Here is a 144,179-nt window from a genome sequence, read left to right as displayed (position 1 = left end):
CTATGAACTGGTAGGGCCATTTACAGCCAGTCCACCCCTGGACATGAATTGCATAGTCAAGAATATCACTATTTAATAATTTATCTATTCTAAAGTGAAAAGAAGACATTAAATCATAAAAAGATACATTTCATTTAATCAAAGTCAATATTCAAAACTGAAAATAAATTCTTTATATAAGTCATAAATTAAAAAACAAAGTTATGTACTTACGACACTCCCAATAACCAACTTGCAAAAAACTTTAATTAAAATTTCATATAAATTCCATATAATACCACATCTTGCCAGGTTGTGCTTTAACTGAAAGAAAAGATTTATTTCACAGATTTTTAAGTTATGCTAACATTTAACAACTTTTATTAAATTTTATATACAAAAAAAGTAATACTAGAATCTAAAATACAAAATTTAAGGTAAATTACAGTATTTAGGGTTGGAGAATCTATGTTGACTGTGTTAACCCAGTTAACACTTTGAAAAGCAAATAAAAAAAATAAAAAAAATTAAAACTATTATTACATGAGTTTTTTATATTTATACATAATGCATATCGCTTATTGTGATCACAGATAATATTATCATTCATTCAATTTTATCACTTTTACAAGATCCTGATCAGGTGTATATTAATAAATATAAAAAATGACATTTATTGTAATCAGTGCTTCAGTTATTATTATTTTTTTGCCTTATCGTGTTTAGTTTATTTTATTCTTTTTTTTTATTCCAATTTATTCTTGAACTCTGAAATGTTGTATGGCTAGTTACTGCTGTTGTTTAGTAGAGTTCATATCACTGTCAGTGCCGTTACTCCATGAAAGGAAGCTGTGTCTCTACTCCTCCAATCACTGTTTTGCAGTAGAGCAATAACCTTTTCTAATTCTTGATTTTAATATTTTCTTTAATGTTTGTATGGATTTACAGAAACATTATGACAGTTTCATTTTTATTGATGAGTTTTTCAAAGAAATAGTAGTAGTAAGAGTATTCGCCATATAGTGCAAGGAAGCCACAGGCTTTTGCTGCACTGGCAACCCCCCACCCCCCCAACCAAGTACTTTGAATTTATTCAAACTGTCAGCCTCAACTACCTGTGAGGGTAACTTGTTCCAGCTATCAATGACTCACTGGCTAAAAGAAAAAATAGTAGATATTTAAGTTAAAGTATTTTATAATGTATGATTTTCATGTTTTCTTTCTGTCAATATACTTCCACCTTTTTAAGTACATATTTCCACTCTTCATCAATAAACAACACTGAACAGCTTGTTCTTAATCTGCCAATTATCGCTATCATTGATCGCTATCGCTATCAATTATCGCTATCATTTAGCCGAGTCCCACTGTATTTAATTTATTGATATTTCACATAATGTTCTTTATTCAATACATTAGAAGTTTTATAGAGGCATAAAAGCTTTTAGCTTTGCTATTAATTTAGTCAATACATGAGAAAAATAAAAAGCCATATTTTTGTAGTTTGCATTTCACATATGGTGCTTCTTGTGTTATACACAAAAAGCACTATACAATTGTGATTTCAGTTGCATAACCTTTGTTGAAACATTCAGTTTATTCCCCCCCCCCCACACACACACTTGCGCAGCAGGTGTGCAAATTACCCACTCCCAGCACAGGGAGGTAGTGACAAAAATAACAATTTATTTTTGAGGGACTCTATTGAGGCCTTGTAATTGGAATGAGTACACTCTAAATCCTTTAACTAGGATCTATTGGAGGGCAAGTCTGGTGCCAGCAGCCGTGGTAATTCCAGCTCCAATAGCATATATTAAAGTTGTTGCACCATGATTTGCCACTAAAATTATCTCATGATAAAATTATTAAAATTAAATCATCAGGCCCCCTCCAGATAACCAGTGGTGTGTGATTTCAGAAACCAAATATCAGGTGAAATGTCATTACAATACTAAATTAAGGTGAACCTGAATTTGTCACAACTGATGTTTAGTCATATTCAGTTAAGTAAATTAGTACACAAGGAATAAAATGAATCCTATCAAGTAATTAATAGGCGCCTCTGTAGCCAGGAGCGGCAGTGCATAGCACACGCTTCTTGATTAGACTGGAGTTCGAGCCCATGACCACCAAATACGGAGGATGCAGAAAGGTCAGGGAATGACCACCGCATATCCTCGGAGCAATATGGTCTTAGTTGCTAATGCTCCTAAAAACCAAACAACAAGTAATTAATATATAACAACACATTAATTACCTGACAGAGAGAGAAATTCATAGAAAAATCCATCCTATCTATCCTAATGAAGATGTAAATCTTCCATTAAAACAATTTCCCTTTGCTGTTGCCCTACCTCCCCAACATGAAAGATAGCTCTCCCCCCTTGTGCAAACAAGTGATGTAAATTGAATCCTCAGATTGTTGATCTTATACAGGGTGATTCACTACCAGTGCGACAAACTTGCAGGAGGTGTAGGGGGCACAAAGACGAATCGGAATCACATAGCATTGCAGGGTCTGAAATGCCTTCGTCATGCAGTAGAGGACGTTGAACGGGAGGTCGCGTGAACAGCGATCCTGCTGGAAGTCAGCATTTGCGAACCGGTTCCCGAGGCAGTAGGATGGATGAGTATTCAAACGTTGAACTAGCCGACATGCACCTCGCGTATGGAGCTGCGGACTGTAACGGGTGCGCCGCTCTGCGCTTGTACCAGGAACGTTTCCCTGCGCAGGCGTGCTCCTCATCATACGATTTTCGCACGTGTGCACAGAAGGTTACGTGAGACTGGTTGTTTCACGAGAGGTACCATGAATCGAGAGCGAATGACGAGGACGCCAGACAATGAGGAGAATGTCCTACGTCTTGCAGAAGGCAATCCCAGTACGAGTACTCGAGCGATAGGCCAACGATTGGGTATTTCCCAATCCACTGTATGAAGGATACTGTCAACAAACCAAATGAGTTCATACAGTCTGCAATGCGTCCAATCATTGGAGCCTGCGGATTATGCACTCCGGAGGAATTTTGCTAATTGGTTTCTTCAACAGAAACGGTTCGCAAATGCTGACTTCTAGCGGGATCGCTGTTCAGCTGACCTCCCGTTCAACGTCCTCTACCACATGACGAAGGCATTTCGGACCCTGCAATGGTATGTGATTCCGATTCGTCTTTGTGCCCCCTACACCTCCTGCAAGTTTGTCGCACTGGTAGTGAATCACCCTGTATATACTCATAAAAGCCATGCTTGCTTACACATTTTTAGTTCTGTTAACTGTACACTTTTCTGTGAAACTATAAAATTAGCAAGCAGTTCACAATAAAAGTTATTTAACCAATCTTTATTTTCTATTGGAAAATTCTTTGCCAATTAATGTCTTTTTTTTCCAAATTAAATGCAACAAGAGCCACCACTACGAATCAGCTGAGAATTGTAACCTGTAGCTGTGATGAAGGTATCATTTTATTTATGGCAACCAAGATCATAAATAATGCTCTGAGTACACACTTTCTTGTGCTGATGTTCAGCAGGTATGAAAGTTTTAACTATATGGAGCCTGCTATGGAACAGTGCAATTTGTGAATGTGGGCCTGTTCCGAATGCAGAAACTCGTGTCCTTTCTTTTGCTTCTCAAAACTCTCTTGATGGCTCTATGACAGTAGTTTTTGAGTAGCAACCTTCATCATACACAGCAGACTTCTGTTATGAATTTTTTGTGGTTCTTGTCTTTTAGTAGCTAAATATTGAATCACTGCATATGGTCTCAGTTCATTTCAAAGGTGTTTTTTGGATGAAATTTTGGGTAGCCTGTTGTTTAGTTTTTAGGAGCATTAGCAACTAAGGTCATATTGCTCTGGGATATGCGGTGGTCATTTTCTGACTTTTCCGCATCCTCCGTATTTGGTGGTGACGGGCTCGAACCCCGTTCTAATCAAGAAGCGTGTGCTACGCACTGCTGCTCCTTCCCACCTGGCTATGGAGGCGCCTTGGGTAACCTGATTTTGGATGATCCGAAGATGCTGAGCCTTTTTGTTATCTCATATTAATATGCTCCAGGGACAAACAATTGCACGATAGTGTCTCAGATATCAAATATGCTAAAAAATGAAAGTTTTATTGAAATAAAATCTGCAGCAAAATCAGAAAACATACATAAATCCACAGGATTAAAAAAAAGTGAAATAATTCAAAAGAATTTAAAATTAAAAAGTTGCATCAATTTTGTGTTCAAACACTTATGTATAGTTCTGCAAAAGATGTGGTATGAAAATGCAAGAATGTTATGTGCTTCACCTTCTAATGCATTTTAGGAAAATGATCTAGAATGATATGTAATTCTGTGGGTATAAGAAAAGCCACAAAGGTGGTGATTTTAAAATTAACTGTACGGTAGCAGTGAGACTTAGCCATATGCAAACTAAACTTAGCAAGTGAATCATTACAGATGTGTGCATTGGGCTTATGAAAACTTACACATTTCTCTTCTGAAAGCTATTAACCTGTTGGGGATTACAGTGTGGATTGGCTGTTGTGGGAGGGGAGGAACACTTATTATTACTCTTCTAGACCTCGTGACCATATATCTCTGGGCTTTTTCATGTAGTAGTACCATAAGGATAAAGTGCACAGTTATAAACCTGGAACACTGCCAGATTTCTAGGAGAACAGAAAAAAAAGAATCAATAAATTACAAATGATGTGTCTGCCATTGTACGCTGAGATGTTTGTTCATAAATATCACACCTGTATACTACCCTTCAAAAAGTATCTGGACACTGCTGTTTTCGTAGTCCATTAAATATAACCAGATAAACAAGTAAATCAGACTAGTAGTACAGGCATGTGATACAAGCTTATGTAGCATCAGCCAAAAAAAAAAAAAAAAAAAAAAACCCACCATTTCTCACATCCATTCCCTCTAAACGTTTGTCCAGATCCTCTTTGAATTTACTTAAGCTGTCAACCTCCACAATGATGGATGGAAGTTTGTTCCAGCAATCAACTACCTGCAGGCTAAAGGCAAATTTCCACACATCAATTCTATAACTGTCTTTCCTCAATTTCAATTTATGCCCCTCAGGTTGGTAATCTGAGCAAGGATCCAATCAGAATTGAACTTGCTTAATTAAACTCTCAAAAAGGCCTCTGAGGTTGGGAGAATAGTTCACATCACAAATTGAAATAAATACACCAACCGTTTTGATTAAAATAGTTTAATACTGTAAAAATATAAAATATAAATATAATAAAATGTACCAAGTGATACAGTGGATACTGTAAAATAATATTTACAAAACTGATTTACTATAAAATAAAAAAAAATTATTACGAAAATGTTAAAATACAATAAAATACGAAAATTAAAAGCGATAAAACAATGATTGTAGCTTTCGGGGGCATCCGCCTCCTTTCTCAACAACAATGCTACATGGGCAACACAAGATACTAAAGGATGTGTTGCCAAAGTAGCATTGTTGTTGAGAAAGGAGGCGGATGCCCCCGAAAACTACAATCATTGTTTTATCGCTTTTAATTTTCGTATTTTATTGTATTTTAACATTTTCGTAATAATTTTTTTTATTTTATAGTAAATCAGTTTTGTAAATATTATTTTACAGTATCCACTGTATTGCTTGGTACATTTTATTATATTTATATTTCATATTTTTACAGTATTAAACTATTTTAATCAAAATGGTTGGTGTATTTATTTAAATTTGCTTAACCCATTCAAGGCCTTATACACCTCAATCAGATCACCTCGCAGGTGCCTAGTATCCAGATGCTGCAATTTGCAGAACTTAAGCCATTCTTGGTAAGATCACCCCTTCATTCAACTCACCAATCTTGTTGCCCTTTTCTGCACTTGCTAAAGCAACTCTACATCCTTCCTAAAATGATCTTTTCCAGATCTGTATCAGTACTCAAGGCTTGGCCTGACCATTGCCTTATACAAAGGGATAACCACCTCAGTGTCTCTGCTAGCAAAATACCTATATATCATTGACAAAACTCCATGACTTGCTCTGGCAGCCCATCTTGCATTGCTCAGAGAACTTCATATCTGATTGAACAATTACCCCCAGGTCTTTTTAATTTTCTACCAACTTAAGTGTAGCACCACACAGTTTATACGTTTCTCTGGGGTTACTTCTACACATGCGTAGTACTTTGCATTTGTTAATGTTAAACTTCAGTTGCCACTTCTCAGCCCATCTGCCCAACTTTTCTAGATCCTGTTGTAGTAGCACACTGCCATTACTGTCATTAACAACTCTGCCAATCTGCAAACTTCAACATTAAGCCCAATATACCTCCATCAATATCATTAACCACTGTTGTTTCATATATAAAACAACAGTGGATTCAACACCGAACCCTGGGGGACTCCACTAATAACATTAGTCCACTAAGAGCAGCGTCCATTGATTACCACTCTCTCTCTCTCTTCTCCCACTCAACCACCCTTTTATCCCTTGTAGCAACTTGCCCCTAATACCACACTGCTCCAATTTGGACAGTAGTCTTCCATGCACAACAGTGTCAAAAGCTTTCAAACAAGTAAATCAGACTAGTAGTACAGGCATGTGATGCAACAAAACAAGCTTATGTAATGCTTTTTTCTAAATAACACCGGTCAAAACGTTTTTAATGTCAAAAAAATCATGTGTACCCTGTAAGCACGAAAGATGTTTTAAGTGTAAACATCTTTGACGACACTAACTAAATTCAGAACAGCTAGAACCAAATCATGAATGATGTAATTTATGCTCACGCCCGCTACTTATTCTACCAAATAAATGTTAGTGATAAATAGGATACACATGCCCGCTGCTTACTCTACTGAATCAACGTTTGGAAGGGATTAGGGCAATAGTCTAATTACCACAATACAAATATTTGTATTGTTACAATCATACTATCATGTTACTCTGTCAAGCTTTGTCGCAAATTACACATGCAGCGCTAACGAGATCTGCAAGAAATGACAATATCCAAGAATAATACACTATTGAAACTGACTCGGCTCAGGATCTCAACGACTACAAGTGCGAGATGGTAACGATGCACATTCTAGTCTGCAATGAGGAAACAGAGATATTGTCAGAAGATGAAATAGGTAAAGACCTACGATGACAATGAAGAGCTCATACAAGATCATAAATTGAATGAATCGGACTTGGACATTCGCAAAACAATTGAAATATGTAAGACGATGTGTCAAGACATGTCTACCCACAAACTCATGTCATGAGTTTGTGAGTAGTAAATGGATGGCCATTGTACAAAACAGAAGGAACTGGAAAGTTGGTGGAGAGGCCTTCATCCTGCAGTGGATTGAAAATGGCTGATGATGATGATGTGTCAAGATAATGACCCTGACGAAGCATGTGGTAATGACCTGCATAACTTTGTAATGTGACTGCGAGAAGAAGATACCTTTCGAAACTTTTATAATCATCCAAACAGCGAGATGAACAAGCACTCAACCAAATGAGCGCAATTGCAAGGAAAACGCGAAAACTTGATGACCAATAAGGACTTCTGCAACTTAATGAGAATGGCCAACAACAAGCAAAATATTCTACTCATGCGTGTAATTTGGAGTCTGTTATCTCCCAGTCGTGAACTGATTCAAATATTCTTGACCAGCCCAGCTGGTTGAGGAGAAACGTTTATGATTTGCCTCTTGATGGAAATATACAACCACTTCAGTAATACAGATGGGTACTGTAACCTACAACTACAACTGGTAAGGCTGAAGCGCAGATAATGTAATGATCTTGGATGTGCTCAGAGCTGGTTTATGCCAGCACAGAGTACATACAAGATCACCACCCTCAAGATATTCATTTCTCTGGTTACCAAAAGGTTTCTGCCCTGGGTGGCAATTGTTAGCCCAAAGCCACATAAATGGTATGCCCCGAATCATAAACATTTTTCAACAACCAGGTGGTTTATGCCAGCTCTGAGCACATCCAAGATCGCATCCCATGATCCTTTGCGTGATATTGCTGGTGAATCATAAATGGAAAAACATTTATGATTCACCTCTTGATGGAAATATACAACCATTTCAGTAATACAGATGGGTACTGTAACGCCTATATTGCATACACTTCAACTGGTATGGTTGCCATTGCGATAGACGGAACTATTGTGCACAGTGCCCATCAAGATATTCATTTCTCTGGTTAGCAAAAGGTTTCTGCCACAGGTGGCAATAGTTAGCCCAAAACCACTTAAGTGGTATGCCCCAAATCATAAACGTTTTTCTGCAACCAGCTGGTTCATGCTAACTCCGAGCACATCCAAGATCATTTCCCATGATCTTTTGTGCGATCTCCTCTCCCGATTTATGTTTTTATTTGTTATGAAATGAAAATGATGTCATTTTCGTGTTGTAAAATCTTGCCAAATTGATTTTACTACCATCCAAAATTTAGTAGGTGCCGTCAAAGATGTTTACACATCAAAAGATAACCCTTTCCATTTCACCCATCCATTCACTCCAAATGTTTGTATAGTTCTGCCTTGAATTTATTTAAGCTGTCAACTTCTACAATGACAGATGGAAGTTTGTTCTAGCAATCAACCACCCGCTGGGTAAAGGCAAATTTCTGCACATCTATTCTATTGTTTTTCCTCAATTTGAATTTATGTCCCTTCAGGCAATTAAGCTGGGCAAGAGGAAGAATCCCATCACCATTGAGCTTGCTCAAACCATTCAAGGCCTTATACACCTCAATCAGATCACCTTGCAGTGCCTGGTCTACAGACACTTTAATTTGCAAAACTTTAGCCTTTCTTCATAAGAGCAACCCTTTATTCCATTCACTAATCTTGTTGCCCTTCTCTGTACATGCTTAAACAACTCTACATCCTTCCTAAAATGAGGCCTCCAGACCTGCATACAGTACTCAAGGTGTGGCCTGACCATTGCCTTATACAAGGGGATAATTACCTCCTTATCCCTGCTAGAAAAATTCCTGTATATCATTGACAAGACAACACATGAGCTACTCTTACAGACCATCTGCACTGCTCAGAAAACTTTATATCTGACTGCACAATTATCCCCAGGTCCTTTTCATTCTCTACCACCCAGTTGATATGTTACTCTGGGGTTACTGCTACCCATATACAGTACTTTTCATTCGTCAATGTTAAACTTCAGTTGCCACCTCTCAGCCCATCTGCTCAACTTTTCTAGATCCTGTTGCAGTAGCGTAATGTCATTAACAACCCTGCCAGCCTTTGTATCATCTGCAAACGTAGACATTAAGCCTGATATACCTTCCTCAGTATCATTAATAAATACAGAAAATGAAAACAACAAGTGACCCAACACTGAACCCTGGGTGACTCCACTAATAACATTAGTCCACGATGAGCAGTGTCCATTGATTAACTCTCTGTCTCCTCCCACTCTACCATCCCTTTATCCATAGCAGCAATTTGCCCTTAACACCATACTGCTCCAATTTGTACAGCAATTTCCATGTGCAACAGTATCAAAAGCCTTCCTAAGATACAAGTATATGATATCAAAGTTATTCTTTGCATCCAGTTCCTTTATGACCACATCATAGTAGCCAATCAAATTGGTCAGACAAGACTTCCCCTTAACAAACCCATGCTGTGTCCAAACTATAACTGATGTCTTGTCTAGATGATCCTGCAGTACTTCTTTAACCAGTGCCTCCATTAATTTCCAGGTTTAGAATTTAGAATAAAATTTACAGGTTTAGAATTTAGAGGTAGTTGGGAATGAAAATTTAAAAAAAAAAAAAGAAAAAAAAGGAAAAAAAATAATAAACATTTGCCATATATTACAACCCACTTTTTCTGACAATCGTCTTGTGGTTTAAAGTTAAACAAATAGCAGAAAGTAGTATTACATTATATGCTTTTTTATTTTTAAGTGAGTTCACAATTAGCACTACATGATCACAAAGATCTAAAGCTAAAGCTAAAATTTTCCTGTTTGCAACCATGGAGAGGTATATAAAGCTTTAAAGAGAATATGAAAACGAGGTAGCATTCTTGTTGGTCGGAGAGATATAAACCGGGGGGGGGGGGGCTAATATAAATAGAAGAATACCAACAGATGACCTGGAAGGTTAATCAACGAACAGTTAGCCACCAGAATAAATTACCTGCTAGAGCTGCTGAGGCTGAGAGTTTGGGGAAGTGCAAGAAAGTTGTTGATCATGTAATCATGTAGTTGTTGATCACTTTCTTGCTATTTATATCATGCATCAGCATCTAAGACAATACTGCACCGTGTGTGTATTATGTCTGAACACGTGTGTCCATGGGTTGATTTCATGTTGTGCAGATTGAAAATAGAGCCCACAGGTCTGTAATTACCTGTGTCACCCTTTGTGAATTGGAGATACATTTTCACATCTCCAGGGAATGAAAATTTAAAAAAAAAAAAAGAAAAAAAATGGAATATAGTTGGAAGTTCAAGGATGCTCTCATAATTATGGCTAAAAGTTTGCTTACTTCTTTTGCCACCTCCTTTAATATAACTGGATAGATCCCATTCATTCGAAGTGCTTTCTTATGTTTATCTTCAACAATTTCTGCTTCTCTTTGCTCTCAGTTATTACAAAAGCACTGCTTTTGTAATAACTGAGAGCAAAGTGTTCACTGCCAGAGTTTAATGCACCTCTGGCATTCCCCTCCTTGAATAAGTCTTCATGCGTAATGTGCCAACACATAAAGTTCAGAGGAGGTGGGGTTATGATGCGGGACTGTTTCACGTGGAATGGCCTAGAATCATTGGTGGTTGTACGGAGAACCACGAAAACCCATGCTTACTTTAACATTTTGGGCAATTCCATACTCTCTACAATGTGATCGTTCTTTTTTACAGACTCCATAATTGTCTCAACAGATTAATGTCACATGCCATACTGGCGGTATTGTTCAAGAATAGTTCGTAGATATGAACGTGGCAAAAGTTGGAACGGCTTGTACAGTTTCGATTTGAACCCTACGGAATGCATATGGAATAAACTGGAACTTTGTGGGAAGCCAGACCAACACATCCCACACTATCTGAAATGATGCCTGTTCTTCAGGAGGAATGGAGAATTATACCCAGTGGATTCTATTGTTGGTTGGTGTAATGCAGGGGTTGGCAACCTTTTTTGAGTGAAGAGCCATTTTTGATATAATTAAAAAAAAAGAGAATCCGAAGAATCGCACTTCAGCTCAAGCCAGGAGGGGGAGGAGGTGGGGTGGGGGAGTTTTATAAAAAATGGAATATAGTTGGAAGGTGTTTTATTAAAAAATATATATTTTTTTGAAATATTATTTAATATTGAAAAGAACGTAACAAACATCTAATTAGGTACGAATTAATGTGACTTTTGCTGCTGAACTTCTTGAGCGAGTCTGAACATCAGGCGAGTATGCCGTAATTTTCATCTTTAAACATGCATGGTTTCTTCATTTATTTTTAATATAGTTCATGTTCGAAAATATTTGCCACAGATATTCGTCGAACCCAAAAAACTGAGAGGTCAAAATGGAAATATTTTCAAATTTGTATATGTGTCTGGTAAGCTACTGCATGCATTGAACACAATTCGGTGTTGCATTTTCAACTCACCTGTAGCTGTCCATTTGTGTAGAACTGCAAGGGCAGCCTTTTGCCTCTCCAAATCCTCAATTTCAGTTTTAAGGCATTTTAGGCTTGCACTCCACATGTCCTTGATTTTTAAGTCCTCTTAACTCCATTTCTTCATGTGGGCTAAAAGTTAAAGAGTCGCAGGTTGCCGACCCCTGGTGTAAGGCTTATCCAGAAGGATGGGGGTGTCGTAGTGCCAAAGGAGGAGGGGATTGACATGCTATGAATTCTGGAGGGTAGTGGATGTATATGTGGCAATGCATATTTTGAACATCTTGCAACATTTTATATGTATCACATTTACACACATCTACTAATTGTGCATAAAAACTGAGTTTATGAGAGTAAATGGGCCTGTTGTACTGGAATCCATAGTGTATAGGAAATTATGATATAGCAGGAAATAATCAGTACCATAAGCCAATGTGGTGCAGACAGTTCACCAACTATGGATCCAGCCATGCCCCTAGCCATCTCAACAGCACTGCCTGCACTCTATTCTCTAGGGCTTGGAGCCTCTCCAGCACAGATGAAGCTAGGCGCAACGAGAGTTCCAGAGTGAGGACAGACGATCAATTGTGGCTATCCAATCCACATATTGGACAAGTGCTTATTACAAGTGCAGGAGCTCACAGTCCATCCGAGACCGCCATCAACTCAGGACAATGTGCCTACTGCCTACATTCCCTACTAACTGGGCATGTCGGTCTGGATCTTGAAAATCCTCTGAGAATACCACATAAAATGCATGCAGCTGCCTGGTAGAAACTTACGTTCTTTAGTTTCCAATGTAAAGACTCTGGTCACCCCTTTCTTACGTAGCAGTGTAGTATACTGCATAGCGTGCAAAGATTGTGACAGCTGCTACATAGGAGAGACCTCGAGATGTCTTCAAGACCGTCTTGCAGAACACGGCGGATCGATTCACCTTGCTGAGACTGACCAATCTGCAATCGCAGAACACATCTCATCGACCCACCACCATGACCTCAATCCCAAGCGCAACTATGAAGTGATTGACCAGTCCCGATATTTTCGCCACCGCCTCTGGTCAGAGTCACGTAATATATCGTGTAATTCGAGAGCAATGAACTGCTGCAAAGGCATAAGACTACACCTCATCTTGGAAGCAACTGTTTTTAAGTCTAGATAAGCGTTGGAGGCAAATCTATGCACATCCATGCAGTAACAATGAACACCAGTTTAATGGTTGAATGGCCTACCCGAGCCCTCGCACACACAACTCTGTGTCCGTTAATATAATTTTATCTCTAAAGTTTCCATTCTATTTGTTGATAAAGAGGCATGTTCAGCCTACAAAGTATTTATAATTAAAGTTAGATATTTACTGGATATATACGTTATCATTATTTCCTAACTCAGTTTATATTTATTCAATAAACCTTTTGAGATAAAGCAATTCAAAGCACTTAAACATAATGTTAAATCACCTAGTATATGTTATGCTAGTGAGCATGACACCTGCATTGTTTGACCAGTTTATTAGGACCATGGAATCTCAGGTTATATGTAAATCAAAGGGGTCATATGATGTGTGACATGCATGAAATTGCTATAAAGCCAATGACCTGACAGTGTTCAAATCAGGTCACTCGCAATGGAATGAACAGGTTCTCAAACAGGAGGGACGAATGGATTTCTAAAGGTATGATTACCAGCCCATATTTAGCAGTGTCTACCCCGGATGGTTGCACTTGTTGACTTTTCAAAGACTCGTGTCATTGGAGCCTTTAACAAATGGAAAACATCCATGAAGAGATATACCGTATTTCCCCATGTATATAAGACGCACCTTAATTTTGGGGCCCGAAATTTGAAAAAAAAAAATGTATTACATAAAGTTATTGAACTCAAGTTTTATTCATCATAAAATTCATACAACTCATCACTGTCAAAACTCCCATCCATTAGCTTGTCCTCATCTGTGTCTGATGACGAATCACTGTCTTCATATATTGCCTCGTCCTCAGTTCCATCTATGGCATTTGAAATGCCACACTTCTTAAATGACTTGACAACGATCTCAATCTTGATATTATCCCAGGATCTTTTCACCCAGGTACAAACTTCTCCTATAGTTGGTTTCTTCACTCTTCCTGCTGGTGTCAAATTGTCTCCAGAACACTTCATCCATTAGTTCCCTTTGTCTCTCATGGCAGTTTTGAAGGGTTTGTTAATGCTGACATCAAGTGGTTGGAGCTGGGATGTCAAGCCTCCAGGTACGACGGCAAGTTTTGTTTTTTGCTCTGCAGCAATCTTCTTTGTATTTTTTGTTATGTGTGCCCTGAACTGATCAAGCACCAATAGGGCAGGTTTGCATAAGAGCCCACCTGGTCTCCTGCTCCAAACTTTCTCAAACCAGATCTTCATCCCATCCTGATCCATCCAACCCTTGTCATGAATGTGGACAATCACTCCTCGAGGAATGTCTTCTTTTGGCATTGTTTTGCGTTTGAAAATCAGCATAGGAGGCAGCTTGGTTCCGTTGGCACAACAAGCTAGAACAACTGTATAATGGCTCTTTTCATGTCCACTTGTCTTCACAGTTACAGTTTTCACCCCTTCTTATCAACAGTTCTGTTACTTGGGACATCAAATTGAAGGGGGACTTTGTCCATATTTGCAATCTGTCCCAACTCAAACTGATGTGTCTTCTGATGTTGAATGACAAAACGACGAAATTCAAGGACCTTCTGCTCATAGCTTTCAGGCATCTTTTGGGCAAGTCTGGTGCATGTACGCATGCTTAGTCCATTCCATTTCATGAACCTGAAGCACCAATTGTGTCCTCTTTGAAATCAGTAACTTCTTTTTCATCAGCAATTCTTCTTTCCTCATGCTGAACCATCTTTGTGGACACAGGAATTCCAATTGCCCTTTGCTCCTCAATCCATATCTTCAATTCCCTCTCTAAATCAGGCCATTTTGCTGACTTGCCTCTAATGGCCTTCTTCTGCGTGGCGCCTCTGTAGCCAGGTGGGAAGGAGCAGCAGTGCGTAGCACATGCTTCTTGATTAGACCGGGGTTCAAGCCCGTCACCACCAAATACGGAGGATGCGGAAAGGTCAGGGAATGACCACCGCATATTCCCGGAGCAATATGGCCTTAGTTGCTAATGCTCATAAAAACCAAATAACAAAGAAACCTTCTTCTGCCGTGGCATTTTCAGTAGGGTTTCTTCTTCCCGTAGCCAGTCTCAGATTGTTTTCTCAGTTGGAGGAGGACCAAACTTATGTTCAGAAGCACGATTTCCATTCACTTTTGCAAACTGGATCACTTTTAACTTGAATTCAACACTGTATGAAAATCTTTTCTGAGCCATTTCTGGGCAGAACGTGGCAAAACGTAACCTAATATACTGGTAACAAGCACGAAACAATAATTGCAAAGACAACCAGCGCAAAAAAGCGGGAAATGCAAGTAAAAAAAAAATCTACAACCACTGTATAAGACGCACCCCATTTTTAGACCCCAAATTTTTCGAAAAAAGGTGCATCTTATACATTGGGAAATACGGTAATTGTAATTGAAAATACAAACTGATAGAGTGAGGTGTTCAATGTTTGAAGTGGATTACCAAACATAATTATCACCAAATTGTGAAACAATTAACCTGTACATTTAATGTGAGAACATCACAAGGTATCAGTAGCTGCATTACAAGAAGAACCCTACAAAGAATGCATCATGGGAGTAGGGCACTTTCTGTGATCTCTGGATACCAACTGTGGATGCTAATTTTACATCATCTTTATATTTTTGTTTTCCAGCAACAATTGTTCTTACTGTTTTAAGCAGCATTCCAAGTTTACATTTGATATACTGCTCATTTGCAAGCTTCAAAATGAGCATTAATTTTCAATTTTGATTCCAAAATGGGGGATATTCTTGGCTTCTTAGCTTTTTTGTTTGACTTCACAGGTGGAGGCAGTGAGTTTGTTACAAGAATGGAGTAAGCATGTGTGTGTTAAGTGCCAAAGCAAATAAAGCAACGAGGTATCAGCATACAGTCTTTGGTCAGTTTTCTAGACAAAAAAAAAAAAAAAAAAAATGCAACCCTCATATTGAGACCAACTACCAGCTGTGTTGTGAAAACGGCCCATAAAAATTCTTCATATCACTGACAGGATGTAACACCTATCCTTATTTACTCTGTTTCTGTGAGGGTACAAAAACAGAGGAATAAGACACCCAATTCAGCTACTCTTCAAGCTCTTCTACAAAATCAGAAGAGAACTGGTTTGTGAACCTCTAACTAGGATGTTCTTGTTAGATTGAAGCTGCTAAGTGGTTGGAAGTTAGCTATATGATGTGTGAGACAGATGGCAATATGACAATGGATAAAGGAATAATGATGCCAAACAGTGTACAATGGATATGAATTGACAGACTGAGAAGTTGACAGATATCGAGGGGATTAACTGTACAGATAGCTTCAACAAAAATATGAAAAATCTAAACAAAATAAAATTTTCTTACCTCAAAAATGTTGAAGTCCAGAGAATACAAAAATCCACTTCTTGTGCTATTTAATGCTTTTTCAATTTTCTGCACATATGCAACAAAAAACAAATTTCTTTTAAGTTAGTTAAAAAATGGAAAATTCATTAAAAGAAATAATTTTCAACAAAGTTTTGTTGTACCACACAAATTAGCTACATTATAAAATCTTAAGAGCAATTTTGGGACTTGGAAATTGAGCAAGTCAAATCAATAACTAGAATACTATTGTGAACTACTTTCATTCATAATTTGAATTGTGTGTGAAGTGTGTGCAATGCAGCCAAATTCTGGTTCACATCAACAGCCAATACTCTCGAAAATCGTTGGGACTTTAATTCTTGATCCTTAAGTGGGCAAAAAAAGATGTTTCATCTGTTCATACACAATGTCCTGAACAATTCTAATGGAGAACTTTAACTGCACACCGATTTTTCCAAGGCAAAGGTCCCCAAAGCCAGAATATTTTTAAAACTACACTCTCATGTGCACAACCTTCATGGGAACATTACTATGTAAACTCTGGGAAACTAGTGGATGGCATATTCATAAATCCAGCTTAATAAGTATTCCAATGCTTACACCGAAACTTAACAGATTGAAGATGTCCAACAATCAATTTCCTAACCCTTTGTTAAAGACATTAACTCAAGTCAGTGAATTCTGATTTATGGTCAAATGACCACAAGTACTATTGTATTTACTTTTGGAGTGGTAAACTTTCTAACTGTAATATACAGTATGCTGTAATTCTGTAAAACAGTATACTTTGGCCTCCTTACTTGCTTTTTTCCCACATATTATCACTTCATAACTGTAAGATCCCAGTTTCTTCTTTATTGAGATATTTTTCTCACTATACTTATCGATGAGAAATAGTTCAACATTATTCTTGTGGGAAGAAAATCAAGAAAGAAACAAAGCTGACAAACTCCAAACACAAAAGGTATCAGAACCTATAGTACTTTTGTACTGAGTATGGTTTGAAGGTTGAGAAGTTAGATGATAACTGTTGACACAGAACGAACTTTTAGAAAGAGAAATTTTCAGAAAATATGTGTGAAGGAAAGTTGCAAGACTGTATACTTGAGGCAAACATACAGTATAGTTTGAGAGAGAGAGAGAGAGAGAGAGAGAGAGAGAGAGAGAGAGAGAGAGAGAGAGGTGAAATTACAGATATAAGCTTAGAACAGTGACCAAGGAAATATCTATGTAACAAAGGCATGAAACAGAAACTAAATATCTAAGTGACAGAGAATGGAGAGAGAGTTTGTAAGAGTTGGGTCATTAATTGACCCAACTTTCCTCTCTTGTGTAGAGTCTAGGAGCTTAAAAGAGAAGTTTTGGGGGCACCATCCCAGATGTGGAAACATTGGGAACATTACTAACCTAACTAACTACTAACTACTAAGTAGGGTGGATCTGAGATTTGTGCGTCAGTTTAGAAGTGAAGTCGAGAATGAACAAATGACACGAACAAATATGCTCACATAGCATCTGTGAGACACCTTATTTTGTTTTAATTATAAAAAAAAAAAAAATAATAAATTCACTTTTTTATGAATTTAAAATGGTTTTATATTAATTATGATTTATTATACTCAATTATAAAGTATTGAACAGAAATAAGTGAGAGAAACCAACAATAATAATAAAGAACCTTTTTACCATTATATTTTGAATTTTCAAAGTCGCTCATCCCCCCAAATTGAAACACAGATGTTTACATGGCAGTTGATAGATGCATGTGAATGTCCGTAGTTTTGTTAGCTGTTCAGACTTAGTTTCTGTGAACCCAGCAAAATCAAAGCCAATTAAAGTATTGAACAAAAAAATAACTTAAATAAAGAGAGAAACTAATAATAATAATAACAATAATAATAATAATAAATAGGGGACATGATGGCCCAGTGGTTATGATACTAGACTACCAGCCTGATGGACCTGGCTTGGTGGAAGTGAACGTGTCTCCATCAATGCTGGGAAACCGGCGTAATAATAATCAATAATAGAAAATTACAATAATAATAATAATAAAAAATTGAAAGTCGCTTCAGCGGATCTATCTCCCACAAGGTAAAACTGACAGATGAGGCGTATAGTAGCACCGTCTGGTGTCACTCTCTAGAACTAACACCACCACCAGTGGACCTAAGTTGAAGCAAAACGGGTCTACCTCCATGGATGATGATGTTGAAGAGAAGTAACAGTCATACTGCATTGAGTGTGGTGTAGGATAAAGTCACTTGCACTCAGGCCTTAGGCAGTTGGGGTCAGTTTGAAAAGTCGGAGACAATCTGCAGAGAGTGGAGCAGGTGGCACTGTCCCCTGTATGGCTACTACAAGATAAGGGCAAGACTATCCAGTCTTCCAGTCTAACCAATTGGAAGTGCTTCACCCATAACTGCACTAGTAACCATCCAGGAAGGAAGAAAACACCAACCACTGAAGTGGAGCATCAAAATTAACACATTCATCATGCGAACATACTACGAAATAACCAAGCTAGAGACCAAAATGATGATCAGGCAGAGATTACATACCAAGTGGTTGGAACAATTCCTGGATGTTCAGGTCACTGAATAGCGAGTAGCAGACTATGCTACTCGCTATTCATAGGATGTAAGCGACAAACTACAAAGAATATGGAAAATATGGAAGCAAAGGAAGAAGATCAAGAAGAAATACCCAGAGAAGCTGAAGTGTAAAGAGATGAGATCATGATATCCAGAATAGAAGACAAATGGAAGAAGGCTGTAACAGAATTTGAGGAAATGGACCCCCACAAAGACCCATGTGACACCAAAGTAGAGACCCAACAGAATCCTGAGGCAAGCGCAGATGATCTTAATTGGCATACAATACCACATTACCTCAACAACAACAGTGCAACACTGGAAGCCAACCACACAGCCACATACTGTGCTGCCATAGCAGCCACTACAATTAGTGAAACAGAAAAGAAAGATCAGCAGAACCACAAACCCAGCAAAGTACAGACCAATCACCTGACTCCAAATAATGTTCAAGATACTGACCAGCCGAATAATTAAAAAGATATTAAACCATTTGGAGAGCCAGAACATCATGGCTGAGCAGCAGAAGGGATGTAGGCAGGTGAGCAGGCCTACAAGAAGCACCGCAACCTGTGCATGGCCTATTGATTACTGCAAAGCTTCAACTCTGTGCCATGCAGCTGGCTGATAGAGACACGAAAGATCTATAAAGTCAATCTGACCCTGACACATTTCCTAGAAGCAACCATGAAGGTTGAGAACACTATGACCAGACCGATACCCATCAGAAGAGGAATCTTCCAGGGAGATGCCCGAGCCCACTGACCACCATGCTCAATAACACCAAGTATGGTATACCCTAAAAGAATAGAGGAATAAGCTGTACACTCTCTCTCACCTCATGTACACGGATTCCATCAACCTCTGTGCTGCAACTGAGAATCAACTCCAATAGATACTCCGGATCATTGAAGAGTCCAGCACTGACATCAGCATGCAATCTGGCCTAAATAAATACAAGACCCATGGATTGTATCAAGGACATCCAGTCAGATGAACATACCAGCTGAAGACTGATGAAGAGATTGAAGCCATGACAGAAGCATACAAATATCTGGGGAAGATGCAGGCCCACCAGTTAGAACATAAGGAGATCAAGGCACGCCTGATGGGCACCTCCGTAGCCAGGTGGGAAGGAGCAGCAGTGCGTAGCACACGCTTCTTGATTAGACCGGGGTTCGAGCCCGTCACCACCAAATACGGAGTATGCGGAAAGGTCAAGGAATGACCACCGCATATCCCGGAGCAATATGGCCTTAGTTGCTAATGCTCCTAAAAACCAAATAACAACAATAACAGCACGCCTGACTGAGAAATAACATCAGACTAAAAAGCCTGCTAAAATCAAAGCTGAATGGCAGGAACATGGTCACAGCCATAAATACTCATGCAGTTCTAGTACTAACGTACCCCTACAGGATCATAGATTGGACCAATACTGAGCCAGAGGAGGTTATGAGATAGCATGATAATGACAAAGAGCTGCCAAAACCACCCGAAGTCAGCAATTGAGAGATAGACCAGAGCCCATAAAGAAGGAGGAATGAGAATTGACTGACCTCATTGAACATGAGAAGGTGGTTAAGAACATATGCATGTTACATCCAGGAAAACAGTGTCAATCTACCAAGCCGTAAGAAAGATAGACAAATGGCATATAACAAGGAGACACACAGACAGAAGAAACAAAGACAGAATGGATGAAAAAGACACTCCAAGGCAGACACTACAATGACCTCCATCATGACTACATAGACAAGATGGCTTCCACTGCTTGGCTCACAAATGGAAGGCTCTTCCCTGAGACCAGGTAATCCACCACTAAAGATTCTGGAATAACAGCAAACAGCAAAACAGAATAACAGCAAAACAGAATAACAGCAAAGAAAAACAGCAAAGAGTTCTTTACTTATGTAAACTCTAGAAGGAAGGGGATGAATCAGATTGGTCCACTTGATATCGATGGGTCAACTGTTGATGATCCTGCTCAGGTAGCTAACAAACTAAATGAATATTTTGCATTGACATTCACACATGAGGAGTTATTTAGCGAGGGGAAAGCCAGAGGTGTATCAACTCTAGCAGTAAGCTAGAGAATCTTGTAATAACTGAGAGTAAAGTGGAGGAGAAATTGTTGAAGATAAACACAAGAAAGGCACCCGGGGTGGATGGGATCTATCCAGTTATATTAAAGGAGGCAGCAGAGGAAGTAAGCAAACCCTTAGCCATAATTATGAGAGCTTCCTTGGACTCAGGGGAGGTACCCACGGACTGGAGATGTGCAAATGTGACCCCAATTCACAAAGGAGGATCAAAGGCTGACACAAGTAATTATAGACCTGTGAGTTTAACTTCTGTTCCAGGAAAATTAATGGAGGCACTAGTTAAAGAAGCACTGCAGGATCATTTAGACAAGACTTCAGTTATAGCTCGGACACAGCATGGTTTTGTTAAGGGGAAGTCTTGCCTGACCAATTTGATTGGATACTATGATGCAGTCACAAAGGAACTGGATGCAGGGAATAACTTTGATATTATATACTTGGATTTTAGAAAGGCTTTTGATACTGTTGCACATGGAAGACTGCTGCACAAATTGGAGCAGTGTGGCATTGGAGGCAAATTGCTGCTATGGATAAAGGGGTGGTTGAGGGGGAGAAGACAGAGAGTGGTAATCAATGGACACTGCTCGTCGTGGACTAATGTTATTAGTGGAGTCCCTCAAGGCTCAGTGTTGGGTCCATTATTGTTTTCTGAATTTATAAATGATATTGATGATGGTATATCAAGCTTAATGTCGAAGTTTGCAGACGATACAAAGGTAGGCAGGGTTGTCAAGGACACTACTGACACTATGCTGCTGCAACAGAATCTGGAAAGGTTGAGCAGATGGGCTGAGAGGTGGCAAATGAAGTTTAACATTGACAAATGTAAAGTACTACACATGGGAAACAGCAACCCCAGAGCAACGTATCAACTCTGTGGTACTACACTGACAGTGGTAGAGAATGAAAGGGACCTGGGGGTGGTTGTGCAGGCAGATATGAAGTTCTCTGAGCAGTGCAGACGGGCTGCAAGAGTAGCTCATGGTGTATTGTCAATGATATATAGGAATTTTTCTAGCAGGGATAAGGAGGTGATTATTCCATTGTATAAGGCAATGGTCAGGCCACACCTAGAGTACTGTATGCAGGTCTGGAGGCCTCATTTCAAGAAGGATGTAGAGCTGCTGGAACGAGTACAGAGAAGGGCAACAAGATTAGTGAATGGAACAAAGGGGTGCTCTTACGAAGAAAGGCTTAAGTTTTTCAAATTACAGTGTCTGGAGACTAGGCACCAGCGAGGTGATCTGATAGAGGTGTATAAAGCCTTGAATGGTTTGAGCATGCTCAATGCTGATGGGATTCTTCCTCTCGCTCAGAATAATCACCTGAGAGGGCATAAATTCAAACTGAGGAAAGACAGATGTAGGATAGACGTGCGGAAATTTGCCTTTAGCCAGCGGGTGGTTGTTTGGTGGAACAGACTTCCATCCCTTGTCGTGGAAGTTGATTGCCTAAATAAGTTTAAGGCTCAGCTGGACAGGTATTTTGAACGAACAGAGGGGTGAAGTGGAAGTGGTTTTTTTTTTTTTTTTTTTGGCTGATGCTGTATAAGCTTGCTTTCTTGCATCAAATGCTCTACTAGAAGTACTCTACTAATGCTAATGCTAAACAGATGGCACATATTGATGATGCCTCCTGGCCTCAGAAACAATTCAGCATATCACTGCAGGTTGCAGGGTGATCACCCAGACAGATTACACTGGAATACATGACCAGGTGGCTAGGATAATACATCAGAAGCTTGCGCAAAAATACCAGCTGATCAAACAAAGTTTACCGTATTACAAGTACGAGCCTCAGGCTGTACTAGAGACCTCTACTCACAGACTATACTGGGACCATGCCATAATGACAGACAAGATGATCTCGCACAATAGACCAGACATAACCCTCATTGGCAAAAAGGAATGGGCTACCTACCTGATTGACATAGCGGTGCTCAACACTAGCAACTGGCAGAAAACATACAAGGAAAAGATCAAGAAGTACTCAGATACCTAAGACAGGAGGTCAAAGATATGTGGCATATGGAACAAGTAATAACCATCCTGATCATCATATAAATCACAAGGATGGTGCCAAACAGCCTCCATAAGAACCTAGCAATAATAGGCCTCCCAGAGAATGCTTACTTCTAGAAAGCTCCAATCCTGAACACCTGTAGGCTAGTAAGAGAGTTCCTCAACTGAGAGTAACAATAATAATGGTAACTGGACACAACCAACTACCCTGTGCACTTGGTATCAGTATCTGTCATAGGGTGAAAAAAATCCCATAAAGGAGAAAGTTTTTTTTTTCAATATACAGGAACTCCTCGACTTATGGAAATTCGATTTACGTAAGTTTTTGCCGGCCGGTGCAAACTTAAAAAAAATCAGGGAAACGTATTCTGCATCCCGTAGGAATAAATGGAGGTATCGTGAAAATATCGTAATGTGAACCCAATAACACTTTGTTATTTCTTTTTTGTAATTCGTTCCAAGTCCTTGGAAGTTGAAAATTTCGCTATATTACTAAACTGTTTATCTCTCTAAAAGGTCATTTTTATAATGGAAATTGCACTACACTTTCATCATTATCATATGTTCCTGTTATAAGAATCAGTTTTGAACGCTTTTCTGATATTTTTCTAAAGCATGTTTCTGGAGGTCATGACCAAAAAAAACAATAAAAACAATTTGCAGTTTCCGATTTATTGGGCTTTTCTGTTAGTGCATCTAATTATAAATGGGTAGTAAACTTGATCTTATTGCATTTGTGATAATCCCGATGCAATTGTGTGGGTTTTTACGCTATTATGGTGAAATCTTCAATCGTATAAAAAAACTAATTTTCAGAATCTTCTCTTCATTCCTAGTTACTTATTACAATGGTGAAGGGAAAGGGACCAACGGAAAGTGCAAGTGCTGGCAGTGCTAGGAAACCAAACAAAATTGATTTAGAAATGAAGATGAAATCTTCATTTCTAAATCAATGAAGATGAAAGCAGGACAAAGTTTGTCATCTATTGCAAGGGAATTAGGTCTCGCTGCTTCAACATGAATACTATTTTAAAGGACATTGCGCATATAAAGGAACATGTCAAAGGATCAATGGTGATCACAAAACAGCGTTCAGGTGCTATATCGAAGATGGAACAGCTGTTAATAATATGGATGAAAAATTAGATTCAGAAGTGAGTGTCCCTGTGTCTAATGACCATTCAAGAAAAAGCAACAAGTATTTATGAAGATATTAAGGATAAGTACGGCAAACCCCAACCCAAGTTTGTGGCAAGCATCGGATGGTTTAATAGGTTCAAGTATCGTGCTGGTTTCCACGTCAAAATATGCAGTGAAGTCACAAGTGCCAATCCTGCAGCTGCAGAGAAATTTTGTGATGTGTTGGAAAAAATTATCGATGAAGGCGGCTACTGAATGCAGCAAATTTTTAACATTGATGAGACTGCTCTGTATTGGAAAAAATGCCAGATCGAACATATATTGCCAAAGAGGAAAATACAATGCCAGGTTTCAAGGCGTCAAAAGATAGGGCCACGCTCTTGCTTGGGGTTAATGCAGTGGGGGATTAAAGATTAAAACCACTGCTTGTGTACCATTCTGGAAATCCTCGTGCATTTAAGGGCATCAATAAAGTCACCCTACCCGTGTATTTCCAATCAAACCAGAGAGCTTGGATAACAATGTCTCTCTTTGAGGATTTATTTAAATGCTGCTTCATTCCCAAGGTTGAAAAATATTGTAAAGCCAACGACGTTCCTTTCAAGATTTTGCTTCTATTAGATAATGCTCCTGGACATCCTACGCATCTAGATGATTCAATTCAAACGTGAGAGTCATATTTCTACCGCCAAACATGACTGCTATGGATTAGGGTGTTATTTCTAATTTAAAAGCATACTATTTACACACAACATTTGCTCAGGCATTGTCTGCAGTAGAGGATGAGAAAAATTTAATGTTAAGAGACTTTTGGAAATCTTACATTGTTTATCATGCCATATTAAACATTAAAATATGCCCACGGCATGTGAAAGGCTTCGAAGGATTTGAAAAAGATGAATCATATGAAGAGGTTACAGATAAGGTTGTAAAGGTTGCAGAGCTACTTCAGTTGGAGGTTGATGCCAAATACGTGGAGGAGTTAATAGAGGAAGAAGAGAAGGAATTATCTAACAAAGAACTTATTGACTTGCAGGCAGCAATAGTGAAAGAAGAAAATGCTGATGAAACTCAAGATGAACCAAATGAGGAGCCGAGACACTTCATCACCAGAGAGATGGCAATGGCATTTCGTGAAATTGCATCGGCAATGGCGAGGTTTGAGAAGATGGATCCTAACAGCGAACGATTCAAAAGTTAACATAGGGGGTGAATGATATGCTTACTTGCTTGCTATAAAGAAATCTACTATGAAAAGAAAAAAGCCACCCTCCGGTCATCCATTAATATGTTCTCGTACACCCGAAACTTAATGGCAAACCTATACCAGTTGTTGAGACACATAGAGATCTGGGAGTAACATTTGATACTAAACTTACGTTCAAGTTACATATTGACCTGATTGTAAAGAAAATGAACTACTTATGTTGGGCAACAAAACAGCACCTCTTGCACATGAAACAGACTACAACAACCACACGATATTTAAGAACCACAGTGTATTCGGCCATTTTGTATGGCGCTGAATTGTAGCTACCGCTATCCACATTAGGAGAATATATGCGAGTGAATTCTGGCTGCTGAAGCGGGCAAACCATAAGCACCTTCTCCCTCAACAGTTAAGGACCATGCATCATTGCCTGGAAACAATTAATAACCACAATCAAAATTATGACTGGCACGATATCATCACCATGCTTCTGGCAGCTTTGTGAGTGGTACATCTCGCCATCTGCATTAAGAGGCACCAAATCCTTGTGAATGAAGACCAACCAACAGGTTTATACCCACCATGTGTTAGAATCAATTCAGTGCCTAACACATATCAGAATTGACCTACTAAGGCTCATAGCAGATCCGAAATATAGGAAACAAACTGCAGTGTGATTCGCTGAGGCTACTGTTGCCTAGTAGTCGTGTGCATTTCTATCAAGAACTGTGTGTACGCAATTGAATAGTGTATATCTCACACAAGTTTGTTATTTGGTTTTTAGGAGCATTAACAACTAAGGCCACATTGCTCCGGGGATATGCGGTGGTCATTCCCTGACCTTTCTGCATTCTCCGTATTTGGTGGTCACGGGCTCGAACCCCGGTCTAATCAAGAAGCGTGTGCTATGCACTGCTGCTCCTGCCCACCTGGCTATGGAGGTGCCTCTCACACAAGTAAGTTGATTCAGTGGATGTGATGTTAAGATGAACTTTTGTATTACAATTGCCAGGACCCTACACAGAAATGTAGTGATGAGTAATGCAGTTTATATTTCATCTTTTCGTGTATATTTTACCTTTCTTGTATATTTTATCCATTCTTTTATTTTTCATTTTATGGTAATCACCTGGCATTTTCTGCCGTGAAGGGAATTTGTTATTTACCAATGTACACCTATATTTTATATTTGGTAGACAAATAAAGATTTATTTATTTATTCTTTCGTAAAGTTGAGCGGCCGACCCCTTCTAAATCTACACAGCCCTCATCCTCCACAGCGCCGTACTTATCAGCTGAAGACGTCGATTCTGACAACGATGCTCGAGAGGTAAAACTTCCTGACATTACGCCTGTCTCCTCTCTTTTTTTTTTTTTGTAATTTTAGAAATTTGAAATTTTTTTAAATTGCACGCTTTTGTAATTTTTCCTGTGCATGAGATAAAAAATTGGATAAATAATTCTATTTACATGTTCATTGAACATTTATTTTTTGATTCAATCAATTCAGCGAGCACAGTTGCGAGTCCTGCACAAGGATGGGGGAAATTTCGACTTATGTACCGCTCCGTGGAAAGCAACACTTACATAAGTCGGGGAGTTCCTGTATAATAATAATGTTTTTATCATATATTTTTTTTTGAATTTTCAAACTCACTCCTCCCCCAAATTTAAACACAGATGTTCACATGGCATCTGGTAGATGCAACATAAATGTCTGTATTTTTGTCAATTGTTTGCACTTAGTTTCTGTGAACCTAGCAAAATAAAAGCTCTATGGCAAGATTTGACAGTGTTTGCTAGCATCTCACAAATATCATGTGAGTGCGGGACCTGAGTAGAAAAAATATAGATACACCTGGTATCTGTTAAATTCCAAACAAAAAAATTAATTTCTTGCAATTCACAGTACATCAAAATGCATGCAGAAAATACTGTATAATCATTTAGAGAATATTCGTGGGGAAAGGTACACAAGAGGATTTGATTTCATTTCTAAATTTTAAAAAAGTGGCATTTGTCAGATACTGTCAGCAGTGGAGGGTAATGTAAATCGAGGGCTACATTCCCATACTTTCCCAGATATTGACTGGAATTGGTTGGTCACTCACACACCAGCAAGGCTTTTGTGGATTTATCGGATGATTAGTTTTCTACATCAGCATGTTCGATAGGCAACTAGAGGGAGTAATACTCTTGATCTGATTATCAGTAGTGATTCTTCATGCATTAAGAATCTGCAGATAAAGGAACCACTAGGTGGCAGTGATCACAGTGTGCTGAAGTGGGATTTACTCAAAGAGGTAACTACTATCAGGGGTAAAGGGAAGGGTTTTTGCTTTCATAAAGGCGACTATGGTGGTCTGAGACAGTATTTAAATTCTATATGGTGGGACCAACTGACGATATTACCAACAGCAAATTCAAAATGGGAAGCATTCAAAGAATTAATCTTGGAAGCTACAAGGCTTTACATACCAACTAAGAAATATTGTTCAAGGTTTAGGCCTAAATGGATGTCAGATAAACTAATGAGACAAATGGCAGAGAAGAAAAATGCATGGGATACATATAAATTAATGGATGACATAGAAGCTGGTCTGTAACCAAGTCACAAAGGAGATTAGGCAGGCAAAGGCAGATTATGAGAAATCTTTGGCAAAGGATGCAAAGAAAAACAGCAAAGAGTTCTTTACCTATGTAAACTCTAGAAGGAAAGGGATGAATCAGATTGGTTCCACTGGATATTAATGGTTCAACTGTTGATGATCCTGTTCAGGTGGCTAACAAACTAAATTAGTATTTTGCATCTGCATTCACACATTAGCATTAGTAGAGGCATTTGATGCAAGAAAGCAAGCTTATGCAGCATCAGCCAAAAAAAAAAAAAAAAAAAACCACTTCCACTTCACCCCTCTGTTCGTTCAAAATACCTGTCCAGCTGAGCCTTAAACTTATTTAGGCAATCAACTTCCACGACAAGGGATGGAAGTCTGTTCCACCAACCAACCACCCGCTGGCTAAAGGCAAATTTCCGCACGTCTATCCTACATCTGTCTTTCCTCAATTTGAATTTATGCCCTCTCAGGTGATTATTCTGAGCGAGTGGAAGAATCTCGTCAGCATTGAGCATGCTCAAACCATTCAAGGCTTTATACACCTGAGCAATTATGCCAGAGTTGAATTAGCCAGAGGCTAATTGAACTCTGGCAGTGAGGTAGATGATTTCGTAATAACTGAGAGATAAACATAAAAAAGGCACCCAGGGGGAGAGATAGGATCTATCCAGTTATATTAAAGGAGGCAGCAAAAAAAAAAAAAAGTAAGCAAACCCTTAGCCATAATTGGGAGCTTCCTTGGACTCAGGGGAGGTACCCATGGACTGGAGGTGCAAATGTGACCGCAATTCACAAAGGAGGATCAAAGGGCGACACAAGGAATTATAGACCTGTTAGTTTAACTTCTGTTCCAGGAAAATTAATGGAGGCTGTTGTTGTTATTTGGTTTTTAGGAGCATTAGCAACTAAGGCCATATTGCTCTGGGATATGCGGTGGTCATTCCCTGACCTTTCCGCATCCTCCGTATTTGGTGGTGATGGGCTCGAACCCCGGTCTAATCAAGAAGCGTGTGCTACTCACTACTGCTCCTTCTCACCTGGCTACGGAGGCGCCCATTAATGGAGGCACTGATAAAAGAAGCACTGCAGGATCATCTAGACAAGACTTCAGTTATAGCTCGGACACAGCATGGTTTTGTTAAGGGAAAGTCTTGCCTGACCAATTAGATTGGATACTATGATGTGGTCACAAAGGAACTGGATGCAGGGAATAATTTTTATATCATATATCTGGATCTTAGAAAGGCTTTTGATACTGTTGAACACGGAAGACTGCTGAACAAATTGGAGCAGTGCAGCACTGGAGGCAAATTGCTGCTATGGATAAAGGGATGGTTGAGTGGGAGAAGACAGAGAGTGGTAATCAAAGGTCACTGCTCATCGTGGACTAATGTTATTAGTGGAGTCCCTCAGGGTTCAGTGTTGGGTCTATTGTTGTTTTCTGTATTTATAAATGATATTGATGATGGTATATCAAGCTTAATGTCCAAGTTTGCAGATGATACGAAGGTTGGCAGGGTTGTTAAGGACACTAATGACAGTAACAACAGGATCCTGCAAACGTATCTAGAAAAGTTGAGCAGATGGGCTGAGAGGTGGCAAATGAAGTTTAACATTGAAAAATGTAAAGTACTACATATGGGAAGCAGTAACCCCAGCGTAACGTATCAACTTTGTAGTACTACACTGACAGTGGTAGAGAACCTGGGAGTAATTGTGCAGGGAGATATGAAGTTTTCTGAGCAGTGCAGGTGGTCTGCAAGAGTAGCTCACGGTGTCTTGTCAATGATATATACAGGAATTTTTCTAGCAGGGATAAGGTGATTATCCCCTTGTATAAGGAAATGGTCAGGCTACACCTTGAGAGCTGTATACATGTCTTTTGGCCTCAATTTAAGAAGGATGTAGAGCTGTTGGAACGAGTACAGAGAAGGGCAACAAGATTAGTGAATTGAACAAAGGGTTGCTCTTATAAAGAAAGGCTTAAATTTTGCAAATTACAGTGTCTGGAGACTAGGCGCACCTGCGAGGTGATCTGATTGAGGTGTATAACACCTTGAATGGTTTGAGCATGCTCAATGCTGATGGGATTCTTCCTGTTGCTCAGAATAATCACCTGAGAGGGTATAAATTCAAATTGAGGAAAGACAGATGTAGGATATATGTGCGGAAGTTTGCCTTTAGCCAGCGGGTAGTTGGTTGGTGGAACAGACTTCCATCTTTTATTGTGGAAGTTGATAGCCTAAATAAATTTAAGGCTGGGCTGGACAGGTATTTGGAACAAACGGAGGGGTGAAATGGGAGCGTTTTTTTTTTTTTTTGGCTGATGCTGCATAAGCTTGCTTTCTTGCATCATGTGCCTATACTAATGCTAATGCTATACAGGTATCCCTCGATTTACATCGTGGTTAGGTTCCTGGGGGGAAGGACAGGTGCAAACGGAACCCTTTATATAATAGAGTCAATCGGAAATCACGGGGTTAGGTTCCGGGCACCAAAAATTTTACCTACCACTTCGCATTGATTGTTTTATTTTATTAGCATTCTTCATAGTTGTAGTAATAGTCAATGGAGGCATATTCATAGCCCTACACACATTAGGGCAGCTTTCACCAGATTCCATCCTCCGAATATTGCACTAGGATTTAATGAACTTCTTTTACCAGACATGGCATTTCTTTATTCTATTAAATTAAAAATTTTATAATACGACTGGCAAAAACTGCACACGGATATCACTATTATTATTATTTAATTTATTAATAGCACAAAAAAAAAAATTGAATGGCAAATGCCTAAAAAACGGTACTCACCTTGTATAAATCTGCAATAAATTTATTGGTAAATGGTGGCTGAATTTAGTTTGGAAGAAGCATTAAAAAGAATGGGGTAAAAATATTTTTAAACAAATTTTAAAATGAGCGCAAGGAAGTAGAAGTGCAGATCTCCAATCCTTGGTTGTCATTAAAAGGTTGAAGGACGCGAATGAAAGAATGAAATAAAAGAGAAGACCGGTGGTGCCAATAGTCGTTGCGAGAGACTTTCGTTAAATGAACCGTCATCAGTTGGCAAATGGAAGAGAAGTGAGCGCGTGTTGTATTTAAAGTTGGTCTATAATCTCGTGATGCTCTTTTTGACACGTGGGAACTTTAGCTGCGAGAGGTTCCAAGCCGGTGAGAGGTTGAAGGGAAGTTTTGCGTTGATAATATTGAGATCGGAATGGTGTCGGTACCATTCGATGGTGAGGGCTTCATATTGAAGAATTCTGTAGCTCGATCTAAGTTTAATAATAGTGATGGCAGAGTCGATAAGGGGAGTGTGGTTGTGGTTTTGGGCATGGGTTGTTAACTCAGTGCAGGATTGACCTGTCCTGAAACTGTTGAAGTGGTAGTATGCGCGGGTATTGGAAGTTGTGGAGGAACCGAATTTGGTGGTAGTGCTGCCGATGTAACAGGTGTCGCAGTTTGGTTGGCATTTTATGAGATATATTATATTATTGAGATCATTGATGGGATACTTGTATGTTTCTTTATAAGAATTAAATAGGGAACCTAGTTTATTATAAGTAGAGAAAGTGAGGGAGATGTCGGTATCTTTGAATGTACGTCGGAATTGTGCTGCGAGTTCACTATGGTAAGGGAGAACTATGCGAGTATTTGTCTTGTTACTGTGTCTGATGGGGTTATTAATGTTGTTTTTAACGGTGGATATTGTGTGTTGAATGAGTTGAGGGGGATAGCTCCTGGCTATGAATTTATCAGTAAGGTATTGAAGTTCATTGTGTAGATCGTTTTGTGAAGAGCTGAATTTGATAGCATTGTAGATTTGGTTGTATAGGACAGCTTTTTTGGTACTAAGGGGATGATGTGAAGCGAAATGTAGATATTTACCAGTATGCGTGTTTTTTCTGAAAATCTTGGTATTTAAATTTGTGTCTGTTGTATAGATAGTGAGATTAAGAAAATTAATTTGGTTGTCCGTTCCGATTTCGAGGGTAAGCTTTAGCCTGTCATGTATTGTGTTGAATTTTAAAAAAAGATTGTCTATGGTTGTTTTTTTTTTTTGGTAGTTGTTGGCGCATAGGCTTCTGTGGCCATAATGCACCTCCCAAGGTTTTTGCAGTACTTTGATCCAAGCCCGAGGCGGGAATCGAACCCGCAACCTTTGGGTTGCCAGGCAGGCACTTTACCCACCTGGCTAGCCCGGTCGGCTGTCTATGGTTGTTCTGTTGCCTATTATTAAGACGTCATCGGCGTAGCGGATGTATAATTTAATTTCAGAAGGGAAAGGTTGTAAAATTTGGTTTTCAATAGTGGCGAGATAAATTTCAGAAAGGGGAGCAGAAATGCCTAAACCCATTGGTAAACCGAACGTTTGTCGATAAATTTTATTATTAAATCTAAAATATCTAGCGTCAAGTAAAAGAGTGGTAAGTTCAAGGATGTGGTCAACTGAAAGAGAGGTACGTTTCGTTAAAGTGTCATCAGCTGTTAGAAGTACGCGTAATGCTTGTAGGGTGAAAGGAATATGCACGTTAGCGTATAGGGATATGACGTCAAAAGAAGCTAATATGTCTTCGTCGGATATGGTGATGTTGCTGATTTTTTGGAACGCTTGGTTTGTATTATTAATTTTGAATGTAGAGAATCGAGTGAGTGGGGATATAATTTTAACAAGGAAGGTGGATAAATTAGCAAAAGCTGATCTACTAAAAGAAACAATAGGTCTTAATGGGTGGCCAGGTTTGTGTAGCTTGGTTATTCCAAACATGTGGGGCAGAATGTTGTTGCGAATACCTATCTGTTGTAAAGTAAAAAGGTTGATTTCTTTGTTCTGTCTGAGTTTTCTGAGAATTGTGTCAAGTTTATTTTTAAGTTTTGCAATGTTGTGGTTGCTGTCATTTGTATATGTATCTTGGTCGGCTAAAATTAATTCCATTTTTTCTGTGTAGGTGTCCTTGTCCAGGATGACGATTGTATCTCCTTTGTCAGCTTTTTGGATAATGATATCTGGGGTTTTGCTTAGTCTTTGTAAATCCGAGAGTTGTTGTTTTTTTATGTTAGGGAGAGATGTGCGTTTAGAATTTTTTTTAGTCAGTTTGTCACGGTATTATAAGACTACTATAATTTCACTATCGTCAAACTTATAAGATATTTTAACGTTATTATCAACACCTTATCTGCACCGGGTTAATATCTTTCACATATTTCCAATCTCATCTCTGATGCTCTTAGACATGCCTGATAGAAAAACACAACTCTCCAAAGCGCTTATCAAATATTTCTCCAACAAATTACACATAGCTTCCCTATAAAAATGCTTATATCACAACTTCATCCCCAAATTCGCCCGCATCTTTCCCAAAAATAACTGTAAAAAATACCCACATATCATACACCGCACATCCATCGCGATCATACGCGAAGAACTTAAGAAAAGATTTAACAAAAAACACCAACTTTTAAACTGCATTCACCAATTACGATTCCTTCTCAAAAGAAATATGCCATCAGATGCCTGGATTGAATATACTAACCACAACAATGTACATATCAACGCCACCATCCAACACATAACACAAAAACACACCAAAAAATGGTACACACTCACAACAACATAAAAAAACAACAACTCTCGGATTTACAAAGACTAAGCAAAACCCCAGATATCATTATCCAAAAAGCTGACAAAGGAGATACAATCGTCATCCTGGACAAGGACACCTACACAGAAAAAATGGAATTAATTTTAGCCGACCAAGATACATATACAAATGACAGCAACCACAACATTACAAAACTTAAAAATAAACTTGACACAATTCTCAGAAAACTCAGACAGAACAAAGAAATCAACCTTTTTACTTTACAACAGATAGGTATTCGCAACAACATTCTGCCCCACATGTTTGGAATAACCAAGCTACACAAACCTGGCCACCCATTAAGACCTATTGTTTCTTTTAGTAGATCAGCTTTTGCTAATTTATCCACCTTCCTTGTTAAAATTATATCCCCACTCACTCGATTCTCTACATTCAAAATTAATAATACAAACCAAGCGTTCCAAAAAATCAGCAACATCACCATATCCGACGAAGACATATTAGCTTCTTTTGACGTCATATCCCTATACGCTAACGTGCATATTCCTTTCACCCTACAAGCATTACGCGTACTTCTAACAGCTGATGACACTTTAACGAAACGTACCTCTCTTTCAGTTGACCACATCCTTGAACTTACCACTCTTTTACTTGACGCTAGATATTTTAGATTTAATAATAAAATTTATCGACAAACGTTCGGTTTACCAATGGGTTTAGGCATTTCTGCTCCCCTTTCTGAAATTTATCTCGCCACTATTGAAAACCAAATTTTACAACCTTTCCCTTCTGAAATTAAATTATACATCCGCTACGCCGATGACGTCTTAATAATAGGCAACAGAACAACCATAGACAATCTTTTTTTAAAATTCAACACAATACATGACAGGCTAAAGCTTACCCTCGAAATCGGAACGGACAACCAAATTAATTTTCTTAATCTCACTATTTATACAACAGACACAAATTTAAATACCAAGATTTTCAGAAAAAACACGCATACTGGTAAATATCTACATTTCGCTTCACATCATCCCCTTAGTACCAAAAAAGCCGTCCTATACAACCAAATCTACAATGCTATCAAATTCAGCTCTTCACAAAACGATCTACACAATGAACTTCAATACCTTACTGATAAATTCATAGCCAGGAGCTATCCCCCTCAACTCATTCAACACACAATATCCACCGTTAAAAACAACATTAATAACCCCATCAGACACAGTAACAAGACAAATACTCGCATAGTTCTCCCTTACCATAGTGAACTCGCAGCACAATTCCGACGTACATTCAAAGATACCGACATCTCCCTCACTTTCTCTACTTATAATAAACTAGGTTCCCTATTTAATTCTTATAAAGAAACATACAAGTATCCCATCAATGATCTCAATAATATAATATATCTCATAAAATGCCAACCAAACTGCGACACCTGTTACATCGGCAGCACTACCACCAAATTCGGTTCCTCCACAACTTCCAATACCCGCGCATACTACCACTTCAACAGTTTCAGGACAGGTCAATCCTGCACTGAGTTAACAACCCATGCCCAAAACCACAACCACACTCCCCTTATCGACTCTGCCATCACTATTATTAAACTTAGATCGAGCTACAGAATTCTTCAATATGAAGCCCTCACCATCGAATGGTACCGACACCATTCCGATCTCAATATTATCAACGCAAAACTTCCCTTCAACCTCTCACCGGCTTGGAACCTCTCGCAGCTAAAGTTCCCACGTGTCAAAAAGAGCATCACGAGATTATAGACCAACTTTAAATACAACACGCGCTCACTTCTCTTCCATTTGCCAACTGATGACGGTTCATTTAACGAAAGTCTCTCGCAACGACTATTGGCACCACCGGTCTTCTCTTTTATTTCATTCTTTCATTCGCGTCCTTCAACCTTTTAATGACAACCAAGGATTGGAGATCTGCACTTCTACTTCCTTGCGCTCATTTTAAAATTTGTTTAAAAATATTTTTACCCCATTCTTTTTAATGCTTCTTCCAAACTAAATTCAGCCACCATTTACCAATAAATTTATTGCAGATTTATACAAGGTGAGTACCGTTTTTTAGGCATTTGCCATTCAATTTTTTTAGTCAGTTTGTCACGGTATTATAAGACTACTATAATTTCACTATCGTTAATAGCACAATTAATAAAAAATGTTAGCGTAATAAATTTCTAACACGTGTAAATAGTGGAAACAACCAACTGAATGCTTCACCGCATGGACCTTTACCATCCACATCCAGGAGTGGCTACTTTGAGGGTGGGAATCTTTCTCGTTTGTGATACGGATGTGCTAATTGCTGACTGGCTCAGATTGTCCTAAATCACATGAACAGTGCATGATACATAGCACAGTATGATGCCGATAAATTTTGTCTGATGATTTTAAACTTTCAATTTATAAAAAAATTGCAAAAATAAATAAATAAAAATGCTGTCATGGTTAGTGATTGGCACTATTGTGAATCGGCACAATTCGGAGTTGTAGCACCAAGTAAAATTTAACAACAAAACAAAAATGAATCTGTCTGCGCAAGAATGTCAACTTTCTTACAGGTTGAGGATTGGCTGAACTTCATTTTTATTTTGATGGCCAGAAGTTGACATTACTGTGAATATTAAAGGCATTGTTAAACATTGGGTAATTTTAATTAAAAATCTAATACAGTAAAATTGCATTACCAAGGACTTCTTAAGGGTACATAAATAATTTTGTTGTACCAAAACTTTTTTATAATGAATATCACTGAAAATTATTTTAAAAGAACCACTTTTTTTTTTCAAATTAGTTTAATGAAATAATTAAATTGCAACTAATTTGAAAAAAACAAAACAAAAAAACTTCACTTTATTAATACTTCTAAGTAACAAATTTATGTTTTATTTTACTTAAATATTAATTTTAAAATGAATATTAAACAAATAAAACTCAAAAAAATATACTACAAAAGTAAATATATTTGTAGTTTATTCTTTTGAAAGCATATTTTTTTATAAGAATTACAGCATTCTATAAAATTTGAATAAACTTATTCAGAAATACATTATAACAGATATAACTATCTACAATTTTCACATATTAGTATGCTAATTTTTGTTTTGTTTTTAATGTTCAACTTTATTTTTCATGCATTAGATTTTTAATTTTAATTTAAATTAAGATTATTAAATTTTAATGCACTTGAAAATGTATGATTTCAGATTGCTCTAAAGTTGAACAAGATTGCTTACAGTTTTTGCTGAATGACAGTACAACTCATGGGAATGTCCTTGGGGAAGGGAGGGGGGACTGGTCACCAAATGTGTCATTGTACGCCATTGATTTTTTTAATTTTAAACAAAAAGGTGTCAACCATATTGTGCCAAGATTTAACAAAAACAGTGAATTAAGTTCACTCAAGTATGTAGAAAATACAGAGGGCATGATACTAAATTCTTTTGCCACATCTTTAAAAACTTGCATTTTGCTTTTATCCTTTAAGCAAATGCCTTTGACATTTCTTTATTACCTCTTTGGCCATATTTACAATATGGAATACACCCAACAAAGGTATTGCAGAAGAAGTTTTAGACATAACTGATGAAATCAAACCAGAGTTTATTCATGATTTTCACAGTATTTCTTTCTTGTAAACCAAATACATTTTATGCATAAGTGCACTTTGAAAATAATTCATTGTACTGATTTTTTATCAGAATTATTTTGTTCTAATGATATTTACAAAGTATTATTATTATGGAAAGTTGTCTGGGACCTGGGAAGATTTTTTTTATAGTGAAGTTTTCATTGAAATGGGATTTTACTGTATATGCATTAAAGGACATGTGATTATATACAGGAGATATAATAATACTGAAAAAAAAAAAAAAAAAAAAAAACTGTAGTGCATAGAAATAACAAATATTATAACCGGGCTAACTGCTCAGGTGAGCTTACAGTTAAAAAAGGATAATTTAGAACTGATGTAAAAAATAAAGGATAACATGATTTAAAATAAATGTAGAGTCAATGATTGAGAAAACATGCCATATGCTGCAAGCTTTACTTTGCTAAAACCTTAAAGGATATGACCAGTTGATGAACAGCTAAAAGTAAAGGCAGAACAATTTAGAAAACCTCCTTCCTAAACTGTTAAATCTACATTTGTTTATTTTAAATAAAGTTTGTTCCTTTCATATCAAAATTTTAAATTATACTTCTTTAACTGTATTATGTAATATATATCCTGTTATTACACAGTGCACTTTTATTTGTTTTTCCAGCATCAAAGTCCTTCTGTATTTATAGATCTACAAATTAGTTTTAACTCGTGAATGAAAAATTATTCTCATCATCTAATGTGATGGAAGGATATAAATATTATTTCAGGTTGATTTTTAAGATAAAATACTGTATACATTCTTTTGTTTAGATCAGATTAACATACTATTCATAGCAAAGTGAATTTTATATTACCTCTATCAAGATATCTGCTGCTCTGTTACTTACAAATATATTAGTACGATTGACATGCAGTTTCCCTTTCCATAAGTATACCTAAAAGAATAAGAAATCAAAAACCAAGATTCAGAGAAAAATATAAGTAAAAGTGAATGGGGGAGAAAAACAAACGAACATTGGTGACTAAAAGTTTTTTAATATAAAATTACTAACTATAATGTTATTGATATAATTATACTACACTGAAAGGGCAGAATTCATGGGATATCTGGTTCCTGGGCAACTCGATGCTGTCACCACTCTTGCTAATGGACAAACCCACCACTTGGCAGGTATATAGGTACATTGCATCACTGCATTCATGTAGATGGTAATTCAGTATGGATAAACGTTGTGAGTAAACAGACTTTGAAAGAGGGATGATAGTGGGTGCCCAATGCATGGATCACTCTATCATGGAGGTGGTACAGAAATTGCACTATCCCCATTCAACAGTATCAAGAGTGTATCGGGAATATGCCATTTCCGGAATAACATCTTATCGTGGACAGTACTGTTGGCGGAGAAAGGCGGTGGATGAACGTGGCCATTGACATCTGTCTTGCATTGTTTCAGCCAACTGGAGAGCGACAGTGGCAGAAATCACCGTCAACTTCGAGGGAGATGCCAGAAACGTGTCCACCAAGACTATCAGGCGATCATTAGCCGCAATAGGTTATGGACTGCTCAACCTCTTTTGAAACGTGGTGATGTTATTATGAGTATAAAATGTGATGATGTTATTATAAGTATGAAAATTAGAGTAGTTATTTATTTTATTTATGTACGTCAAACTCTAATCTATATGAAAAACACAATATTTATTTGTTGATAATTAATATTTTAAATGATTCATAGGGCCATAAATTAATATGACAGTTGGGAATGTAGGAAGTTTTCCTTTAGCCTCTTTAACTGGTTAGTTTCCTATGTGAATTCATATTTTTTTTTATCTACTGTACTCTTTTTTTTGGCTGTTGCAGCAAAAGCCTGTGGCTTTCTTGCGGTATATGGGATACTAATACTAAATATCTTATTAGAATTAGTTAATTCCCAGGTATGTCTTTCTCCCAAGAAATTATATGTATATTATTATTAGTCAATATTTATAAACTTATAAATTACATTTTAAAGACAATTTACTATTGATGTAATGCTTGAGGTACAACAGAGGAAGAGACTGAATGGTGAAAGAATTACACTTCATTTTAAAGTTTAAATTAAGTGGGTCTAATCTGACAAAGCATTACTGAGATTAACTCATTACCTGGCACCTGACTGTTTTGACTAATGACTGTTTTGTACATCAAAAGTAGAAAAAATTAAAAAAATTTTTAAATATCTTTTAGAATTACACCATGAAAATTTTAGTATTCTTCCAATATGGTATTCATTTTCAACTGGCATCCTTAATTGGAAAAGTACAGCCATAAAAAAAACAGTTCTAAGATAATAGAATTTTTTTTTGGATAACAAGACATTTCTAATGATATTTGTTTATTTCATTATACAATATGTTAGAATTAAGAATAAATTTTAAAGTTTTCCATATTTTAAACTATTTCTACTCTTCCCCCCCTCCTTTTCACACAGATAAATAGTGTATAAAATTCACCAATCCTGGCATCTGATTTGAATTTGGCACACTTACTAGGGGAGAAAAATTCATATAAATATAATGTTTATAGGCAAGGTATCTTTCTTTTTCAGAGCATCAATATTTACAAGGTACTGGTAGATGGTATTAAAATGTACACTAGTAGTAGCTATGCATTCTGCAAGTTCTGTTTAATATATAGGTAAAATACTACACATCCTTCAATTTACATGGGTTATTTCTTTTAAGTGTTCTTTCCCTCTGAATCCTGTAATTTGTTCATGCTTAAAGACCTGATTTTAAACAGATCTAAGCATGAGTAAATGGTGTTTTGCAATTGTCAGCAGTTTACAATGTTCTTCTTTTCATGCAAAGTCAATGAGGTCAAAACTAAGATAAATAGTAAAAGACTAAAATTATCAAAAAGAATCATTGTCATAATAATAATAATAACTTCTTTTTGTAAAATTCAGAGAACCCACCTATTTCTCAATTTCTTAGGGAGATTGTTGAAATATGAGGCTTATAATAAAAATTAAACAAAATTGAAATTGGAGGGAACAATTTTAAACCATTAGTTTAATATGTGCATATATTAGCTGTCATTGATTAAAAATAAACGAAGATAGTTAACTGTGGTAATATGGACAAAAACTTTCAGGCTATATGCCAATCATCAATTAGAGGAGTTAAAACTATATATAGTGAAATATTAGAAAGTAGACTTTATCATCTCCAGGCATCACAAATTTTTGGAATTCTCATATTTATATAATTAGTATTTTATTTCAATTAATAATATTATATTAATACTAAATAATACTTGAACAAGCATACAATATTTTGATAATACTGTATGTGCTTGTTCAAGTTATGGGGAGTGAGTAACTATCATTATGGATGCAAAACAGTCATGGGGAGCAAGTTCCATTATGGATGCAACACCTGTAGTTACCAGAATAAAAATGTCAAAGGTTAGCCGATGGTAGGCAGAATACATATTTCAAAACTGTTAGTTGTGCAATCTGAGTATTTAGCATTACATCCTGAGTGATATGAGAATTCATTAACTGCTATGATTTCTGATTTATGTGTTGGTATGTCTGATGTATGCAATGAGAGAGACAAAGCTATAAATCTTTTCAAAAAAGGACACTTTCCTGAGTGGTTGTAGGAAATGAAATAAAATTTAATAAAGTAAAATGGATAATGGCACTAATGAATTTATACCCATAAAATTTACAGGTTTAGAATTTAGGGGTAGTTGGGAATGAAAATTAAAAAAAAGAAAAAAAAAATAAACATTTGCCATACATTACAACCCACTTTTCTGACAATCATCTTGTGGTTTAAAGTTAAACAAATAGCAGAAAGTAGTATTACATTATACGCTTCTTTCTTTTTAAGTGAGTTCACAATTAGCATCTTATCTACATGATCACAAAGATCTAAAGCTAAAGCTAAAATTTTCCTGTTTGCAACCATGGAGAGGTATATAAAGCTTTAAAGAGAATATGTAAATGAGGTAGCATTCTTGTTGGTCAGAGAGACATAAACCTGGGGGGCGGAAGGCCTAATATAAATAGAAAAATACCAACAGATGACCTGGAAGTTTAATCAATGAACAGTTAGCCACCGGAATAAATTACCTGCTAGAGCTGCTGCTGAGGCTGAGAGTTTGGGGAAGTACAAGAAAGTTGTTGATCATGTAACAATCTTCTTGCTATTTATATAGCACATCAGCATCTAAGACAATACTGCACCGTGTGTGTATTATGTCTGAACAAGTGTGTTCATGGGTTGATTTCATGTTGTGCAGACTGAAAATAGAGTCCTTGTCTGCAAGTTATTATGGGCTAAAAAACCTGAAACTCACAGAGGGGAAAAATCCGATTCCCTCTGCCTAAGATCAGCTACTTGAAACCCACTGGAAGCAGAGACATTTTCTAATCCTCCAGTCCAATGGGATTTGATCTCAAACCTTCCCAAATGAGTGACAAGTGGACAAAACCATTATAATACAGTGCAGAAAGGAACAGGATGAGTATTTGATGATGCTAGGTAGAGCATGACAGTTTGAATTCACCTGGAAGCCTAACAAGTTTTATTTGAGACGTGGGGTCACTCAGATATAAGAGATGCAGAAGTGGAATTTGGGGTGTACAATGTGTGCAGAAACGATAGACAGAATAGGAAGGGAGGAGGGGTTATGTTGTTAGTTAAGAAACACATAAAATCTAAGGAAGTGCATCCAGTCGACATAGATGGACAGTGCAACGTTGAGTCAGTTTGGTGTGACATAAGCACTAGGAAAGCAAAATTGAGGGTAGGAGTTTGTTATAGGCCTAATGACACTGATGAGTACAATGAACAATTATACAGAGAAACAGAGTGGGCCAGTAAATCAGTGTCTTATAATGGGGGATTTTAACTTCCCAGATATAGACTGGAACTTGTGGTTGATCACTCGTACACTAGCAAGGCTTTTGTGGATTTATTCAATGATTGTCTGCTACAGCAGCATGTTGGAGAGACAACAAGAGGGAGTAACACTTGATCTGATTATCAGCAGTGATTATTCATTCATCAAGAATTTACAGATAAAGGAACCACCAGGAGGCAGTGATAACAGTGTACTGATGTGGGATTTACTTAAAGATGTAACTGCCATCAGGGGTAAAGGGAAGGGTTTTTTGCTTTCATAAAGGTGCTACAGTGGTCTCAGAGATTTTTTAGGTTCTGTACAGTGGGACTAGCTGATGACGTTACCAACAGCAAATTCTAAATGGGAAGCATTTAAGGAAGTAATCTTGGAAGCTACTAGGCTTTTTGTTCCAACTAAGAAATACTGCTCTAGGTTTAGGCCCAAATGGATGTCAGATGAATTAATGAGACTTGTGGCAGAGAAGAAAAATGTACGGAATACACATAAATTGTCAGGCTACACAGATGCCTATGATAGAGACAAGCTAGTCTGTAATCAAGTCACAAAGGAAGTTAAGCAAGCAAAGGTAGATTATTAAAAAATCTTTGGCAAAGGATGCAAAGAAAAACAGCAAAGACTTCTTTACTTATATAAACTTTAAAAGGAAGGGAATGAATCAGATTGGTCCCCTTGATATCAATGGTTTGACTGTAGTGATCTACAGTCAAACCATTCTCAGATAGCTACTAAACTAAATGAGTATTTTGCATCTACATTCACATGAAGAGTTATTCAAGGAGAGGGCCAAATGTTTATCAAACTCTACCAGGGTGCTTAATGATTTTGTAATAACTGAGAGCAAAAATTGTTGAAGTTAAACATAAGAAAGGCTTTGATTTTTTTTTTTTTTTTTTTTTTTTTGATTTGGTAGTTGTTGGCGCATCGGCTTCTGTGGCCATATTGCACCTCCCAAGGTTTTTGCAGTACTTTGATCCAAGCCCGAGGCGGGAATCGAACCCGCGACCTTTGGGTTGCCGGGCAGGTACTTTACCCACTCGGCTAGCCCGGTCGGCCCATAAGAAAGGCACTGGAGTAGATGGGATCTATCCAGTTATATTAAAGGAGGTGGCAAAGGAAGTAAGCAAACACTTAGCCATAATTATGAGAGCATCCTTAGACTCAGGGGAAGTACCCAAGGACTGGAGATGTGCAAATGTATCTCCAAATCACAAAGGGGGATAATAGGGTGACATGAGTAATTACAGATCTGTTAGTTTAACTTCTGTACCATGGAAAATAATGGAGTCACTGATTAAAGAAGCATTGCAGGATCATCTAGACAAGAAGAAATGAAAATTCACACACGGCATGGATTTGTCAAGGGAAAGTCTTGTCTGACCAATTTCATTGGATACTATGATGTGGTCACAAAGGAACTGGATGCAAAAAATAATTTTGATATCATATACTTGGATTTCAGGAAAGCTTTTGATACTGTTGCACATGGAAGACTACTGTACAAATTGGAGCAGTATGGCATTAAGGGCAAGTTGCTACAATGGATAAAAGGATAGTTGAGTGGGAGAAAACAGAGAGTGGTAATCAATGGATTTGTGGACTAATGTTATTAGGGGTGTCCCTCAAGGTTCGGTGTTAAGCACATTGTTGTTTTGCATATTTATAAATGATACTGATGAAGCTTAATGTCAAAGTATGCAGATGATACAAAGGTTAGCAGGGTTGGTAATAACAGTAATGACAGTATGCTGCTGCAACAGAATCTGGAAAAGTTGGGCAGATGGGCTGAGAAGTGGCAACTGAAGTTTAACATTGACAAATGCAAAGTACTGCACGTGGGTAGCAGTAACCCGAAAGAAATGTACCAACTGGGTGGTGTTACACTCGGGTAGTGGAGAATGAAAGAGACCTGTGAGTAATCATGCAGTTAGATATGAAGTCTTCTGAGCAGTGAAGACTGGCTGCTAGAGTAGGTAGTGGGGTCTTCTCAGAGATAAGGAGGTGATTATCCCCTTGTATAAGGCAATGGTCAGGCCACACCTTGAGTATTGCATACAGGTCTGGAAGCCTTATTTTAGAAGGATTGTAGAGTTGCTAGAACGAGTACAGAGAAAGGTAACAAGACTGGCGAAGGGAACAAAGGGCTGCTCTTATATACAAAGGCTTAAGTTCTGAAAATTGCAGTTTCTGGAGACTAGGCACCTGCGAGGTGATCTGATTGAGTTGTATAAGGCCTGGAATGATTGAGCAAGCTCAATGCTGATGGGATTCTTCATCTTGCTCAGATTACAAACCCGAGGGGGCATAGATTCAAACTGAGGAAAGACAGTTGTAGAATAGATGTGTGGAAGTTTGCCTTTAGCTAGCAGGTAGTTGATTCCTGGAACAAACTTCCATATGTTGTTGTGGAAGTTGATAGCTTAAATAAATTCAAGGCAGAACTAGACAAACATTTGGAATGAATGGATCAGTGAAATGGGAAGGATTTTTTAATTTATTTATTTTTTTTCTGGCTGATGCTGTACAAGCTTACTTTATTACATCATGTGCCTCTATTAATGCTAATGCTAATGCTAATTTCTGTCCCAGAATCCTTTAATTTCATCATGAACTCCAACCAGAGAGGATATTTTTACATGATAATATATATATATATATATGATACTCCATCATTATAATATACCATAACGATGGTATATTATAATGCATCCTATCTCAATCCAACCAAAATTGTATCTTCTTATACGCTTTCTGTATAATCAGGATGTCATGAGACTGAACTAGCTGTTTTGTCATGTATACCAGTGATTCACAATAGTTCATGTCTTTCCAGGTGATCATGAAGAATGTTATGAGATGTCATGATATACCATAATAAATTAAAAATGAAAAATACAGCGACAGAGATATTATGACCAACAAGAGAATCATGGAATGATCAAGGATTTAGCTTCTTGACAGATTTAGCAGCAAGTATGAAGAAAATACAGGATGGATAAAATTTATAAAGCAATCCTTCCCCATCCTCACTCACCAGCAAAGTCACCTAAAGGGATTGTTATTTTATAAATAATGTGTGCAATGTTGAAAACAGTTTTCATATAAAACATTTTTCTGTTTTGTTCATGAATGTTGGAGAATGATAACTTTATGTTTGCACATTACTATAAAAAGGTTTGGCCAAAAGAAGAAGGGTGAGAAACACTGGTGTAGCATTAGTGAATCACTTATGCATGCATTTTTTAGTGTATTTTAATTAAAAAAAAAAAAAAAAAAAAAAAGGTCAACCATAAAAGGCTATCTGACAAACAACTCCCTAAAATGGAGTACACATTTTATTTATTTATTTTTATTAATTTATTATTACAGTGAAACCTCTCTAAATCACACACCACTGGGTCGGAAGAAGTGTCCATTAAGTGATCCTTCCACTTTAATGGGTCACCCTCATTTTAAATTTCTGTATATGATGCTGCTTCAAACAGCAAAAAATTTCATTTCTTAAAAAAAAAAAAAAAATAATACACAATCAATGTAATACACAGGAAAATTTTGACCAGGTTTTCCCTCTGGAACACTAGTCAAACATATGAAAGGTTTTATTGAACAAATTTCAATAAAACCTTTTGTATATAGTTACTTAAACAACCGCCATTTATCAGTGCTGAGTGAAAGTGGTGTGTTGGCAGGAAAATTATCATTGGTCCTCAGTGAAATACATTTGCAAACATTCTTTACAAGAAGTGGTGAATGTATTAATGTCACATTGTGCCAACTGCTCCACAAATAATCCATGGCCATTACAGGTCTAATTAGTATTATTGCAATGACCTTGATCTTCACTTGACTTTGTTGCAAATTCCATTGACCTATGAAAATATGCAAGTGTGTCAATTTTCTCAAAATTCCATCCAAGGAAGCTGAAAATACCTAAAGGATTTCTATTAAAACGTATGCTTTTATATTGGATAGTGCCCATTTGGAGAAATCATTTAATATATATTTGTAATAGTCAGGACCCAAGCCTGGGTGCCCAAAACAAAATGTGTCCCTTTTAAAGAGAGGGAGTATTAGTAATGGCCACATGGCGCAAGGAAGCCTGTGGTTTATGCTGCACCAGCCAAAAAAAAAAGTGTCCATTAAGGGAGGTTTTAATGTTTTTTTTTTTTTTTTTTTTTTTGTTATTAATATGTTTCCTAACCTACTTTTACATAATCATCAAACAACCTTGCATGTGCATACAGATCATTTAATCCTAAAACTGTATTGCAGAACCTTTTCTTTATCTACAGTTTAGCAACAAAGAGATGAACAGTGACTGGCATCAGATAAGAGATTCAAAATGAATCACATAAGCAATCGAATGTGAGTCAAAGGAGAAATACTATGAATACACATCAATAAAGATTTTTATCAGTTGGGGCAAATATAACAAGCTGAGAAATCTCAACAGTAACTGAAAGACTGCTGAGGAAATGCAAAGTCAGTATAGTAAACAAGAGAAATAAAAACACAACTACTACTACTCAATTAGTAAAACTAATTGAACAGAAGTAGTATCCCAAGCTCATTCTGTGAATTTTGGATACAGATTAGCAAACCAAAGTAGTGTCTGATGAAGCAAATAAGAGAACAGAATGGTTTGCTTCATCAGTATAGATATGTACCTTATATGATAATAAATATTAATACATACACATCCATATGCCAGGAATAATTGCACAAGAAAGACATGCTACTAAACACTACACAGAGAACACTAGAACAAAAGTGGAAACAAACTAATGTCCTTTCTGAACTGGTTTTCAGACCTGTATACTGAGATGTGACTTATAATTTTATACAATGAAATAATTACTTCTGTAACTACTAGCAAAATTTTTGTACACTGCAGATTGATCCCTATATGCTTTCTGAGAGTCTATGTGTTGATGAGAGAACTTCAAGTCAGATTGCATAATTACTGCAAATCTAGTCCCCCCCCCCCAATAACTATTTTGAGTTTGTTGCTTCATAAGTCATAGGTTAAGCTAGGATTATCATTACCAAAGTGCAGAAGTTATCAGAACTTTTTAAGTGCCATTTTTCAGACCATCTAAATCACAAGTGGTCAGCCTGTGACATGCATGCTGCTTCTGGCCAGCACAGCTAGTATCCTGCACTGTTTTCACCCTGATTTTCTTTTACTGCATATATTGATATAACTGATGGATTAAAATATAATTATTAATTAAGCTCTGAGCATGTTTTCTCTCTTTGAAAACTAATAACTGAATTGCTTGATTTCAAATAGCCCCTTGGTTAAGCTTGTGCTTGTTAATGCACATTCTCTCTCTCTCTCTCTCTCTCTCTCTCTCTCTCTCTCTCTCTCTCATTCTTGTTTACATGTTTCTGGCCTGAAACAAAGGAAATAGCATATCACTGCATTTACCAATAACTTAAAGATAAGGAACACAAAAGGGTGAGGTACTGAATAATTACAAAATTCTAGGTGGGGGTGTTGAGTTCTTTTTGGCTCATACATAGTGTGTTAGCATTAAAAAAGTTTTTAAAGTGCACACATTTTAAATTCTATTTTTATTATCAGAAATTACGACTCAGATTTTTTGACATGATGGGAATCTTATTCTGGCCAGCCTGAACCAAATTACTGCCTTTTAGTAATTTACAGACAAATAGGGGATGTAGTCAGCTTCTTATGATGTTTTAATTTTGAGAGGACAAACGCTTATCCACTACTCGTCACAATCTCCCTTACTCTAAAGCATTGTAGTCCCACGACCTGAAGAAGCAATTTGACCTACATAAATTGTGGAAGCAGTCTAACAATGTTACGGACAGAATTGCCTACTCTAGAGCTCGAGCTGAGTTTAACCACCTGAAATCCATAGCAATTAAATCATACCTTGACAGGACCATATGCACAGGGAAAGTTCCATATAAGAATACCCCTTCAGGTTTTCCCCCCTCAACTTGATCCCCAAAGCTGGCTTGACTATGCATCACAGAGACCAGGTTTACCACCGTCAACCCAGAAGACTAGCCCTAGCTACCAACATCTGACACCAGTTTTGACCCATTGACAACCATAATAATATCGAGACAAGAGTTAATTAATGCCATCAACTCACTGTCAGCAATTTTTACTACTGGATCTGACGGGATTCTGCAATTTATGCTTAAGAACCTGAGTCCTTACGTCATCACGTAAGGACTCAGGTTTACCACCGTCAACCCAGAAGACTAGCCCTAGCTACCAACATCTGACACCAGTTTTGACCCATTGACAACCATAATAATATCGAGACAAGAGTTAATTAATGCCATCAACTCACTGTCAGCAATTTTTACTACTGGATCTGACGGGATTCTGCAATTTATGCTTAAGAACCTGAGTCAGGATGTTAAGCATAACCAATTTATGCTTAACATCCTGCAATCTCTGTTACATATCTTTAACTCAGTGCTCTCAAAGCACTGTTTCCCACACCAATGGAAGGAATACCTAGTCAAGCCAAGGCCTAAAATTCGAGTTCCATCACTTGTCAAACACCACAGATCGATTTCAAACTCATCATGCCTATTGAAACTGCTAGAAAAAATCCTGCAAATCCTGCCAGACAATCCTCCACAAATCCACTATGCACTCCGACACAGATCAACCTTCTAGCAACAACTAACAGAATCCTTACAGCCTCTGAGAACAGAGAAGAGCTGGAAGCCACATATGTAGACATTGAATCTGCATTTGATGCCGTACACACATTCCGTCTCTCCTAAAACTACTAAAAAATCACTATCAGATAGGAGGCGACATCTTAGCTTTCCTCACATCTCTGCTGAATAACCGAATAGTCAAATTATTTGTAGATAACTCACAATATTGCAAAGTAATCTCAGTTGAAGTCCCGCAAGGAACAGTGCTATCTGGCCTCCTCTTCACCGCCCTTATTGCTCCACTGGTAATCCAAAAGTTAATATCCTGGTATATGCTGACAATCTAAAGGTACTCATACCAATAAAGGCAAGCCAAGACCCTCACCAAATCTCAGAAGAGCTAACCTCTGCTCTCTCCTCAATATGTATCTACCTCAAACAATTTGGTCTACATATCAATCCCAAAAAGTCAGAAATCATGGTCTTCTCGTTAAAGAAACAGCCAACAAAAATCTATCCAACCCCCAGTGGAGCTTCCATCCCTCTTGTCCAACATCACATCGACCTAGGAATCAGATTCGACCCAAAGCTTCTTTTCGGCCAGCATGTAGACGTACTCCTCACAAAAGCCGCCAGACTGAGATGGATATGTAAGCAACATCTGCACCATGTAACAGACAAATCCACCATGGTGAGATACATTTCAACAATAGTGTATCTGCCACTTCTCTATGCTGCAGAGATTTGGGCATCTGCATCACCCTCTACCATCAAACCAGTTTTCTCATCCAAGTATTGGCTTCTCAGGTAGGCGTGTCACAAACATAGCCTGCCTGCCTCCCTAGCTCCAGACCATCGATATGGCCAATGCACTTAACATCCCAAGGCTCATGTCACTCATTAATGAAAGGAGGCGTGTCCCAACAGTCAAACTTATGATCAGTCTCATCTCCTCCCCCTCCTTCTGGGAAAACTTGCATGGAGGATCCCAGCAGCATATCTATGAGTAATTCCCCAGTTATGTCCTCTGCAAAGACGCCTTCATCTGTCACACCGGTTTCTTCCTCAGCAGATGCTATCTTGAGTCCAGGACTTAGATGTCAACTTCAACGAGTTCTGTCGAGATCGACAATAGAGGAAAGGAATACTCAGTGGGATGGCCAAGGCTACTACCAATATAATTTGAGTCTTGAGCAATGTATAATTCTTAACCCAAACAACTATGTACATATTTATGCACTTCAATGTATATCCTTATAGTATGTATTTTGAAAGAAAGGATTGTACACTCACTTAATGTTGTATATATGTAGTATACTCAAGTCATTTCTCCATTTTCCTATAATTTATTTCACTTATTTATCATTCTATTATTTATTTATGTATTTTGAGGCAATAATGTCTCTGTAGTACATTGTTAGCCCTTGGCCACTGTGCCGTGACAGGACGTTGCAACTACTATTATGTAAATTATCATTCTAAGCGTTGCAATAAAGATTCTTCTTTTTCTTACTCTGTAGTAAATTTATTTTATAAATGTAAAATTGTTTTAATTTTTTTTATTATAAGTGCTTAAAATAACATTCCTTTATATAGTTAGCAAAAAAATTTGATGGCATCACATGCAGATCAATAGAGGGTTATGTTATTGATTCTGGTAGCTTCTGGGCTCACCCCCTAAGGGGCATGCGATGCATTTTCAACATATGTGGTATGCATAGGAAAAGATTGGTCAACCCTGATCTAAACCATTTATTTAGATTGTTTTAAAGCAGTGTACTGTGGTTATTGTTATTATCCACCTTCTCAACTTTTGCATCAATGGCAAACTTTGGTGTCAATCCTGATATATCTTTCCAATGTCATTAATGAATATCAAATATCAAAAATAATAAGGAACCAAATAACAACAAATGCAGGATTTTGTAGAGGGGGTGCACTTATGAGCCTGGATCATTCAGAATAAGAGATGATTATAACTGCCCTTTGTTGCTTACTAGTTAGCTATTCTTTTGTCCAGTGGAGAAGATTCACACTAATGGTACATTGTTTCAGTTTTAACAAAAGGCATTCATGTGAAGCTATATAAATAGACTTCTAAAATTATTCTTGATATCATGAACCTATTCAAAAGGAAATATCATCAACATAACGCAACACATAAGTTTTTCATAGCAGTTCACAGTCTACATACTAGTGTTAAAAAAAAAAAGAATTCCTAGTAGGATCTCAATGTAAACTTCACTTCCTGCTAATCCTATCAAAGAATGAGAACCTAATGTCTATAGCTTCCACGAGCAATCAGTACTTTAGATGATGTCATCTTAAACCTATTCAAAAGGAAATATCATCAACATAACACAACACATAAGTTCTTCGTAGCAGCTCTATTAACTTCAATAATAGTTAATGAGGCAGTTCACAGTCTACATACCAGTGTTAAAAAAAAAAAAAAAAAAAAAAAAAAAAGAATTCCTAGTAGGATCTCAATGTAAACTTCACTTCCTACTAATCCTATCAAAGAATGAGAAACTAATGTCTATAGCTTCCACGAGCAATCAGTACTTTAGATGATGTCATCTTCCCCCACAGCCTCTGATAAGTTTGAAATTTAAAGGATGACTGATGTTAGATGGAAATAGCAGTGCAACCTCTGGTTATTCAATACTTGTGTTAATATTTTGTACTGGCAGGATTTCAGCACTTATTTTCAAGTATCTGCTGTAAACTCAATTTGTTTAAATGCAAAGTAACTGTGTTTAGTTTCTATGGACCCATAATGTATAAAATCTACGGGCTTACAACCTTTACAGAAATTATTAGCAGAACCAACAGCAAATCCATTAACGGTTCATTATTAAATACTCATTTTTTAAAAATATGTTTAGAAAAGTTTTAATGGCTAGCAAGTTTAAAGTTTGGTACCAAAACTAATGAATGTTGGCTGGATGAAAATCGTTTAACTTATTTCCAAGCTGAAAGCTAAAAAAATGTCTGAACTTACCATGCAAAAGTTTCAATTTATGCCTTCCTGACTGATGTAGTGGGAAATGTCAACTTTTCCATTATGACATTATGGAAAAGCCAATGGATTTTCATGCAGTCTGCTTCCATTATCTTTTCTTTGATCTGAAACTTATTTAACTTATTTAATTAAAAAAGATATAAGCAAATGAAAAATTTAAGTATATTACCTTGAGTCTTGTTATTTGGTTTTGAATTCTCAAAACTGTTCTGTCAAAATATTTCTTTAAAAAAAAACAAAAAGAAGTGAATTAGTTCAACACATTAATTATATTAAACTTCTTTAAATATTTCCATTATTGAAAAACTGGCAATGTTTTTATAATTTCAAAGCTAAACAAATACAGTAAGACCCCCGTATCCGCAGGGGATACATTCCAAGACCTACCGTGGATGGCTGAAACTGCAGATATAAGCGAACACCTGCTGACCCCATATATAACGTGATTTTCTTGTACATACAAGTATAATAAAGTTTAATTGATAAATTAAACACAGTAAGACATTACCAACGTTAAATATGGTAATAATAAAGTACAACAGACTCTCGATTTACTGGGATTGGATTAACCGGGACACTTCAAGACTCCAAATTAAAAAAAAAAAAAAAAATCAACCAGAAATCATAAAATTCAAGTAATAACTGGAATAGGTATAAACAGATATTTTGCAAGTAGTAAATAAGCGACAAGAACCAGCATTAAAAGTCGTCATCGGGAGATTAGTGTACCCATTATTTTGCAACCCCTGCTGTCTTCAGACCTACCGCTCAAAACAAAAAAAAAAAAAAAAGAGACCAAATGTTTAGTTTGATTTAGTGCGATGCACTGCAAAAGGACAAATTTTGTTTCATTATTTTTGTTTTGTTTTCAGGGATGCCGAATTTTTTTTATAGTAATTATTATTATTATTATTATTTTTTTTTTTTGTTTAGAAATTGTGAAAATGATGGGTTGCTTTCAAATTAAACAAAAACTTGAAATTATTCAAAGTTTGAAAACAGTGCATCCATTAAATCTCTAAAGAACCATTATAATGTTGGTGACTAATCGTTAATACGCGACATTGTAAAAATTAAAGGGAAGCATCGTATTGGACACGCGAGTAGGACGTGTTAAGTTTTTTTTTCCGTAACTGCAGGTAACTGAATCAGCAGATACGGGGGCACAACTGTACTGATATAATATTAAATTTGTAAGAGCTAAAAGAGTAGTTTCAAGACAAATTTTCAACCAGTTTTGTACAGTTTATTTAGTGCAGCACCTTCTTTTAGGATCTGTTTTGTTGAATGGCTTCAAAATTAAACTCGTGGTATGTGTGTGTGTGTGTGTGTTTAGAGAAAAAGGTAAAATTCAGTATATTTGTGTATATGGTAGTAGAGGTGGGCTATAAGGTGTAGTAACCATGGAAGAATAGGGAGAACCTGTAAGTAAAAAATCAATTTACCTGAAATAATAAAATGCAATTAATAATTGTAAGAAACAAAAGCTGTGAGTCCTAGGACTTTAACTACTTCTTCAAAAGGGTCGGCAGCGAAAATCGTAGGAGCCACAACAGCAGTCCAGGTCTCTGTTATGATGTATACGTAAATGGTACACGTATACATCACAGCTGACACGACAGAGACCAGAAGAAAGAATAAAATAATAATAAATAAACTATAAAATAAAAATAATAATGAAAAATAAAATCCTGTGGAAAGAGAAATATGAAATTTAAACTAAAAAATATCTAAGAGATGGGGCAAGAAACAAGAAAACTTACTGTCTGTATAGACTGGAAGACGTTGTCACTGGTGATTGAAGGAGAACTGAGTGTTCACTTGCGGTGTATACAGGGTGATTCACTACCAGTGCGACAAACTTGCAGGAGGTGTAGGGGGGCACAAAGACGAATCGGAATCACATAGCATTGCAGGGTCCGAAATGCCTTCGTCATGCGGTAGAGGACGTTGAATGGGAGGTCGCGTGAACAGCGATCCCGCTGGAAGTCAGCATTTGCGAACCGTTTCTGTTGAAGAAACCAAGTAGCAAAAGTCCTCCTGAGTGGATAATCCGCAGGCTCCAATGATTGGACGCGTTGCAGATGGTATGAACTCATTTGGTTGTTGACAGTATCCTCCATACAGTGGATTGGGAAATACCCAATCGTTGGCCTATCGCTCGAGTACTCGTACTCAGATTGCCTTCTGCAAGACGTAGGACATTCTCCTCATTGTCTGGCGTCCTCGTCGTTCGCTCTCAATTCATGGTACCTCTCGTGAAACAACCAGTCTCACGTAACCTTCTGTGCACACGTGCGAAAATCGTATGATGAGGAGCACGCCTGTGCGGGAAACGTTCCTGGTACAAGCGCAGAGCGGTGCGCCCATTACAGTCCGCAGCTCCATACACGAGGTGCATGTTGGCCAGTTCAACGTTTGAATACTCATCCATCCTACTGCCTCAGGAACCGGTTCGCAAATGCTGACTTTCAGCAGGATCGCTGTTCACGCGACCTCCCGTTCAACGTCCTCTACCGCATGACGAAGGCATTTCGGACCCTGCAATGCTATGTGATTCCGATTCGTCTTTGTGCCCCCCTACACCTCCTGCAAGTTTGTCGCACTGGTAGTGAATCACCCTGTATATGTGTCAGTTGAAGTAGCTCCGTGTAGGGGGGGAAGGTGTGAAATTGTAATCTGGAACTGTACCCGTGTGACAGGGAAGTGAGGAGTTAAACAGATGAGGCAAAAAGCCAGCAGAGGGAGAAACAAAAACTAACAAAGTAGTGTCAAAAAGACACCAAACTTTGTAACAGAAGAAACAAGTAGCGATTGCAGAGAAATACCATCTCGATATTTCTTTCGGCCAGCCTAATTGCTCACAAGAAATAAAATGTAGTAAAGAGAACAGCAAAAAGTAATTGAAATGGATGTTAATAAAGTAGTGCTCAAGTAGTCCAGGGTTACAAGCCCGTACCACAGATGGCCCCTGGACCCTTACTACATTTTATTTCTCGTGAGCAATTAGGCTGGCCGAAAGCAATGTCGAGATGCTATTTCTCTACTATCGCTACTTGTTTCTTCTGTTACAAAGTTTGGTGTCTTTTTGACACTACTTTGTTAGTTTTTGTTTCTCCCTCTGCTGGCTTTTTGCCTCATCTGTTTAACTCCTCACTTCCCCGTTACACGGGTACAGTTCCAGATTACAATTTCACTCCCCCCTCACCCTACAAGGGGCTACTTCAACTGACACATATATACACTGCAAGTGAACACTCAGTTCTCCTTCAATTACCAATGGCAACAACATCTTCCGGTCCATACAGACAGTAAGTTTTCTTGTTTTTTGCCCCATCTCATAGATATTTTTGAATTTAATTTGATATTTCTCTTTCCACGGGATTTTATTTTTCATTATTATTTTTATTTTATAGTTTATTTATTATTATTTTATTCTTACCTTCTGGTCTTTGTCGTGTCGGCTGTGATGATATACGTATACATCATAACAGAGACCTTGGACTATTGTTGTGGCTCCAACGATTTTCGCTGCCAACTCTTTTGAAGAAGTAGTTAAAGTCCTAGGACCCACAGTTTTGGTTCTTACAATTATTAATTGCATTTTATTATTTCAGGTAAACTGATTTTTTACTTACAGGTTCTCCCTATCACCTTATAGCCCAACTCTACTACCATATACACAAATATACTGACTTTTATCTTTTTGTCTATTATGCATTATGGTTGCCGGTCCTTTCTGTGTTTCCCGTAGTTCCCAGATCCATAACCCGTCTTATATACATTTTATAAATTTTGCATAAACTCTTATAGCTCTTTCCGGTTTTATAAGACTTTCATAATTTCATGGCATCTTTACCTTTATATATATATATATTAAACTGCCAAACATATCTGGATACCTCTGAGATTTGGGAAAATGAACCATACCTGTCATCCACATGTCAGAAATAGGTATAAAATCAACTGTATTCAAGCAGGTCAATGAAAGCTCGCACTGAGCTTAGCAACTTCTAATAGAGAGTCATCGTAGGATGCCATATTACCAATAAACCTATTTGTGCTATTGTAGCAAAACTGCAACACAACAGATCAATGGTGGCTGATATAATCACCAAATGGACAAGAAGTTCTCCAAGCAGTGTAGACCGGCAGCAAGGAAGGTCCCTAGTGTTCTATCAATGATTTATTGAACATTTGCTTGTAGAGAAAAGGAGGCCATAACCTCCACAGTATAAGGAAATTATAAAACTACATTTGGAATACTGGGTTCAAGTGTCCAAAGGCAGGCAACCTGCTTGATGAAATCTGCAAAAGAGTGCCCATGTGAGAAAAGAATTCGAATGTGTGGGCTACAGAACTTGGCAACCAGGCACCTTAGAGTGGGACCTGAGTGAGGTTAATAAGGTTCTGAGGGATAGTAAAATGAATGAAGTGCAGTTTTCGTTGTTTATAAATAACTCAAGAACGAGGGGCCATAAATGTAAATTATAGGGAAAGAGATTTGGACTGGATTATAGGAAGTTTTCTTTTAGCCAGCATTAGGTGAGGTTGAACTTGGGTAAATTCAAAAGTCAGCTAGACCTACATGAGGGAATCACATAAGCAGTTTATTTTATTTTTATATTTTGTGTGGCATTGTGTGTCTAATACAGTGGAAATCATTTAACATGAAACCATGGGGATAGAAATATTTTTTTTGTGTTAAAAGAAGTAAACAAAAAAAAAAAAAAAAAAATTCTCCCCAATGTTTTTGATGTCATAATAATCAAAAGAGTTAAGATAGAAAGTTTAAACAAGTTAACATTTTATGTACTATATAACACTACACAAGGGGCATTTTACAAACACAATTTAGTAACACTTAACATGTTCATTTACTTCATCAGATAAAAAAACACATACAATATATAGAAATAAAAAAAATTAATTCTTTTTTGTAAAAAAATCTGATATCTTTTTCTGCACCGTGTTATTTATTATCTTATTATCTACAACTTGTTCAATATCGTCCATCATTTGGTTCATATCACCACTCGTATGTACATCTAAATATCTGCGCATACTTTTTATCGATTTTCGCATTTCTGATGTAGTAGGAAAAGGAACTAACAAATCGATGTCATTGTCTACATTATCATCACTATCTTCACCCATGAGATCCACCACTTTCGTAGGCCGTATGACGTCCAAAATATCACTATCTGTTAAAATTGGTGCTGTACACAAATTAGTATCATCAACTGCGACAAATTCATCCAAAGATCCCGAACTTTCTAAAAGAGATGAAGCACACCCAAACATTTCACTGAATGTCGGTTTAGCTTCTTGATTGTCTTGAGACTCTTGAGTAGGTATTAAATCCGTCATTTTGGAAAATTCCACATGACGAAAACAATTTTTGATAGTCTTTGGTGTTACAAGATTCCAGTAGTGCACAACATAATGCAATGCATCCAATAAATTGACAGAGAAATCTTCTTTTGATTCAATTGTGGCCAAATATTTTCTTAGCAATTGTTTTCGGTAATAAAATTTAAAATTCTGTATTATGCCTTGATCAAAAGGCTGTAAAATTCTCGTAGTGTTTGGAGGCAAAAATATAAGCTTTATAGCTTTTAATCTGACTTCAGAGTGAGCTGGACAATTATCAACAATCGTGGCAAATTTTTGCTTTTCGCATAAAAAGAACTTATCCCACACTCTGAAAGATAAAATAAAAACTATTCAAAAGCCAATCAGTAAATGTTGTCGCAGTCATCCATGCCTTCTTGTTTGCCGTGTACTCAACCGATATATTTTTTTTATATTTTTAAAACAGTGTGGATTCATGCTCTTCCCGATAAAGAAAAATAAGGACAGCTTTTCAGATCCATCTTCAGATGGATCTGAAAAGAATTGCAATGAATTGCAAGCCACCATTACCGTTATCCTCTCTTTGAACTTTTGGCCGCCAGAACACTGCTGTCCCTTAAATGATAAAGTTTTATCGGGTAAGCAGCAGTAGAACAACCTCGTTTCATCGGCGTTAAAGACCTCTCTCATGCTATATTCTTCAAGCACTGTGGGCAACGTAGACTGCAGCCAATCCGATGTCATACTTGGTGAAACTTGATTTGCTTCACCGCAAACATTTTTAAAAATGGTGCAGTTTCTTTTCTTGAAACGTTCCAACCAGCCTGGATTTGCAGTGAATTCAATCCACATTTGAATTGCAAACACATCCGCTTTTTCCATTAATAGAGGTTCCAATATTGGAGCATTGCTTGTTTGAACCAAACAAGCAATGCAGCTTCCAAATCTTCGTGTTTGGCTGTTCTCATCCGGCTCAAACATTGCAGTAAGTTGGTCTCTATTCTTTATGATTGCCAACAACGTAGAGTTAGCGATTCCGAAATTTTTTATAAATGTCTGTTTTCGAAGAATCCCCTACATCTACTGCTTGCTTAAACAACTCCATTTTAACTTTAAAGCGATATAGCGATAATGATAATTGATAAATACATTTTAAAATTTCCTCAGAGGGTATTACAAGTTTTAATATTCAAGTTTACCTTTTACCTTTTCATAAACAACAGTTGAAATATTAATCAGCCAATCGTTAACTTTCTGAATCATATCCTCCACTTCCAGTTTCCCAACACTCTGAAAGATAAAATGAAAACTATACAAAATTGACCTTCAATTTTCGTATTTCAAAAATAGTGAAATTAATATAACTTATACAGGGTGAAAATTATAAATTTAAATATTGTGGGAAAGACATGTAGGAATGTACAATTGATTCAAAAAATGCTAAATACATGTTACTGAGTAAAAGACACCTAAATCCATCCAAGCTGTGAGAAAAAACTGCTGATTTATTTGGTACTGAATATGTTTCCATATACTTTAATTATTTAAAAATTACCAAGTAAAACACACTTAATCCATGAATCCATTATTACTGAGCAAAAGACACCTAAATTCATGCAAGGTGTGAGAAAAAACTGCTAGTTTATTTGGTACTGAACATGTTTCCACATACTTAAATTATTTAAAAATAGTGGTGTTGATGAAATTAAACCAATATTGAATCACTATATAATCCTGCTCTGTCCAGACATCAAATGCGGACTTTGTTAGGATATCAGAGATGTGGTGAAAGTCAGATATAAGTGATGCAGAATTTGAATAGGGAGAGTACAATGTGTACAGAAACGACAGACATTATAGGAGGGGGGGGGGGGAACTGTGCTCTTAGTTAAGAAGAACATAAAATCTAAGGCAGTGCAAGTTGACATGGGTGACCGGTGCAATGCTGAGTCAGTTTGGCATGACATAAATACTGGGAAAGCAAAAATGACAGTAGGAGTGTGTTATAGGCCTAAAGATTCTGATGAGTACAACAAACAACTGTACAGAGAAATAGAGTGGACCAGTAAATCAGAATGTCTTAAAATGGGAGATTTTAACTTTCTAGATATTGACTGGAACTTATGGGTTAGTAACTCACATGCTAGCAAGACTTTCGTGGATTTATTAGATGATTGTTTTCTACAGCATCATGTTAGAAAGGCGACCAGAAGAAGTAATACTCTTGATCTGATTATCAGCAGTGATTATTCATGCATTAAGAATCTGCAGAAAAAAGAACCACTAGGTGGCAGTGATCACAGTGATTTGGAATTTACTTAAAGATGTAACTACCATTAAGGGTAAAGGGAAGGCGGTTTTTCTTTCATAAAGGTGACACAGTGGTTTAAGACAGTTTTTAAATTTTATAGTAACACTTAACATGTTCATTTACTTCATCAGATAAAAAAACACATACAATATGTAGAAATAAAAAAATATTGTGGGACCACATAATGATGGGACCAACTAATGATGCTACCATCAGCCAATTCTAAATTGGAAGCATTCAAGGAATTAATCACAGAAGCTACAAGGATTTTTGTACCGATTCAGAAATACTATTCAATGTTTAGGCCTAAATGGATGTCAGACGAACTAATGACATTCGTGGGAGAGAAGAAAAATGCATGGGATGCATATAAATTATCAGGTGACACAGTAGCTTATAGTAGATATAAACTAGTTTCTAACCAAGTCAAAAAGGTTTGGCAAGTGAAGGCAGATTATGAGAAATCTTTGGCAAAAGATGCAAAAGAAAAACAGCAAACACTTTACTTATGTCAACACTAAAGGAAGGAGGACAAATCAAATTGGTTTACTACATATCGATAGTTCTACTGTTGATGATCCTGTTGGATTTCTGAAAAATTGAACAAATGTTTTGAACCTACATAAACACACGAGGAATTCTTTAGAGAAGTGGAGGCTAAAAGTTTATCAAACTCTAACAAGGAGCTAAATGATTTTATAATAACTAAGAGGAAAGTGGAAGAGAAACTGTTGAAGTTAAATATAGAAAGGCACGTTGGGTGGATGGGATTTATCCAATTATATTAAGGGAGGCAGCAAAGGAAGCAAGCAAACCCTTAGCCATAATTATGAGAACTTCTTTGAATTCAGGGGAGGTCCCCGTGGACTGGAGTCATGCCAATGATTCCCCAATAAACAAAAGAGGATCAAAGGGTGACACCTGTTAGTTTAACTTCTATTCCAGGGAAAATAATGGATTCACTGGTTAAAGCAGCAATGCAGGATTGTTTAGACAAGACTGCAGTTATACTTCAGACACAGTATGGATTTGTTAAGGGGAAGTCTTGTCTGATCAACTTAAATGGATACTACGACATGGTCCCAAAGGAATTGGATGCCAAAAATAATTTTGATACCATATATTTAGAATTTAGAAAAGCTTTTAATACTGTTGCACATAAAAGACGGCTCTACAAATTGTAGAGAAAGACAGGAAGGCATTCCTTTTTTTGTCCGGGGACCTTTCTGCACAACGGATTTCCCCACCAATTCTACGGGGTTCGCTTGCAACTGTTAGCTGACGATTTTAAACAAATACCAAAACAATGACGGAGTTGAGTCATTCGGCTGAAGACAAAAGCTGTTCCCTCACATGATGCATCTTCTGTACGATTTGTCCTCTATGAACTTTCTGTAGTCCACATCCATCTCCTGGACGTTGTGGAGCAGCTCCATGGGCAAGAATCTATCCCCTATCCTGGGCCTCCACGCCACAGACTGCAGAGAGGAGAGGGCTCTTAAGGGTTTCGGGGGGGGGGGGGGCCCTCCAATTTCACATCTGCCAAAAACTTGGCGTATTGAATTCACCCACTATAATTTTAATTGACACGAGCAAGTGGAGGGCGAATATCTGTTTGGAGACTTTGTAATTTAGAAGTTGGGTGATATCTGAAGTATGTGTGAGGGGTTGCAGTTTATGCTTGAAGAGGAGCCACCGAAGAAGCCAATACTCATCAGTTGCAATGGTTTTTAGCGTCGTTTTCGTTGCAGATGCTCAGATTTCTGAACCGTAGGTGATGACTGGCTGCAGAAACCGGTATATGTATTGGAGCGTGTACTCAGGCTCTGTGACATGAAGGAGGTGTTGTTTGGCAAGCCATCTTGACCTACAGACCTTGTTGTGAATGTCTGCAACATGGTGTTTGAAACTGAGTTTAGGGTCGAATATAACGTCGAGATCTTTGTGCTTGGTGACTGGGGTGATGGGGGTTCCGTGGATTTCCAGGTTTAGTTGCGTTGGGTTTGATTTGAGTGAAAATACCATTTGTGCAGATTTTTTTGGATTTATCTTAAGAGAAAACTGTGCCAAGTATGTAATCAGATTCTTAAGGCTGTTGATAATGGTTTCAGAAACAGAATCAGGTTGGGCGGTCCCGTTGATCCGATAGAGGAGCTTCAAGTCGTCTGCATAACTGATAAATTCTGTTTGCTGGCACAGGAATGGGTGGATGGCAGCCGTAAAGAGGAGCCCTGAAAGAACTCTGCCCTGGGGAACACCTACACAATCTTTCCTTGTGAAAGATTTTTTATTCACAGTCAAGTGAAGGACCCTGGTAGTAAGTAGTGATTTCAATAATTCCAGTATATTGCCTTTTATCTGGTATCCATCCTCACAAAGTTGCAGGAGGGGCTGGATGTCTATGCTGTCGAATGCACATTGGATATACTTATGTTTAATGCTACACTGTAGCATTAAACGTAAGGTTCTGCTTTTGAATAAAGGGACAGTTGAGTGGGAGAAGGCAGAGAGTGGTCAAAAATTTGTCAGCCCATTGTCAAATTTTTAACATTCAACAACACAACATTCACATCTATTCTATAACTGTCCTTCCTCAATTTGAATCTATGCCCCTTCAGGTTCTAAATCGGAGCAAGCGGAAGTATTGCCATCAACACTGAGCCTGCTCAAACCATTCAAGGCCTCATACACCTCAATCAGATCACCTCGCAGGTGCCTAAGTCTCCAGACGCTACAACTTGCAGAAATTAAGCCTCTCTTGGTAAGAGCACTGCTTTGTTCCTCTCACCAATCTTGCTGCCCTTCTCTATACTTGTTCAAGCAACCTAAAATGAGGCCTGCAAACCTGTATGCAGTATTCAAGGTGTGACCTGACCATTGCCTTATACAAAGGGATAATCACCTCCTTGTCCCTGCTAGCAAAATTCCTATATATCACCGACAAAACTCCACAACCAGCTTGGGCAGCCTGTCGGCAAGGCTCAGAGAACTTTATATCTGATTGCACAATTATCCCTCACCCAGTCATTTTCATTTTCTACCACCCTAAGTGTAGTATTACACAGTTGGTACGTTTACCTTAGGTTACTACAACCAATATGCAGTACCTTGCATTTTTCGATGTTAAACTTCAGTTGCCATTTCTCAGCCCATCTGCCTAACTTTTCTAGATCCTGTTGCAGTAGCATACTGTCTTTACTGTCATTAACAACCCTGCCAACCTTGTATCATCTGCAAAATTGGATATTATGCCTGATATACTTTCATCGATATCACTGATAAATACACCAAACGACAAAGGGCCAAGCAAAGAACACTGGGGGACTCCACTAATAACATTAGTCCACGTAGAGTAGTGTCCATTTATTACCACTCTCTGCTATCTCCCAATCAACAATCACTTTATTCATTATAGCAACTTACCCTTAAGGCCATACCACTCCAATTTGTACAGCAGTCTTCCATGCACAACAATATCAAAAGCTTTCCTGAAATCCAAGTATATGATATCAAAATTATTTTTGGCATTCAGTTCCTTTGTGACCACATCATAATATCCAATCAAACTGGTCAGACAAGACCCATGCTGTGTCTTAACTATTACTGCAGTCTTGTCTAGATGATCCTGCAATGCTTTTTTAACCAGTGATTCCATTATTTTCCCCAGACCACAAGTTAAACTAACAGTTCTATAGTTACTTCTGTCACCTTTAGAACCACTTTGTGAATTGGTGATACATTTGCACACCTCCAGTCCACGGAGACCCCCCCTGAGTCCAAGGAAACTCTCATAATTAAGGCTAAGAGTTTGCTTACTTCCTTTGCTGCCTCCTTTAATATAACTGGATAGATCCCATCCACCCCAGGTGCCTTTTTTATGTTTAACTTCAACAATTTCTCCTCTACTTTGCTCTCCGTTATTACAAAATCATTAACTTCCTGTTAGAATTTATTAAACTTCTGTCCTCCCTGTTATTATAGAATTCCTCATGTGTGAATCTAAATGCAAAATACTCATTCAGTTATCTGAGCAGAATCATCAACAGTTGAACCAATGATATCAAGTGGACCAAACAGATTCACCCCTTCCGTCTAGAGTTTACATAAGTCTTTGTTGTTTTTATTTGCATGCTTTGCCAAGGATTTCTCGTAATCTGCTTTCATCTGCCTAACCTCCTTTGTGACTTAATTACAGACTAGCTTATATCCGCCATAGGCTTCTGTGTCACCTGATAATTTATATCCATCCCATGCATTTTTATTCTCTGCCACGAGCCTCAATTAGTTCAGCTGACACCCATTTAGGTCTAAACCTTGAACAGTATTTCTCAGTTAGTATGAAAAGCCTAGTATCTTCTAAAATTAATTCACTAAATGCTTCCCATTTAGAATTCACTGTTTTTAACATGATCGGTTGGTCTCACTGTATAGAATTTAAAAACTGTCTGAGATCATTGTAGTCACCTTTATGAAAGAAAAAACCCTTTCCTTTACTGCTAATGGTAGTTATATCTTTAAGTAAATCCCACATCAGTACGCTGTGATAACTGCCACCTAGTGGTTCCTTAATGTACAAATTCTTAATGCACAAATAATCACTGGTGGTAACCAGATCAAGAGTACTACTTTTCTCTTGAACATGCTGCTGCAGAAAACAATCATCCAATAAATCCACAAAAGTCTTGCTAGTGTGCGAGTGACCAAACCACAAGTTCCAGTCAATATCTGGAAAGTAAAAATCTCCCATAATAAGATATTCTGATTTACTGGCCCAATCGAAATCTCTGTACAATTGTTCGTTGTACTCATTAAGCCTATAACACACTTCTGCTCTCAAGTTTGCTTTCCCAGTGCTTATGTCAAACCAAACCGACTCATCATTGCACTGCCCATCTATGTCAACTTCATTAGATTTTGTGTTTCTTAACTAACAGCATAACCCCTCCTCCCTTCCCACCCTATTCTTTCTGTACACATTGTACTCCCCAAATTAGAATTCTGCACTAGTTATACAGAAGATAGTCGAAATAGTGGCACCCCAAATAACAGAACATTCTAAATAACCAGACATGGAGATTGGATGTATACATACAGCACAGATGTCTTGCAGTGCCGAAAAAAAGAAAATGGCAAGTCACGTGATTACTGTATTTGTTTACATTTGCTATTTTCAAAGTGAATTCTGTACTGATATCATTAGCATTAGTAGAGGCATATGATGCAAGAAAGCAAGCTTATGCAGCATCAGACAACAAAAAAAAAAAAAAAAAAAAAAAAAAAAAACACGCTCTCATTTTACCCCTCCATTCGTTCCAAATACCTGTCCAGCTCAGCCTTAAATTTATTTAGGCAATCAACCTTTACAACAAAGGATGGAAGTCTGTTTCACCAATCAACTACCCCCGCTGGTTAAAGGTAAACTTCCACACATCTATCTTACTTCTGTCTTTCGTCAATTTGAATTTATGCCCTCTCATTCTAGGCAAGAGGAAGAATCCCATCAGCATTGAGCATGCTCAAACCATTCAAGGCTTTATACACCTCAATCAGATCACCTTGCAGGTGCCTAGTCTCCAGACACTGTAATTTGCAAAATTTAAGTCTTTCTTCGTAAGAGCAACCCTTTGTTCCATTCACTAATCTTGTTGCCGTTCTCTGTACTCATTCCAACAGCTCTACATCCTTCTTAAAATGAGGCCTCCAGACCTGTATAAAGTACTCAAGGTGTGGCCTGACCATTGCCTTATACAAGGGGATAATCACCTTATCCCTGCTAGAAAAATTTCTGTATATATCATTGAGAAGACACCGTGAGCTACTCTTGCAGACCGTCTGCACTGCTCAGAAAACTTCATATTTCCCTGCACAATTACCCTCGGGTCCTTTTCGTTCTCTACCTCTGTCAGTGTAGTACCACAGAGTTGATAAGTCACTCTGGGGTTACTACTTCCCATATGTAGTACTTTACATTTGCCACCTCTCAGTTCAAATGCACAACTTTTCTAGATCCTGTTGTAGCAGCGTACTGTCATTAGTGGCCTTAACAACCCAGCCAACCTTCGTATCTTCTCCAAACTTGGACATTAAGCTTAATATACCATCATCAATATCATTTATAAATACAGAAAACAATAACATTAGTCCACGATGAGCAGTGTCCATTGATTACCACCCTCTGTCTTCTCCTCCTCAACCACCCCTTTATCCATAGCAGCAATTTGCCTCCAATGCCACACTGCTCCAATTTGTGCAGCAGTCTTCCATGTGCAACAGTATCAAAAGCCTTTCTAAGATCCAAGTATATAACATCCAGTTCCTTTGTGACCACATCATACTATCCAATCAAATTGGTCAGGCAAGACTTTCGCTTAACAAAACCATGCTGTGTCCGAGCTATAACTGAAGTCTTGTCTAGATGATCCTGTAGTGCTTCTTTATCCAGTGCCTCCATTAGTTTTCCTGGAACAGAAGTTAAACTAACAGGTCTATAATTACTTGTGTCCCTCTTGGATCCTCCTTTGTGAATTGCGGTCACATTTGCAAATCTCCAGTCCATGGGTACCTCCCCTGAGTACAAAGAAGCTCTCATAATTATGGCTAAGGGTTGGCTTACTTCCTTTGCTGCCTCCTTTAATATAACTGGATAGATCCCATCCACCTCGGGTGCCTTTTTTATGTTTATCTTCAACAATTTCTCCTCCGCTTTCCTCTCAGTTATTACAAAATCATCTAGCTCACTGCCAGAGTTTAACTCACCTCTGTCATTCTCCTCTCTCAATAACTCCTCATGGGTGAATGTAGATGCAAAATACTCATTTAGTTTCTTAGCCACCTGATGAGGATCATCAACAGTTGAACCATCCATATCCAGTGGACCAAACTGGTTCATCCCCTTCCTTCTAGAATTTACATAAGTAAAGAACTCTTTGCTGTTTTTCTTTGCGTCCTTTGCCAAAGATTTCCCATAATCTGCCTTTTCCTGCCTAACCTCCTTTGTGACTTGGTTACAGACCAGCTTATATCCATCATGGGCTTCTGTGTCACGTGTTAATTTATATGTATCCCATGCATTTTTCTTCTCTGCCATATGTCTCATTAATTCATCTGATATCCATTTAGGCCTAAACCTTGAAAAATATTTCTTAGTTGGTATATAAAGCCTAGTTGCTTCCAAGATAAGTTCTTTGAATGCTTCCCATTTTGAATTTGCTGTTGGTAACATCATCAGTTGGTCCCACTTTATAGAATTTAAATATTGTCTCAGACCATCATAGTCGCCTTTACGAAAGCAAAATCCCTTCCCTTTATCACCGATGGTAGTTACCTCTTTGAATAAATCCCAATTCAGCACACTGTGATCACTGCCACCTAGTGGTTCCTTTATCTGCAGATTCTTAATGCATGAAGAATCACTACTGATAATCAGATCAAGAGTATTACTCCGTCTAGTTGCCTCCCAGACATGCTGATGTAGAAAACAATCATCCAATTAATCCACAAAAGACTTGCTAGTGTGTGAGTGACCAACCCACAAATTCAAGTCAATATCTGGGAAATTAAAATCCTCATGATAAGACTCTCTGATTTACTGGTGCACTCTATTTCCCTGTACAGTTTCTTATTATACTCATCAGTCATTAGGCCTATAACACACTCCTACTTTCAATTTTGATCTCCTAATGCTTATGTCACACCAAACTGACTCGACACTACACTGTCCAGCGATGTCGACTGGCTTCACTTCCTTGGATTTTATGTGTTTCTTAACTAATTCCAGTTCTGCATTTCTTATATCTGTGTGACACCATGTCTCTAATATCCCAACAATATTTGCCTTTGATGTTTCGAGCAATACCTCAAATTCATCAAATTTATTTACCAACCTCCTAGCATTGATGTACATTCAAGTATACATGCACCTGTTCCTATTCTTAGTTACCCTAACACAACCCATGTGTTTACTTGTACCGCAATGACTCTCAGCAGTCTCTGAAATACCCTGCATCTTGTTTTCCAGTCTGCTGCTCATTCCAATAGAAGCAGTGCAAGAATCACTTTCACCTCTGCCAGTGGCTACTGTTAATCTATTACTTCTTGTATCCCCACAAGCTAGCAGTTTTCCGACCCACCTAACACTGCCTTGATAGTATCTGCAAATATTCTTGCACCCTTTCTATTTAATTGTATCCCATCCCTGTAGAAGCAGTCTCTCCTATTAAGAAGTACAGACCAGGCTGAAAAAAATTCTACCCCTTGAGCCTTGCACAATCTTTCCAGGGCCAAATTGATCGACAAGGCTCTCATCATATACTCCCTCCTGTCGTGTCTGGGCAGAATTGCAGATACTTTCAAATTCAACCTTAATTCACGGCTTTTTTTCAACAGTGACCTGTACTTGTTAAGTAATTCTGGCGGTCTCCTTCTCTTCGTATCATTAGTGCCAACGTGTAGAACAATATCACCTTTTGTGCCCTTAAAAGATGTTATCTACTCTACAACATCATCAACCTTTGCCGCTGGCACACATACCCTTGTCCTGTTCCACCTATCCTTTTTACATAGCATGTTCCCTGTTTCTCTGACAATAGACTAACCAACAACTACTAGTTCCTGTGGGACCAGCGCATTCTGCCTTGGGGGTTGCTGCATGATGATCAAGTGAAAGCTCTGGAGTTGATGTGGGCAGTTGAGCACTTGATGGGCCCCTCAATTTAGATCCTTCGAGGGTATCCACCCTGTCCTTCAAGCTCTCATATAGGCCCATAACAAGGCTGAGTTGTCGCCTCAATTTCTCACATTCCTTACATCGCGCGCACACACAAAGACATCCCCCTTGGCAATATCATATCCCGTACCTGATTGCTATACAAACATCAAGCAAGCAGTGCATTTTAAAAGGCTGTGATTCAGAGGGAAACTGCCCCCCCTCAGTTCTCTCCTGAGCCACAGCACTCCATTTAGCTTGAGCCTTTTTCTTTGCTGCTCTGATCTGAGTCATGATTTCAATTCAATTTCAATACAAAAATTATAACCCTAAACTTGTATCGCAATGCAGTTGTAACAATATATATCTATATATATTTTTTTCAGTATTGAGTATTATCTTTGAGTTTCTTTATATAACTTCCATATCAGTTATGTATTAATTAATTATGTCATGTTTGTAAAATCTAAGTCGTTATATGTATTTAGTTAAAAAGTACAATTTAATTGACAATAAAGTTCAACAAGATTAATAAATTTTACTGATTAATTGATAATATTATATACTATACTATACTATATAAAGAAGCTCTCATAACAATGGATCGTATAACAATGGCGGCAAGTTACAAATGGTAAATCTACAGACACTTAAGTATTAATTAACTTCCAAAATCTCGCTGTCTCAATTCAGAATAAACCAAGGATCTTGATTAGGTCTATAAGCTACTTATAAAAAATAATTTAATATAACAATTAGTCAATAAAGCTTGTTTGTTTGTTTGTTTTTTAGGAGCATTAGCAACTAAGGCCATATTGCTCCGGGATATGCGGTGGTCGTTTCCTGACCTTTCCGCATCCTCCGTATTTGGTGGTGACGGGCTCGAACCCCGGTCTAATCAAGAAGCGGGTGCAATGCACTGCTGCTGCTCCTTCCCACCTGGCTACGGAGGCACCTCAGCCAATAAAGCGACTAAATGTAACTAAAAAACTTCCCGTTCGTCGGCTCTGCAAAACTTGTAAACCGCGTGGATTGGATACCCTTACCGATACTATGTAATAACCTACAAAATCTCTATCTAAGTTAAAATTTAAACTAAGTATCATAACTAGGAATAGAAAGCTACTCTAGAAAATAAGTTAATATGCCAATTTAAGTTAATAAAACAGAAAAAAGTTCTCTATTTTCCTGAGCCGTAAAACCTTCACCTGAACAAGACTACTCTCATTCCCATTCGATGATATCACAGATTATACCGCTGTTTTACATTTATTTTAAATTAAAAACCCCTCACTATGGTTCCGAAAGTTAATAAACCTCATACAGAGAAGGAAAAAAGCCTAGTGACAAACTTGATATAATCCAAACTATTACATTATGGTCACCCGGAGTGTTAATTCATATACCCATGTGTGTTATGTCTGGAAATTGCGTGTGTTCTTTGCTCAATTTGCCAGTTTTGCTGGACACCCCAGTTTCTGGGGAATAAACCTTGCTATCTAGGCCTGAGACCCACTAATTCAGCCACGGAGCAAAAAAAAAGCCTATAAAAGTTCCATGTGTCATCGATGGGATTCAAACTTGGTCCTTCCCCCGGTGTGGGGAGGATGGTGACGATGCCACTGTGCTACCCGTGCAGACTAATCTTGATACAATAAAGAAAATAGAATGGGGTGTAAGTAGCAGTGTATTAATGGCAGAATATAACACTGAATCATCATGTTTATGTTTTTTTATGTGCAGTTAATAAAATTGAATTCTTAATATTACCATTTCTTATTTAGCCTCATTATTTCTGCATTAAATATATTAAAAATAAAAGATTCTAGCTAACGGAAAAATCAAAGTAATGGCATCTTGAATCACCGAACATGCCGTTATTTCGAAAGTCTATTTTATCTGTGTGACACCACGTCTCTGATATCCAAACAATATCTGCCTTTGATGCCTTGATCAGTACTTTAAATTAATCAAATTTATTTACTATACTTTTAGCATTGGTGTAGATGCAAGTATATATGCACTTGTTCTTACTCTTAGTTACCCTAATACAGCCCATGTATTTACTTGTTCCATGATGACTCCCACTGGTCCCTGAAACCCCATCCTCTAGGCTGCTGCTCATTCTAATAGAAGCAGTTACTGTACTTATTGTAATAGTTACTGTACTTGTTAAGTAAATCTGCAATCTCCTATTCTTAATGTCATTAGTGCCAATGTGTACAACAATATCACCTTTTGTGCCCTTAAAAGATGATATCTGCTCTACGTCATCAACTTTTGCCCCTAGCAGACATACTCTGGTCCTATTCCACTTATCCTTTTTGCATAATATATTACCCATCTTCCTGACAATAACTAGCTCCTGTAGGATCAGCACATTCTGCCTTGTAGATTGCTGCTGTGTTGCCTGATGCACAAGAGTGAGCTCTAGTGTTGAGTTGGGCAGCTGAGAGCTTGTTGAGTCCCCCACTTTAATATCTTTGAGGGATCTACCCGACTCCTCAAACTCTCATAGGTGCCCATTAGAATGCTGAGTTTAGTGATGCGTTGGAGAATCACCCTTCTCAGTTCACACCAAGGCCACAGCACTCCTGCTACTTTGTGCCCGTTGCTTTGCTGCTCTAGTGTGGAGCATGATGTAATAGTTTCTGAAGTGTTTCTTTTACAGTTTTCATTAAAAAAAAAAAAAAAAGGAACCAAGAACCTGTCTGATGACTTGCCACTATCTTTGCAACTGTTTCGCTTTTTGCTTGAAAAATGGTGTAATACCAATACCATATAAGTGCCAATGTTGTATTTGTTTTATAGTAATGCTGTATTTGTTTATAGTTTCAGATTACTTGTTTTTTCCTTCCATTAGTTCAGTAAATATCTACTCTCTTATTCTAGTTGTTTTTGAAAGATTTTTTTTGTTTTCTTATAGTAAAGATTAAAAATGAAATTTTATATTTTCTCAAGATGGATGCTATTCTGCAGGAAGCAGAATAGCATCCATCTTAGCATCCATCAGCAGAATAGCACCCCAAAACCTCTCTCAGGCTTCTTGATTCCATTCAGAAGAGGGCAGTTAGGTTAATTAATGATTCATCTCTAACAGAGTCTCTCCACTCGCTTTCTCATAGACGTACTGTTTCTGCTGCATGCCTCTTCTACATGGGCACTGTTCTTCTGAATTGGCTTCTATAATTCCCACTCTCTCTTTCAAAACAGTCCGAACACGTGCCGCCACCAGCCAACATCCATTTACTGTCCAACTTCAAACCCACAGAACCAACTTTTCATCTTCCTCATTTATTCATTCAACTGCTGTTTTCTGGAACAACCTTCCTTCATACGTATTTCCTGAAAATTGCAATCTACAGAAGTTCAAGTCCAATGTCAACAAATATCTTCTTTCGTCTTCTCAACCTCCAACCCAAGCACGGTACTAAGTACTATAGGTTCTAATACCTCTCGTGTTTGGGGTTCACATAAAAAAAAAAAAAAAGCAACATATTTAATTTCAAATTTTGCACTCTGTGAAGTGCACCAAATTTGAAATAACCATGAAAATTGAAGTAATTAATGGCATTAAATATTTATAACATATATGTTTTTAAATTTTTAATAATGTTTCTATGTACAATCAGCTAATATATTTTAAGCATACACGTTTGAAATTTGAAACAAACTTTTAAACTGGTAAATGGAAGAGAGACTAATACACTAATGTTTCTATTTTATGTCTAAAACCACTTTTTGTAATTTTCTGCTTGTTTTTTTGAAAATAAAATGTTCTATAAAACACATAACACATTTTAAAAATTTTAATTTTTTACTAAAACTGAAAAAGTTGCATACAATAAGTATTAATCCATTAAGAAAAGATGAAATAGTGGCAGTGTTGAAGCAGAATTCAAAAAACCCAAAATATTTTCCATAAATTAAAAAGAAATTTGGGCACCTGTCAGGTGGCTTGCCACCATTTTTGCTATAATTTGGGGGTACCACCACTGCTTCAAGGAAAAGCTTGTGATAATCAAACTCAAGCTAGTTAAATAAATTTCCCTCATAAGCACAGTATCTAAACAAGAATATTTAACAATCTACAATGATTACTTAAATGGTTTAAACCTTCAGTCAGCTGCAGACTCCATTTTTAGTTTAAAACATGGTGGACTCCCCAAGTGTACTGATTACTCTTTAGGTCTGGTATTGCTAAAATTTGTTTGATAATGTTTAAATTTAGACTACGAACTGAAAATTGTTATGGCTTTTAAACTTCAGACAGTTTTCAATTCCAAGTTTAAATTTTAGATGTGTTGTATACTATAAAATATGCTCTTAATCAGTTAAAATTCCATATAGACAGCAATAAAAAATTAAACAAAAAAACATTGTCTTCATAAGGTATGCATATATAGTAGTATATATGCATACTTTATATACTACTATATATGCAACAATAAATAAAACAGAATGCAAAATTTTATAAAATATCAAATCAATATATTTTAATGGTTTTAGTAGAGTGAACTCAAGAAAAACTTACTGCAGTGACATTTTCATCTTTTAGTAAATCCTCCAATCCATTAGTTATATTCATATCTAAAATTCTCTTTAATATATTTTCTGTCTTGAGAAGGGGGAAAAAAGTGCTCTGAGCAAATAACCAATGAAAATACTGCATCACATTTTTAAACAAATTTTACATACTAAAGGCTAGAAATGAACAAATTAGCTGTTTTAAGTTTTCTCAAGTTAGAGTACAACTTCAAATAATGCAGAGGGAAGTAATAAAATTTGTGGTGCATGAATGTTGGTATATTTGTATCATCAATTAAAATTGGACTATTAGTTGAATTTCATTTAAAGTTAGTAGTAGTCTACAATAGCTCCAGGAAAATTTGCTAGAGAGCAGCAATGAGTCATAGAACTTTACATGTTCATGAATTCTATATGCTTCTGTCAGTAAGGAAAATGGCAGAAAAGTTGCACAACACAATCAAGCAGAAAGCTAAGGTTGTAATTTTTTTTTTTTTTTTTTTTTTAACCCAAAACAAAGAGTGTAGCTGCTGTACAGAGAGGATTTTGGAATTTTTTTTTTTCCGACTCGCAGGAGATCTTGCAAGATATACGCTACTTCATTGATTCCAGCAGATGTTACTTTTTTTATTTTTTATTTTTTTTTATGAAAACCCCAAACACGATAGCTATTAGAACCTATAATACTTAGCACCGTGCTTGGGTTGGAGGTTGGGAAGACGAAAGAAGATATTTGTTGACATTAGACTTGAACTTATGTAGACTGTAATTTTCAGGAAATACATATGAAGGAAGGTTGTTCCAGAAAATGGCAGTTGAATGAATAAATGAGGAAGATGAAAAGTTGGTTCTGTGAGTTTGAAGTTGGACAGTAAATGGATGTTGGCTTGTTTGCGGCACGTGTTCCAACTGTTTTGAAAGAGAGAGAGTGGGAATTATAGAAGCCAATTCAGAAGAAGTGCCCATGGAAGTATCTGTAGAAAAGGCATGTAGCAGAAACAGTACGTCTATGAGACAGTGAGTGGAGAGACTCTGTTAGAGAGGATTCATTAATTAACCTAACTGCCCTCTTCGAATGGAATCTAGAAGCCTGAGAGAGGTTTTGAGCGCAACGACCCAGATGTGGGAACAATATTCCATGGTAGGGTGGATTTCGATTTGTACAGAGTGAACAGCTGTTTGGAAGAAAAGTAACGCTGAGAGTGAAAGAGAAAACCAAGTTTTTTAGATGCACAAGAAGCAATATTTGTAATGTGCTTGTGTCAAGAGAGATTAGAAGTCAGGGTAATCCCCAAAAGAGATATCATTTTGCCTAGAAATCAGAGTGTCACCAAAGATAAGAATTGGAGCTGAAGAATCCTTTTTGCAAGATATAAGACAAGACTGAGTTTTAGAAGGATTGAAATCAACTAAGTTGTCTTTGCCCCACTAGAGAATTACCTGGATATCGGCATTTAAGGAATTTGTAGGAGATATTCAAGAAGTTGAAGCTGACTGAGCAGGGCAAGGTTTCTCAAAATCGAAAGTGGAATGCAATATGCTATCATTGGCAAAACTACGGATAGAATTTCCAGTCAATGGAAGATCATTAATATACAAAAGGAAAAGAGTAGGAAACTGGATAACCAATTACAAAAAAAAATTAGCAAACCATAAGATGGAAGCTTGTTTAGAAGACCTTTATGCCAAACACAATTGAAAGCCTTTAAGATGTCAAGAGCAATTGCTTGTGTTTCACCAAACTTTTCCATTGCATTTTTCCACAAACGAGTAACATAAGTCAGAATATCACCAGTGGATCGACACTGACGGAATCCATACTGGCAATTGTTGATCAGACGAAGGATTTCTAGGTAATTTAAGAGTTGGTGATTAATTGATTTGTCCATTACTTTAGAAAGAGTAGAAGTAATTGCAATGGGACGATAATTGGATGGGAGGGTTTTGTCACCCTTTTTTGGAACTGGCTGGATATGAGCAAATTTTCAAGCAGAAGGAAAAACACCTTTGGAATACGAAAGTGAAAAAATGTGGCAAAGAACAGGAGTAAGTTCAGGAGCACAGGTTTTGAGAACAAGTGGAGAAATACCATCAGGACCTGGAGCTTTCTTAGCATCAAGATTAGTCAAAATCCTTCTGATATCTTTTTTTTGATGGTAGATCACAGGAGGCAATGAATGGAGCATGCTAGAAATGGTGGAAGGTGTTTTACCGAGATCATTAACATGCGAGTTGGAAGAAAAATGGGATGTAGCAGGTCAGCTTTATCCTTGGCTGCAATGACAATAGAACCATCTGGTTTTGATAGAGGTGGAAAGCAGAGATGGGCAAAAGTTGCGGCCAAGAGCTTTGGCAAGAGACCAGAATTCTCGGCTACCATTAGGGCAAGAAGCAAGTTTTCTACTCTTTAGACTGTTCAAAATCTAGATTGGACTGATTAATAACTGCTTTACAATTGTTGCGAGCTTTGGTGTAGGCATAAAATGAAACTGAAGAATTGGAAACAAGCCAATTACGATATGCAACGTTCTTCTCTTGAACAGCCTTAGCACATTTATTGGAAAACCAAGGATTAGATAATGGACGAGATTTAAAGTGGAGTGTGGAATGAAGGATTCCATTCCTACAAGAATAATTTCACTGACACGATCTAAGCAAACGTTTACATCAGAAGTTTCGAAACAGTAATCCGACCAAGGAAAAGAAGAAAAGAAATCTCGCAGGTCATCCCATTTTGCATTCTTGTAATGCCAAACAATACGAGGTTGGGAATAGCCATGAGATAAAGGCTCCATTGGAGAAGAGACAATCACCAAGTTGTGATCTGAGGTGCCTAAAGGACCACTTACTTTGACCATGTACTTCAGGGGTACCCAACCTTTCTCAGTTCACAGCGCCGTTACTGTCCCAGTAATTTTTTTCACGGCACCCCTAGGCCAAAAGAAATATCTAGCACAGTGGTTTTCGACCTTTTAATATATACTTATATAATAATTTTATTCTTTATATAGAGGTACTAAATAAAGATCAATTATAGATCACCACAAAATTAAAAAGATATGGTACAATGGATATTGTATCGTATCCTTTATATTTTACCCTTTTTATAATGAAATAAATATATAAATTTCAAAAAAAATAATAATAATAACTTTAAGTAACTTAAACCTAAATTACACGGCACCCTTGTGTGCCGTGGCACCCCAGTTGAAAACCACTGATATACTTAGAGGGGTTGTTTGAGAGAAAAAGATCAAGCATGTTGGCTGTATGGTTAGGATTGTCCGGTATTCTTGTAGGTAAATGAATAATCTGTGCAAGGTCATTAGTAATTGCAAAAGCCTCAGCATCTCGACCAGCTGGGTTGGTGTGTCTAGAAAACGGAAGCCAGCTGGAGTTGTGAACATTAAAAACACCAAGGAAAATTACCTCACTGTTGGGAAAGTTGGACTGGAGAAAGTCAAGTTGCAAAGAGAGGAAGTCAAAGAGCTCTGAGTGATTAGTGGAATTGGGAGAATGGTCGAGACAACAGATGAATTAGACACAATGAGGTAGAGAGATTTTAAGCCAGAGAAGATCGAAAAGAGGAGATTACAAATTAAGTCTCTGACAGGGAATATCGGAACGGACATATGCACAAGTACCACCTTTGAGGCAAAAGGAATCGTACAATGAATAATTTGGGCGACTGAGATGAGCAGTAGTTGAATCAACTGATAACTGAGATTCTGTCAGAAAAAGTACATGCAGTTTGACAGACTGCAAGTGGAAATGGACGTCGCTGAGATTAGAATTCAGAACATGTATTTGTGAAATGAACTAGGAAGTGTTTAGATCTTTTTGCAGATAATCTTACTCTATTAGTTTGACAATTCATGGTGTATTCAATAGTAAGAAAAAGTGTGTGGGGGGGGGGAAACATGCTGTATGAAGTAATGAAATTTTTGGATATGGCGTACACATGGTAAGAATATACCCAGATCCTTGACGTAACATGGCCTCGACAATGTCTCCCCCCCCGCATACACACTACTCAGACTCCCTCCAGTCACTATCTGGCAGAGTAGAGGTAGCAAGATTATACACTAGCTGATCCAGAAGCCTCCTAAAGAGTTACCAATAGGTTCAGTCTGGTGTACTAACTAGAGGCCGGCCTGCGAACACCATTTTAGAGCTGTACCCTCGAAATGTAAGGAAGATTGGATCTCGCCATAATGTTCATCATAACCTCAAAAGTCATCAGTCATACTGCATGATGGAAGAGATGGGGAAGGGCTTTTTTTTTTGTTTTTGTTTTAGTTAGTTGTTGGCGCATCGGCTTCCGTGGCCATAATGCACCTCCCACGGTTTTTGCAGTACTGTGATCCAAGCCCGAGGCAGGATTCGAACCTGCAACCTTTGGGTTGCCTGGCAGGCATTTTACCCACCCGGCTAGCCCGGTCTGCCTTGGGGAAGGGCTGACCAGGACTTAGCTCTGCAGACTAAACATGGGTTCCACCACTTCAAGCCTCCAATAAGCAAAGTGGTATTGCACCGGTTGATGAGAGGCATCTACCACCTAGTATTGCCTTGTAACACAGAGGGGCAGCATTCCTCCATGTGGTGTGGGTGCCACACCTTGATCCCTGCTTACGTTGGTTCACACCTGGGTGGTCACCCACAGTGTGTTTGTGCAAGGAGGTTATACCCAGGATTACTAACAGTCCCACCATTGTGAAGGTGCAAGCAGAGGATCTGGCTGTCACAAACTGCCCGGACTTCACCGAAATTGGGTCCACTTGACTTGAATGTTACCCGAATATCAGTTCCGTCAGTGTTTTAGACTCCCAGGTAGCAAGGAGCAAGTACTGGCATATCTAAGAAAATGTCTGTGACAACCTTAAGGACCAAAGGAGAGGAAGGCTAAGTAAAGGAATGAAAACAACCTTGTGTGGCCAATATTCATTTTCCAGGAAACGTTGAACCCCTCTGAGTTGCAATGTAATGTTCTGCAATAAGCTCAAAGTCTTGGCTAACATTGAAGGAATTTTTCTCCAACTGGGCAGTGGCTCTTATATCTGCTATGTTATGCTTGTCTACCTTCCACCACCTATAGATAACACTCTTATGACGGAATTTGAGATCACTATCGACCAAATTCTTGATCAACATCTGGGAATAGGCCATTTAATTGTTTTAGGGGACTTTAATATGCCACATGCCTATAATGGATGTAATGCCAATCCAACTAATGTCTGGACACTTAAGGGTAGATTTCAAAAAATTTTCATCTCTCTAAATTTGAATCAGATCTGTGAATTTCCAACTAGAAATGAAAACTACTTGGATTTAGTCTTCACCAACTTTCCTTTGGTGGTCTTTAAGCCAACTAATCTTTTCAAATCAGATCACATTCCTGTGGCTTTTTCCATCAAGAAGAGATCCGTTAAAAATACGGATTTAGAACAAAAACAGAAGCTCAATTTCAATAAAATGAAATGGCCTGATATGAATTATGCATTTAAAAACTGTAATTGGGAATTACTATTAAAAATCAACGATCCTCAAGAAGCACTGGACTGCTTTTACCAAATCATTAATGAAGTAACTAACAATCTTGTTCCATGCTATAGTGTTCCTGATACAAATTACCCACACTGGTTCTCTAAGGAACTAAAATCCCTACTGGCAAAAAAACGAAAAATGCATAGTAGGTTTAAGACAAATAAAGAAATATGCCTTTACGATAAATATTCCTCCTTAAGAAGACAGGTTAAAATGACATTAAAACAGGACTACAACAAATACCTGTGTTTTGTCGAAAGAAGAGTCTTCGAGGCAAAAGATATGAAGCCTATATTCAGCTATTTCAAAGCAAAAAATCAAAATGCGGCTGTAAACACGCTAGATATTCCCAGTGAATTGTCATCTTTGTCTGAGGCAGACTACCTTGCTAGCAGCTTTGAAGAAATTTACAAAACAGATACAGCAGATGATGGGATGGAAGGTAACAAAAATTTTCCTCTCAACTACATTGATACCCTAACAGTATTTGAAATAAACCAAGCAGAATTATTGAGCACAATCCATAGTATGAAAAAGGATCTCACACGAGGCCCGGACGGTATCCCTACTGTCTTATGGAAAAAATGTGGAACTACACTTATAAAGCCATTACTTCACTTAATAAAATTGGTATTTGAGAGTGGAATCTATCCAGTTCAACTGAAAAAGGCCATTGTTACCCCTCTTTACAAAAAAGGAGACCCATCCTCATCCAACAATTACAGACCAGTTTGTCAACTGAATACACTCTCAAAGATAATTGAATCCATTGTAATGAAGCAGCTATTTAACTTTATGAAACTTAATTTGTCAGATTACTCTCACGGATTTATCAAGGGTCGTTCCACCTGCACAGATATGATCTCGTTTGTTTCGAACATATCCCAGGCGCTTGACGAAGGAAAACAAGTCGACTCCATCTTCCTTGACTTAAGCAAAGCCTTCGACAAGGTAGTCCATCAAAGACTAATCAACAAACTGCATCACTATGGTCTCAGAGGACAAGCACTAAACTGGATTGAAAACTACTTGGAAGGTAGAGAAATGTCCGTGACATTTAAAGGTAAAACCTCATATCCTTTCAGTCCTGAAATTGGTGTCCCACAGGGTTCATCCTTAGGCCCGCTATTATTTCTTATCTACATCAACGACCTGCCAAGCACCCTTGGAGCCTACCAAATCAAAATCAACGTATTTGCAGACGACATAAAAATCTATAAAGCAATTCGCAGTACCAATGACTGCATCATCCTAAACGAAGCTCTTCAACGAGTTATTCAGTGGCTGAAGGAGAACAAAATGGCAGTCAATGAAAACAAGTGTGAGCTGATGAGCTTTGCTAATGCACACAAGAAAAACAAACTTAATTTTTCTTATTGTATCAACAACAAGGCAATCAAAAAAGTTAGTACAGCCAAAAATTTAGGTATCTTTATTAAAGAATCATTTTCCTTTGATGTCCATGTCTCTAACATTGTAAAGGCAGCTAGCAAAAAACTAGGTTTCCTGAAAAGAATTAACCGAGACTTCAATCAGTTGGCACTTTTCATCTTTCTTTACAAAATCTATGTTAGGCCAGCCCTAGAATTTGCCTCACAGGTCTGGTCCCCACATGTTGCTTACCAAAAATTAGAAATTGAAAATATTCAAAAGAGAGCAATCCAGTACATTTGCTTTAAAAGTGGCCTTGAATACTATGAGAAATCCTACCAAGAGTGGTGTGTATTCTTTGGACTCGAAACGCTGGAAAAAAGAAGAGATAAAGCCGACTTACTCCTTCTTAACCAGCTGTTAAATGGTACTCTGAATTGCCCTCATCTCGTCTCACAAATAAATTTCAACGCTCCGACAAGAGCGTTAAGAAACCATCCACTGCTGAAACCATCCTATGCGAGAACAAATTATGGATACTACAACTTCTACAACAGGACTGCAAGATCAATGAACAAAGCAAATATTGAGATATTTGATACCCCCGGACACTTCAAGAGGCAACTGAAATTGCTAACCTCATCCGGTACCTGACTTAAAACAGACTCTTCTTTTAAGTTCTAAGACTCTGATTGAGTGTGAAGAAATACCAGTGCTCTGCCTGTTCACTTAAATAGGACGGATGAGTCCTACTTTTATTTATTTAGTTTTATTTTATCTGTACATTTACTTTTTTCTTTACTTTGGGAAATGTATACTCCAAGCTTCTGCTTTGAAGCTATGTAATAATTCTTTGTAGCTGCACCCTCAGGCACGTTGTTTGCTGTTTTGTACATGTTAATAATAATAATAATAATAATAATAATAATAAGAAGAAGAAATACATTGCAACTCATTTTCAGGAAAGCCAACAAAAAAAAGCAGCTTTTGAACTTGGAATATCTCAGCATTCTGTTCGATAAACACTTCAGTTGGCTTAAAAATGTTCCCAATAAAAGGATTAGAGGGCAACATAAACTTTCCAAATAATTGAATTAATTATTTGAAAAGGTTATATAGCACCCTTCAATTCCTCACATGGGCAAAGAGGAGAAATGCTGCATTACAAAATAAATGGTTTTCAGATTAAATTAATTTTCAGTTGTCTGTGAGCAAGCTGAATGTATAGTTTTGGCTAGAGAACCTTCCCAGCTTAATGAGAAAAGTAGCTGTGGCAGGGAATCGACCATATGGCTAGCCCTCTCAAGTCACAATCCTTCTTCAGTGAAACTATTAACTCACAGTAGCAGCTGTAATGTTTCAGGCAAACAGGTCTGAGCCAGAAAAATGTAATAATTTATTGAAATTTTAGCAGCACACTGGAAGAATAACAGCTAGCAGACTGAACAAATATATAGATAAATTATAAACATAAGATGAGGGGTTGGGATATTAATAGAGGGTAAGTAATAAGCTGAGGTTAAAAAAGGTAAAGTGAGGGAAGAAATAGGATAGCAATAGGATCTCAATCCTCTTCGAATACTCTAATAATTTATGGGGCATAAAAATTAGAATATGAAAGCATTCTTCTTCTTCTAGTCACATTGCTTCAGGGAGCTATGTGACTGGAAGAATGAAAGCATACAGACATAAAAAGAAGAGCAAACCACGTGCCAGTGTTATCAGATGTACTGGGAGTGTAACTGCACAACTCATGAGGTGGGGGTCCTGTTATTTCAGTAAGGCATACAGTAATCATTGAACATGCAATGAATCAATTAAAACAAACCTAGGAATATCAATAAAAGTTCTTAAGCCAAAAGAGAATACTGGCAAATGAAAACATCAAATATTGGAAGGCTTTTCTCCAGGAAGTCAGCGAAGTTCAAAGCAGAATTGGATAGTTATCTTGTGGGAATGGAAATGTAGAAATGCCAATGTTTCTCTGCAAGATGATGAAACCTGTGTCATTCAACCATTAATTAAGCCCAGCTAATGTAGCAGGTAACAACAAAAATGACAACTATCTATCTAAATAAATATCACTTTATTATTTTTAAGAAAATTTGATATAATATTATCAACCAACACTGGACACAGGCTAGAGGGGTTTACACTGGAAGAATAACAGCTAGCAGATGGCAACATAAACTTTCCAAATAATTGAATTAATTATTTGAAAAGGTTATATAGCACCCTTCAATTCCTCACATGGGCAAAGAGGAGAAATGCTGCATTACAAAATAAATGGTTTTCAGATTAAATTAATTTTCAATTGTCTGTGAGCTAAATATTACATAAACAAGGAATAAGTGTAAATTAAATACAAAAGATAGATAAAGAACACATAACAGTCATAACATCACATAGCTTTCAAAATTAACATACAAAATATAACAAGCATCATACAAAAAAAAAAAAAAAAAAACCAATAATAATAGTATAGTAATACTATGTATAAATATAGTACAAGCGCATCAGAAATACATAGCTCTATATTTTTTTTTTTGGGGGGGGGGGTGCCATGACATCTTGTTCCACAAAGGATGGGGAATCCATTTTAAGCTGTATAATTTAAAAATGATTCAACACTCTGGCTTGAATGATCTTGTCTATGGGTGTGTATTCAAGGTTTTTATAAATTTTATTTCTAGATCTGGTATGTTCAAATCCTGACTTAATTCTGTAGTCACGATATTTAATATAACATTATTTAATAATGTTACTGATGCCACTGAGATCAGTATTGGCAGCAGTTATAGTGTGAAGAACAGGGCCATGGATCAGATTTTGTTTAAGCAGTCATAGCCTGCAAATTGCACTATTCTTTAATATTGTTAATATTAAAGATGCTAAGAAAAACAGCAAGAATTTTCTTTACTTATATAAACTCTAAAAGGAAGGGGATGAATCAGATTGGTCCACTTGATATCGATGGTTCAACTGTTGATGATCCTGCTTAGATAGCAAACAAACTAAATGAGTATTTTGTATCTAAATTCACACATGAGGAGTTATTAAGGAAGGAAAATGCCAGAAGGTTATCAAATTGTAGCAGGGTGCTTAATGATTTTGTAATAACTGAAAGCAAAGTGGAGGAGAAATTGTTGAAGTTAAACATAAGAAAGACAACCGGGGTGGATGGGATCTAACCAGTTATATTAAAGGAGGCAGCAAAGGAATTAAGCAAACACTTAGCCATAATTATGAGAGTATCCTTGGACTCAGGTGAGGCCCCCACGGACTGGAGATGTGCAAATGTATCCCCAATTCACAAAGGGCGATCGAAGGGTGACACGAGTAATTGCACACCAGTTAGTTTAACATCTGTTCCAGGTAAAATAATTCAGTCACTGATTAAAGATGCATTGCAGGATCATCTAGGCAAGACTGCAGCAATAATTCAGACACAGCATAGGTTTGTTAAGGGAAAGTCTTGACTGACAAATTTGATTGGATACTATGATGTGGTTACAAAGGAACTGGATGCATAAAATAATTTTGATATCATATACTTGGATTTCAGGAAAGCTTTTGACACTGTTTGGCATGAAAGACTACTGTACAAATTGGAACAGAATGGTATTAAGGGTAAGTTGCTACAATGGATAAAACGGTGGTTGAGTGGGAGAAGACAGAGGATGGTAATCAACGGATGCTGCTCTTCATGGACTAATGTTATTAGTGGAGTTCCACAGGATATTGGACCCACTGTGGTTTTGTATATTTATCAATGATATTGATGAAGGTATATCAGGTTTAATGTCCAAGTTTGCAGATGATACAAATGTTGGAGGAATTAATAATGACAGTAATGGCAGTGGGCTACTGCAACAGGATCTAAAAAATTTGGGCAGATGGGCTGGGAAGTGGCAACTAAAGTTTAACATTGACAAATGCAAAGGTAGAAGTAACCCCAGAGGAACGTACCAACTGTGTGGTACTACACTTACAGTGATAGAAAATGAAAAAGACCCGTGGGTAATTGTGCAGTCAGATATGAAGTTTTCTAAGTAGTGCAGACTGGCTGCCAGAGGCTGTGGGATCTTGTCAATGATATACAGGAATTTTGCGAGCAGGGATCAGGAGGTGATTATCCCCTTGTATAAGGTAATGGTCAAGCCACACCTTGAGTACTGCGTACAGGTCTGGAAGCCTTATTTTAGGAAGGATGTAGAGTTGCTAGAACAAGTGCAGAGAAGGACAACAAGACTGGTGAAGGGAACAAAGGGGTGCTCTTATATAGAAAGGCTAAGTTCTGCAAATTGCAGCTTCTGGTGATTAGGCACCTGCAAGGTGATCTGATTGAGGTGTATAAGGCCTTGAATGGGTTGAGCAAGCTCAATGCTGATGGGATTCTTCCTCAGATTATGAACCTAAGGGGGCATAAATTCAAATTGAGGAAACAGAGTTGTAAAATAGATGTGCGGAAATTTGCCTTAAGCCAGCAGGTGGTTAATTGCTGGAACAAACTTCCAACTGTCATTGGGGAAGTTGATAGCTTAAATAAATTCAAGGATGAACTGGACAAGCATTTAGAGGGAATGGTTGCGTGAATTTTTTTTTTTGGCTGATGCTACATAAGCTCATACACTTTCTTTCTTGCAACACATGCCTCTATTACCATTACTATTACTATATGGGATTTAAACAGAAACTTTTCATCAAAATAGATTTCAGAATCTTTCTTAGTAGAAATTTTCATTATAGAGTGATCGTGCTCTATTTTTTTTATCACAATGTGTGAAACTTCTGAGGGAAGAATTATTCTGTTTAATGAAGGTAATAACAATCCCTGGAAAAGTTTGAAACTTTTGTTGAAATAATGACATACTTCAGCATCAACCATTTACTTCAGTGCAGATCTACTGACACGAGGTAGTAGACCTGTACCAGCATAATTACATTTGAATAAATTCATAACAGTCAGTTATAGAAGTGACCATTCATCTCTTTGTGTTGGTTTCTTTGCCACCTTCATGTCCATCCTTATTGTCCCTATCCACTAATGACAGTGGGGAGGACCTGCTGTAATGTACGTGTCACCCCTCTGTTCGTTTGAAATACCTGTCCAGCTGAGCCTTAAACTTATTTAGGCTATCAACTTCCACGACAAGGGATGGAAGTCTGTTCCACCAACCAACCACCCACTGGCTAAAGGCAAATTTCCGCACGTCTATTCTACATATGTCTTCCTCAATTTGAATTTATGCCCTCTCAGGCGATTATTCTGAGCAAGAGGAAGAATCCCATCAGCATTGAGCATGCTAAAACCATTCAGAGCTTTATACACCTCTATCAGATCACCTCGCTGGTGCCTAGTCTCCAGACACTGTAATTTGCAAAACTTAAGCCTTTCTTCGTAAGAGCACCCCTTTGTTCCATTCACTAATCTTGTTGCCCTTCTCTGTACTCGTTCTAGCAGCTCTATATCCTTCTTGAAATGAGGCCTCCAGGCCTGTATACAGTACTCTAGGTGTGGCCTGACCATTGCCTTATACAAGGGAATAATCACCTCCTTATCCCTGCTAGAAAAATTCCTATATATCATCGACAATACAACATGAGCCACTCTTGCAGCCCGTCTCCACTGCTCAGAAAACTTCATATCTGCCTGCACAACCACCCCCAGGTCCCTTTCATTCTCTACCACTGTCAGTGTAGTACCACAGAGTTGATACATTGCTCTGGGGTTGCTGTTTCCGATATGTAGTACTTTACATTTGTCAATGTTAAACTTCATTCCACCTCTCAGCCCATCTGCTCAACCTTTCCAGATCCTGTTGCAGTAGCATAGTGTCAGTAGTGTCCTTGACAACCCTGCCAACCTTCGTATCATCTGCAAACTTAAGCTTGGACATTAAGCTTGATATACCATCATCAATATCATTTATAAATACAGAAAACAATAATGGACCCAATACTGAACCCTGAGGGACTCCACTAATAACATTAGTCCACGATGAGCAGTGTCCATTGATTACCACTCTGTCTTCTCCCCCTCAACCACCCCTTTATCCATAGCAGCAATTTGCGTCCAATGCCACACTGCTCCAATTTGTGCAGTAGTCTTCCATGTGCAACAGTATCAAAAGCCTTTCTAAGATCCAAGTATATAATATCAAAGTTACTCCCTGCATCCAGTTCTTTTGTGACTGCATCATAGTATCCAATCAAATTGGTCAGGCAAGACTTCCCCTTAACAAAACCATGCTGTGTCTGAGCTATAATGAAGTCTTGTCTAGATGATCCTGCAGTGCTTCTTTAACCAGTGCCTCCATTAATTTTTCGGGAACAGAAGTTAAACTAACAGGTCTATAATTACTTGTGTCGCCCTTTGATCCTTCTTTGTGAATTGGGGTCACATTTGCACATCCCCAGTCCATGGGTACCTCCCCTGAGTCCAAGGAAGCTCTCATAATTATGGCTAAGGGTTTTCTTACTTCCTTTGCTGCCTCCTTTAATATAACTGGATAGATCCCATCCACCCCAGGTGCCTTTCTTGTATTTATCTTCAACAATTTCTCCTCCACTTTACTCTCAGTTATTACAAGATTCTCTAGCTTACTGGCAGAGTTGAATACACCTCTGGCATTCCCCTCGCTCAATAACTCCTCATGTGTGAATGTCGAAGCAAAATATTCATTTAATTTGTTAGCTACCTGAGCAGGATCATCAACAGTTGACCCATCGATATCAAGTGGACCAATCTGATTCATCCCCTTCCTTCTAGAGTTTACACAAGTAAAGAACTCTTTGCTGTTTTTCTTTGCATCCCTTGCCAAAGATTTCTCGTAATCTGCCTTCGCCTGCCTAACCTCCTTTGTAACTTGGTTACAGATCAACTTGTATCTATCATAGGCTTCTGTGTCACGTGTTAATTTGTATGTATCCCGTGTATTTTTCTTCTCTGCCATATGTCTCATTAGTTCATCTGACATCCATTTAGGCCTAAACCTTGAACAATATTTCTTAGTTGGTATGTAAAGCCTAGTAGCTTCCAAGATAAGTTCTTTGAATGCTTCCCATTTTGAATTTGCTGTTGGTAACATCATCAGTTGGTCCCACTGTATAGAATTTAAATACTGTGTCAGTCCATCATAGTCGCCTTTACGAAAGCAATAACCCTTCCCTTTACTCCTAATGATAGTTACCTCTTTGAGTAAATCCCACTTCAGCACACTGTGATCACTGCCATTTAGTGGTTCATTTATCTGCAGATTCTTAATGCATGAAGAATCACTACTGATAATCAAATCAAAAGTATTACTCCCTCTAGTTGCCTCCCGAACATGCTGATGTAGAAAACAATCATCCAATAAATCCACAAAAGCCTTGCTACTGTGTGAGTGACCAGCCCCCAAATTCCAGTCAATATCTGGAAAATTAAAATCTTCCAATATAACACTCTCTGATTTACTGGCCCACTCTATTTCCCTGTACAGTTTCTTATTATACTCATCAGAGTCAATAGGCCTATAGCACACTCCTACTCTCAATTTTGATCTCCCAATGCTTATGTCACACCAAACTGACTCGACACTGCACTGTCCAGCGATGTCGACTGGCTTCACTTCCTTGGATTTTATGTATTTCTTAACTAATAGCATAACACCTCCTCCCTTCCTATCCTGTCTATCCTTTCTGTAGACATTGTACTCCCCAAATTCCAGTTCTGCATTCCTTATATCTGTGTGACACCAACGTCTCTGAAATCACAACAATATCTGCCTTTGATGTTTTGAGCAATACCTCAAATTCATCAAATTTATTTGCTAAACTCCTAGCATTGGTGTACACGCAAGTATACATGCACCTGTTCTTTTTCTTAGCTACCCTAACACAACCTATGTGTTTACTTGTACCCCAATGATTCCCAGCTGTCTCTGAAATATCTTGCATCTTATTTTCCAGGCTGCTGCTCATTCCAATAGAAGCAGTGCAAGAATCACTTTCACCTCTGCCAATGGCTACTGTTAATCTATTAGTCCTTGTATCCCGCCAATCTAGCAGTTTTCCGACCCACCTAACACTGCCTCGATAGCATCAGCAAACATTCTTGCACCCTTTCCATTTAAGTGTATCCCATCCCTTTAGAAGCAGTCTCTCCTGTTAACAAGTACAGACCAGGCTGAAAAAAATTCTACCCATTGAGCCCTGCACAATCTTTCCAGGGCTGAATTGATTGACAGGGCTCTCATCATATACTCCCTCCTATCGTGTCTGGGCAGAATTGCAGACACTTTCAAATTCAACCCTAATTCACAGCTTTTTTTCAACAGTGACCTGTACTTTTTAAGTAATTCCGCCGGTCTCCTACTCTTAATATCATTAGTGCCAACATGTACAACTATATCACCTTTTGTGCCCTTAAAAGATGATATCTGCTCTACGTCATCAACCTTTGCCCCTGGCAGACATACCCTGATCCTGTTCCACCTATCCTTTTTACAAAGCATGCTTCCCTGACAATAGAGTCACCAACAACTACTAGTTCCTTTGGGACCAGCGCATTCTGCCTTGGGGGCTGCCGCTGTGTTGCGTGATGACCAAGTGCAAGCTCTGGCATTGGTGTGGGCAGCTGAGAGCTTGATGGGTCCTCACTTTTAATCCTTCGAGGGCATCCACCCTGTCCTTCAAGCTCTCATATAGGCCCATAACAACACTGAGTTGTCGCCCGATTTCCTTACACTCCTTGCATCGCGCACATACAAAGACATCCCCCATGGCAGTATCATGTCCCGTACTCGACTGCTCCACAAACATCAAGCAAGTAGTGCATTTTAAAAGGCTGTGATTCAGAGGGCAACTGCCCCCCTCAGTTCTCCCCTGAGCCACAGCACCTCCCATTAGCTTGAGCCTTTTGCTTTGCTGCTCTGATCTGAGTCATGATTTCGATTTAATTTCAATAAAATTTCAATTTCAGTACAAAATTAAAACCCTAAACTAGTATCCCAACACAGTTATAACGCTATATTTATGTTTCAGTATCGAGTGTTATCTACGAAATCCCTTTAAAGAACTTCTGTACCAAGTTAAGTATTAATTATTTATTTTTACTAATTATTTATGTTACGTAACCTAAGTCGTTATATGTATAGTTAAAAGTACAATTTAATTGACAATGAAGTTCAACAAGATTAATAGATTTTACTGTTTAATTGACAATATTATGTACTATGCTGTACTATATTAAGCTTATGCTATCTAGTTCGAGATATTTTGTATTGCGTAACAATGGCGGCAATTTACGAAAGGTAAACACGTGGATTTGGTACCCTTACTGATAAGTAATACCTACAAAATCTCTATCTAAGTTACTTTAAACTAAGTATCGTAAATAGGAATATAAAGCTACTTTAGAAAATAAGTTAATATGCCATTTAAGCTAATAAAACAGAAAATAAATCAGAAAAAACTTCTCTGTTCCAGGAGCGGCAAAAAGCTACGTCCACACAGGCTACCTTCGTTCTCAAATTTTCTTTGTTATGAGTGATTTTTATAGGTATGCTATTCTTGTTTGTGATTTTTTTTTTCAAGCCACTACTTATGCTCACTGGACATTTTAACTATACTGAAAGCCTAGAAACCTGCAGTGTTTCCCATCAAACCTGCTTCCAGTTCCACCTCAAAGTGCATTACTACTTCATAACTCATAAACACATTTCCACCAAAGCAATCCCAATTTACTGTTTACTATAGCCACATTTAAACTCCTCTGGTCATTCATAGTCTTTAGAATTAATTCACACAGGATTTTGTGTTCTGTTTTAATCTTCCACAACATTAGCGATTTTAAAAAATGTTTCCTACATCTGCAGACAATTCTGCTATTATCAAAAGTGAAAAATTCATGCAAATATATCATGTATGGAAGTATAAGAACATTATTCTTATACTTCCTTATTGCTTATGTAAAAAACACAACTGTTGTTTACGTAAAAAACACAACTGTTGCTTATGTAAAAAACATAAGCAACAGTTGTGGACTAAAATACATACAGACACATAAATATGTTTGGTTATTCATTAGAAGTATAAAAATAAAATCACCTTACTTCAAAGGTTTTCAGAGCCTGCAACTCTTCAAGAATACTTTTCATATAAGACAATATCTGGTCATGTTTATCAGTAGCAAGAATAGGTATTTTTTCTACTTCCACTCTGATCTTTTCCTCTGTATCGGTGAGATTTGCAGTAACCTACATAACATCAATTTCTACTGTCATTTTCAGCAATTTAAATTTTTTAAAAAATATATTTATATACAAGGTGATTTATGTAACTTACAAAGAGTTTTCTCACAAAATAATAGAGCTAGGCATGTGTGGGTTTCTAGGAGGGCTCTACTCATAAGTTGAATTTCAATTCAACTTATATTCCCTACCAATCAGAACCTCCAGGCACGTTTAGGCAATAAATTATAGAGAAACTCCAATTGAAAAATATTAATTAACATAATAGTTACTTCAATAATATGGCTTTCATGGGATTGTGACAGAGCTGGATTATTAGATAGTTTGGATTATTGGATGTTTATCTAAAAATACTTATGAAGTCATGAAGTGTCTCAATTTTTGGTATAACTATATATCATTTATATTAATTTAAAGTACATAAATAATTAATATACTTTTAATAAGTACATAAACCCGTAAAGTGCAGAGAAAAAATTAGCAATAAAAAACTTCTATTTGTTGCTCTTAATGATGTTCATTAACATAGTAGAATTAATAATGCAACCATGATAACAATCATTTTTTGGAATTGTCAACATGGTTGAGTAAAATTGTCAACATGAAAAAAATTGGCATAAAATTAATTTGACATATATGCTGCTACCTGAAGTAGCATGTATGGCAAACTCATGCTATGATATTATTAGACAGTCTGTTGCTACCTCCAAATTTAACAATCACTGTGTTTAGTTAATATTTATGTGCAGATTTCAAAAATAAGGTTTTGATATTCAAGTCACAATTGATGTCTTGTATTCTGCATTTTGTATTTTTTTACAATACCTATAACTGCACAGAGAGAATATTAAATGCAGATTGATTTTATCACCAATAAGCCAAAATTATTCATAACAGTATACATTAGTGACATCAAGTAGAAACATGTGTCATTGGTTTTCATGCCCTTTCCCTACTATTCTCCATCCCACTGTATGACTAGGACGGCACTCTCATTGTCTGATTAACAAAAAAGCATTGGCAGAAGGTGCATTTATGCAGTTTTTATGTTGTTTATATACACTATTCAATATTTCTATCATTTGTTAGCTTTATTCAGCATATTCTTCATCATTACAATGGATAAACAAAATTGTCTATACAATTATTATTGTACATGTGGGCAATTTACAACAAAGTTACAGAAGAAGAAAATTTATAACTTAAACTGCATATTCTTTCTACTTTGGTTGCAAATTAGAGAGGATGATAAAATCTTGGCTCTTCAACATATGCTGCATTACTTGCACCCACAAATTTAAGAATGTGGTTAAATGGGAAACTCAAAACTTTGCAGTTTGGTTTGATGATTACGACTTCTCTATAACAAAAATATCTAGGATACCCAAAAAAAAAAAAAAAAAAAAGAAAAGAAAGAAAAGTATTAAATATCCAATGTACCATCTGCAATCAGACCTGTACAACTTGTACCCCATGAAGATCTACAGAGACATGTTCAATCAAAATCACAGGATCAAGAAACTTGTGAGGATGAAGAGCCTAGGGATGGGTCCATATTGCAACATGGACCCATCAGTTTCAAATGACTAAGACTACCTACCATCCAGAAAGTAAAAACTTAATTAAATCAAGGAGAATTAAATGATTTAGTTGTAAGACCAAACTTATCAAAGAAACAAAATTGAGCTGTTTTGTACCTGGCCACAGCAGTGGAAGTAGCATTAGCATTAGTAGAGGCATATGATGCAAGAAAGCAAGCTTATTCAGCATCAGCCAAAAAAAAAAAAAAAAAAAATTACCACTCCCATTTCACCCCTCCATTTGTTCGAAATACCTGTCCAGCTGAGCCTTAAATTTGTTTAGGCTATCAACTTCAACAACAAGTGATGGAGGTCTGTTCCACCAACCAACTACCCGTGGCTAAAGGCAAATTTCTGCACATCTATCCTACATCTGTCTTTCCTCAATTTGAATTTATGCCCTCTCAGGTGATTATTCTGAGCAAGAGGAAGAATCCCATCGGCATTGAGCATGCTCAAACGTTTTATTATTACCTAAATCAGGAGATAAATTTTTAAGTCCTAAAACAGCATTTAAACTTTCTTCTATTGGAATTTTAATTTATTCAACATCTGATTCATCATTTGTATTCATATTTTCACAAATTGCCATTGTTGTGAATGTTCCTAGAAGAATCATAAAGTTCTCCTTCTTTCTAGTTTTCACCATCATTGTTAGACGTGACTGAATCTTCTTCAAATTCCATAATGATGTTTACATTTATCTGCCGTCCAAGTTGACCAATTTCTTTCTGTGCTTCTATAAAATCAGTTCTAACATCAACTTCCATGTCAGTCAGTATCAATCACAGTTAATTCCACATTTATTGAAACACTTTTGCATAGTATTTTCACTAACACTATTCCAGGCCAATTTTATGTAATTAACATCTGCTAGTGAATTTTTTTAACCAATTCTTTAACATTTTGTGCTGTGTCCATATTTGCTACTAATGTAGTTAAAACAAGACAGCGGTAGAACAATTTAAATGACTGAATGATCCCTTGGTCCAGTGGTTGACAAACACTTGATGTATTAACAGGAAAAAAATAAAAAATTGATATTATTTAAATTCAAATTTTTGAGATGAAATGGAGCATTATCTAATAATAGTATCTTCCTATTTTTTTTTTTTTTTTCCATTTTTTTTATCCAAATTATGAAGCCATTCGGAAAAAAAATAGCATTTGTCATTCATACTTTTTATTAGCATACCAATCAACATTCATGGATGCCATATTCATGTTTTTAAAACAATTTGGTCTCAGTGCAGTATTAATTATCAATGATTCAAAGAATTTACACACAAAAGAATTGTCACTCTTTGTTTTTCTTTTTTATAACCAAAAGAATTATAACCTTTAAACATGGTAAAGCACAATAAAAGAGGCCAGTTTCATCTACATCAAAAGATGTCTTTGGGTTCATATTGTTGCGTTAAAGAAGGCAATGTGAAATCCACTGTTCCACATCATTTTCATTCACCACACAGTCATCAAAATAATGTTATTTCTGTTACAAAATTTACTAAGCCATCCATTGATAGCAGAAAATGTCTTTTTTTTTAAAAGCTTTTGCAAAATTCAAACCTTTTTCATGTAGTATTGGACCTATCACTAGAATTCATCTAGCACCGTCAAACCCGGTGAGTGTAAACTCATTAAATTCTTGGTATGGTTGATATGTTTCTTGTTGAATATTTTTATTTGCATTCCAAATCCACTTTTCTTTAATATTATTTTTTCTTGTAAAACTTTTTGATTTTGCATTTTACCACAATTACATTTTCCTGCCAGCTGTCTTTGTGATAAACCCTTTACTGTAATTTCTATAATTTTTACTGGAATTTCTAAATTCAAAATTATCATTTTGCTTTTTTCTGCCAGCATGTCTATATTCAAAGATGGATAAATCGGAAATAAATGATCGAAATACCTCTTTGGTAGCAATATTTATATAGTCTTCAAATAGGCCTCTGAGGTTGGTAAAGTTCTGATTCATAATAACTGCAATGAAAAAAACCAACCATCTATGACTGAAACTTTATTAAAATAATAATAAAATAACACAGGATAAAATTTGTTGTAAAAATAAAAATAAAATACACTGACTGTATTTTATCAGTTAGCAGTTAAAATCGATAAAATGATAGATAAAATTAAAATATAAGAAATTAAAAGTGATAAAAACAACAACCGTAGCTTTCATAGGCGACTGCCTCTTTAATAACAGTAAAACTTAACTGTCATGGCACATCCTTAAATGACATCAGCAGGAGCACAGCTCGCAGCATGTGTTACCGTAGGAGTATGGGCATTATCCTTCACACGTGCACGGAAACTGGAAATGATTTGGGAGCATGTTAGGTGGAACTGTTCATCCTGTCCAAGAATTACAGTTTCAAAGAGGGGATGAATACGGATTTCCTTATCTCTATTGACGGTATTATGTTCTGAAGAACAAATCCGCAAGCTCTTAAAGCCATTTTGCGGTTCCAATACTTATGCGAACAATCAACGATGACGGCATTAGATGGAGAAATTTTAATAATAAGAACAGTGTAATTAGGGTCTTATTGGATAGGGGACTGGGTTCCACTGTATTTCCTGAGGATAGAAGGAAGGAGATTAAATGTGTCACAGCAGATCTCCGAAAATGTGGGAACCCCAGAAGATCTTGGACAAACATATCTGAGAAGTGGAACATGGGCGAAGAGAGGCATTCTCACCCATTGCCACCACACACATTCTCTACTATCCAGGTTTAACAGAGCAGATCTCTAGAATATTATACACTTGTTAGACAAGCTATGTGCAGCTGCCAGGGTAAAGATTGCACACAGTCATGTCAAAGGCAAAAGATCCTGTACTTATTGAGGGTACAAGTGGATCATATATGAGATCAAATGTCCGGACTGTGGGGAGTGCTGTGTTGGAGAGACAAAATGCAGGTTCAAAGATCATATGGGGAACATATTAACGCAATAATGTCCACAGATTATGGGAAATTTGCTGTGGCTGAACACTTCTGGGAAGAGAACACCACCAAAATTTTTCCAGATGATGCTGTCATTGTTCTCATAGGTATTGGAACTGCAACTCGAGAGCTTGCGGATTTGTTCTTTGGAACATAATACCATCAATAGAGATAGAGGAGTCTGTATTCATCTCCTCTTTGAAAACATAATTCTTGGACAGGACGAACAGTTCTGCCTGGCACGCTCCCAAACCATTTCTGGTCTCCATGCATGTGTGAGGGTAATGCCCATGCTCCCAAGGTAACATGTGTTGCGAGCTGTGATCCTGCTATGTTATTTAAGGATGTGCCACGACAGTTCAGTTTTACTGATAGAGGAAGCAGTCATCTTTAAAAGCTACGGTTGTTGTTTTTATCACTTTTAATTTCACATACTTTATTTATATTTTAATTTATCTATCATTTTATTGCTTTTAACTGTACGGTAAGTGTATTTTATTTTTATTTTTACAACAAATTTTATCCTGTCTTATTTTATTATTAATTTTAATAAAATATCAGTCACAGACAGTTGGTGTGTTTCATTGCAATTATTATGAATATTTATATAGTCCCTTCAGAAACTCCTGATTTATAGAAATCTGTAAAAAACACTGGCTACCAAACAACAAGATTAACGACCGTGGTTGGGTAAGACAATGTCTTAGAGAATTACAAATTCCTAGAAATCTATGGAATATGCTGGCCACCAAACAAAAGGTTTAACAGTCATAGTCAGGTTAGAGAGTGGTCGACTTAGAGAATATAATAATTTTAATATACAGGACAGTTATTTAAAACTATTCTAAGAAATATTGGTCTTTTGTAAAGGTTGTCTCATTGAGGAGGTGGTTGCTTATAGAGGTTTCACTGTACTTTATTGAAAACATAATGAAGCATTTTCCAAAATATTTCATTGTTGAAGACACTACATATTTTGGTAAACATATTAATGGTCTTATGTGAGAACTGAGGATTCATCACGGTCCTAGTCATTAGTGTTTATTCACTGACTCATCAAAACAAAGTTAAAAGTGGTGCTGTTACACAACAGAAAATGAATTTCTATAAATTTATCTAGCTCATGCTGTTGGCATAAAAAAAAATATAGAAATGTATGAATAAGATTCTTCATGAAATAAAGTTCACTATGCTTGAAATATCTGTAATGATCTTAAGGCAATTGGTGTTGTCTTTCAGGGAGGTTTTGCAAGATGTTGCCTTTTATGCTAGTAGGATAGCAATGCAACAAAAAACATTATTTTGTGCTACAATGGGAAAAGAGAAAGGAATTTATACTAAACAAAAGTAATATAAAATATGTTTGTTTAGTTGAGCAGAACAAAACTTGTATTAATAGAGAATTTTGATAGAAAAAGAAGGCAATGGCTATTTAAGGAAAGTGTTTCCTAATTTGAGATACAAAATTGAAGAAAAATTTTTGTTGTACCTCAAACAAGGACATTTTTCACTGATGAAGTTTCTGAAACAATATTACAAGGTATTCATCAGGATGCTTGGTGATCATTTACAGCAGTAGTACGAGGATTTTTAGGGAAACTAAATCAAAGTCAAATTAAAAAATTAAAAATCAAATTTTCTTCAATGCAATAGTCTGTGCTTGTTGACAGCAGAGACCGTTTCTACAGGGATGGGGTACACTTAAATAGAAAGGGTGCAAGAATATTTGCTGATGTTATCGAGGCAGTGTTAGGTGGGTCAGAAAACTGCTAGCTTGGGGAATACACAGACTAAAAGATTAACAGTGGCCACAGGCAGAGGCAAAAGCGATTCTTGCACTGCTTCTATTAGAATGAGTAGCAGCCTGGAAAGAAAGGCAATAGAGATTTCCAGGACTGCTGGGAGTCATTGTGGAACAAATAAATATATGGGCTGTGTTAGGGTAACTAAGAGAAGAAACAGGTGCATGTATACTTGCATATACACCAATGCTAGGAGTATAGTTAATAAACTTGATGAGCTTGAAGTGCTACTCAAGATATCAAAGGCAGATATTGTTGGGATATCAGAGACATGGTGTCACAGAGACATAAGCAGTGCAGAATTGGAAGGAATGTGGGAAGTACAGTGTGCACAGAAAGGACAGACAGGAGAGGAAAGGAGAAGGGGTTATGCTGTTAGTTAAGAAACACATAAAATCCAAGAAAGTGCATCCAATTGATGTTGGACAATGCATGTTGAGACATAAGCACTGGGAAAGGAAATATGAGAACAGGTGTGTGTTATAGGCCTAATGAATCTGATGAGTATAATGAGCAATTATGCAGAGAAATAGAGTGGGCCAGTAAATCAGAATATCTTATAATGGGGAATTTTAACTTTCCAGATATCGACTGAAATTTGTGGTTTGGTTACTAGCACACTAGCAAGACTTTTGTAGATTTATTGGATGACTGTTTTCTACAGCAACATGTTTGAGAGGCAACCAGAGGGAGTAATACTCTTGATCTGATTATCAGCAGCGATTATTCATGCATTAAGAATTTGCAGATAAAGGAACCACTGGGTGACAGTACTCACAATGTATTGATGTAGGAATTATTTAAAGATGTAACTACCATCAAGGCCAAAGGTAAAGGCTTTTGCTTTCATAAAGGTGACTACAGGGTCTTCGGACAGTTTTTAAATTCTGTACAGTGGGATCAAATGATGATGTTACCAATGTTGAATTCTAAATGGGAAGCCTACAGGGACTTAATTTTTGAGGCTACTAGGCTTTTAATTCCAACTAAGAAATACTGTTCAAGGTTTAGGCCTAAATGGATGTCAGATGAACTAATGAGGCTTGTGGCAGAGAAGAAAAATGTATGGGATGTATGTAAAGTGTCAGGCGACACAGACGACTAGTTTATATCTGCCATAGGTGTCTGTGTCAGGTGACACAGACGCCTATGGCAGATATAAACTAGTCTGTAATCAAGTCACAAAGGTTAGGCAGGCAAAGGCAGATTACGAGAAATCCTTGGCAAAGGACGCAAAGAAAAACAGCAAAAGTTCTTTATTTATATAAACTCTAGAAGGAAAGGGCTGAATCAGATTGGACCACTTAACCATAGATGGGTTGACTATTGATGATCATGCTCAGGTAGCTAACAAACTAAATGAGTAGTTTGAATCTACATTCACACACGAGGAGTTATTCAATGAGAGGAGTGCCAGAAGTTCATCAAACTCTAACAGGGAGCTAACTGATTTTGTAATAACTGAGAGCAAAATGGAGGAGAAATTGTTGAAGTTAAACATAAAAAAGGCACCTGGGGTGGATAGGATCTATCCAGTTATATTAAAGGAGGCAGCAAAGGAAGTAAGCAAATTCTTAGCCATAATTATGAGAGCTTCTTTGGACTCAGGGGAGGTCACCATGGACTGGAGTTGTGCAAATGTATCCCCAATTCACAAAGGAGGTTCAAAAGATGACACAAGTAACTATACACCTGTTAGTTTAACTTGTGTTATGGGGAAAATAATGGAATCACTGGTTAAAGAAGCATTGCAGGATCATCTAGATAAGACTGCAGCAATAGTTAAGACACAGCATGGGTTTGTTAAAGGAGGTCTTGTCTGACCAATCTGATTGGATACTATGATGTGGTCATAAGGGAATTGAATGCCAAAAATAATTTTGATATCATATACTTGGATTTCAGGAAAGCTTTTGATACTGTTGCACATGGAAGACTGCTGTACAAATTGGAGGTATGGCATTAAGGGTAAGTTGCTACAATGGATAAAGGGATGGTTGAGTGAGAGACGACAGAGTGGTAATCAATGGACACTGCTCTTTGTGGACAAATGTTATTAGTGGAGTTCCTCAGGGTTTGGTGTTGGGCCCGTTGTTGCTTTGTATAATTATCAATGATACTGATGAAGGTATATCAGGTTTAATGTCCAAGTTTGCGATAATACAAAGGTTGGCAGGGTTGTTAACGGCATTAAAGACTGTATGCTACATCTACATAAATTGGGCAAATGGGCTGAGAAGGCAACTGAAGTTTAACATTGACAAATTCAAAGTACTGCATATGGGTAGCAATAACTGAAGAGAAATGTACCAACTGTGTTCTACTACACTCAGGGAAGTGGAAAGTAAAAAAGACCTGGGGGTAATTGTGCAGTCAAATATGAAGTTCACTGAGCAGTGCAGATGGACTGCCAGGGCAGGTCATGGAGTCTTGTCAATGATATATAGGAATATTGCTAGTAGAGACAGGGAGCTGATTATTCTGTTATACAAGGCAATGATCAGGCCAAACCTAGAGTACTGTGTACAGGTCTGGAGGCCTCATTTTAGGAAGGATGTAGAGTTGCTAGAATGAGTACAAAGAAGGGCAACAAGATTGGTGAGGGAAACAAAGGGGTGCTCTTACGAAGAAAGGCTTAAGTTCTGCAAATTGCAGCGCCTGGAGAGTAGACACCTGCAAGGTGATCTGATTGAGGTGTATAAGGCCTTGAATGGGTTGAGCAAGCTGAATGCTGATTGGATTCTTCCTCTTGCTCAGATTAAGAACCTGAGGGGGCACAGTTTCAAATTGAGGAAAGACAGTTGTAGAATAGATGTGCGGAAATTTGCCTTTAGCTAGCGGGTAGTTGATTGGTGGGACAGATGTCCATTTTTTGTTTTGGAAGTTGATAGCCTCAATAAATTTCAGGCTGAGCTGGACAGGCATTTGGAACGAATGGAGGGGTGAAATGGGAGGGTTTTTTTTGTCTGATGCTGCATGAGCTTGCTTTCTTGCATCATATGCCTCTACTAATGCTAAAAAAAAAAAAAAAAAAGCTAAAAATATATGGGCATGCTGAATGTTGGTTGTCCTTAAAAATTAATTTTTGACACTCACATTTAAATTTTTTTCCTGTAATCTCAGAAGATGAGCAACAGGACTGCTTTTATTTAGATATTACATACAATGACAGAAAATGATACCAAGGTTATTGGGATCCCGTAATGATGGGAAATTACTGCTGGTTTTTTTTTTTAGAGGGAAAGAAAATGCATTTTAAAAAAACTCTGAGTGGAATACACATCTCCAAGGATTAATTAAATGTATCCTTGAAATATATCTGATCGTTAGTATTTTTATATTTGAGAGTACTTTGTAATTTAATTAATTTTATTAATATATATTATCATACACAGAATATTTTTATTTTTTGTAATATTTACATTTCATCCTTAATTAAACAATGGCTGTATTAGTACCAAAGTTAAAATAAGGGTATATCATATTTCAGGATCTAGACATGGATAGTAACATAAAATTTGTATTTTCAGAATCATTATACAAATTACTACAGAAAGTAGGCATCAGCCATTGTGCCATTAAACAGCCACACAACTACAGAATGAACTATTTTTGTTGGCCAGTGTAATTAAACTGAAAATTTCTTTTAAATTTCCTCATGTGATTAACTTTTATCCTATCTTAAATTAATTCGAAATGATAAATTAATACTAAAGTAAGATAAATTAACAAAAACAAAAGATGATAAATATGGGGCCATTCCTCGGCTTATGAACATCATGCATACAAACAAAGCTCAATAAGATATACCGTAAAATGCTGTTGTGAATGAATAATCTTTGAATATTAATTTTTCCACAATAATATACAAATGAATAAAGAATAAAGGTTGCTATATTAATCTTGTTCATGAATAGACAATCAAAATGTGTTTTATCAGCTTAATGCTTCATCTAAGAACTGTGGGACTAAGAAACTCCTCTGAGTCCTCCATTACTAATTATCAATGAGTTTCTAATTTTGCCATGAATTGCCTATATCATATTTCAGGATCTAGACATGGATAGCAACATTAAATTTGTATTTTCGGAATCATTATACCAAATTACTATAAGAAGTAGGCACATCTTGGCTCTATCAGCCCTTGTGCCATTAAACAGCCATACAACTACAGAATGAACTATTTTTGTTGGGCAGTGTAATTAAATTGAAAATTTCTTTTGAATTTCTTCATGTGATTAATTTTTATCCTATCTTAAATTAATTCAAAATGATAAATCAATACTAAAGTAAGATAATCGACAAAAAAAGCAACGATAAATAGGCCTCCTTGGCTTATGAATATCATGCATACAAAACTCAATAAGTCTTTTCCCACAATAAAATACAAATGAATAAAGGTTGCTGTATTAATCTTGTTCATGAATAGACAAGCGAAATGTGTGTTTTATGCTTCATCTAAGAACTGTGGGACTAAGAGACTCTTAAGAGTCCTCTATCGCTAATTATCAATGAGTTGCTAATTTTGCCCGTGAATAGCAAAGACAAAGTCATGACCTCTAATGAACTTCCCTCATACCATAAATTAATTTCAGAATTTCAAACATACTTGCTTTAATTCTAAAGTAACTGCACATATTGTATGCTACTGTGTTCATTTCAAACTTTGAGTGCAGAAGGAATTTGATCACTATACAACAAAATCTCTAAATGTTTGGGGGGGGGGGGCACAAAAACACTGTAATATGCAGATTTATTGGAAATATGGTTTATATGGTATTTTTTGCCATGTATATTTACTGTATATGGCAACAAAAACAAGATTAAATATATTCTGTCAAAAATTTATCCAACTATGCAAATATTATGAGAATACTTGGATATCACAATTAATTAGAGCATGTTTAAACTTGAGTAAAGGCCACATAAAAATTTTATAAAATTTTTATGGCCTTTTATTTAAAATTTTATAAAACGTTTTTTTTTTAAAGTTAAACAACCACAATGTTTTGAGCTTAATTTTAAAAATTAAATTTATCAACTAGAGTGGCATTCTGGTGTGTTCCGATTCAATTTGAACACTAGTACAGGGCATTACCAAGGATTTTAAACGGCAAGAGAGACATGCAATTACATATTTTTAAAACTCTAATTGTACTGAGTAATTTTCAAGCTAACAATTTATTTTTACTCTTGTACCACTTCTGACTTACAGCATTCTCAATCAGAGTAGCTCAGTCTGTTGCCATTCTGATTGAATTACTCATGAAATAATCAATGTTATTGTTTTGTTTTTATGCCAAAGCAAATAAGGCTATTTGGCACCAGTATAATTTTGTCTGTAAGCTGCGTGTAATCTATGGTGGTGAGAATGTGAGAACATCAATAGTTGGTAACAATAACAACACAAAGATGCATGTCCACAGCCAGGCTCCACTCTGATTTTAATTCTACTATCACCCAAATGTTTAGTTATATTTTTCCGTTATTGGCCAATTAATTTTCTCTTAGTTCTCCACCTTATAACATTTCCATCGATAAAGATGAGAATACATCCATCAGAATTATTTGGGAGCAGTTTATCTACCAGTTATTAGTGACTTTTGGATAGAAACTACATTAAAATCTATCCAGTTATATTAAAGGAGGCAGCAAAGGAAGTAAGCAAACCCTTAGCCATAATTATGAGAGCTTCTTTGGACTCAGGGGAGGTACCCATAGACTGGAGATGTGCAAATGTAACCCCAATTCACAAAGGAGGATCAAAGGCTGACACAAGTAATTATAGACCTGTGAGTTTAACTTCTGTTCCAGGAAAATTAAAGGAGGCACTGGTTAAAGAAGCACTGCAGGATCATCTAGACAGGACTTCAGTTATAGCTCGGACACAGCATGGTTTTGTTAAGGGGAATTCTTGCCTGACCAATTTGATTGGATACTGTGATGCAGTCACAAAAGAACTGGATGCAGGGAATAACTTTGATATTATATACTTGGCTCTTAGAAAGGCTTTTGATACTGTTGCACATGAAAGACTACTGCACAAATTGGAGCAGTGTGGCATTGGAGGCAAATTGCTGCTATGGATAAAGGGGTGGTTGAAGGGGAGAAGACAGAGAGTGGTAATCAATGGACACTGCTCATCGTGGACTAATGTTATCAGTGGAGTCCCTCAGGGTTCAGTGTTGGGTCCATTATTGTTTTCTATATTTATAAATGATATTGATGATGGTATACCAAGCTTAATGTCCAAGTCTGCAGATGATATGAAGGTTGGCAGGGTTGTCAAGGACACTACTGACACTATGCTGCTGCAACAGGATCTGGAAAGGTTGAGCAGATGGGCTGAGAGGTGGCAAATGAAGTTTAACATTGACAAATGTAAAGTACTACATATGGGAAACAGCAACCCCAGAGCAATGTATCAACTCTGTGTCAACTCTGTATCAACAATGTATCAACTACTACACTGACAGTGGTAGAGAATGAAAGGGACCTGGGGGTGGTTGTGTAGGCAGATATGAAGTTCTCTGAGCAGTGCAGATGGGCTGCAAGAGTAGCTCACGGTGTATTGTCAATGATATATGGGAATTTTTCTAGCAGGGATAAGGAGGTGATTATTCCCTTGTATAAGGCAATGGTCAGACCACACCTAGAGTACTGTATACAAGTCTGGAGGCCTCATTTCAAGAAGGATGTAGAGCTGCTGGAAGAGTACAGTGAGGTGATCTGATAGAGGTGTATAAAGCCTTGAATAGTTTGAGCATGCTCAATGCTGATGGAATTCTTCCTCTTGCTCAGAATAATCACCTGAGAGGGCATAAATTCAAATTGAGGAAAGACAGATGTGCGGAAATTTGCCTTTAGCCAGCGGGTGGTTGGTTGGTGGAACAGACTTCCATCCGTTGTCGTGGAAGTTGATAGCCTAAATAAGTTTAAGGCTCAGCTGGACAGGTATTTCGAACGAACAGAGGGGTGAAGTGGAAGTGTTTTTTTTTTTTTTTTTTTTTTTTTTTTGGCTGATGCTGCATAAGCTTGCTTTCTTGCATCAAATGCCTCTACTAATGCTAATGCTAAAAATAAGATCTTTAATCACTAAAGTTCTGCTTTCAAAATATGTAAAATCTTTCTGCTACTTGTTTTTTCTGAAAATTGGTGAAATAATGAGCACTTAAACCTGCATGGAGTGTAGTCTGCCTTTAATTTCTTAAGAATTATAGATTATTCTCATATGTTTCACGGTACTTTCCTGTACCACTTTCTCAGTGAACTCTATAATGCTGTTCGTACGATACCATCAGCCTCCAATACACTCCATGCAGGTTAAAGTGCTCATTATTTCACCAATTCCAGTTCTTGATACATCTGTGCATGATGCTGCTAAAAGAATATTTAAGATCCATATACTTGTTTTTATCCACAGCCTTCCAGCTTCAAGCAGAAAGGCTAGCCCATCTTTCCTATACACCACCTAAGTCATTTGTTAATAACTTACATTAGAAGTTTACAAAGTCAGATTAAATTCTCTCTACTTCTAAGGTGTGATAAAAAAAGTTTGGAAATTGACTTTTTATCTTGAAACTATGAAGTCATAGTGAGTTGTGACTTGTCAAAACATGTTTGGTGACTGATCCAGACAGTAATGCAATGCAAACATAGTAATGCAAAAACCATTTATCTACAGTCAGCCTGAACATTTAGCATTTGTTAAATAGAAAGTTTTTGTGTGCATTTCACTGTATTTTAAAATAAGTGATTTTACTGGGCAATAACTTTCCATACTTGTAAAATTTAGAGAGAGAGAGAGAGAGAGAGAGAGAGAAAGAGAGATGCTCGTCCACTGAAGATGATCCTCACTTTGGCTGCCCTTTAACTTCAAAATCAAATGATTCAAGTACTTATGTTTGTAATCTGATCAGAAGTGATCGATGTTTAATTATGTATGGAGTTGCTAGTGGAATTGGAATTTCTTACAGGACACATCAATCAATTTTAACACAAGATTTAGGAATGCAACATGTTTCAGCTAAGTTTGTGCTTGCTTGTTTGTTTATGGGCTTTACAGCACAAGGGCAGAAAGGCCATAATGTGCCTCTAAGTTTGTGCCTCACATCTTTACAGATGATCAAAGAAAGCAGTGAGGTGTCATATGTCTGAATCTTTATGAATGCTGCTACTGAACCACATTTTCTTTCTTCCATCATTAGTGTTGATGAATTGCAGGTGTATGGCTATGGCCTGGAACAAAGGTCCAATTCTGTTTCAGTGAAAGAGTGCATCTTTACTTGTGTATATGAGGTGTGATAAAAAGTTCAGGGTGTTTGTATTCTGCAGTATTATACTAAGTTGTGACTTGTCACAATGTGTTCACAGGGACTCATTTAGACATTACTATGTCTAAATGAGTCCCTGAGCATATTGTGATACACAAATGTCCCTGAACACACAAATCACTTGTTTATCTGCAAAGACACTTTCTGTTTCACACACACAAATAAATTTGTGTGTGTGAAACAGAAAGTGTCTTTGTATTCTAAAATGAGATTTTACTGAGCAAAAAAAATTATTGGGAAATCCCCCATGTTAGGTTCTGTGCTATTGAACTTGTGCTTGTTTGAGACCATAAAAAATTGTGACCTTGAAGCATGCAGTTCGTGACTTTTAAGGTTTTTGTAAGGTTATAATGGTTTTTATTTGATAGTTTATAAATTTTTCCAGGTATGTATTACTAAACTTTGTTCTTATGAATAGTATTGGAATGATTTCTTTGTTGTGAATTAAATTCCAGCCCTAAATTATGCCTAAGGAATTTAGGCATAATTTGGGTAACTGCTGATTTATTTAAAGAATGGCTTCTAAATTGTTTTGTGCCAGCTGTGGAAAACTATTTAAAACAGAAAAATCTAGATTTCGCTAAGTTTTATTACTATTGGATAATGTGCCAGGCCATTCAAAAGATTTTAGTCATCAAAATGTTGAAGTAATGTTCCTATCACCTAACACAACTTCTTTAATTCATTCATTACATCAAGGCATTATATCTACCTTCAAAACTCATTATATTAGAAAATCGTTACAATGGATTTTGGAAAAAACTGATTCCGAATCTATTGAAATGTGATGGAGGCATGGAAACATTTTTCAATTGTGGGCTGTATCATAACTTTATTGCTCAAAGAACACGTGCGTGTTGAAAAAATGTACGGCCAGAGTAATTTCATTCAGGAAATATGGTCAACCATCAGGAAACAGAATCAGTGCAATAGCAGAACATGCTAAGTCAGTAGGAGGGGGAAGGTTTTGATGATATGACTACTGAAGAAGTTCAAGAATTACAGGTAGAAAAAGAGGCTGATGAAGCGGATTTGTAGAAATGGCATCAGAGGTAAACCAAACCAGTTCAGAGGATGATAGCGCAGATGAAAATTCTGCAGTTCCAAATTTTACACTAAAAAGCATATGGGAAGGCATAAACTTAGCTGAGCAATTAGAATCTCATTTTTTGAATGCAGATCCTTTGACTGAAAGGAGCACAAAGTTCAAAAGGGAGCTTCAGAAAAGCTTAGCTCCATACCATGCAATTTACAAAGATAAGATCTATCAAGAAAAAGCAAACAATCCCGGATTACTTATTTTTTATTTGATCAAAATCTAGATGCTGCAGAAGAAAGTTCAGAAGGTGAAGATATTCTGCAACAGAGAAAACATTCTCATTTGATTGTACTTATCAGCGATGAAGAGGAAGAAAATGAAATTAATGTACATTATCTGATATATATGTATTGCAGTAAGATGTTTGTTCAGTTATGGCTATTTTTAATAAAAATTAAGTTTTCGATAGTTATAAAAAAAAAAATGATGCATTTTTGTTAGCTTTTGGAACATAACCCGCCTTCCCTTTCGTATTGGTTCTTAGTCCTGTATAACTTGTTTTGCACTACACAAGATTTTATAGGAACATAACTAGCATGTTATATGAGGGTTACCTGTATATATAAAAAAAATAAAATAAATTTGCAGCCATTGTCAATCCACTGCAGGATGGAGGTCTCCTCAACAGTCATGTTGAAGGAATGGACCACAATCTGCCATGCTGGTCCAGCAAGGGTTGGCAGATTAACTGCATTTAGCAGTGAGGGGTTTGAACCCCAGTCTACTCAAAGAGTGCGTGCTAATGCACTCCAGCTCTTGACCACTCAGCTATGGAGGCCTTTTATATATATATGTGTGTGTGTGTGTGTAAAGTCCCACTGAAAGATCACAGAATTGCAACGACTGAGGAAATTATTCAGAACACAATTCAACATAGATACTGTTGATGCCACTAGAAATTGCAGAAGTGCTAGAATCAGTGTATATGGTGTCAAGGAGACCATTTCAAAGAAGATCTATTGGAATAGCTGATATGCCTCATCATTTCCCAAATATTAATTCAGTCACCCAAACTTTTTGATTTGCCTTGTGGTTATGATTCTTTTACAGATTTACTTGCTGACAATCTTATTATGCAATAATGTTTGATCATTATTTCAATGATCAGAAATTAGGCAGTCATGTTTTTTTTTCTTTTTTTTAAACTTTATATTAATGTAAACACAATTGCAAACTCGATCTCAGAACAATTCTTCAAAACCAATTTAATAAAGGGTGCAATCTTTATAATTTTAATTAAATTAATATTTTTTTTTTTATGCTGGACCAGAGACACAAAGTGTGATAAGAAAAAACTACTGAAGAGACAAAAATTTTTCTTTTTCTGTTCTACCACATTAAGAAAAACAAATCAATTTCCAATCATTTTGACAAATTATAGCATTAATTTATGTAAAAAAAAGTTTTTCAACGTATACAATTTTAATAATCTGAGAATAATACTTTTCAAATCCTTATTTAAAATATCATCATATCAATTATTATATTTCATATCAAATTACAAATTTAGCAAAAATGAAGATTTTACTGAATGTAATTAAAGTTCGAAAAACAGTTAAATAAATAGGCATACCTTTGTTAAGTTCATATCCTTGGTTACATTAAAAATTTCATTTAGCTGTAGAGCATAAAACAAGCCAGAATCATTTCTGCATTTCCTAAAAACAAATTCAATTCATAAGCCATTTTCTAAAAATAGAATTAGCTCATAAGCTATTATTAGTAGCCTTCTTATTTAATCATTTTAATTATAAATATGAGGGCTGTTTGTTTAAAACACATGTAAGATTTAAAAAAAATAAATAAATAAATACATATTAACAAAGCAACGGAATGCATTTAAATATGTATAAAATTTGTTCATTAATCTATATATCCACACTTCACAAAACCATTTTTTGAGGGCTGCTTTGAAACAGCTTTGTCCAGCTTGAAACAGCATTCTTTGAAAGCTTTTTTTTCAATAGGCCAAAACATGAAATAATAATAAAAATAAGCCATATTTGTCACATGGTGACAAATATGGATCACATATGATATTTAAGTGTCTCCCATTACATCTTTTGAAGTAAAGACTGATTCTCTCCCCCCCCCCATACTGGGTTAGAATTGACTGGGGTCACAAGGACTTTAGTGAATTGTCAAAATGGACCACATCTGCAAAAATTTCTGGTCTCACATATGCCTAGTTTCCAGATTCTACAATCTGGAAACTAGGCATAGTTTCTAGATTCTACAACTTTCAGAACTCAAGTGTTTCTTGGTAAGAATATCTTATTATTATTATTAGCTATACGGTGCAAGGAAGCCTGAGGCTTATGCTGCACCAGTCAAAAAAAATTGAATACCCTGAGAGAGACAGAGAGAGAGGTAGGAGGGAATCATAAACAAAAAGAGAAGAATGATGATATCCAGCTCAGGATCCTGGGTGTGCCAAGCCCACACTCACCAGATGTGAGACCCTGGGGTTATTTTTTTTTTATTGTGACTAATCTGCACTTCTCCCATTCCAACAGATCCACATATTCCTAAAACATGGCTTCCAAAACCTGTATGCAATTCTCAAGATGCAACCCAACCACTGCTTTAAACAATGGGTATTACGAGTGCTTTTTTTGTAAAAAAAATAGGTGCCGGTACTGATTCTTTGCTATCAGGAAAAATTAAAAATTAAAAGGATATGAAAAGTACTTTAAAATTTTTTTTCCTGATATTGTTATTTTAGTAGTAATGTTTTTTAGAATAAGAACAACAAATTAAGTATATTAACACAGTTTATTAAGCATAAATTTATTATTCAAGAATATAAAAAAATAAGTAAAATAAGTAAAAAATAATTACATAAGTAAAAATAATTTCATAATATTCCAAATTTTCATTAAGTTCTCATCGGACACCATATGCCGACTTCTTTTCCTCCTCTTTGTGTGTCGGCTGCTGAATGACATTTCCGAAGCAGCCATATTTTGTTGGATCGAAGCGGGTTTAAGAAACAGTAGTGAAGAAACTGTTTTTGTCATCAACGAAGTGCTGGTTGGGTTGGCGATCAGATTAATTTGTGAAAATCCTCGTTCATATTCACTCAATGAAATTGGTATTGTACTCAGAGCATTGATCAAATGCTTCAATTCTTCTTAAACCTTCTTTTCAATTAGGTATACCCGAATTGCATTTAACTGTAACCTAATTGATAATTTTCTAACTTCGTTTTCACCAAATGCCAACAATACATGTTTAAAAGAATTAATACCTTCGTTATCCTCGTTTTCCTTCTCTCGTTATTAGTATTGTCACTAGTTCTTAAATTTGAATTTTTTCTTTTCTTTTCTTTTCTGTTTTTTGAAACTGTCCAAAATGATGGTGTCATTCGGATATTCAGATACTGTGGCCATGTAAACAGAGAGATAGGAAAAATTTATTGAAAAATGTGAATAATGCACTTCCGTGAAACAACAGATGATTATTTGTCGGGGTAAAAGAAAATCACTTTTCTAATTCTCGAACGGGGTGCTTACAGTTGATTCACAGAGGTGTCCAACCTACAGCCTGCGAGGAAAGTGAACTAAAACAGAATTTTAAATTTTGTTAATTATCAAAAAAAATTTTCTCATTAAATGTTTTGCTCAGTAAATGTAATTGTATATTGTACTTAATAAAAGTTTCAAATATTTTCAATTTTACTTTTCCATGCAACAAGATATGGAAAATGTAACACACTAAAGAAATCTAACTTTGAATTTTTTTGAATATGGCCCTGTTAAAGGTTGGACACCACTGCAGTAGAAGGTGGGCCAGAGCCCATTGGGAATATACCTTGATCTACTCACTGTTGACCACCATGACTTCTCCGTATGTGTGACAGGTGGTCTGATAGGTTTTACCAGGTACCACTAAGTTGTAGAATGATAATCCCTTTAGCTCTCTTAATTTGCACGGCAGCACTAATTGCCTAAATTTTCTGAAGGCCAGAAATGCGAACTCCTAATCCGTTCGCTATATGCAAATTTTCTTCGCTCAACGGAAAGTATTTTAAATGTTACTTCCAAGGGGAATTCAAAATAATTCACTATAAAATGACTTTGTTAAACAGAGGTCTGACTAAGTAATTTAGAATTATAAAAATGGTTATACAGTTTGATATAGTAAATATCTTAACAATAGACAGTAAAAAATGCAAATTTAGTTAAATAATTTTAAGCTTATTTGAATAGTAGGTAAATATGTGAAAAAAATTTATGGAATATTACAAATTTCGAAGTGCACTGCATACAAATGTCACACATCACTGTTAATAAAGGTGCCAGTATGTCGTAATGTTGCGTACTGTCCCAAAAAAAGCATTGGGTATTACCTTGTTGTGCCTGTAACAAAATTCCTGTATACCATTAACAGAACTCCCATGAACTGAACTAGCAGTTTATCTACACTATTCAAACAACTTCATGTCAGACAGTACAACTACAAGGTCTTTTTCATTCTACCTTGAATGTGGTACCACCCAAATGATGTTTTTTAGGATTACTGTTACTCAAATAAAACACCTTACATTTAACAAAATTAAACTTCATTTGCTACTTTTCAGCCCAACTGTCTAATTTAATAAGTCTTGTTGGAGAAGTGTATACTGATTGTCACTAACCACCCTGCCAACCTTTGTATTATCAGCAAACTTAGACATTAAACTTGATATGCATTCACCAATATTGTCATAATATCTTCATCCACTTTGTATTTAGGTATCATCGTAAGATGAGAGGTATGACAACCAGGTTTTTGAGTGTTTTTTTTTTTTTTTTTTTAAATAGACCTAGGAACACTTATATGCCTTTGTCTCCATCAATACTCTCATCCAGATTTAAAAGATTCTATCATAAGAAAATTATTTAATGAACTAAAGCAGGAATGCCCAACCTTTTTGACTAGGGAGAGTCAAAACAGATAAAATGCTGAAGGGTGCAGTCCATATGGATCATTGTGGGCAATGGATTGCAATAACTTACCACTAATAATGCATTAGTAATTTGTGTTATCAAATTTTAAATTCTGCATTTACAATTTAATTTTTTATATTTAATAATTAAATATGAAAATCCAATAATTATTACATAACACTAATAAAATTCTTATTAATTAATGGCTATAATAATACTGTTTAATGCCAAGGAAGATATAATAAACATTATAAGAAAGCAATAGAGAAAAATGAAATATTACTAAAATATAGATTTTTTTAAAAGTCAATGTCAAACTAATTTTTGTGACATGCATAACACTTAGGGCTGTCTATGTGGCCTTGAGCTGCACAATGCAAAGAAATGGGTTACACATGGACAGTGGGTTAAACATGCCTAAAGGCTGATGAGAGTAAACTTTGGAAATTACAGCAAGGGGCTGTCAACTAGCCCAGTTCTATGGACTACCCAAAATAAAAAGATTTGTATATGGTGTTATTCCACTCATAAATTAGCTCAATACATTTCTGAACTTTTTAACCCAGAGCAGTGGTGGCAGGTTAAAAGTACATCAAAGATTCTCTGAGGCTCTTTAGAGACACTGCTCAGAAAAATATCTACTGCATGTTAATTGCTTGTCTGATTAGCAGCCACTAATCTGAGATTAGTGGCTGCTCTGCTACCTTTCTAAATACAAGATGAATCATAAAATATTCTTCTTTATACTACCATACAACCACTACGTCGGAGAAGTTTACAATTAATTATTTCTGTATTAGTCATATAGTGCAAGGAAGTTACAGGTACCTTCCAACTGTACCAACAAAAAATAAACATAAAATGAATAAATAAAAAAATAAAAATATAAAGAAAAGATAAAAAAATAAAAATATAAAGAAAAGATAAAAAAATAAAAGAAAATATATAAAAAAGTAGATAAGAAAATAGACTAATTATTTGCTCCCTCCTCATGCAAGTAACTATCCAGTAGATCTTTGAATTTTTTAAAGCTGTCAGCCTCAACTACCTGTGGAGATAACTTATTCCAGTAATCAACAATTTGCTGGCTAAAAGAAAACTTCCTGCATTCCAATCTAAACCTCTTCACCTGTAATTTAAATTTATTGCTTGTAGTTCTAGAATTCTTTATAACTGGAAGTTTCACCTTCATTCATTTTACTATTCCCTTCCAGAGCCTTGCAGATCTGTCAGATCCCCTGTAAGGTATCTAGTTGCCAAATTCTGTAATCCACATAATCAAAGTCTTTCCTCATATGTTTGCCCCCTTTTCAGATCACATCATATGGGTTGTTCCATCTTTTTAATCTTTCAAGAAGCTCAATAACTTTTTTTTAGGTGAAGTCGCCATATCTGAAGACAGTATTCCAAGTGTAGTCTTACAATTGCCTTATACGGTGGGATTATAACTTCCCTATCTCTATAGGCTATATATAAATCATCAGAGGACCCCATGGGTTTTCCCAGCTACATGTCTATACTTTTTTTTTATGAAAACCCCAAACACGAAAGGTATCAACCTATAGTACTTAGTACCGTGCATGGGTTGAAGGAGAAGTATGGGGAGGAGGGGGGTGCCGGAAACTTTGCTCTAGAGACTAAACATGGGTTTCACCACTTCAAGCCTCCAATAAGCAAAGTAGTGGTATTTCACCGGTTGATGAAAGTCATCTACCACCTGTAAATGCACAGAGAACATCACAGCCACCAGTATCATAACTTCCTGGTCCCCGTCTACTGTTTTTAATTCAACCCCACCATGTGTATAAGTTATTTTGGGATTGATATTCCCCTAGTGTAAGACCTTACATTCTGCTGCATTAAAACACAACTGCCACTTTTCTGACCATTGGTGAAACATGTTCAAATCATCCTGAGGAGAGCAGCTTGACCAAGAACTGATTCTTGGGGAACCCCACTTCTGATATTACACAAATATGAAGGGCATCTATTAATCACAACCTTCTGCCATGTAGCCACATAGAAGCCCATCTTAGAATCTTTTTGTCCACATAGAAGCCCATCTTAGAAACATTTTGTCTGAGCCTTAATTCAGGTTCAGGATGAAGATTACGCTTACGATAAAAGTGTACACAAACGGTCTTCTGCGGTGAGAACCTGAATACATTAGCAAGTGCCCAGGAATTAAGGCGATTAATGGCTTGTTGCAGTTGTCTTTCAATAACCCTCATGTTGCATGACTGACAAAATATGCTAAAATCATCAACATAGAGGGCACTGTTTACAGTTAGATGAAGCTGTTCTGCGATGGAATTTACTTTGATGGCAAAAAGCGTGACACTTAATACTGATCCTTGTGGTACTCCCTCCTCTTGGCAGAAGGGATGAGAGAGTGAGGATCCCACACGAACTTGGAATGATCGATTGGCTAAAAAGTTTTTAATAAAAATGGGGAGATGCCCTCTAAGGCTATGCATATCTTTTAAGCTGACCGGGCTAGCCAGGTGGGTAAAGTGCCTGCCTGGCAACCCAAAGGTCGCAGGTTTGAATCCCGCCTCGGGCTTAGATCAGAGTAAAAGGCAAAAACTTTGGGAGGTGCATTATGGCCACAGAAGCCGATGCATCAAAAACTAACAAAAAAGGATGCCAAATCTCCAAGTTGTGTCATACGCTTTCTCCATGTCAAAGAATACAAACACCAAATGTTCACGTTTTAGGAAAGCATCCCGGATGGATGTTTCCAATCTAATAAGATGGTTCAGAGTGGACCGGTTCCTTCGGAAGCCGCACTGGATGTTGGAGAGAAGGTCATTTGAGTCTAAATACCATATTAAAAGAAAATTAACCACTCTCTAGGGTTTTGCACAGACAGCTAGTCAGAGCAATGGGACAATAATTAGCAGTGACTTTAGGGTCCTTTCCTGGCTTAGCAAAGGCAAGGTCCTTTCCTGGCTTAGCAAAGGCAAGGGTCCTTTCCTGGCTTAGCAAAGGCAAGAACGATTGCCTTGCGCCAGGAATCCGGAAACTGCCCTTCAATAAAGATTCTGTTATATAGAAGGAGCAGGTGATCTACAGATTTTGGTGAAAGACGCTTAATCATTTCATAATGGATGCCATCTGGTCCAACAGCACTTGCCTTGGAAAGAATGAGAGCTCTTTTCAGTTCCTGTATAGTGAATGGCCCATTGTAGGGATAAAGGTCTTGAAACATAAAAGGCTCTTAGACTTAAAATTAAGTGCCTGTTTTTCGATTTTATGTTTCAAGACCAGAAACTATGGGAAATATGAAGATGTCACAGAGATGTCAGAGAATGTTTCCCCAAGAGAATTGGCTATTGCAGCTGGATCTGCAATAGTGCATCCATTATAATCTAGGATTGAAGATGTGTGAGATGAATATTTTCCCTTCATTTTACGGATTTTATCCCAGACCAACTTAGTACTAGTGGACTGGGTAATTGATGAAATAAAACGGATCCATGATTCCTTTTGACTCTGACGGCGGATGTAGCGTGCTTTGGCTCATGCGCGTTTAAAGGCTATAAGGTTGGTTGTGGTAGGATATCGTCAGAATATCCCCCAGGCTTTGTTTTGAGCCTTTTTTGCTGCTGTGCATTGTGAATTCCACCATAGTTTGAAAAATGGTGGAAACCGGGCAGATGTTTTTGGAATGGCATTCGCAGCTGCTCGGACGATACTTTCTGTGATGCATCATTGATGAGCTCTTGACTGACGGCACTGAGGTCAAAATTTGCCTGATGTTGGAAGGCAGTCCAGTTAGCCTGATCAGTCTTCCAACATGGTAACCTGAAAGGACGACACGGTCTCCCACTGTGTAACGAGGTTATCACAGGGAAGTGATCACTTCTTCTGTATGGGGTTCTCCTCCACTGCCCAAGTGAATGAAGGGAGTAGAGAAGGAGAGCAGATAGAGAGATCAATGGCAGAAAACATACGGGTAGGCATGTGGAAGAAGGTGTTTGTTCCCACATTTAGAAGGGAAAGGTCATTGTCATTGAGCATATGCTCTATGACTTGTCCCCTTCCATTGTTGCTAGCACTACCCCACAGAGTGTTATGTCCATTAAAATCCCCGAGAAGTAAGAAGGGGGAGGCAACTGCATTACAAGATCATCCAGGCTCTTCCTGGGAGATGTCAGTCCCAGGTGGCAAATAAATAGAGCAGACGGTTAATAAAAATCCCACTGTAAGGCGAATTGCAACAGCCTCTATGCTGGTTGTAATTAGCAAGGGCTGAACTGGGGTCTGGTTGCCCACAAGGATAGTCACTCCTCCATGAGCAGGACCATCCGCAATTCTATCCTTACAAAAAATTGTGATGGTGGGATCATCATTTGCCTTTAGATAAGTCTCCTGCAAGCAAAAGCAAACTGGTTCGTGCTTTTGCAGGAGGGCCTTAATGTCATCAGTATTTCGCTGGAATCCAAGACAATTCCATTGTAGGAATTGGCTTGGTGGGTCCATCAGGCAGCTTCCGAGGTGCTGAGGGCTTACTTTTGGCGGTCTTGGATTTATCATTTTTGGGGAAGTATGGACGCTGTCCCGTGTCCATTTCTTCCTCCGCAAAGAGTTCCAAGACTGATTCGTCCAGTACCTCCTTGTCCTCTACATCCATTGTTTCTGTTATTACTGGTGCTCTTCTTTACCACTTGGTTTTGGTAGTGGTGGAGCACTAGGAGGTATGGATATAGGAGTGGCAGCTGACTGTGTTTTTTTGGTGGGCTTTTGTGAACTCAATAAATAGCATGCAATCGGAGTGAATGACTCCCTTGGTGGTATAGTTATCTCAGTTTGTGTACCGATAGTGCACTTTGCAGAAACCTTCTGAGCATATGAAAGCTTCCCACTCTTTATTGGTTGTATGTGTTTTCTAGCCTCTGGGTAGGAGATATTCAGCTCTGTTTTTAGTTTTTGGATCTCTTTTTCATCCTTCCACCGCTGGCATGCTCTGGAGTAGGCTCTCCTTGGCAATTTACACAGGTCGGTTTGGAAGCTGAACATTCCTTGCTCTCGTGGTCTTTTGCATCACATCAAGCACAGGCAGGGTTACCACGACAAGCTGTTTGAGTGGCTGTATTTTTGGCATTTAAAACACCTCAGTGGGTTTGGAATATAAATCCTCACTGGGCAGTTTAAGTACCCTGCCTGGATGGAACTTGGAGGCAGTGGGGTGTTAAATGTTAGGATGAGAACTTGGGTAGGGAAGAGATTCTCATCCTTTGGCATTGATATTCTTTTGACAGCTATCACTCCTTGTTCTTTCAATTCAGAGCAGATCTCTTCTTCAGAGACATGAAGAAGGTCCCACTCTGAAATGACACCTCGTGAAGAGTTCAAAGTTTTGTGGTGGATTACGGTGATAGGTATTCCCCCTATTGATGTGGCTTTCAGGATTTTTTTCCTGCCTGTTTCATATTTGTAGCTTCGACCAAAAGGTCACCAGAACACAGTCATTTTACAGATTTGGATGATCCTGCCAACCCTTCTAATCCTTTCTGGATAAAGAAGGGTGACATCTTCCCAACTGACTGCTCTCCAGTGGAATGGAGATTGAGGAAGAGTGGTGTCACTGATGGTGGTGTATTCTCAGTTCTGGCTCTTTTTACAGAGGTGTTTTCTGCGTTATCATCTCGATTAGGTAGGGGCGTTGTTGGGGCCCCAGAAGAAATAGGAATTAAATTACTCATATGAGTAAGATAAAAATTTCCGATGCCCTAAGTACCTCACCCACCATGGAGCCCTACGAGTGGACACCCACTCGTGAACTAGCAGGTACTGCATACACGAATGGGACACCAAGTTCGCTTAGGAGCACCATACCCACGTTTCCAATAAGCCTTGATCCTGTCCCAGGACCAAAGGGAGGGAGACTTATTGGAATGCAGTTGATCCTAGCAGTAAGAACCACATGCCGATTGATCCCAGTCGGGCCGGGACCACCCATCTTTTCAAAGCAGGGGTCACAGTGGTGTATCAAGGCTGGGCCCCTCAACCACCAGGATTCCCCTTTCCGAGTTTCCATGGAAACTCGGAAAGGGGAATGGGTCGCGGCACACAGCTGCAAACACGCTGGATTTCAATTATGTAACCCTGGAACCAAGGAATGGGCGTTGGATCCCAGTGATGCTAATCTGGAAGACTAGCAGCATCACTGGGAGGTCCACCCTCACCACATACAGGTGCCCACGCCAAGGGGGCAGTCAGCTGAACCTATTGGTAACACTTGGAAGCATCCATATCACTTAATGTATAATCCCTATATTTCATCAGTTATGGCTGAAGGGAGTTTTTAGTGCATATGCAGGGGCATTTCCAAGGTCACTCTATACTAAGGAGCTAGGTATATTCTTGCTGTGTGTGTATCCATCCTGTAAATTTAAAATCTAAAAATTCATGAATTCATATATGTTCTCTCTCTCTGCCCCCACAACATTTACCTCATCTATATCAATACATCACCAATAGTCAAACTATAAACATCCCAAAAAACTACACAATTAATTTCACAAATATGCAGTCTCAGTTATAATTTCAACAATGTTCATTTTCATTTACAATCTCCCAAGTTACTTTTTCTGACAGAATCTGCACTATCAGAATCTGTCAGAAAAAGTAACTTGGGAGATTGTAAATGAAAATGAAAGTTGAAAATTTCTCTAATGTTTTTAAGGTTGAGAAATGAAACTTTCTACTAATAACTTTTATAGAACAATAAAATGCAAAAGGTAATAATGAACAGAAATAACATTTTTTATTTGATTAAGAACATTTCTCCTGAAAGGAATATACAGTGCATGGATAATGGGACCACAGGATATTAGGACCAGCCACTTATTAGGACCAAATGAGCAAGAACCGAATACAATGCACGAATTAACCCTAATTTACTTCATGTATTAGGAGCAGCGAGCCATTTATTTGGACCAGTAGAACCAGTTCAGAATAGGGGAAATAGTAGGGAAAAAGGGGGCAGTTTGAAAGCACTGTTAGTTCTGTGCACATACACTGCGTACACCAATGCAGCTTATTCGGTAATGGCCTTGACTATAGAAGTGTCCCATCTGTGGTGTAGCGGTAGTGCCTGTTCCAAATTTTTGAGATCCGTAGACCACTAAAGCAACTCATTAGTGGTCAGAACCTGTGAGCAACCTCATTTCTTACACAGACTTACGTATTGTAACCTCGTTTAAAAAAAAGAAATTATAATTGGATACTAGGTACATTAATCAAGTACATATTGAATACCTGTGATAGTATAAGAATTGATTAACTTTTTCCAAAATAATTCAACTAGACATGTGGCTCATTCCAAAAAAATTTTTTTTTGTTTATAAGCAGGATGTCAAAAAGAAAAGATCAAACACTTGCTGAGATGGTTGCCTTACTCGACAAGGTCAAAAGCTAACAGCAGTCAACCGCAACTGGCAGAGACACTTAGAGTAGCAAAAACAACAATTGTAAATTTAATTAAGCAACAAGATGAACTTAATTTCATGTTGTGCTTTTTGCCGTGACAACGGCAAAAAGCACAACATGAAATTAAGTTCAAGAAAGGACATGGCAAGAAGGGTAGTACAGATTTTGTAAGTGCCGACCATTGGAAATCAACGATATTGCCCAATTTGCTTCAGCAATTTTCTACTGATGACATTTACAATGCCAACGAAATGGGCTTGCTTTATCGTTGCATGCCGGATGGTTCATTGGTCTACAAACACAAAATTTTGGTGGGTTCAAAAAAAGACTATAATAAGCTTTCGTTTATCAGATCACGACACATTTGCAACAGCATAACTGTGTTATGCTGTGCAAATGTGTCGTGATCTGATAAACGGAAGCTTTTGGTGATTGGAAAAAGATTAAAAGCCGTGATGTTTCAAGGGGTCTTAGACTGGACGGTTTACCAGTTATCTACCGCTCTAATAAAAATGCTTTTGATGACATCTGAAATTTTTGAGCAATGGCTAAAGAATTGGAATGCTGAACTACAGCGGAACTCAAGAAAAATTGTGTTGCTTCTTGACAACTGCACACCTTCACTTTGATTATCTGAACAATATTCAAATGGAATTCTTCCCACCCAACACAACAAAGTTGATACAACCCATGGATATGGGTATCATAAAGCATTTCATGGCAATGAAATGTATTGCCAACTTATGATGCTATTTTATGCAGAAAAAAAATGAAAACAGTCCCATGTCTGCATTGGATCAATGCTATGATTTTATTCGTATGAAGTCAGTTGAGAGCGCACAGCAATCAACTTTGGATAAGTTCGTAATTAAATGGTTTTCTTCCCCCCCACCCCCATTAATTCTAAGTTTTGTATATTCTTATTCAGTTCTATTGTAGTTTAATAAATGAGATTTTGCTTTGAACTTATTATTATTTTTTTTTTTTGCATTCCCTTAAGCTACGGCTAATGGGACCAGCCGCATAATAGGACCACATTTCATTTTCCCATTGTGGTCCCATTATCTGGAATGCACTGCACCTGGAAAAGGAATAAATGATGTGATTATATAACTTTTTAAATGTTAATAAGAATAAACTCTTACATTAAAAAATTTCTCCCATTCATATGCCAGTCAACATCACTGAAAGCATTTTCCCATGGAGGATTATGAGCTCCTAAACTGGTCCAGAAATCTGGGTTGTCAACAGTCTATAAAAACAAGTATTTGACTTATACTGGAATGTTTTCAAATTAATATTCAATTCTTATTTGTAAAAATATTTTAGTTAATCATACATGGTTGCTGTTTCACACTGATAATTAATGGCTTGTTCAATAAATTTCTATTTCCATTATTTTGAAAATGCACCAAAATTATTACTTTAATCTATGACCAACAAACTAATACAAAATGAAAAGTTAAAAAGAATAACAGTTTACTTCACTGTGTGGGTCCAATTAGGTGTATAGCCTTATTGGACCCACACAGTGAAGTGGAACACACTAATATGCAAAAATGTTTTTTTTTTATATATCTATAATAAGGGGGGGACCATATATTTTGATCCCTCTTCCTGTGTCTTCTTCAGTAGATAGAGGCTGGGGAGGAGAATTAACAATAATAAAAATGAACCAATTGACATTGGAAATGATGAATAATGCAGGTAATAACAGCAAAGACATAGTGCAGCCACCCAATAAATATTAACAGCAGACAAATTATATTGGCTAGCAGAGAGTTTTAAGTCGGCTCCTTTCTCGGTGGATGGGCAATTCTGCTGTGTCAGGTCAACACTACTTGATGTCCTATGACAATGTGGAGGGGAAGTAGCATGGATCGTCTTGGGCTCCATTAATAATGATTCCCTCACCAGCACTGTTGACATCATCTGTTGTTTTGGTTATGGTGCAGCTGCTTAATGGAGTGATGGCTGGTGTGTCTCTGTAGTGCTGATGTTTGGGGAGGACTGTTAGTTGAGAAGAGGACTATTTAAGGTTGAGGGTAGCTCTCCTTATTTCTGTTTAAACTTAAAATATGCTATTTGTGAAATTATATTATTTGTTATTAGCATTAGTAGTAGCATGCAATGCAATAATGGGACCACGCAATCTTATACAGCATCAGCCAAAAAAAAAAAAAAAATAAGATTCCCATTTCACCTATCCATTCCTTCCAATAGTTTGTCTAGTTATTCCTTGAATTTATTTAAGCTATCAACTTCCATAACAACAGACGAAAGTCTGTTCCAGCAACCTCCCACAATTTGTGCATAGTTTACATAAACTATTGCTTTTGCTCAAACTATGCTATATGCACAGTTTGAGCACATAGGAAGAATCCCATCAGCATTTAGCTATTACAGTAGGGTCTTGACTTACGATGACATCGACATCCGATATACCATCCATACGATCTTTTATTTTAAGGACCAATGATATTTGCAGGTACCGATGGCTTTCCAATATAGCTGGAACAATACATGGGTGGAAATTTTCAGACATGTGGCGCACGGAACATCACTCGTACGAGTGTTCTCAACCAATTAGCATCTTTGTTATTGTTCAACTATGTTATCATTCAACATGTGGTGTGGAACATCACTCGTATGATTGTTTCAGATCTACAACAATCTGAAACTCAAGCTCCATCAACCAGTGGCAGTGCTGTGTGCTTTGAAGACTTTAAAACCAGCAGAGGCTGGCTGGTTCAAGCGCTTCAAAAAAAAGGGGCAAATATCAAAAGTGCCGAAAGGCATGAGGAGGCATCCAGTGCTGATAATAAAGCAGCTTAGACCTTTAAAGTTGAATTCCAAGAGTTAGTTGATCACGAGGGTTATCGTCCCCAGCAGGTTTTTAACATTTACGAAATCGGCCTCTTCTGGAAGTGAATGCCTAGGAACACGTACATCACTAAGGATGAGGCTAGTTTACCTGGGCATAAGCCTATGAAAGATAGGCTCACTCTTCTGTTGGGTGCCAATGCCTCTTGAGATTTTAAGCTGAAGCCTCTGCTTATGAATCACTCTAATACCCACATAGTATTTAAACAACAAAAGGTCGGCAAATGCATGGTGGGAGTGTTTTGACACAGTAACAAGAAGGCCTGGGTTACAGGATATGTCTTCAATGAATGGGAGCTTGAAGTTTTCTGTTCTTCAGTGAGGAGTTATCTCGAGAAAAATAAGCTTCATGTGAAGGCATTTCTCCTGCTGGATAATGCACTAAGCCATGATCCCAATCTTGTTCAATCTCTTCAGGTACAATTTGACTTTGTTCAAGTCAAATTTTTGCCACCCAACACACCATTCCTCTTCTTCAACCAAACCAGCAAGTGATTGCAAACTTCAAGAAAATCTACACCCGAAAATGTTCGCAAGTTGCTTTGCAATGGCTTCTGGTGAAAATGCTCTCACCCTCAAAGATTTTTGGAGGTTGAAGTTCGACATCCTGGACTGTGTGAGGCTGATTGTAAGTTCTTGGAATGATGTTTCCAGCAGGTGCTTTAATTCAGCCTGGAAAAAGATGTGGCCTTTAATTATTTAATGTTGATGGATTTGAAGATGATGGTAAGGTGCCTCCGTAGCCACGTGGGCAGGAGCAGCAGTGTGTAGCACACGCTTCTTGATTAGACTGGGGTTCGAGCCCGTGACCACCAAATACGGAGGATGCGGAAAGGTCAGGGAATGACCACTGCATATCCCTGGAGCAATATGGCTTTAGTTGCTAATGCTCCTAAAAAAAAAAAACAAATAACAAAAATAACAAGATGATGGTGCTTTGACAAATGATATTGTCACTCTTGGTAAATCAATGGGTCTAGGGGTTCGCGAAGAGGATGTGGAGGACCTTATTGACGCTCATGGGTGTGAGCTACAAGAGTTGGAGCAAATTACGGAGGGTGACACTGGGCTTCGGGAAGCTACGAGTGACAAAAAAGTTGTCAAAATCAGTCCATTTGGACAGTTTCTTTGCCAGTAGCGACAAAAGACTGAAAAGACGCATGACACTTGATATAGTCCCACCACCACTAAGCCACCATTGATTTCATCATCTCTGCACTTCAAGTCTGTTTTTTTTTTTTTATTTTTTTTTATTTTAAGATGTCTTGTGACTATTTATTGAGTAATCTTTATAAAAAAAATAATTTTTAATGTAAAAATGAAGTATAACATGCAAGAAATACCTATTTTATGTGTTGTTGGGGAACGAATTACCATCGGATGTTGAGGCCCCCACTGTATTTCCTAATCTAACGTTTAAAGTCAGGTTAGGATAATGAAACCTTTTCCTTTTTTCCTAACCTAACCTTTAAAGTTAGGTTAGGAAATAATGTTTCCTAACTTAATCTTAAAAGTTAGATTAGGAAACCTAAACTTAAAAACATACAAAGGAATCAATAGTATGGTTTTTTTAATAGCGAAAACAGTCACGAACTCCAATAATCTGCTTTTAATAATGATAAAAAACATAAAAATGAATGGAACAGCACTTTTTTTCAGGAAAAAAAAAAAAAAAAATCAATTTCATGAATGCAAATCATCTATTCAAACCAATAATTTGACTGTATGATGTTAATGCACTAATCATTACATTGTCTGTCATGCCTACATGTCAACCAATATATTGTTCTCCTTTCTGCTTAGGACCAACAACACACTGTCTGTTTACTGAGAGTGCAGGAAGAAACTGCAATAGTGGCAAACCAATTTGTCCGGTCAGTTTCCCATAGTTTGCTGTGGTTATCGTGTTGGCTTTCTTTACTTTAGCACAAATAATGTCAGCTACACTAGCCAGAAAAATTATAAACCGCTATCAGTACATGTAGAATCACAGTGGTAAAATATGAGCAATGAAGTCAAAGAAACACCTATCATTAAAACCACCAGCAAAGAACATAAGCAATGTTAAGTGATGCAGTCCAAAAGGCCAGTGAGATCAAACAACTGAAGTGAGCAATACTATTTGATTGCCATTTATCAGATAGCTGTATAATTTGTTGTAATTCCACCACGAATTTACTATTTTTAACTGCTCTTTCATGTACTAAGGGTTTGGAATTTTTGCTGACACTATTAATATATACATAATAAGATACAGGAAAAAACAACAAAATTAAGTAGGAATGGCAGAACAATTATGAAATATTTTAGCAATTATGGAATAATTACACTGGTCTGCATAGATTTTGATGTTTACAAAATTCATAGTGTTTTTGGGTGCAAATTCTAAAAACTAAAACATTTTTACCTATCATGTACAGCTTTTTTTTTTTTTTTTATAAACAATAAGAATTGTTTTCTTAATTATACATTCCATGTATAAATGACATGCATACTATTTTTTTTGTGACTAACAGGTCAAACATGTTCAGAACATGTCAGGACCTGCAAATCAGTTAGCAGTAGAAACCTAAAGGTGTTTCTTCTGCATTCAGTTGTTTTCTGGTGCAGTTGTGCTAACTAGTATCTGCCTCTAACATGCAGCAGACACTAGTTAGCATGACTTATTCACATTCTGTGTCTTTGACAACAGTAACTCATAGCTGTGTGAATAAGCCAAACATATTTTGTTACATTAGCAAATAACTATGTTCGCATTAGCACTGATAGTGGCAAATAGGGTTTCTTAATTCCCAACATTTTTTATTTAATCTTCAGGAAGAGAAAATTGCGGTTCCCAAAAATTTTATTTTATTGATTAAATATTTGCTAGCTCTTTGATAAGAATTTTTGCCCTTATTCTGATCATAAAACACTATAATAATGAACTGTACATTGTGGTGTATAAGTAAAAACCTATCAAAACCTGAAATTTAAGGAAAATTAGTATTAAAAAATACGACTCATAGTTTGATGAATGTAAACAGAAACTTTTATTTTTTTGTAGTGTACAGATAAGCAACATTATTCTATACATTTATTCGAAAACACTAAGTTTGAGATTAGCATAAAATAAATCCTAAGTAAACACTAATACTGAAGCAAAACAAATAATAAGGAAAGTAATATTGTCATTTAACATTTACAATTATTGTTAAAATGAAATTTTAAAAAACACGGTACATTAACTGCTTGGTTGTAAAGCCTGGATCTTTGCTTAGCTACAAATAAGCCTGAAGTAGAAAAATCTTCCTTCATTTTGGGTTGAAGTAGGTCGAATAGTTAGCAGTGCGTCTAATAAAATTTTTAGATTTGGTGTCAGTGTACATGTCACTTTATATAATTTCATTTCACTTCTTAATGATGAAAATGCCTTATTTTATTGGATTGGCACAGCTTTTGCCTTCGAAATGGATATCTTTCTCTCTGGCTAACCCTATTTTTAGATCCGCTTCTATTACTGGGTTTGAATTTTCCATTTCTTTGTTTGTATTATTTTCTGTTTCAGGCTCTTCTATTGAAGTACACTTTTCTTTGAAAATTCGTTCCATTATCAATTTCAAGGATCATATAATTTCATTTTTATTTGCCATGGCAAAAAAATTATTATTAACCTAATTTGAACTTTGATTGCTTAAATATCTAATAAGGGACACGAAGACAATCTCTACATTTAAAAAGCAGCTGTTTAATTTCCTTTAAAGGCTTATTACTTAAAATAGAATTTTGTTTTTTCCAGATTATGAAAGAGGAATCTAAAAATTCCTTCACTTGTTAGTAGATTTGCAATATGATTACTTAATGCTTTAACTGTGAGTCACATGGGTTTAAGCAGTTTAATATATTTAAGCAGTTTAATATATCTTCAGTGATTTTTGGATATCTGTCCTTCCATATAAAAGACAGTTTTAATTCATGTAAGGCAATTTTTATTCATGTTAAAATCCTTAAAAATCTCTCAATCATAGTTTCTAATGTATTCCAACTTGTTTTGCAGTCTAAAACAACCTGTACCTCTATTTTTTCTCTCTTTATTATTTCTTATTATAAAATAGTATTTCTTACTGGAGAATATTTATACAATTTTAATGTTTCTCATACTAGGTATTACTGCTGAAACATCATTGTGCAAAATAAATTATTCATTATCAAAATCTAATTTGCTGTGTTCTAGCATTAGCATAGGCATATCATTCAAGAAAGCAAGCTTATACAGCATCAGCAAAAAAAAAAAAAAAAAAAAAACCCTTCCCATTTCACTCATCCATTCAATCCAAAATTTCTCCAGTTCTTCCTTGAATTTATTTAAGTTATCAACTCCCACAATGACAGATGGAAGTTTGTTCCAGCAATCAACAAGCTACTGGCTAAATTTTTTTTTTTTGGTAGTTGTTGGCGCATCGGCTTCTGTGGCCATAGTGCACCTCCCAAGGTTTTTGCAGTACTTTGATCCAAGCCCGAGGCGGGATTCGAATTTATTTAAATTCGAACCCAAAGGTCGCAAATTTAAATAAATTCGCGACCTGTGGGTTGCCAGGCAGGCACTTTACCCACCTGGCTAGCCCAGTCGGCTATTGGCTAAAGGCAAATTTCTGCACATCTATTGTACAACTGTCTTTCCTCAATTTAAATTTTATGCCCTCTCAGATTCGTAATCTGAGGGGGGCATAAACATGATCCTGTTATCTTTCTTGATTAAGAGCATCCTTTTGTTACCCTCATCAGTCTTGTTGCCCTTCTCTGTACTCGTTCTAGCAACTCCACATCCTTCTGAAAATGATACCTCCAGACCTGTATGCAGTACTCAAGGTGTGGCCTGATCACTGTCTTATACAAGGGGATAACAGATTCCTTATATCTGCTAGCAAAATTCTTGTATATCATTGACAAGACCCAAAGCCAAACCAAGGTATTTTCAAGCCCAGGGCAGAAAGGTTTTTTGGTGCCTTCTTACTAAGGATATAAATATTCTATTTTTGGTGAACCAGCCAAGGGCTCTACTAGCCCATGCCTTAATCCAGCACTCACAAGACCACATCACCTGCATTGGCAGCCTGTCTACTATGCTCAGAAAACTTCACATCTCACTGCACAATTACCCCCAAGTCTTTTTCATTCTCCACTACACTGTGCATAGTACCACACAGTTGGTACATTTCTCTGGGGTTACTGTTACCTATATGCAGTACTTTGTATTTGTCAATGTTAAACTTAAGTTGCCACTTCTCAGCCCATCTGCCCAACTTTTCTAGATCCTGTTAGAGCAGCACACTGCCATTACTATCATTAACAGCCTTGCCAACATTTGTATCATCTGCATACTTGGACATTAAGCGTGATATACCTTCATCAATATCATTGATAAATATACAAAACAACAGTGGGCCCAGCACGGAACCATGGGGGAACTTCGCTAATAACATTACTCCACAAAGAGCAGTGTCCATTGATTACCACTGTCTGTCTTCTCCCACTCAACCATGCTTTTAGCCATTGTAGCAACTTGCCCTTAGGTGCCTCAGTAGCCAGGTGGGAAGGAGCAGCAGTGCGTAGCACACACTTCTTGATTAGACCAGGGTTCGAGCCCGTCACCACCAAATACAGAGGATGCAGAAAGGTCAGGGAATGACCAACGCATATCCCGGAGCAATATGGCCTTAGTTGCTAATGCTCCTAAAAACCAAACAACAACAACTTGCCCTTAATGCATACTCCTTTAATTTGTACAGTAGTCTTCCATGCACAACAGTAAAAAAAAAAACTTTCCTGAAATCCAAGTATATAACATTAAAATTATTTTTTCATCCAGTTCCTTTGTTACCACATTGTAGTATCCAATCAAATTGGTCAGACAAGACTTGCCCTTAATAAACCCATGCTATGTCTGAACTATAACTGCACTCTTGTCTAGATGATCCTGCATTGCTTCCTTAACCAGTGACTCCATTATTTTCCCTGGAACAGAAGTTAGACTAACAGGTCTGTAATTACTCATGTCACCTTTTAATCCTCCTTTGTGAACTGGATATACATTTGCACATCTCCAGTCCAAGGAGACCTTCCCTGACTCATAATTACGGTTAATGGCTTTCTCACTTCCTTTGCTGCCTCTTTCAATATAACTGGATAGATCACATCCACCCTAAGTGCCTTTCTTATGTTTAACTTCATCTTATTACAAGATCATTTGGCTCCCTGTTACAGTTTAATAAGCTTCTGTTCTCAACTCCCTACAGAATTTCTCATTTGTGAATGTAGATGCAAAATACTCATTCAGTTTGTCAGCTTTCTGAGCAGAATCATAAACAGTCGAACCATTGATATGAAGTGGACCAATCTGATTCATCCCCTTCTAACTAGAGTTTATATAAGTAAAGAAGTCTTTGCTGTTTTTCTTTGCATCCTTTGCCAAAGATTTGTCATAATCTGCCTTCGCTTGCCTAACCTCCTTTGTGACTTGATTACAGATTAGCCTATATCTACCATAGGCTTGTGTCGCATGATAATTTATAGGCATCCCATGCGTTTTTCTTCTCTGCCACAAGTCTCATAATTCATCTGACATCCATTTGGTCCTAAACCTTGAACAGCATTTCTTAGTTGGCATGAAAAGCTTAGTATCTTCCAAATTAATTCCTTGAATGCTTCCCATATAGAATTTGATGTTGGTAACACCATCAGTTGGTCCCACTGAGTAGAATTTAGCAACCGTCTGAAACATAGTCACCTCTACGAAAGCAGAAACCCTTCCCTTTACCCCGTTACATCTTTGAGTAAATCCCACATCAGTACACTGTGATAACTGCCACCTAGTGCTTCCTTTATCTGCAAATTCTTAATGCATGATAATTACTGCTGATAATCAGATCAAGAGTATTACTCCCTCTAGTTGCCACTTGAACATTCTGCTGTAGAAAACAATCATCCAGTAAATCCGCAAAAGTCTTGCTAACATGCGAGTAACCAATGCACAAGTTTGAGTCAATATCTGGAAAGTTAAAATCCCCCATTACAAGATATTTTGATTTTCTGACCCACTCTATTTCTTTACACAACTGTTCACTGTACTCAACAAAGTCATTAGGCCTATAACACAATCCTACACTATCCTCATTTTTGCTTTCCCAGTGCTTATATTGTACTAAACTGACTCGACACTGCACTGTCCACCAATGTCAACTGGATGCACTGCCTTATATTTTGTGTTTCTTAACTATCAGCATAACCCCTCCTCCCTTCCTATCCTTTCTGTACACATTGTACTCCTCAAATTTGAATTCTGCATTCCTTATATCTGTGTTACACCACGTCTCTGATATCTCAACAATATCTGCCTTTGAGGTCTTGACAAGCACTTCGAATTCATCAATTTACTAACTATACATGTAAGTATACATGTATCTATTCTTACTGTTAATTACCCTAACACACCCCACGTATTTGTATGTTTCATGATGACTCCCAGCAGTTTTTGAAATACCCAGCAATTTGCTTTCCAGGCTGCTGCTAATTCCAATAGAAGCAGTGCAAGAATCACTTCCACCTCTGCTGCAGCTAGCTACTGTTAATCTATTAGTCTCTGAATCACCCCAAGCCAGTAGTTTTCCAATCCATCTAACATTACCTCGATAGCATTAGCAAATATTCTTGCACCCTTTCTATCCCATCCTTATAGAAACAATCTCTGCTGTTAACAAGCACAGACCATGCTGAGAAAAATTCTAAACTAATTCATCCATTTCTGATACTTGGGGTTTGACAAATTGACACAATGATTTTTCTTTTTTGAAATAGGAGGTGTATATTGACTTTTTCTCCAGTCCTAAAAAAGAAAAACAACGAATTTTAAAAATTCTTCATGATCATTGGCAACTTCGCTGGTCTGATTACCAAAAAAGTTTAATTGCAAAATTATTGTAATTAATTTTGTAATTACATTGTTATTCCAGAAGTTGCATTTGTTAATAAAAACGCTTGTAAATGGTTTTCTCCCAGCATGTTTTCTTGTTATGAACAGTGTCCTATTGGACACGGTTAAATTTTAAACTTGCCTATTTCCATCTTTCCAACTCTGATCTTTGCCTATGCAGTTCTGTCAGGGATTCTATCCACGTTTCTTTTCTTTTTCCCTAATTGCAATGGATTTCATTAACAGTTACTGTCTATCACTGGTCTTGTTACTCCCAGTCAGGAATCTGTCTTAATTTCATCCCCTACTTTCTTTCAGTCCTTTCAGAATTATTTTTCATGCTCTGTCTTTCTTAAAAGACGACAGTTAATTTCTAAATTATAAACCTATTTTGTATTTATTGATAATTACCTATACTTAACTTAAAATTATTCATAATTCCTAAATTATTTCAGAACATCACAAAGCTTCTTCCCTAAATTCTAATTTTAAGGAATGTATCCAAAAATTTGCTTGTTGCTATCAGCCTACTAGCACAAATTGTATAAACTTTGATATTCATCTCAAGTGTTTACTCCGTATTTTTTTTACTGTGAAATTTGACATTTAGTAAATATGTTCATATTTTGTAAATAGTGATGAAGTTTATATTTAAACAACACCTTTGTTTTTTTTCTTTATATTTTGTGGCAAAGTATGCTCTTTACCACCTGCAATATTTATTTGATTCTAATCAAAACTTGAACTTATGAACTCTCATGAACAATAACATAATTTATGTCAGTATATCAAAAAATTCATTTTGTTGAACACCTGTTTATGTTTTGGATCCTCATGGACCTTAATTGTTATACTTGATTGAATCTTAATTGTTGGACTAAATTTTTATTAACTTTAATGGTTAAAACCAAATTTACTTTTTTTTTTTTTTTTTTTTTTTTTTTGAATATGTAATAATTTGTTTTATATGATCTGTTAATTTATTTTGTTACCAACAGTTTGTATAATTATTTGTATAAGGTTGTATAATTTTCTGTACAAGTCAATCTGTAATAATACCACAAATAAGGTCAGGAAGGCCAAGGCTGTGTACAAGGACGCATTGGATAAGAGAGCAAAGAATGCAAAAAAATATAATTCCTTTTGTTGCAAATAGTTGAGCAATGCTTTTGTTTAACTATTTTAGGTTATCTATCTCTAAATGGTTCCTCTGTTATTAAATTAAATTAAATTATAATATAATAAAAATTTCCCTCAAATTGAATTCCTAATTTAACCTGGAATGGTTCCTTTCATGTTTTCTTTTGTTTTTTTAACCTGTTTAGGACTACTTTTCTTGTTATCCACACTATATATATATTTTTTTTTTTACTTGCTAGTTTCTCTGGGCCGAGGCCACTCAGGTTGTGGAATTTTTCTGGCACCCACTAGTACAGCACTACCTCCAGTGGGTGAGGGATATATTGCCTTTTCTGGGCAGACATTGTAGAGGCCTGGATCCTCGTGGGAAATGGCTTTCCTGGTGGTTGGCAGTTCAAACAGCATAACACTACATAAGCACATAAATAACACTATACCTATACATTGGCCTAATTCTAGAGCGTCTGTATTGCCACAGAGAAACATGGTGGAGTTGAACTGATGGTCCAGGTGCCACCATTCATCAAGAAAATATAATATACTATACTACTACACATCACATCACAATTTCTACTTATACAGATTTTTGTGTTTACAAATAATACATACGAGGTGTGGCATAGCAATAATGTTCCTGGACTGGTGTTATTGCAGTCATGTTTGATGAGTTTGAAAATAAACTGGTGGTATGGAGATTGTCTAGTAGGCTGACAAGTTACAAGTAACAACAAGTTTTGTTAGTAGTAGTAGTGGCATGTGATGCAAGAAAGCAAGTGTATGAGCTTATGCAGCATCAGTCAAAAAAAAAAAAAAAAAACACCATTCCCTCCTGTCCAGTTCCTCCTTAAATTTATTTAACCTATCAACTTCCACAACGACGTGGTTAATTGCTGGAAGTTTGTTCCAGCAATTAACCACCTGCTGGCTAAAGGCAAATTTCCACACATCTATTCTACATCTGTCTTTTCTTAATTTGAATTTATGCCCCCTTAGGCAAATTCTGCACTTCTATTCTACATCTGTCTTTTCTTAATTTGAATTTATGCCCCCTTAGGCAAATTCTGCACTTCTATTCTACATCTGTCTTTTCTTAATTTGAATTTATGCCCCCTTAGGTTCGTAATCTGAACAAGTGGAAGGATCCCATCAGAATTCAGCGTGCTCAACCCATTCAAGGCCTTATACACCTCAATCAGATCACCGTGCAGGTGCCTAGTCTCCAGCCACTGCAATTTGCAGAACTTAAGCCTCTCTTGGTAAGAGGATCCCTTCATTCACCTCACCAACCTTGTTGTCCTTCTCTGTACATGCTCAAGCAAATCTACATCCTTCCTAAAATGAGGATGTATATAACATGAACATAAGTAGTATTTATGTTCATGTCATGATTTTGCAATAGAGAAATGAACAAATACAAAATTTTGCTTTAAACTGGGAAAATCTGCAACAGAAATGTATGAAATATTAAAAACTATTTATAAATAGTATAAGCAGTTCAATGTGAGAATGTTCGCAATGACCCAAGAAGTGGGCATCCCGTCAACCTCTCAAAATTAGGACAGACTTGTAAAAGTTCAGGAAATTGTGGCAAGAAATTTGTTTAATCCTCAGAAAGATGGCTGATGAGTCAGATGCAAATAAGGAGATTATTTGTCTGCATGAAGATTTAGGGAAACGGAAGGTCTGTGCAAAATTTATGCTCCATATGCTCACTGATGAACAGAAGCAAAGAAAAGTGTCACCACGAAAAAATTTCATCCAGACTTATCAAGAAAATCCCAATTTCCTTGACTGTATTGTCATTGGAAATCTGTTGTTTCAGTACAACCCAGAGATGAAGTGTTAGAGCATGCAGTGGACTTCAAAATCATTACTAAGACCCAAAAAGTTTCGTTTGCAGAAAAAAAATTTTAAAAAAGTTTGGAGTCCAGGATCATAATGATGCTAATCATGTTTTTTGATAAACAGGGTGTGATTCAAAAAGGAATTTTTATCAGAAGGGGAGGGAGAGAGAGAGAGAGACAATGCTGCATTCTACACAGAGGTGCTTCAAAGACTATTGAAGCACATACCTCAGGTGAGGCTGGAATTTCAAGGGAAAGGCAGCTAGTTCTTGTTGCGTGACAATGCCCCACCCATTCCACATTGTTGTGAAGATATTTCTGATGAAACATGGCATTATACAGATCAACCATTCACCCTACTCTCCCAATATAGCGCCAGAGGACTTCTTCCTCATTCCCAAGCTGAAAACTGCCTTCACTGACTTTTTTCAGAAACTTTTAAAATATTACAATAAGCACATTCAATCAGGTGGTGATTACTTAAAATTAAGCCTCACTTTTACCAGAGTTAAAGGTCTTCTTCTTCTCCTAGTCATATAGCTCCCTGAGGAGCTGTTGTGGCCAACAACAAATTCCTCCAACTGCATCGATCGTGTGCTAAACGAGCAGCATCGTTCCCAGAAGTTCACTGATCCCATCCTTCCACCTAGTTGCAGGTCTTCCTCTGCACCTCTTCCCCTCGATTTTTCCTTCCATTATATTCTTCAACAGAAAGTTTTCCCTTCTTACTATATGACCAAAAAACTCGAGTTTTCTTTTGTTGATGCTATGAAGAAGAATTTTAGGCCTGCCAATTTTATTCAATACCCACTAATTTGTTCTTCGATCCAAGGAAGATATATGCAGTATTCTCCTGTAACACCACATTTCAAAAGCCTCAATTTTCTTCCTGTCAACTCTTTTCAGATTCCATCCTTCGCATCCATAAGTGCAACTGGAAAAATTAATGAATCAATGATTCTCGTCTTTAGAGGCAGATCATGATCTCTCCATAATTTTATCAGATCAGCGACCAACGTTTTAGAAATTGCCTGTCGTCTCTTTACAGTCACTATTTTTATTTATTCTTGATCCTAAGTGATAAAATTCATCAACTTAGGATCAAGAATAAATAAAAATAGTGACATAACGAAGGTTGTTTATCTTCAGTCCTCCAATTCTGATGCCAGTCTCTAAATCTTCCAAAGCTTCATGCATGATATCTTCGGCATAAAGATTAAAAAGGTGAGGTGATAAAATATAGCCCTGCCCGACACCGTTACCTATTGTGAAAAAGTTTGTGTTTCCCATGTTCATTCTCACAGTTCCTTCCTGTTCCTGGTACAGTAGCTTAATCAGCTGAATTATGTGGATTGGGAAACCCATAATAGTCATCGTTTCCCATAGTTTCTCACGCTGAACATAATTAAATGCTTTTGCATAATCTATAAAACACAAAATGACTGGAAGATTGAATTCTTTGCATTTTTCAATAATCAGTCATAGACTTAAGATCTCATCTCAGGTTTCTCTACCCCTTCTGAAACCTGCTTGCTCTTCTGGTATTTCTTCTTCTTCAAGTTTTCTTGAGATTCTATTTAATATGATTTTAAGAAGAATCTTGCTAGCGTGAAAAATTAGGATAATAGTCCTGCAATTTGAGCAACTTTTCAGATCTCCTTTTTTGGTAAGGGGATGAAAATTAATTTCTTCCAATCTGATGGCCACCATCCCGTTCCCCGAATTTTTACAATCATTTTATGAAAAAACTTGGCACCCTTCACCTGTAAAAACTTGGCACCCTTCACACCTGTAGCTTTAATCAATTCCGTTGGAATTTCATCAATTCCAGGTGACTTGCCACACGTTAGTTCTCTAATGGCTTTTTTGACTTCTTCCTTCAGTGGTACTGGTTCATGATCACACTCTTGAAAAGGGGATGGCAGATCATTAGTGCCAGCAGGTGCTTGGAAGAGCTGCTCACAGTATTCTTTTCACCTTCCTTTGATTGTGTTCTCCTCTGTTAAAATTTCCCCACTGGAGTCCTTAATTACTTTAAGTTTTGGTCGGAACTTTTGTCTCAAGGACTTAATTATCATACATCTTTTTAGTGCTGTTTCGTTCGTTATGGTATTTGATTTCTTTACACTTTCGATTGATATAATCCTGTTTGTTCTGACTTAAACAGCACTTGATGACTTTGCTTAGTTCCTGATACTCTTTGTTTCCTTGTACACCCTGGGCTTTTGCAGTTCTTCTCTATTCAATAAGTTTAAAAGTGTCTTCTGTAATCCAAGACTTCCTGATCTTTGACCTTTCTCTAATGTGTCTATTTGCTGAATCCTTAATAATGCTTTTTGTATTTTCCCACATTTCCTGAGGCAGCATATTGTCATCTAGTTCTAATAGAGCTTGAAAACAATTGCTTGTTTCAAGCATATAATCATTTGGAATATTTTCTACATCCAATCGTCTAGGGAAAACCTTATTCATGATCTTTTTCAGCTTCTGCTTGAGAACAATGTGGAGTAGCTGATGATCACTTCCACAATCTTCCCCAGGAAGTGTTTTTGCTGTGATTACACTGGAATGCCACCTTTGCTGCATAAGGATATAATCAATCTAATTCTTTGTTTTATGATCAGGAGATTTCCATGTGTAGAGCCTTCTCGGGTGCTGCTGAAAGCAGGTGTTACATATGACAAGACTGTTCAGATGACAAAATTTAATAAAACTGTCTTGACTACTGTTGCATTAAAATCACCCATGAGTATCAAAACATCCTTTTTTGGGACCAGATCGAGAGCTGACTGGATATTTTCATAATAAATGTCCATATCTTTGCCTGTGAATGTTGATGTCAGTGCATATGCAACTAAAACTGTGAGATTTACTGGCTGGCTCTGAAGTCTAACCATCATCATTCTACTATTAATAGGATTGTATCCAAGAAGAGACCTTGAACATTCCTTATTCAAAATGACAGCAACACCATGTTCTTTTACTTGGTCACTTCCAGAAAAAACAACCAAAAACCCATTTCCAGTTTTGAAATGACCTTATCCTGTTCACATGACTTCGGTTGCTCCTAAAATGTCAATTTTATACCTATCCATCTCATTGATGACCAGATCTCTCTTGCCTTCTTTTAAACTTTTTACATTCCATATGACCCTCTTCTTTCTTAAATTTAATTTTGCAGGGCACACAGTGGCATCCGGGATCTGGTTAAGAGCAGTTCTTAAGTCTGGATTCTCAAGCTTGAGTTTCATCAATGTACTGAAAAAAATCCATAATAAATTAAGGTGCTTGCGAATCCTAAAACAGAATCTAATTTATGTGTCTAATTCAAATAACATATTGTGCAAAATGGATAGGTGGAATAGGACCAGGGTATGTCTGGCATTGGCAAAAGTAGATGATGTTGTAGACCAGATATCATCTTTTAAGGGTATGAAAGGTGATACCATTGTATACATGGGCACAAATGATATTAAGAGTAGGAGATCTGAGGACTAATTTAACAAGTACAGGCAATGTTGGGAAAAAAATCACAATTTAGGATTACATTTGACAGACACAACAGGAGGGATTACATGTTGAGAGCCTTGTAAATTAATTCGACCCAGGAGAGGCTGTGTAAAGCACACGGGGTAATATTTTTCTCAGCATAAACTGGTCTGTGCTTGTTAACAGGACAAACTGCTTTTACAGGGATGAGATAAACTTAAATAGAAGGGGTGCAAGAATATTTGTTGATGCTATCGAGGTGTTAGGTGGGTTGGAGGGATAGACAGACTAACTAGAATCATGGGCAGAAGTGAAAGTGATTTTTGCACTGCTTCATTCAGCAGCCTGGAAAGCAAGGTATCGGGGATTTCAAGTCCCGCTGTAGGTCATCATGAAACAATTAAATACACAGGCTGTGTTAAAGTAACTAAGAGTAAGAACAGGTGCAGGTATACTTGTATATACACTAATGCTAGGGACATAGTAAATAAATGAAATGAATTTGAAATACAGATTAAGTCATAAAATGCAAATGTTGTGGGGATATGAGAGAATTGATGTCACTCAGACATAAGGGATGTAGGGGGTAGGGTTATGCTCTTAGTTAAGAAGAATATTAAATCCAAGGCAGTGCACATTCAGTTGGTGGCTGGTGAAATGGTAAGTCAGGGTGGTGTGACATAAGTACTGAGAAAACGAAAATGAAAGGAGTGTTTTATGGGTTTAATGATTGTGATGATTATAACAAAAACAAGACAGAGAAACAGAAAGGACAAGTAAATCAGAATGTTTTATTATGGAGAATTTTAACTTTTCAGATATTAAATGGAACTTGTGGGTTGGTCACCCACACACCAGCAAGATTTTATGGATTTATTGGATGACTACAACAAGTGTTAGAGTGAGACAAAAAGAGGAAGCAATACTCTTGATCTGAATATCAGCAATGATGAGTCATACCTTAAGAATTTGCAGGTACAGACCCTCTGGGTGGCAGTGATCACAGATGTGCTGATGTAGGATTTACTTAAAGACATAATTACTATCAAGAGTAAAGGGAAGAGCTTTTGCTTGCATAAGGGTGATTCCATTGGTCACAGACACTTTAAAATTCTATACAATGCGACAGGATCATCTGAGGAAGTTACCAAGAGCAAATTCTAAAGAAGAAGCATTCAGGGAAGTAACAGTAGAAGCTACCAGGCTTTTCCTAGTAACTAAGAAATACTGTTCCAGGACTTAGACCTGATTGGATGTCAGAGGAAATGATGAGGCTTATGGCAGAGAAGAAAAATGCATAGATGCATATAAATTATCAGGTGAAACAGAAGCCCATGATAGAAATAAATTAGTTTGTAATCAAGTCATAAAGGAGATTAGGCAAGCTAAGGAAGATTATGAAAAGTCTCTGGCAAAGAATGCAAAGAAAAACAGCAAAGACTTCTATGCTTACAGTAAAAGTAGAAGGATGGGGTTGAATCATAGTCAGCCACTTGATGTCTATGGGTTAACTGTTGATGACCATGGTCAGGTTGTGGACAAATTAAATAGGTATTTTGCAGCTACGTTAATACATTTCACACATGTGAAATTATTTATGGGAAGGGGATGTCAGACATTTATCAAACTCTAATGACAAGATAAATGATTTTGTGACAATTGAAAGGAAAGTGGAGATGAACTTGTTGAAGATGGATATAAAAAAGCACCTGAGATGGATGGGATCTATCCAATTATATTAAGAGAGGCAGCAGAGGTAACCCTTGGCCAAAATTATGAGAGCAACCTTGGATTCGGGGGAGGTCCCTATGAACTGGAGATGTGCAAATGTAACCCCAATTCATAAAGAGGGAGCAAAAGGCTATGTGAGTAATTACCGACTTGTAAGCTTACCATCTGTTCTGAGGAAAATGAAATCACTGGTAAAAGAAGTAATGCAGGACCATCTAGACACACATGCAATTATACTGAAATCACCGAATGGATTTGTACTATCTGATAGGTACTATAATTCAGTGACCAAGGAACTAGATACAAAAAATAATTTTGACATCATATAATAGTAATAGAGGTATGTGATACAAGAAAGCAAGTATATGAGCTTTTGTAGCATCAGCCAAAAAAAAAATAATAATAATAAATAAATTAAAAAAAAAAAAAAATTCACACAACCATTCCCTCTAAAAGTTTGTCCATTTCCTCCTTGAATTAATTTAAGCTATCAACTTCCACAACGAAGAGAAGCTTCCACATGAAGAGCAGCATCCATTGATTACCACTCTCTGTCTTCTCCCACTCAACCACCCTTTTATCCATTGTAGCAACTTACCCTTAATACCATTTTGCTCCAATTTGTACAGTAGTCTTCCATGTGCAACAGTGTCAAAAGCTTTCCTGAAATCCAAGTATATGATATCAAAATTATTTTTTGCATCCAGTTCCTTTGTGACCACATCGTAGTATCCAATCAGATTAGTCAGACAAGACTTTCCCTTAACAAATCCATGCTGTCTGAATTATTGCTGAAGTCTTGCCTAGATGATCCTGCAATGCATCTTTAACCAGTGACTGAATTATTTTACCTGGAACAGAAGTTAAACTAACTGGTGTGCAATTATTCGTGTCACCCTTCGATCTCCCTTTGTGAACTGGGGATATATTTGCACATCTCCAGTAAGTGGGAACTTCCCGAGTCCAAGGATGCTCTCATAATTATGGCTGAGGGTTTGCTTAGTTCCTTTGCTGCCTCTTTTAATATAACTGGATAGATCCCATCTGCCCTGGGTCCCTTTCTTATGTTTAACTTCAACAATTTCTCCTCCACTTTGCTCTCAGTTATTACAAAATTATTAAGCACCCTGTTGCAGTTTGATAAACTTCAATAATTCTCCTCCCTTAATAACCCCTCATGTGTGAATGTAGATGCAAAATACTCATTCAGATTGTCAGCTATCTGAGCAGGATAATCAACAGTCAAATCCTTTATATCAAATGGATCAATCTGATTCTTCCCCTTCTTTCTAGAGTTTATATACCTAAAGAAGTTCTTGCTGTTTCTCTTAGCATCCCTTGACAAAGATTTCTCATAATCTGCCTTCGCTTGCCTAACCTCCTTTGTGACTTGATTAGAGACTAGCTTATATCTACCATAGGCTTCTGTCACCTGATAATTTATATGCATCCTGTGCATTTTTCTTCCCTGCTACGAGTCTCATTATTTCGTCTGACAATCATTTATGCCTAAACTTTGACACGTATTTCTTAATCGGTATGAAAAGCCTAGTAACCCACAATTTCTTTCTTGAATACTTCCCATTTAGAATTTGCTGTTGGTAACATCGGCAGTTGGTCCCAATGTATAGAATTTAAAAACTGTCTGAGATCACTGTAGCCACCTCTACGAAAGCATAAACTTTTCTTTACCCCTGATGGAAGTTACGTCTTTAAGTAAATCCCATGTCAGAACACTGTGATACATTGTGATTATTGCCACCTAGTGGTTTCTTTATCTGCAAATTCTTAATACACAAATGATCACTGCTGATAACCAGATCAAGAGTATTACCCTCTCTGGTTACCGCTTGAACATGTTGCTGTAGAAAACAGTCATCTAATAAATCCACAAAAGTCTTGCTAGTGTACGAGTGACCAACCCATAAGTGTTCCAGTCAATATCTGGAAAGTTAAAATCCCCCATTATAAGACATTCTGATTTACTAGCCCACTATATTTCTCTGCACAATTGTTCATTGTACTCATTAGGCCTATATAACACATTCCTACTCTTATTTTTGCTTTCCCAGTGCTTACGTCACACCAAACTGACTGAACAGTGCACTGTCCATCTATGTCAACGGGATATACCTTCCTTTGATTTTATGTTTGTCTTAATTAACAGCATAACCCCCCCCTTCCTTCCTATCCTGTCTCTCCTTCCTGTACACATTATACTCCCCAAATTCCAATTCTCCACAGCTTATATCTGTATGAAACCACACCTCTGATATCCCGGCGCCTCCGTAGCCAGGTGGGCAGGAGCAGCAGTGCGTAGCACACGCTTCTTGATTAAACTGGGGCTCGAGCTGTTTGTTTGTTTGTTATTTGGTTTTTAGGAGCATTAGCAACTAAGGCCATATTGCTCCGGGAATATGCGGTGGTCATTCCCTGACCTTTCCGCATCCTCCGTATTTGGTGGTGACGGGCTTGAACCCCGGTCTAATCAAGAAGCGTGTGCTATGCACTGCTGCTCCTTCCCACCTGGCTATCGGGGGTCGAGCCCCATGACCACCAAATACGGAGGATGCAGAAAGGTCAGGGAATGACCACCGCATATCCCCGGAGCAATATGGCCTTAGTTGCTAATGCTCCTAAAAACCAAATAACAAAACCTCTGATATCCCAACAATATTTGCCTTTGATGTCTTGACTAGGACTTCAAATTCATCAAATTTGAAATACAGCAATACCTCGGTTAGCACGGCTTCAAACAGCACAGGTTTCACTATGACACGGGTTTCAATTAAGTTTAAGTCAAAAATTTACTGTACATATTAAAACTCATTCAATAGCCTAGAGATGTACTCTACATATATGCTGCATTTTTGTAGCCTAGGAATGCATACATATATGCTGCAGTGCCAACTCTATTGTCTCACATGTACATGTGCCAATAACTTCCCTGAGGCAGTCACTAGCAAAGTGCAACAGTGTTCAGTATTCTTAACTGCATCCTGACAAGATAGCTTTTTATTTCACAATTTATTTTTTACTCCTTTAAATACGATCGAAAATATATTTGCATCTTGGCTAGAAATCGCTGCCGACAACATGCATTCTGTTTGGCAGTATGTTTTGCACCATTTGGCAAATTATTTCACTGGTTTTGAATTACGAATTCAGTCAATTGCCAAAGACATTGTGAAGACTGGAAGAGACTTGGGATTTTAAACTTTTTGACACCGCCAATGTACATGACTGCATTGACTCACATGCAAATGACTTAGATGATGCAACTCTCCTTGGCGCCTCCGTAGCTAGGCGGACAGGAGCAGCAGTGCATAGCACACACTTCTTGATTAGACCGGGATTCGAGCCCGTGACCACCAAATACAGAGGATGCGGAAAGTCAGGGAATGACCACCGCATATCCCCGGAGCAATATGGCCTTAGTTGATAATGCTCCAAAAAACCAAATAACAACAGCAACAGCAACTCTCCTTGAAATTGACGAGCAAACTGCATATGAAGAAGAGGAAAACAATTCTGAAGTGGATAAAACTGAAGTGGCACCAAAAAAATTTTCAACAGAGGAATTGGAGAAAGTTTTTCGGGGGGCATACAAGTTTTTGACTGTACCTTAAGGTGCAGTCAAAAACTTGTACGCCGAGAAAAAGAAGAGACAACTTCACCGGACTTTATTATTGAAATACCTAAATAAACAATAAAGCTTTTTTCTCATCTCTAATGATGTTACCTTTTATTAATAAATTTTTTGCAATATTTTTAATTTCAAATCCTTTTAATTGGCTATCAACCGCAAATTATTTATAGATTTATTATAATTTGTTTATAGACAGTGTTTCTCTGGTATGCATTCAATTAAAACCCATTATAATTATACCTCAATCAGCACGGTTTCACATCACAAGGAACAGTTTCGGTACCAATTATCAGTACTATGTGAGGTATTGCTGTATACTTGAATTTCAGGAAGGCTTTTGATACTGTTGAACATAAAAGACTACTGTACAGACTGGAGCAATGTAGCATTAAGGGAAAGTTCCTGCTATGGATAAAGGGATGGTTGAGTGGAAGAATATGAAGGGGTAGCAAAAAGTTTGTACCCTTAACTAGAAATAATAGCCATAGAAAGTTGAAACTTCACAGGAACTTTAATCTTTTTCTATGTACTCTCCATGTATAGTAACATATTTCTCCCATCTATGGATCAGTAGTTTAATGCCTTGATCAAAGAAGTCCACACTCTTTGCCTGAAACCACGATTCCACTTCATTGATGACTTCTTGAGATGAATCAAAGCAGCGTCCACGCTGCTTTGATTCATCATGGTACACCCAGCATTTGTCATTTGTCACCAACCGATCAAAAAAGTTCTGAACATCCGAATTACACAATTCGACAGTTGGCGAGAACATTGCATTCAACATTGCTTCTGCAAAGGCATCAGCAACCTTGGAACCCATCGTGCAGAGATCTTAGATGTGCAGATGGTCATGTAAAATGTTGTGGGCAAATCCATAACTAATTCCCACTGCATTTGTGATGAAATGAATTGTCACACAGCACTAGCTGCTCAACCTTTGCTGTTGTTGTTTGTTATTTGGATTTTTAGGAGCATTAGCAACTAAGGCCATATTGCTCCGGGGATATGCGGTGGTCATTCCCTGACCTTTCCGCATCCTCCGTATTTGGTGGTCACGGGCTCGAACCCCGGTCTAATCAAGAAGCGTGTGCTACGCACTGCTGCTCCTGCCCACCAGGCTACGGAGGCGCCCTCAACCTTTGCAACCATCTCACTGTCTGCAGATGTTGATGGCCATCCTTTTCTTGGCTCGTCAAAGACACTTGTACAACAGCACTGGAACTCCTGTTTTCACTTTTTCAGTGTCATAGGATGGACAATTCTGTCCATACACAGCTTTCATTTCTTTGTCAATTTCCTGAGCTTTCTTGCCCTGCAAATGCAGGAACTTGATCACTTCTCGATACTCCACTTTGTCAACCATAGCGTCCTTCCTCAGATTCCGGGCTCCAGCTCTGGTGTATCATCACCTACGGGAATGAAATTTCATGTGTTAGTTACTGAATATGTAGACAGCTTATATTAAAATCGGCATCTTCCTACTGATGTTTTATCTAGGTCAGGGCACTAGCACTTTTTGATATCCCCTCATACAGAGTAGTTACCAATGGGTACTGCTCTTCATGGACTAATGTTATTAGTGGAGTTCCGCAGGGTTCAATGCTGGGCCCATTGTTATTTTCAATATTTATCAATGATATTGATGAGGTATATCAGACTTAATGTCTATGTTTGCAGATGATACAAAGGTTGGCAGGGTGATTAACAATAGTCATGAGGGTGAGTTACTACAACAAGCTCTAGGAAAATAGGGTCGAAGGGCTGAGAAATGGCAGTTGAAGTTTAATATTGACAAATGCAAGGTTCTCAATATGGGTAGCAGTAACGCCAGAGTAACTTATGAACTGTGTGGTACTACACTCAAGGTAGTGGAGAATGAAAAAACTTGGGTAATTGTGCAGTAAGACATGAAATTCTCTGAGCAGGGTAGACATACTGCCAAGACAGTTCAAGGGGTTTTGTCAATGATATACTCAGAAAATTCACCCCAGAATAATTTACCTCATTTTCAGGTAAAAGGGATCTGCTTTGTAGGCTGCATTCTGATTGATTATCAAGGAGTTTTTGCAAAGTATTGGAGCTAAACAATCCCCCTCACCCTTATTTCTCCAATTTATCTCCTCCAGATAATGTCTGGTCCCTCAAAATCAAATCCATGCTGAAGGGACGATGATTTGATGAAAAAAGCTTTTTTCATTTGGTTTTCTTTGAACTGACTCATGCTGGATCTTAATTCAGCAGTTTCGATACAGTGTAAATAGGCAGCCAGGAAGGCACACGGCATTCTGTGATTTCTAGAACCTCTGCTAAAGAAGGATGTCATTATCGTTCTTTACAAGGCAATGTTTAGACCACACATTTGGAATACTGTATCACACATAACACAAAAAAGACATAGAGCTTCTGGAGAGGGTTCAGAAAAGGGCAATCAGATTGGTGATGAATGCAAAGTGATCCACATATGAGAATAGCTTAGAAGGTGTGGACTGCAAAGTTTAACAACTAGACATCTAAGGGAGATTAATTGAGGTGTATAAGGCACCGAAGCAATTGAGTAAAACGAATGAGGAAGTCTACTCTTCACTGTGGATGAGACATGAAGCAAGGGACACAAATATAAAATCTCAGGGAATAACAAATGATTGGATCTCAAAGTTCACTTATGGGCAGCAAGTTGTTGAAGATTGAAGTAAGTCCCTTCAATGCAATGTGGTGGAGGCAATGAATCTCACCATGTTTAAAGCAAAATTGAATGAGTGAAAATGGGAACAGTATCAATATTCCGTTTTTATATGAATTTTTATTATTATTATTATTATTATTTTATTTATTTATTTTTGGCTGATAAAGTTTGCTTCCTGGCTTCATTCAGCCTAATACTAACTGTCAAGCCTTGTATTTTATCATGAAACAATATTCTGTAAACATTCTGCATAACAGTTAAAAAAACAAAAAGAAAAAGAAGCTTACCATGTTGAATATATATAAATCTTCAAAAGGCCTACACAGCAACAGCAAGAGGAGACTTAATAAATAAAACAAGACTGTAATTCCCCAGAAGATCCAAAGAAATAACGAACTTATAAAAATAGAACTGTAGTGAGAAAAAATAAAACAAAGGCACACATCTGCCAGTTCATTCTTTTTTTATATATATTTATCCTAAACAATTATTAAGTATGATCATATATTTCATTTCATTTCTATAATACAGTACACTGCAAGTTGAAACAAAAAAAAAAAAAAAAAAAAAAATTAAATGCAAACAATCAAAAGTTACAATAATCATCATTTAGTTAAAATGAAGAAGTACAGTATAACTAAATTGTGATATTAATTGGACTGTGCCATAGCTTATCAATTCTTGGTAATGATTATTGTAACTTTTCAGAACATGATAACTAAGTTTTTTTTTGATAAATTTTTTTCATTCACAATAACATAAAATTAGTGTGCAGTTTAATATTTGAAATTGTAATATAGGAAATTTTTTTTGAAAGTATTTCATGATGTTAGTGTTTTTGAACATTTGGTTTAATTTTTATCTAGAATTGAATATGGCTTCTAGTATAAAAGGAAGTGATAGCATAACTTGGAATGATATGATTTTTGAAAGGGGGAGGGAATTGTCTCTGATGATGCATAT

The 144,179-nt window shown here is 37.1% G+C and overlaps 1 protein-coding gene across 1 annotated transcript; it reads right to left on the bottom strand.

Annotated features, from left to right (window-relative positions):
- Positions 1-58,198: 58,198 nt before the first annotated feature.
- Positions 58,199-120,298, bottom strand: LOC150077899 (uncharacterized). The gene is made up of 5 exons (XM_090384398.1): positions 120,269-120,298; positions 118,992-119,098; positions 107,052-107,136; positions 89,571-89,714; positions 58,199-58,306 (listed from the first exon to the last, which is right to left on the bottom strand). The coding sequence occupies exons 1-5, from the start codon at positions 120,296-120,298 to the stop codon at positions 58,199-58,201; spliced, it is 474 nt and encodes a 157-aa protein (XP_090240524.1).
- Positions 120,299-144,179: the final 23,881 nt, after the last annotated feature.

Source organism: Mastigoproctus giganteus, chromosome 11 (assembly GCF_048544385.1).
Source record: "Mastigoproctus giganteus isolate SK-2022 chromosome 11, ASM4854438v1, whole genome shotgun sequence".
Classification (NCBI taxonomy): domain Eukaryota; kingdom Metazoa; phylum Arthropoda; class Arachnida; order Uropygi; family Thelyphonidae; genus Mastigoproctus; species Mastigoproctus giganteus.
This window is presented reverse-complemented; position numbering and strand designations above follow the sequence as displayed.

Excerpts from the sequence above, each read along its gene's own strand:
- LOC150077899 (XM_090384398.1), bottom strand. The coding sequence starts at position 120,298 with ATGGATGGTATATCGGATGTCGATGTCATC. Across the intron at positions 119,099-120,268 it reads TATCGGATGTCGATGTCATC|ACTGTTGACAACCCAGATTT; the intron begins GTAAGTCAAGAC and ends TTGTTTTTATAG. Across the intron at positions 58,307-89,570 it reads AGGCTCTGAAAACCTTTGAA|AGTGTTGGGAAACTGGAAGT; the intron begins GTAAGGTGATTT and ends TTTATCTTTCAG.